This window comes from Salvelinus alpinus, chromosome 3 (assembly GCF_045679555.1).
Source record: "Salvelinus alpinus chromosome 3, SLU_Salpinus.1, whole genome shotgun sequence".
Taxonomy (NCBI): Eukaryota; Metazoa; Chordata; class Actinopteri; order Salmoniformes; family Salmonidae; genus Salvelinus; species Salvelinus alpinus.
The window spans coordinates 84,171,823-84,316,001 of record NC_092088.1 but is presented as its reverse complement, the minus strand read 5'-3'; the positions used below and the strand labels follow the sequence as shown (position 1 = coordinate 84,316,001).

The window sequence follows — 144,179 nt, the reverse complement described above, 5'->3', positions numbered from 1 at the left end:
CCCGCCCCAGCCCAGTACCACCAGTGCCAACACCACGCACCAGGCTTCCAGTGTGTCTCCAGAGCCCTGTTCCTCCTCCACACACTCGCCCTATGGTGCGTGTCTCCAGCCCGGTACCACCAGTTCCGGCACCACGCACCAAGCCTCCTGTGCGTCCTGTTGCTGCTCCCCGCACTAGCCTTGAGGTGCGTGTCCTCAGCCCGGTACCTCCAGTTCCGGTACCACGCACCAGGCCTACTGTGCGCCTCAGCCGGCCAGAGTCTGCCGTCTGCCCAGTGCCGCCTGCACTGTCCGTCTGCCCAGTGCCGCCTGCACTGTCCGTCTGCCCAGAGCCGTCAGAGCTGCTCGTCTGTCCCGAGCCGTCAGAGCTGACCGTCTGTCCCGAGCCGTCAGAGCTGCCCGTCTGTCCCGAGCCGTCAGAGCTGCCCGTCTGTCCCGAGCCGTCAGAGCTGCCCGTCTGTCCCGAGCCGTCAGAGCCGCCCGTCTGTCCCGAGCCGTCAGAGCCGCCCGTCTGTCCCGAGCCGTCAGAGCCGCCCGTCTGTCCCGAGCCGTCAGAGCCGCCCGTCTGTCCCGAGCCGTCAGAGCCGCCCGTCTGTCCCGAGCCGTCAGAGCCGCCCGTCTGTCCCGAGCCGTCAGAGCCGTCCGCCAGACAGGATCAGCCAGAGCCGTCCGCCAGACAGGATCAGCCAGAGCCGTCCGCCAGACAGGATCAGCCAGAGCCGTCCGCCAGACAGGATCAGCCAGAGCCGTCCGCCAGACAGGATCAGCCAGAGCCGTCCGCCAGACAGGATCAGCCAGAGCCGTCCGCCAGACAGGATCAGCCAGAGCCCTCAGCCAGCCATGACCAGCCAGAGCCGTCAGCCAGCCATGATCTGCCCCTCAGTCCGGAGCTGCCCCTCAGTCCGGAGCTGCCCCTCAGTCCGGAGCTGCCCCTCAGTCCGGAGCTGCCCCTCAGTCCGGAGCTCCCCCTCAGTCCGGAGCTCCCCCTCAGTCCGGAGCTCCCCCTCAGTCCGGAGCTGCCCCTCAGTCCGGAGCTGCCCCTCCGTCCAGTGGCGCCCTCTGGGATGGTATTCAGTCCGGGACTCGCCGTTCCAGAGGCGCCACCAAAGCGGGTAGTGACTATGGTGGAGGGAGGTCCACGTCCCGCACCCGAGCCGCCGCCATAGGAAGGCCCACCCGGACCCTCCCCTTCTGTGTCAGGTTTTGCGGCCGGAGTCCGCACCTTTGGGGGGGGGGGGTACTGTCACACCCTGGCCTCTGTTATATTGATTTTCTTTATTAGTTTAGTTAGGTCAGGGTGTGACATGGGATGTTTGTGTGTTTTGTCTAGTTTAGGGTGTGTATTGTTTAGTGGGTTTTGTATAGTGTATGGGGTTGTTCAGTAGAGAGGTTTAGGAAAGTCTATGGTTGCCTGGTTTGGTTCTCAATCAGAGACAGCTGTTTATTGTTGTCTCTGATTGGGAGCCATATTTAAGGCAGCCATAGGCTTTAGGTGATTGTGGGTAATTGTCTATGTTCTATGTTGCATGTGTGCACTTAGTTCGTTTTAGCTTCACGATCGTTTGTTTTTTGTTCGTTTAGGAAGTATTTGTTTTTCTTCATTAAAAGAAGATGGCTTTCTTTCATGCTGCGCCTTGGTCCACTTATTCGTCATATAACGGTCGTGACAGATGCAGTAGTAGCTAAGATGGGAGAAGTCTGTCTATAATAAAGTGATGCTCTGCCTTAACAACACTATCAACAAGGCAGGTCCTACAGGCCCTAATTTTGTCGTGTGGTCAGGTGCCATAAAAAAGGACTTAGGAAAATTGCAATTGGCTCAGAACAGGGCAGTATGGCTGGCACTTGGATGTACACAGAGCTAATATTAATAATATATATGTCAATCTCTCCTGGCTGAAAGTGGAGGAGAGATTGACTTCATCACTACTTTTATTTATGAGAGGTATTGACATGTTGAATGCACCGAGCTGTCTGTCTAAACTACTGGCACACAGCTCGGACACCTATGCATACCCCACAAGAGGTCTCTTCACAGTCCCCAAGTCCAGAACAGACAATGGGAGGCACACATTACTACATAGAGCCATGACTACATGGCACTCTATTCCACATCAATTAACTGATGTAAGCAGTAAAATTAGATTTAAAAAACAGATAAAAACACCTTATGGAAAAGCGGGGACTGTGAAGCAACACAAATATTGGCACAGACACACACACACACAAAATACTATACGCACTATACATACATACAGTGGGGAGAACAAGTATTTGATACACTGCCGATTTTGCAGGTTTTCCTACTTACAAAGCATGTAGAGGTCTGTAATTTCTATCATGGGTACACTTCAACTATGAGAGACGGAATCTAAAACAAAAATCCAGAAAATCACATTGTATGATTTTTAAGTAATTAATTTGCATTTTATTGCATGACATAAGTATTTGATACATCAGAAAAGCAGATCTTAATATTTGGTACAGAAACCTTTGTTTGCAATTACAGAGATCATACGTTTCCTGTAGTTCTTGACCAGGTTTGCACACACTGCAGCAGGGATTTTGGCCCACTCCTCCATACAGATCTTCTCCAGATCCTTCAGGTTTCGGGGCTGTCGCTGGGCAATACGGATTTTCAGCTCCCTCCAAAGATTTTCTATTGGGTTCAGGTCTGGAGACTGGCTAGGCCACTCCAGGACCTTGAGATGCTTCTTACGGCGCCACTCCTTAGTTGGCGCCGTAAGAAGAGTACAACCCCAAGAACTGTGGCGCCACTCCTTAGTTGCCCTGGCTGTGTGTTTCAGGTCGTTGTCATGCTGGAAGACCCAGCCACGACCCATCTTCAATGCTCTTACTGAGGGAAGGAGGTTGTTGGCCAAGATCTCGCGATACATGGCCCCATCCATCCTCCCCTCAATACGGTGCAGTCATCCTGTCCCCTTTGCAGAAAAGCATCCCCAAAGAATGATGTTTCCACCTCCATGCTTCACGGTTGGGATGGTGTTCTTGGGGTTGTACTCATCCTTCTTCTTCCTCCAAACACGGCGAGTGGAGTTTAGACCAAAAAGCTCTATTTTTGTTTCATCAGACCACATGACCTTCTCCCATTCCTCCTCTGGATCATCCAGATGGTCATTGGCAAACTTCAGACGGGCCTGGACATGCGCTGGCTTGAGCAGGGGGACCTTGCGTGCGCTGCAGGATTTTAATCCATGACGGCGTAGTGTGTTACTAATGGTTTTCTTTGAGACTGTGGTCCCAGCTCTCTTCAGGTCATTGACCAGGTCCTGCCGTGTAGTTCTGGGCTGATCCCTCACCTTCCTCATGATCATTGATGCCCCACGAGGTGAGATCTTGCATGGAGCCCCAGACCGAGGGTGATTGACTGTCATCTTGAACTTCTTCCATTTTCTAATAATTGCGCCAACAGTTGTTGCCTTCTCACCAAGCTGCTTGCCTATTGTCCTGTAGCCCATCCCAGCCTTTTGCATGTCTACAATTTTATCCCTGATGTCCTTATACAGCTCTCTGGTCTTGGCCATTGTGGAGAGGTTGGAGTCTGTTTGATTGAGTGTGTGGACAGGTGTCTTTTATACAGGTAACGAGTTCAAACAGGTGCAGTTAATACAGGTAATGAGTGGAGAACAGGAGGGCTTCTTAAAGAAAAACTAACAGGTCTGTGAGAGCCGGAATTCTTACTGGTTGGTAGGTGATCAAATACTTATGTCATGCAATAAAATGCAAATTAATTACTTAAAAATCATACAATGTGATTTTCTGGATTTTTGTTTTAGATTCCGTCTCTCACAGTTGAAGTGTACCTATGATAAAAATTACAGACCTCTACATGCTTTGTAAGTAGGAAAACCTGCAAAATCGGCAGTGTATCAAATACTTGTTCTCCCCACTGTATGTGGTAGTGGTAGAGTAGGGGCCTGAGGGCACACAGTGTGTTGTGAAATCTGTGAATGTATTGTATTGTTTTAAAATTGTAGAAACTGCCTTAATTTGGCTGGACCTCAGGAAGAGTAGCTGCTGCTTTGGCAGATACAAATACAAACTCAGTAAAATCTTTGCAGTTGTTGCATGTTGTGTTTATATTTTGGTTCAGTAAACTTGCTGATTCCAGATAGAAATCCTGTAGCTCCTCTGTCCAGAGTGGAAGAGAGCTGAGAAGTCCTCCTATGCATTCCAAATGGCACGCTATTCCGTATATAGGGCCCTGGTAAACAGTAGTGCACTATTTATAGGGAATAGGGTTGTCATTTGGGATGCAGACCTCTACTTCTTATCACAAAGATTAACCACAAGGACAGTTGTTGTAGAAATTGAAACAAAGTCTCGTACATAAATATGTAATATTTAATTCATCTGAATTTAAGTGCCACATTTTTCTTTCTCGTTCTGTTTTTTCCCATTTTGCAATGCTGACACAATGGCCAGCAGCAGAGTGAGTGACCCCAGTGATGTCCCACTCTTTAAGATGATACCAAGCCCTAGGGCTCTATTTTAACAGACCTAACACAATAGTAAATCTTAGCGCTGGCGGTAGCGCTACAAAACTAGGATCTAAATTTGAGCCAGTTTGCTGCAGCAGGAAAATAATCCTGCAGCAAAAGGAACATTTGAATTATTATGTGTATTATAATTAATGGACATTTTTTGTAGGGGTTGATATGTTTTCCATTAGGGCAAATAAAGGCTGAACTATTAAAGTGGAAATTATAAACTCTAGAAGCCTTTTTAAAACTTAAATAAGCATTAGAAATGTGCATTTCGTGCCATGCAGGAAAATTCTCATCAACAAAACAGTGATCAAATTAAGATCATACATCTGTATTGGTCTCGAGATGTGTCAGAAATATTTTTGTTATTTTCACAGCAGGAATTATTGGCACAAAAGATGCCGGTGGCACGAAAGAGTTTTGATGAATAAATATTTTCACTGGCCAATCATCCCTTTCCATGGCTTAATACTGCATGTGGTTGCCTCAAGTTGTGTATGTTATTGACGGTCTTTTTGTTGTCATCAACTCCAATTTGGCTGGGGGGCACAGAATATTCACATCTTATTCAATTGTTATTAAACAGCAATAGCAACAGTAAAAAACAGTTTTTGCTAAATATGTTTGGAGTGTTGGAAGTCAACATTGACATAAATGCTTTAACGAGTATAGGCCAGGTCTTTACGCATCTCTCTTCTCCTGAAATAAAAAATTCTCCCCTTTAAAATGTATTGTATGTGTGAGGCCCATTCTCAAGATAAGATATAGATATAGGCCTTTCCACCGTTAATATGGCATTATAGGACTGACTCATTTGAATAATGTTTCAAACTTAAATGTTTCTCAATACGAGGCTCAGAGGCATCATCTCATTACTCATTTCATGATGGGCAGATGGACATGTAGTCTACATGGAGGGGTTTATGTTTCATGATGGACATGTAGCCTACATGGATGGACTTTATGCACACCCAAAACAATAACATGAGCTGACTAAAATAATGTTGGCACACAATACAGAGATAAAAAGGAGATGTCCACTCACTGTTTTGCTGCTCCCAAACTCAATCTTTTGATAAAGCTTTGGTGATTCATATTTATTTCAAAGCTGTCTGATGAGCCAATCCCTTTATTGATATTCTTGGCTACTTGGCGAATTAATGCATTGGGCAGGACAAAAACTGCCTTCATTGAGGGGAAGGGAGGCTATGCTTGGATTTTTATCAAATGCAATGAAATGGGAAAAAAAAAAAAGTGGGATGTTTTTAAATATTCTGTTCACATGCACATCTCTCTTGTTCCATGTGCATATGGGCACGGTGAAAATAATGGATTGACAATTACACTGTGGCTGGATAGGCTTCACTTCCGTTGGTTAGGCAAATCCATGCCTAACCAACATGCCATAACCAACCGCGTTATCACTAAGACCTGCTTTTCGTGGGTCTTAATAAATCTCCCTATTAGTGCTGACTGAAATTGTCACTTTTGTGCTAGTTTTTAATAAGAACACACCTCAAACATAGCCACCCTTACCACCTCAGCACAAGCCAGCTGACGTTAGACAGGTACATTGCTGAACCTGATGCAAAAGGGGAAATGCCAGAGCATCAGTTTTTACATACGGACATTTACAACTAACTGGTGTGTTTGGCACTTGTGCCGCCTTATCGCCAGTCGAAAATACAGACCCTTTCTTTCATTTACCCTAACCGCTACTTTGAAAATTGAAAAGCAGTAACCGGTGTGAATAAAGTCTTTAGATTGGACTGTCTGCTGTACACTTCTTTCACACCAGCTACTGCTTCTCAATTTTCAGAAAACCCAGACACATATTGTGGATTTTCTGTCCCCAACTGATGTCCTGAACATTCAATTAGTCTAGTGGCTGACTCTCAAGGTCTGCAGCTGCCACTGTATTAACACTGTTCTCTCTCTTTATCTGTCTCGTCTCCTGTTGGCAGAGTTATGACTCTGAACTGGCTGTTCAGACACACACACACACAAGCGTGCATGCACGCACACATACACGCATATGCACACACGCATGCACACACACACACAAACACACACACACGCACACGCACATGTCCACTCTGCACTGTAAACCACACAGAGCTCCATACTGACCTACCGGTCAAACACCCACACGTCCACTCTGCACTGTAAAACAGAGTGCTCCATACTAACCTGCCGGTCGAACAACACTGAAGTATAATGTCAAACACACTGTCATAAATATATATAAAAAAATAAGTAAAAAATAAAGTCATAAATATATTTAAAAAATAAGTCAAGCAAAAAAATAAAATAAATATATGAAATATTAGAAGGAGATAAATTACAGTCAAAAAAACACAACAAATAATGCAAATAATAATCTGTATGTGTGTGCATGGGAAGAATGTACATACAAATACAGTGCATTCAGAGCCCTTGACTTTCTCCACATTTTGTTACATTACAGCCTTATTCTAAAATTGATAAAATCCCCTATAATGAAAACAATACCCCATAATGAAAACGGAATTATTACATTTACATAAGTATTCAGACCCCTTACTCAGTACTTTACTAACACCTTTGACAGCGATTACAGTCTGAGTCTTGGGTGTGACGCTACAAGCTTGGCACACCTGTATTTGGGGAGTTTCTCCCGTTCTTCCTCTCAAGCTCTGTCAGGTTGCATGGGTTGCTGCAAAAGCTATTTTCAAGTCTCTCCAGAGATGTTCGATCAGGTTCAAGTCTGGGCTCTGGCTGGGCCACTCAACAAGGACATTCAGAGACTTGTCCCGAAGCCACTCCTGCGCTGTCTTGGCTGTGTGCTTAGGGTTGTTGTCCTGTTGGAAGATTATCCTTCACCGCAGTCTCTGGAGCAGGTTTTCATTAAGGATCTCTCTGTACTTTGCTTCATTCATCTTTCCTATGATCCTGACTAGTCTTCCAGTCCTTGCCGCTGAAACTCATGATGCTGCCACCACCATACTTCACCGTAGAGATGGTATTGGACAGGTGATGAGCGGTGCCAGATTTTATGCAGACTTGACGCTTGGCATTCAGGCCAAAGAGTTCAATCTTGGATTCATCAGACCAGATAATCTTGTTTCTCATGGTAAGAGAGTCCTTTAGGTGCATTTTGGCAAACTCCAAGCACGCGGTCATGTGCCTTTTACTGAGAAGTGGCTTCCGTCTAGCCACTCTACTATAACTGCCTAATTGGTGGAGTGCTGCAGAGATGGTTGTCCTTCTGGAAGGTTCCCCCATTGCCACAGAGGAACTCTGGTCACTCTGACAGAGCTCCATCGGGTTCTTGGTCACCTCCCTGACCAAGGCCCTTCTCCCCCGATTGCTCAGTTTTGCCAGGCGGCCAGCTCTAGGAAGATTCTTAGTGGTTCCAAACTTCTTCAATTTAAGAATGACGGAGGACACTGTGTTCTTGGGGACCTTCAATGCTGTAGAAATGTGTTAGTACCTTTCCCCATATCTTTCCCCTCGACACAATCCTGTCTCGGAGCTCGAAGGACAATTCCTTTGACCTCATGGCTTGGGATTTGCTCTGACATGCACTGTCAACTGTGGGATCTTAGATAGAGAGGTGTGTGCCTTTCCAAATCATGTCCAATCAATTGAATTTACTACAGGTGGACTCCAATAAAGTTGTAGAAACATCTCAAGAATGATCAATGGAAACAGGATACACCTGAGCTCAATTTCGAGTTTCATAGCAAAGGGTGTGAATTCTTATGTAGATATGGCTTGTCTCTTTTTAATGTTTTATACATTTCCAAACACCTTTCACTTTGTCATTATGGGGTATTGTGTGTAGATTGATGAGGACATTTTTTACTTAATCCATTTTAGAATAAGGCTGTAACGTAACAAAATGTGGAAAAAGTTAAGGGGTCTGAATACTTTCCGAATGCACTGTATACATGAATGGTATGTACAACACTATATATATATTAGAGTGCCAAGTGTACAGTATGTAATGCACAGTGTGTCTAAGCAGTACATTTAAATGTGAAGTGACCAGTGTTCAATTTCTATATAGAGAGTGGGGTCTGAAATTATTCACACTCTAGCAATGATGATTATATAAAGTAAACGATTCAAATTCTGAGCAATATTGTATGCTAAAAATAATAGGGAAGTTATATTATTTTATACTAATACAATTGCTCAGAGAAAGAGATTTTGTTTAACAAATGATACCTTTGTTCTCAAAAAGGTAGTCGTCAAAATTATTGACACCACTAAAGATTCTTATAACCCTTACAAAAATGTATTTGTTGCATCAAACTTCCCGCAAGTTTGTGGCAAATTCGCTCAAGACTCAAATTTTTGCCAATAGTGGTGAATCTGTGGCAAACCTTTGGCAACAATAACAGTTATTGCCACTAATGGTGAACACATGAGTTCCATTTCTGGTGAACACATGAGTTCCATTTCTGGTGAACACATGAGTTCCATTTCTGGTAAACACATGAGTTCCATTTCTGGTGAACACATGAGTTCCATTTCTGGTAAACACATGAGTTCCAAAACCAGAAAACTGATGATCAATCAGAAGGATTCAAAAAATCTGTTGGAAAATGGAAACTATGCAATCTAGCTACTTACCAAAGGTGTCCGGTGAGTGTCTAACTTATTAAACTTCATAATAAACTTAAACATTTCATAAGCTAAATTATGCCTAGTTAGCAATGTCATTTTTTATGGAATAGAGTGAAACATTTTGTTGATACCAGTTTCAATCTATCAGCGTCACTAACTGGCTAGCACTTAACTAGCTAACATTAGCTATTGATATTGGCACAATTAATGTGATAGGTAGCTAGCTAACTAATGATTTGCCTTAACACATTTTGTTTGTGTCTTTTAATACCAATATGCATGTCAATATTCTAGTGTCAAAGTTCAGTAGCATGTTAGCTAGCACAACAGCTAAGGTAGCAACAATATGAGCTTGTATTTGTATTTATTATGGATCCCCATAAGCTGCAAAATTAAGGCAGTTATACAATTTTAAAAACATTACAATACATTCATTACAGAAATCACAACACTGTGTGCCCTCAGGCCCAAACTCCACTACCACAGATCTACAACGCAAAATCCATGTGTACGTGTGTGTATAGTAAGTATGTTATCATGTGAGTGTATGCATGTGTCTGTGCCTATGTTTGTGTTGCTTCACAGCAAACAGTCCCGCTGTTCCATAAGGTGTATTTTTACCTGCTTTTTAAATCTGATTCTACTGCTTGCGTCAGTTACCTGATGTGGAATAGAGTTCCATGTAGTCATGGCTCTATGTGCGACTCCCATAGTCTGTTCTGGACTTGGGGACTGTGAAGACTCTGGTGGCATGTCTTGTGGGGTATGCATGGGGATCCGAGCTGTGTGCTAGTATTTTAAATAGACAGCTCTGTACATTCAGCTTGTCAATACCTCTTACAAAAACAGGTAATGAGGAAGTCAATCTCTCCTCCACTTTGAGTCATGAGAGATTGACATGCATGTCCTTAATGTTAGTTCTGTGTACTTTCAGGGGCCAGCAGTGCTGCCCTGTTCTGAACCAACTGCAATTTTCCCAAGTCCCTCTTTGTGGCACCTGACCACACTACTGAACAGTAGTCCAGGTGTGACAAAACCAGGGCCTGTAGGACCTGCCTTGTTGATAGTGTTGTTAAGAAAACAGAGCAGCGCTTTATCATGGACAGACTTCTCCGCATCTTAGCTACTGTTGTATCAATATGTTTTGACCATGACAGTTTACAATCCAGGGTTACTCCAAGCAGTTTAGTCACCTCAACTTGCGCAATTTCCACATTATTCATTACGAGATGTAGTTGAATTCATTTGACGTCACTTTTGTAGATGCATACCCTTCCCCTACCCGTAGTGTTGGAAGAGGATGGGAGGAGTATGCATCAACAACCTGGAAATGTGTTTGTGGTAAATTCCCTCATAACACACTCATTTATCACTCAAAAAAGTATTGTCTCCAAAATTGATAAGGTAAGCAAATAGTCATAATACCCATAAAACCTAGCGGTCAAAGGCTTACCCCGGCATGGCGTTTTGATAACTGTGTAAGTCTCTCTAGGACAATTTTACTTTTATTAATATATTCACTCCCAAAATTTCTTTAAATGGACAATTCTGTGAACTGTACTGTGCAAGTTTAAAATATATACTTTTTTAATTGACACAATAACTGTTAGTAAAGGTGTCAAATATAGATGTCATGCAGGAGCTTGCAGGGATATGCAGTTTTGCAAGTCTACTTTGAGTTAGCATTTTCGAATCTGAGAGAAAATTGAGCCAGATACAGTGGCTTGTGAAAGTATTCACCCCCTTGGCATTTTTTCTTACAACCTGGAATTAAATAGATTTTTGGGCAGTTTGTATTATTGGATTTACACAACATGCCTACCATTTTGAAGATGCAAAATATTGTTTTTTGTGAAACAAACAAGAAATAAGACCAAATAAACAGAACTTAAGCATGCATAACTACTGACCCCCCCAAAGGCAATACTTTGTAGAGCCACCTTTTGCAGCAATTACAGCTGCAAGTCTCTTGGGGTATGTCTATAAGCTTGGCACATCTAGCCACTGGGATTTTTGGCCATTTATCAAGGCAAAACTGCTCCAGTTCCTTGAAGTTGGATGGGTTACGCTTGTGTAAAGCAATCTTTAAAGTCATACCACATATTCTCAATTGGATTTAGGTCTGGGCTTTGACTAGGAAATTCCAAGACATTTAAATGCTTCCCCTTAAACCACTCGAGTGTTGCTTTAGCAGTATGCTTAGGTTCATTGTCCTGCTGGAAGGTGAACCTCCGTCCCAGTCTCAAATCTCTGGAAAACTGAAACAGGTTTCCCTCAAGAATTTCCCTGTATTTAGCACCATCCATCATTCCTTCAATTCTGACCAGTTTCCCAATCCCTGCCGATAAAAAACATCCCTACTGCATGATGCTGCCACCACCTTGCATCACTGTGGGGATGGTGTTCTCTGGGTGATGAGAGGTGTTGGGTTTGTGCCAGACATAGCGTTTTCCTTTATGGCTTTCATATGTTTGGGGAGTCTCCCACAGTGGAGTGTATGGCTTAAAGTGGTCCTGTGGATAGATACGGCAATCTCCGCTGTGGAGCCATAGAACAAAAAGCAGCAAAACAAAATTTATAAAAGCAACAAAGTGTTCACACCTCACAAGCTACAGACAACAGACAACATGGAAAGCGGCAATACACAGCTAGGGATTATGTTCACAAATCTGATTGACCTTTAGCCATGTCTTCATGCATTTTGTGAAATTGTGATCCGTGAGTTTTGGTGGGTGGCCCTCTCTTGGCAGGTTTGTTGTGGTGCCATATTCTTTAAATGTTTTATTAATGGATTTAATGGTGCTCTGTGTGATGTTCAAAGTTTCCGATATTTCTTTATAACCCAACCCTAAACTGTACTTCTCCACAACTTTGTCCTTGACCTGTTTGGAGAGCTCCTTGGTCTTCATAATGCCGCTTGCTTGGTGGTGCCCTTTGCTTAGTGGTGTTGCAGACTCTGAGGCCTTTCAGAACAGGTGTATATATATTGAGATCATGTGACAGATCATGTGACACTTAGATTGCAGACAGGTGGACTTTATTTAACTAATTATGTGACTTCTGAAGGTAATTTCTTGCACCAGATCTTATTTAGGGACTTCATAGCAAAGGGGGTGAATACATATGAACGCACCACTTTTCCGTTTAAAAAAATATATATTTTAAACAAGTCAATTTTTTCATTTGACTTCACCAATTTGGACTATTTTGTTTATGTCCATTACATGAAATCCAAATAAATACCTATTTAAATTACAGGTTGTAGTGCAACAAAATAGGAACAATGCCAAGGGGGGTGAATACTTTTGCAAGTCACTGTAAATTCATAGAAGTCACCTTGTCAGAAAGAGATTTAAATGGTTATAAAAATGTTTCTCCAGGGTAAGCCTACACGAATCACAACCCTTATTTTAATTGTTTCTAAAATCCCCATATGGGAAAAATGTCGGAAAAAAGATTGAAACCATTTCCCTGTTTGACCGCTAGATTCTATGGGTATTATGATGCCTCCACTGTGGGGCTCTAGGCATGAATTATTGCAAGAACTTTAGCCCATACATTCAATCTGTAACAATTAGATAGATAGTTCATTGCTTTAAACTAGTAGTAGCTAAACTAGCTCATCTTGATCATGTGTTGTTCCTGCTTTCTTTCTAGATGCAATCAGGTACTGGGTAAAAATACAGACTAAAACCTTCAAATCGAACTGACGACAGAGAAATGTGTGGGCAGTTACACTCAACAAAAATGCTGGGTTGTTTGGATGACCCATTTGCTGGGTTGCAGCCATTTGGTCAATAGTTGGGTTGTTTTCTGTAAAAACAGCAAGGTTGGGTTGTTATAGGTTATAGATATTTGACCCAACCAGTGGAAGTCCACAATAACATGAGCATGTGTCGATAAGTTGAAACTTGCAAGTCTTCTAGTACGACGACTTAGTGACTGACTGAGTGGAAAACGACTAACGTTATTTCAACAAACTAAGGGTGTTTTGGCTGACTGAAGATGTTTAGTAACAAACGTTACAAATTATGAATTTGATGGTTATTCAGGTTAAATAGGTTGTCCTATTGTGATTAGGTAGCTAGCTAATGTTAGCATTAGTGTAAGCTAACAACCGCTAGCTAGCTAACTGTGTCTGTAATGGTAGCTAGCTAAAGTTAGCTAGATAGCTCTACCTTAGCTAGCTAAGTCTGACACTTATTCTGGACTGTGTTGTACATTGTTTCACTCATTAGCTAACGGTAGCTAAGCTAGCTGGCTAGCTAAGTGATCATAGCTAGACTTTACTTATGCTCTGTCTTGGTTAATTTAAACAAGCTATTACGTTGTCATCGATAAGCAATAGTACAACCTTATTGGAAACTTGAAAGACTTAACTTCACCAGAGCCTCTTAGAACCATGCAGCCACTTTGGGAATAGATAGTCTGGCCTTCATTTTACCATACTTTCTTTATTGATCAGTTGCACAGATATTCTGTCACAGTGACCAACCTGACACACAACACACATCACAGGCTGGGAGCGGCTCATAGGCACTTAGGGGTAAAGTGCATTGCTCAAGGGCACAACCGGTAGTATACAGAGATATTATAGCTGGTAACTCTGGCTGCCGAATCATTCAGTGCAGATTTTCTGGCAAGCAGCTAGGGGTTCGTACCGATAATCCGCTGGTAATTGGCCTTCATTTCGAACCTAGAAGCTACTGCCAACCCTATTAATTTTGCTCTTTCCTCACTCCCGTGTCTTTGTTCAACCATTTGACCTGTCTTATCAACTATTCCCTCCTCAAAGTATGTAATTTAGAGATGTGGGTGAAACTATCTTAAAATCTTAAAATCTCCCCCCTAGCGATTAAGCCGAGCGGTTAAGAGAGTTGGGCCATTAACTGAATGTTTGCTGGTTCAAATCTCAGAGCCAGCAAGATGGAAAAATCTGCCGTTCTGTCCTTGAGCAAGGCCGTTAACCCCCAACAACAACTGCTCCCTGGGCCCCAAAGACGTGGATGTCCATTAAGGCAGCCCCCCCACACTTCTATGATTCAGAGGGGTTGGGTTTAATACAGGAGGACACATTTCTGTTGAATGCATTCAGTTGTACAACTGACTGCTGACTACACACACATGATTACATAGGACTGTGGACACACCAAGCGACACTCAAAGCTTGAGCAGTAGCCAGGTCTTGCCGGGTACATGTTGAAAGATTTGTGACTTTTGAAAACTGATTGTTAAAAGGAATTTATAATTAATTGAATACTGTGTGGTTACAACAGAGGCAAATGTGAGAGGGCAGCCCAGATGACCAAGTGGCTGAACAACAACATATGGCTGGCAAACCAAGTTGTGGAGTACATGAAGTAGACCAGACAGAATGGGGCCAAGACAGTAGAGATAGTCCGAGAGTATCTGCATCTGCTGGATACTCCAGGCATGGTAGGTTCAATTGTTTCCAAAAATAGACTTTGAATTTGATTCTGTTTTCTGTGATTAACTAGCCTGGCCGACGTGACCCACGTGACTCTGCGCAGGGAGAGCTGTTACCACACTAGTTTGGAAAGGAGGCTGTTTGTTAATGCAATATTCTCTCATAGATTGTGCAATGGGGTTTGATTGGTTCTCTCAAATGTATTTTCTTCCCTCGGGATTTGAAAATCCAACCATTGTAACATTTACATTTACATTTAAGTCATTTAGCAGACGCTCTTATCCAGAGCGACTTACAGAAGCGGGCGGCGCTCAAGGGCTGTATGTGTTTCATTGAAAGTCACAAAGGAGAGACAACCAGAAAAAGCACAGCTCCCTTCATTATTGACGCATTGTACCGACATCAAAGAGCCATTCCAGACTGAGGTAAGGAGGGCTTTTAGAGTTATGTGTTAGCCAGACTAATGATTAACGGCAATAGAAAAGTAATTGTTTGACTGCTTTACTACAGATTGCTCAGGACTTCTCTATTTTTAAAACTCTGCCTAATCGGGGAAACTCACTGAGAACTGGATTTTGGTCTTCAATGACTAATCGGGGGATTTTAGTGATGTTCTATATATATGCAGGCCTCAACCACTACCCTGAGAGCACTTGATTCAGTGTATCATGCAGCCCTCAGGTTCATTACAAATCAAAAACGTCTAACACATCATTGTGATCTCTACAGCACTGCTGGCTGGTCGTCATTGTCTCTGTTCTTTTTTAGTCAGGTCTGTAAATAAATATCAATTACGGTCCCATTCTCATTTGCTTCGAACAGTACCAAAACTCAGAACAGGTCATGGTAGAAATAGTTTTAGTTACTTAGCTCCGTGCTCCTGGAATTCTCTCCCGAACATTTTAAAATTTGATTATCTAGTTTCGTTGGTGGAGTTTAAACACTTGATTGATGTATATATCATAGAAGAGTGTAATTGTCTTTAGGACAGCTGATTTTAATCAAGACTTTTGTGTTTTTAACGTAATATGTAATTGTTGTACTGTATGTGTGTTTATAGTTTTGTTTAATGTTTGTTAGTGTATGTAAGTTGTTTGTCTGAAATGTTGTTCCCCCTGCTGCTATTGGATCAGGTCTCTCTTGGAAAAGAGATGTTATCGCAATGAGAACAACCTGTATAAATAAAGGTAAAATAAATAAAATTACAAAAAAATGTAGCCTTGCCAGCCGAGAGAAGCAAGTCGAAGATCTTCCTCTTTCGAAGTGCATTTATAGTTTGAAATGACCCTGCAGGTGGTGCCTAAGATGCTCATTTATTTTTAGCCTAAAACATTCAAGTTATTCACTAAACATTCTTCTCTCCAGATTCACAAGTTGACATCGCTTTAAGACTTCTGCCGGCCGTCCTCCCAGCACCAGTCTACAAGATTGTCAGGAAGCCATTCCGACCCACCTTCAAAGAGACCAGAAAGTCCTTCATATACTTGCAGCCTGTACGTTTAAATAGTGGACAGGCATAGGGAGATTGATGGGGAAATTAGACGATAGCATTTGTAAACCTTTAATGAAATGAGCTCCATTCCAAAAGCTAGTATGCATAACTAAACACTCCAAGACATTTTAAATTGATGTTTTTGAAGATGTAGGCATCAAACAGGGATTGGGTGTTGATTGATGTAAATGGCTATATAGTATACAAAATAAATTGTGTGTGATGGCATTGCCATTGTGCCTCCATGCTTTGCACAAGTCCTCATATTAAAAAATCTAATGATTTCTATCTAACAGACCACAGTGTATCAGCTGCCAGGAACAGAATCCCCCGCAGCAAGACTGTTGCAAGCATGTCTTTTTTCCACTGAACAATAGTGGATCAGTATCGGCTCTTGTGTGTAGTGTGAGAAGTGACGGGAGGAAGCCCAGTCCTCCTCCGGCTGATGTGTTTGTACTCCTGTGAATTAATAGATCAATGAGCCATGAGTGTCTCTCTGATTCATAGGGTTTGGGTTAAATGCGTAAGACACATTTTGGTTGAATACATTCAGTTGTGCAACAGACTAGGTATCGACTTTCCCCTTCATATTACAAAGCTAATATGCTCTGAAAGCACAATTTATAGCTCTGTTTTAATGCATTTGTGGCTGCTTTTTGCCTACTGTAAAGTATGTGCTTGTTTCCTTTAAGTTCAAGTATTGTTGCATATCTTAATTTATTATCTAAATATTTCATAGTTTTGATGTCTTCACTATTATTCTACAATGTAGAAAATTGTAAAAATAAAGAAAAACCCTTGAATGAGTAGGTGTGTACAAACATTTTGACTGGTACTGTATACAGTTGAAGTCGGAAGTTTACATACACTTAGGTTGGAGTCATTAAAACTCGTTTTTCAACCACTCCACAAATTTCTTGTTAACAAACTATAGTTTTGGCAAGTCGGTTAGGACATCTACTTTGTGCATGACACAAGTAATTTTTCCAACAATTGTTTACAGACAGATTATTTCACTTATAATTCACTGTATCACAATTCCACTGGGTCAGAAGTTCACATACACTAAGTTGACTGTGCTTTTAAACAGCTGGGAGAATTCAAGAAAATTACGTCATGGCTTTAAAAGCTTCGGATAGGCTAATTGACATAATTTGAGTCAATTGGAGGTGTACCTGTGGATGTATTTCAAAGCCTACCTTCAAACTCAGTGCCTCTTTGCTAGACATCATGGGAAAATCAAGAGAAATCAGCCAAGACCTCAGAAAATAAATTGTAGACCTCCACAAGTCTGGTTCATTCTTGGAAGCAATTTCCAAATGCCTGAAGGTACCACGTTCATCTGTACAAACAATAGTACGCAGGTATAAACACCATGGGACCACGCAGCCGCCATACCGCTCAGGAAGGAGATGCGTTCTGTCTCCTAGAGATGCACATACTTAGGTGCGAAAAGTGCAAATCAATCCCAGAACAACAGCAAAGGACCTTGTGAAGATGCTGGAGGAAACGGGTAAAAAAGTATCTATGTCCACAGTAAAACAAGTCCTATGTCGACATTACCTGATAGGCTGCTCAGCAAGGAAGAAGCCACTGCTCCAAAACCACCATAAAAATGCGACTACGGTTTGCAACTGCACATGGGGACAAAGATTGTACTTTTTGGAGAAATGTCCTCTGGTCTGATGGAACAAAAATAGAACTGTTTGGCCATAATGACCATTGTTATGTTTGGAGGAAAAAGGGGGGAGGCTTGCAAGCCGAAGAATACCATTCCAAATCTGAAGCACGGGGTGGCAGCATCAAGTTGTGGGGGTGCTTTGCTGCAGGAAGGACTGGTGCACTTCACAAAATAGATGGCATCATGAGGCAGGAAAATTATGTGGATACACTGAAGTATATATACAGTTGAAGTTGGAAGTTTACATAAACCTTAGTAAAATACATATAAACTCAGGACAGCAGTCCTAACATTTCTGGACGTCAATGTTAATTTTGTTAGGTTGTACTTGAAATTAGGATTTTTAAACGTACAGATACCAGTCGTCACGTCATTGGGAACTGAGGTTGACTTCCGTCAACTGGCTTTTGTACTGGAGGAGAGAAGGGCATGTTTCATAGTTCTCAAACAATGTCTTTTCACGTTGGTGTGGTTGACTAAGTGAGCATAAGTATACTTATGAAAACAATTCTCTCAGTTTTGAAGCTAAAATCACATTTCATCTTCTCACAAATAGTTTCATATTTAAACAATTAAATTGCACAACAATTCCATGTGAATCGGATAACTAGAACGTGTAGACTTCCTAGATACAGTTTATGTTGTCCTATCATCAGATATAATGTCCCAGACAACAACTGATTTGACATCATATTCTTTAAGTACCAACGGACACTTTCAACTGGTTGAGAAAGGGAATTTATCAGGGATCAAGGTAAGACCCATGTGCAGACTGTGTGAAGTAACAATGTTTATTGTAACAACAGGGGCAGTCAAACGACAGGTCAAGGCAGGCAGGGGTCAATAATCCAGAATATACTTCCCACAGTTATGTGAAGTTGGCTGGATGTCCTTTGGGTGGTGGACCATTCTTGATACACACGGGAAACTGTTGAGCGTAATAAACCCAGCAGCGTTGCAGTTCTTGACACAAACCAGTGCGCCTGGCACCTACTACCATACCCCGTTCAAAGGCACTTGAATCCTTCACCCTCTGAATGGCACACATACACAATACAAGTCTCAATTGTCTCAAGGCTTAAAAATCATTTTTTAACCTGTCTCCTCCCCTTTATCTACACTGATTGAAGTGGATTTAACAAGTGACATCAATAAGAGGTCATAGCTTTCACCTGGATTCACCTGGTCAATCTATGTCATGTAAAGAGCAGGTGTCCTTAATGTTTTGGTCACTCTATGTAATAGCAGGGTCTGATATTCAGTTGTAACATGGACAAAATGAATTGAGACTGTCTTGGCTGCAGATGTGAATGATGTGAAAGTGTTACTGAGCAAATAAAGAAATCTAGGTTATAGTGTGTCAGTGATGGAAAAATCTTCTCAGCTGGCCTAGAGAAATGTTGCTGTGTGTTCTAAATGGCACACTATGGGTCCTGGTCAAAAGTAGTGCACTATATATGGAAAATGGTGCTTTTTGGGATGCGGCCTGTGAGTGCAGGAAGGATGTCTTCCTGGCCACCTGCTGCTTGCACCAGTGTGTGTGTGTCTGTGTCTGTGTGTGTGTGTGTGTGTGTGTGTGTGTGTGTGTGTGTGTGTGTGTGTGTGTGTGTGTGTGTGTGTGTGTGTGTGTGTGTGTGTGTGTGTGTGTGTGTGTGTGTGTGTGTGTGTGTGTGTGTGTGTGTGTGTGTGTGTGTGTGTGTGTGCTCTGCTATGAGGAGTCCAGAGAATAGAACACCTAATGAAATCGGATGAGTGGGAGATGACAGGTGCAATGACAGCTCTGTGACAGGGATCTGAGAGGGGGATTCATAAGTTATCACACCTGTGAACCCCTGCTCTTTTGTTTCAAGGTGAGATGGAGGATAGACTGGGGAGGGAGAGGTAGGGAGATAGAGAGGCAGAAAAAGAGAGAAAACAGGTGTGAGGGGGAGAGAGAAAGAGAGAATCATGAGCTCATGGGCTCCTGAGTTGTTCTGCAAAAAGTAATATTATAGCTGGATAAATGTAGATAAACTTTTTTGCAAGGACAGGATACTACCCTCTACATCAAAAACTTCAAACCAAATCAAAATTCCATAACTAAAACCTTGATTTTGGAGAAAATTACCTGAATGGATTCTTACTACCAAGGACTATCAAGAAAGGAAAAGAAAACCTGCAGAAGAAGCACAGCGGAAACCTGGAAATACCACCCAACACAAAACTGAGTGAGTAATGTTCAGTCTGAACCTACTTCTGAAGCCAAAAAACAAAAGACAATAATCTCTCGGTAATTTTGTGCTATGAAGCTATGAAGCTGCTAGGACAGAACAGACCTGGCTACAACTTCAATTAGCACTGAAGTGAGATGTGAAAGTCTTGAGCCTAACAATGGCAGCAGAGTTTCACATCCTCCCCCACCCAAATGCAGAGACCTTTGAAGCCCCCTGCACCATGGCGTGTCCCCTTGCAGATGTCATCACAGTACAGTACCCCTTGGATATTCTAAATAACACTGCACAGAAAAAGTACAAAAAGAAGCTCCTCAAGGACAACCAGAGAAAATATTAGCTGACTGCTACAAAGAGCGGAACGTAAGCAACAGACCATCCCCTGTCATGGGCACACTAACCCTATATCAAGAGAGAGGGTATTGGCCTAGTGGCAAACTCAGAATACTAGACATTGAGGAAATTGAAACATCATCTGTCACTGCGTACAAGTCTGGTACAGTAATGGTGCAGGGCATCCTCAAGGAGTTCCAGCAGGACTTTAACGGAATCGAGCACAGCAGCAAAAGCGCTCTCTCGGTGACGACACCCCCACCCTGAGTGAGTCTGATCACACCTCTTCAAACTGTCCTGCAGATGAGAATAGCCACTCCCCACCACTGAACACGCCCAGGTACCACTATTGCACTGCTCCTCCATCATTGAGATTGATAAATTCACAGAGCTGGAGAGAGACATGGTGGTGGAGCTCAGAGAGCTAGGCCACATAATTTAGACGAAACCCACAAAACAGACCTGCACAACAATAACCCCAACAAGATCCGGAAGGCATAAGGTGGAGATGGACGGCTGTCTGAGAGAGCTGGCTGCACTTCAGACTAGGGGTAAATTCCCAGAGCTGGAGAGATACATGGGGGTTGAGCTCAGAGAGCTAGTCCACACAATCCAAACAGATCAAATCCACAAAACAGACCTGCACGACAATACCCCCCCAGCAAGATCCGGAGGGCAGGAGGTAGAGATGGACGACTGTCTGAGAGAGCTGGCTGCACTCCGGACTGAGGTGGGAGAACTTGAGGAGAGACGAACACATGGCACAGCTAAATGCAGTGAAGGAGCAGGGAGAGAAACTTAATGCCACAGATAACAGCAGTGAAGGAAGATGGAGAGAAACAAATGGCACATATACTAGCACTGAAGGAGGGGGGAGGGGTTCGATTACAGGCTCAAAATGGCCAGACACAAAGTACTTTCTTCTGAAACTCAAACTGGCTCTAACCAGAATAGAAAGAGGAGTGGGAGGCCCCGGTGCACAACTGAGCAAGAGGACAATTACATTAGAGTGTCTAGTTTGAGAAACAGATGCCTCACAAGTACTCAACTGCAGCTTCATTAAATAGTACCCGCAAAACTCCAGTCTCAACGTCAACAATGAAGAAGAGACTCCGGGATGCTGGCCCCAAACTCTTTTTATTTTATTTCACCTTTATTTAACCAGGTAGGCTAGTTGAGAACAAGTTCTCATTTACAACTGCGACCTAGCCAAAATAAAGCAAAGCAGTTCGACACATACAACAATACAGAGTTACACATGGAATAAACAAACATACAGTCATTAATACAGTAGAAAAAAGTCTATATACAGTGTGTGCAAATGAGGTAGGATAAGGAAGGTAAGGCAATAAATAGGCCATGGTGGCGAAGTAATTACAACAGCAATAACACACTGGAATGTTAGATGTGCAGAAGATGAATGTGCAAGTAGAGATACTGGGGTGCAAAGGAGCAAGATAAATAAATAAATACAGTATGGGGATGAGGTAGTTGGGTGGGCTATTTAACAGATGGGCTATGTACAGGTGCAGTAATCTGTGAGCTGCTCTGACACCTGGTGCTTAAAGCTAGTGAGGGAGATATGAGTCTCCAGCTTCAGTGATTTTTGCAGTTCGTTCCAGTCATTGGCAGTAGAGAACTGGAAGGAGGCCAAAGGAAGAATTGGCTTTGGGGGTGACCATTGAGATATACCTGCTGGAGCGAGTGCAACAGGTGGGTGCTGCTATGGTGACCAGTGAGCTGAGATAAGGCAGGGCTTTACCTAGCAGAGACTTGTAGATGATCTGGAGCCAGTGGGTTTGGCAACGAGTATGAAGCGAGGGCCAGCCAACGAGAGCATACAGGTCGCAGTGGTGGGTAGTATATGGGGCTTTGGTGACAAAACGGATGGCACTGTGATTGACTGCATCCAATTTTTGGAGTATAGTGTTGGAGGCTATTTTGTAAATGACATCGCCGAAGTCGAGGATAAGTAGGATGGTCAGTTTTACGAGGGTATGTTTGGTGAAGGATGCTTTGTTGCGAAATAGGAAGCCGATTCTAGATTTAATTTTGGATTGGAGATGCTTAATGTGAGTCTGGAAGAGGAGTCTGCAGTCTAACCAGACACCTTGTTATTTGTAGTTGTCCACATATTGTAAGTCAGAACCATCCAAAGTAGTGATGCTGGATGAGCAGGCAGGTGCGGGCAGCGATCGTTTGAGGAGCATGCATTTTGTTTTACTTGCATTTATGACCAGTTGGAGGCCACGGTTGGAGAGTTGTATGGCATTGATACTCGTCTGGAGGTTAGTTAACACAGTGTCCAAAGAAGGGCCAGAGGTATACAGAATGGTGTCGTCTGCGTAGAGATGGATCAGAGAATCACCAGCAGCAAGAGCGACATCATTGATGTATACAGAGAAGAGAGCCGGCCTGAGAATTGAAACCTGTGGCACAACCATAGAGACTACCAGAGGTCCGGACAACAGGCCCTCCGATTTGACACACTGAACTCTATCAGAGAAGTATTTGGTGAACCAGGCGAAGCAATCATTTGAGAAACCAAGGCTGTTGAGTCTGCCGATAAGAATGTGGTGATTGACAGAGTCGAAAGATATCGTTTAGGACCTTGAGCGTGGCTGAGGTGCACCCATGACCAGCTCTGAAACCAGATGAAGGTACGGTGAGATTCGAAATGGTCGGTAATCTGTTTGTTATATTGGCTTTTGAAGACCTTAGAAAGGCAAGGTAGGATAGATATAGGTCTGTAGCAGTTTGGGTCTAGAGTGTCTCCCCCTTTGAAGAGGGGGATGACCGTGGCAGCTTTCCAATCATTTTATAATCTCAGACGATATGAAAGAGAGGTTGAACAGGCTAGTTATAGGGGTGCAACAATTTCGGCAGATCATTTTAGAAAGAGAGGGTCTAGATTGTCTAGCCCGGCTGATTTGTAGGAGTCCAGATTTTGCAGGTCTTTCAGAACATGAGCTATCTGGATTTGGGTGAAGAAGAAATGGGGGGGGCTTGGGCGAGTTTCTGTGGGGGGTGTAAGGCTGTTGACCGGGGTAGGAGTAGCCAGGTGGAAAGCATGGCCAGCCGTAGAAAAAGCTAACCTTAGCTTTCCTTACTGCCTGTGTATATTGGTTCCTAACTTCCCTGAAAAGTTGCAAATCACAGGGGCTATTCGATGCTAATGCAGAACGCCACAGGATGTTTTTGTGCTGGGCAAGGGCAGTCAGGTCTGGAGAGAACCAAGGGCTATATCTGTTCCTGGTTCTAAATTTTTTGAATGGGGCATGCTTATTTAAGATGGTGAGGAAGCCACTTTTAAAGAATAACCAGGCATCCTCTACTGATGTAATGAGGTCAATATCCTTCCAGGATACCCGGGCCAGGTCGATTAGAAAGGCTTGCTCGCTGAAGTGTTTTAGGGAGACTTTGACAGTGATGAGGGATGGTCGTTTGACCGCAGACCCATTACGGATGCAGGCAATGAGGCAGTGATCGATGAGATCTTGAAAACTGTTATGCTGATGAATGAGGACCCAAAAGCGACGTAATAGTAACAGAGTCTTTATTCCAGTATTAAACAAATAATGATTCTCCTGGATATAATTAATGGTAATCCAAAACAGGAAACTGAAATCCTCTCGTCAATAGAGAGGAACGCCTGGAGACGCGACCACAGACTGCAGGTCGCTTCGGGAAGGCACTGGCCGTAGCTGACATAGACACCTGCTCACACGCAGCATCTGAAGAAGGCAAAGAACACGACAGGGCGAAACAAGGACACAGGAACAGCAAACATCAAACAAGAATCCGACAAGGACAGGAGCGGAAAACAGAGGAAGAAATAGGGACTCTAATCAGAGGGCAAAACAGGGGACAGGTGTGAAAGAGTAAATGAGGTCGTAGGGAGAATGAGAAACAGCTGGGAGCAGGAACGGAACGATAGAGAGAGAGAAAGAGAAAGAACCTAATAAGACCAGCAGAGGGAAGCACAGGGACAAGACATGATCAAAGACAAAACATGACAGTACCCCCCCACTCACCGAGCGCCTCCTGGCGCACTCGAGGAGGAACCCTGGCGGCAACGAAGGAAATCATCAATCAACGAACGGTCCAGCACGTCCCGAGATGGAACCCAACTCCTCTCCTCAGGACCGTAACCCTCCCAATCCACTAAGTACTGGTGACCACGTCCCCGAGAACGCATGTCCATGATCTTCCGTACCTTGTAAATAGGAGCGCCCTCGACAAGGACGGGGGGGGGGGGAGGGAAGACGAACGGGGGCGCGAAGAAAAGGCTTGACACAGGAGACATGGAAGACAGGGTGGACGCGACGAAGATGTTGCGGAAGAAGCAGTCGCACAGCGACAGGATTGACGACCTGAGAGACACGGAACGGACCAATGAACCGCGGAGTCAACTTGCGAGAAGCTGTCGTAAGGGGAAGGTTACGAGTGGAAAGCCACACTCTCTGACCGCGACAATACCTAGGACTCTTAATCCTACGTTTATTGGCGGCTCTCACAGTCTGCGCCCTGTAACGGCAAAGTGCAGACCTGACCCTCCTCCAGGTGCGCTCACAACGTTGGACAAAAGCCTGAGCGGAGGGAACGCTGGACTCGGCGAGCTGGGACGAAAACAGAGGAGGCTGGTAGCCAAGACTACTCTGAAACGGGGACAGCCCGGTAGCAGACGAAGGAAGCGAGTTGTGAGCGTACTCAGCCCAGGGGAGCTGTTCTGCCCAAGACGCAGGGTTTCGAAACGAAAGGCTGCGTAAAATGCGACCAATCGACTGATTGGCCCTTTCTGCTTGACCGTTAGACTGGGGATGAAACCCGGAAGAGAGACTGACGGAAGCACCAATCAAACGACAGAACTCCCTCCAAAACTGTGACGTGAATTGCGGACCTCTGTCTGAAACGGCGTCTAACGGGAGGCCATGAATTCTGAACACATTCTCAATGATGATTTGTGCCGTCTCCTTAGCGGAAGGAAGCTTAGCGAGGGGAATGAAATGTGCCGCCTTAGAGAACCTATCGATAACCGTAAGAATCACAGTCTTCCCCGCAGACGAAGGCAGACCGGTAATAAAGTCTAAGGCGATGTGAGACCATGGTCGAGAAGGAATGGGAAGCGGTCTGAGACGACCGGCAGGAGGAGAGTTACCTGACTTAGTCTGCGCGCAGTCCGAACAAGCAGCCACGAAACGACGCGTGTCCCGCTCCTGAGTAGGCCACCAAAACCGCTGGCGAATAGAAGCAAGCGTACCCCGAACGCCGGGGTGGCCAGCTAACTTGGCAGAGTGAGCCCACTGAAGAACAGCCAGACGAGTAGAGACAGGAACGAACAGAAGGTTACTAGGACAAGCGCGCGGCGACGCAGTGTGAGTGAGTGCTTGCTTTACCTGTCTCTCAATTCCCCAGACAGTCAACCCGACAACTCGCCCTTCAGGGAGAATCCCCTCGGGGTCGGTAGAAGCCACAGAAGAACTAAAGAGACGGGATAAGGCATCAGGCTTGGTGTTCTTATTTCCCGGACGATAGGAAATCACGAACTCGAAACGAGCGAAAAACAACGCCCAACGAGCTTGACGTGCATTAAGTCGTTTGGCCGAACGGATGTACTCAAGGTTCTTATGGTCAGTCCAAACGACAAAAGGGACGGTCGCCCCCTCCAACCACTGTCGCCATTCGCCTATGGCTAAGCGGATGGCGAGCAGTTCGCGGTTACCCACATCATAGTTGCGTTCCGATGGCGACAGGCGATGAGAAAAGTAAGCGCAAGGATGGACCTTATCGTCAGACTGGAAGCGCTGAGACAGAATGGCTCCCACGCCCACCTCTGAAGCGTCAACCTCGACAATGAATTGTTTAGTGACGTCAGGAGTAACAAGGATAGGGGCGGATGTAAAACGCTTCTTGAGGAGATCAAAAGCTCCCTGGGCGGAACCGGACCACTTAAAGCAAGTCTTGACAGAAGTCAGAGCTGTGAGAGGGGCAGCCACTTGACCGAAATTACGAATGAAACGCCGATAGAAATTAGCGAAACCGAGAAAGCGCTGCAACTCGACACGTGACTTAGGGACGGGCCAATCGCTGACAGCCTGGACCTTAGCGGGATCCATCTGAATGCCTTCAGCGGAAATAACAGAACCGAGAAAAGTGACAGAGGAGACATGAAAGGCGCACTTCTCAGCCTTCACGTAGAGACAATTCTCTAAAAGGCGCTGGAGTACACGTCGAACGTGCTGAACATGAATCTCGAGTGACGGTGAAAAAATCAGGATATCGTCAAGGTAAACGAAAACAAAAATGTTCAGCATGTCTCTCAGTACATCATTAACTAATGCCTGAAAGACAGCTGGAGCATTAGCGAGACCGAACGGCAGAACCCGGTATTCAAAATGCCCTAACGGAGTGTTAAACGCCGTTTTCCACTCGTCCCCCTCTCTGATGCGTACGAGATGGTAAGCGTTACGAAGGTCCAACTTAGTAAAGCACCTGGCTCCCTGCAAAATCTCGAAGGCTGACGACATAAGGGGAAGCGGATAACGATTCTTAACCGTTATGTCATTCAGCCCTCGATAATCCACGCAGGGGCGCAGAGTACCGTCCTTCTTCTTAACAAAGAAAAATCCCGCTCCGGCGGGAGAGGAAGAAGGCACCACGGTACCGGCGTCGAGAGAAACAGACAGATAATCCTCGAGAGCCTTACGTTCGGGAGCCGACAGAGAGTATAGTCTACCCCGAGGGGGAGTGGTCCCCGGAAGGAGATCAATACAACAATCATACGACCGGTGAGGAGGAAGGGAGCTGGCTCTGGACCGACTGAAGACCGTGCGCAGATCATGATATTCCTCCGGCACTCCTGTCAAATCACCAGGTTCCTCCTGAGTAGAGGGGACAGAAGACACAGGAGGGATAGCAGACATTAAACACTTCACATGACAAGAAACGTTCCAAGATAGGATAGAATTACTAGACCAATTAATAGAAGGATTATGACATACTAGCCAGGGATGACCCAAAACAACAGGTGTAAAAGGTGAACGAAAAATCAAAAAGGAAATGGTCTCACTGTGGTTACCAGATACTGTGAGGGTTAAAGGTAGTGTCTCACATCTGATACTGGGGAGAAGACTACCATCTAAGGCGAACATGGGCGTGGGCTTCCCTAACTGTCTGAGAGGAATGTCATGTTTCCGAGCCCATGCTTCGTCCATAAAACAACCCTCAGCCCCTGAGTCTATCAAGGCACTGCAGGAAGCAGCCGAACCGGTCCAGCGTAGATGGACCGACAAGGTAGTACAGGATCTTGATGGAGAGACCTGAGTAGTAGCGCTCACCAGTAGCCCTCCGCTTACTGATGAGCTCTGGCTTTTACTGGACATGACATGACAAAATGTCCAGCAGAACCGCAATAGAGGCAAAGGCGGTTGGTGATTCTCCGTTCCCTCTCCTTAGTCGAGATGCGAATACCTCCCAGCTGCATGGGCTCAGTCTCTGAGCCGGTGGGAGGAGATGGTTGAGATGCGGAGAGGGGAAGCACCGTTAACGCGAGCTCTCTTCCACGAGCTCGATGACGAAGATCTATCCGTCGTTCTATGCGGATGGCGAGTGCAATCAAAGAGTCCACGCTGGAAGGAACCTCCCGGGAGAGAATCTCATCCTTAACCTCAGCGTGAAGTCCCTCCAGAAAACGAGCGAGCAACGCCGGCTCGTTCCAGTCACTGGAGGCAGCAAGAGTGCGAAACTCTATAGAGTAATCCGTTATGGATCGATCACCTTGACATAGGGAAGCCAGGGCCCTGGAAGCCTCCTTCCCAAAAACTGAACGATCAAAAACCCGTATCATCTCCTCTTTAAAGTTCTGATAATCGTTAGAACACTCAGCCCTTGCCTCCCAGATAGCTGTGCCCCACTCCCGAGCCCGACCAGTAAGGAGTGATATGACGTAAGCGATCCGAGCTCTCTCTCTTGAGTACGTGTTGGGCTGGAGAGAGAACACAATATCACACTGGGTGAGAAAGGAGCGACACTCAGTGGGCTGCCCAGAGTAACATGGTGGGTTATTAACCCTAGGTTCCGGAGACTCGGAAGACCAGGAAGTAGCTGGTGGCACGAGACGAAGACTCTGAAACTGTCCAGAGAGATCGGAGACCTGAGCGGCCAGGGTCTCAACGGCATGACGAGCAGCAAACAATTCCTGCTCGTGTCTGCCGAGCATTGTTCCCTGGAACTCGACGGCAGTGTTGAGAGAATCCATAGTCGCTGGGTCCATCTTGGTCGGATTCTTCTGTTATGCTGATGAATGAGGACCCAAAAGCGACGTAATAGTAACAGAGTCTTTATTCCAGTATTAAACAAATAATGATTCTCCTGGATATAATTAATGGTAATCCAAAACAGGAAACTGAAATCCTCTCGTCAATAGAGAGGAACGCCTGGAGACGCGACCACAGACTGCAGGTCGCTTCGGGAAGGCACTGGCCGTAGCTGACATAGACACCTGCTCACACGCAGCATCTGAAGAAGGCAAAGAACACGACAGGGCGAAACAAGGACACAGGAACAGCAAACATCAAACAAGAATCCGACAAGGACAGGAGCGGAAAACAGAGGAAGAAATAGGGACTCTAATCAGAGGGCAAAACAGGGGACAGGTGTGAAAGAGTAAATGAGGTCGTAGGGAGAATGAGAAACAGCTGGGAGCAGGAACGGAACGATAGAGAGAGAGAAAGAGAAAGAACCTAATAAGACCAGCAGAGGGAAGCACAGGGACAAGACATGATCAAAGACAAAACATGACAAAAACAGCAGAGATGTATTTGGAGGGCAAGTTGGTTAGGATGATATCTATGAGGGTGCCCGTTTTTACGGATTTGGTGTTGTACCTGGTGGATTCATTGATCATTTGTGTGAGATTGAGGACATCAAGCTTAGATTGTAGGATGGCCGGGGTGTTAAGCATGTCCCAGTTTAGGTCACCTAGCAGCACGAGCTCTGAATATAGATGGGAGGCAATCAATTCGCATATGGTGTCCGGGCACAGCTGGAGGCAGAGGGTCTATAGCAAGTGGCAATGGTGAGAGACTTGTTTCTGGAAAGGTGGATTTTTAAAAGTAGAAGCTTTAATTGTTTGTGTACAGACCTGGATAGTAAGACAGAACTCTGCAGGCTATCTCTGCACTAGAATGCAACACCGCCCCCTTTGGCAGTTCTATTTTGTCGAACAATTTTATAGTTAGGGATGGAAATTTCAGGGTTTTTGGTGGTCTTCCTAAGCCAGGATTCAGACACGGCTAGGACATCCGGGTTGGCAGAGTGTGCTAAAGCAGTGACTAAAACAAATGTAGGGAGGAGGTTTCTAATGTTAACATGCATGAAACCAAGGCTTTTACGGTTACAGAAGTCAACCCCTAACCCTAACCCTGGAGACACAGCGATTCAGACAGCTAGCAGGCCGGGGCTAGCAAGCTAGCAGATGGACCTTAGAGGGACGTCGCGATGGAAGAAAGTCTGTTTTAGCCTCCGCGTGCGGTGACGTCGATCGACCAGCCATGATGGATTAGTAGGGTTCCGAGTAGCAGAGGGGTCCAAGTCCAATTGGCAAAATAGGTATTGTGGCCCAATAAATTGGCCGATGGATCTATTCAGGTAACAGTCCAATATGCTCTAGACAGCTAGCAGGCCGCTGCAGGCAGGATAGCAGATGGGCATTCAGGGGATGTCGCGACGGAGGGGCCTGTTGGAAAAAAACCCTTGGGCAGATTACGTCGGTAGTCCAGTCTTGATGGATAAGCAGGGCTTCGTTGAGTAAAAGGGGCCCAGGCCAAATGGCAAAATAGGTATAGTGGCCAGAGAAATTGCCCGATTGGCCTATTAGCTAACAGTCCGATATGCTCTAGACAGCTAGCAGGCCGCGGCGATCAGGCTAGCAGATGGGCATTCAGGGGACGCCACGACGTAGGGGCCAGTCGAGCAGATTACGTTGGTAGTGCAGTCGTGAAGGTTTGACGGGGTTCCGTGCCCCGTACCGGCAGTAGAAGGGGTCCGGGTATTGTAGCCCAGGAGTGGCTGATGGGCCTCTTCAGCTAGCCGGGAGATGGGCCTAGCATGGGCTAGCCTCAGGCTAATTGGTGCTTGCCTCGGGACAGACGTTAGCCAGGAGTAGTCACTCGGATTGCAGCTAGCTAGCTGCGAGGATCCAGGTGAAAAGGTTCAGAGCTTGCGGTAGGAATCCGGGGATATGTTGAGAAAATAGGTCTGGTATGCTCTGGTTTGAATCGCGTTGTACAAACTGGTGAGAGCTTCCCGAGCTAAAGGCTAGCTGATGACCACTAGCAGTGGTTAGCTGACTAGTAGCTGTTGGGGGATTCCGGTTCCGAGGTAAATACAAATACTTTAGAAAAAACAGATCCACACCACATTGGGTGAGGCAGGTTGCAGGAGAGTATTTTGAAGTTGAGGTTTAGAAAAAATATAAAAAGATATGCAAAATAAAATATATAAAAGATGTCTACATGGGACACGACAAGACGAAGGACAAAGACGTCTGACTGCTACGCCATCTTGGATACTAAACGTGTGACCCCAAACTTTTGAATGGTAATGTATGCCCAGGCCGTGAGTAGAGCAACAGGTCCAACCCCAACTAATGCACCCCCCCCCACCCAAGTCCCATCCTGACCCTAAAAGGTATGTATCAGAAGCTCAAAATGCTCTGCTCACACTTACTGTGATGGTCCGGGACTAAACAACACAAAAACAACGATAGACACTATGGAACACAAAGCTTTTACTATCTCATCCTGGAATATACAGTGCCTTCGGAAAGTATTCACACACCTTGACTTTTTCCACATTTTGTTATTAAGTTACAGCCAATTATGAAGATTTCTCTAATTAATTTAAAAATCCTCAGCAATCTACACACAATACCCCATAATGACAAAGCGTTAAAAAGGTTTTTCTAGATTTTTGCAAATGTATCAAAAATAAAAAACTGAAATACCTTGTTTACATAAGTATTCAGACCCTTGCTATGAGAGGGGAAGAGACTCAGGGTGTATGCTAATTTGGTATAGAGCAGACCTAACCCACTGTTTTAAATTAGTTAAACAGGAACATTTTACATCTGGCTGGAAATAAATAATGTTATGATCTCATCAGAGAAAAATATCCTCATGTGTGCCACTTATATCCCAGCAATAGAATCCCCATACTTTAATGATGACAGCTTTTCTATCCTAGAGGGGGATATCAACCATTTCCAGGCCCAGGGACATTTACTAGTCTGTGGCAACCTAAATGCCAGAACTGGACAAGAACCTGACACCCTCAGCACACAGGGGACAAACACCTATCTGGAAGTGACAGTATTCCCTCTCAAATATGCCCCCCTGGACACAACTATGACAAAACAAAAATGGGTCACAACTCCTGCAGCTCTGTCGCACGCTGGGTCTGTACATAGTCAATGGAATGCTTCGAGGAGACTCCTATGGTAGGTAAAGATACAGCTCATCCCTTGGCAGTAGTACTGGAGATTACTTTATCACTGACCTAAACCCACTCTCTCAGAGAGATCACAGTCATCCCACTAACACCCCTATCAGATCACAGCAAAGTCACAGTCTAGCTCAACAGAGCAATACTCAATCATGAGGAATCAAAACCAAAGGAACTGCACAATATTAAGAAATGCTATAGATGGAAGGAAAGTAGTGTAGAATCAATCAGGCAACAACAAATTCAATCTGTTTTAGACAACTTCCTGGACAAAACATTTCACTGAAATAGTGAAGGTGTAATATTTGCAGTAGAAAGCCTAAATTGTATATTTGCCCTTTCAGCTTCCCTATCAAATCTAAAACAACAATGACAAATGGTTTGATGAAGAATGCAAAAGAAAGAAATTGAGAAACATATCCAACTAAAAACGTGGAGATTCAGAAAACCTGAGTCTACGCCTTCACTATGGTGAATCACTTAAACAATACAGAAATGCACTACGGACAAAAAAGGAACAGCACATCGGAAATCAGCTCAATGTAATTGAAGAATCCCCAGAATCTAACCACTTCTGGGAAAATTGGAACACACTTAACAAACAACAACAAAAATAGGTATCTATCCAAAACGGAGATGTATGGATAAACCACCTCGCTAATCTTTTTGGCTCTATAACAAAGAACAAACAGCAAAAACATATACAGTGGGGAGAACAAGTATTTGATACACTGCCGATTTTGCAGGTTTTCCTACTTACAAAGCATGTAGAGGTCTGTAATTTTTATCATAGGTACACTTCAACTGTGAGAGACGGAATCTAAAACAAAAATCCTGAAAATCACATTGTATGATTTTTAAGTAATTAATTAGCATTTTATTGCATGACATAAGTATTTGATACATCAGAAAAGCAGAACTTAATATTTAGTACAGAAACTTTTGTTTGCAATTACAGAGATCATACATTTCCTGTAGTTCTTGACCAGGTTTGCACGCACTGCAGCAGGGATTTTGGCCCACTCCTCCATACAGACCTTCTCCAGATCCTTCACGTTTCGGGGCTGTCGCTGGGCAATACGGACTTTCAGCTCCCTTCAAAAATGTTCTATTGGGTTCAGGTCTGGAGACTGGCTAGGCCACTCCAGGACCTTGAGATGCTTCTTACGGAGCCACTCCTTAGTTACCATGGCTGTGTGTTTCAGGTCGTTGTCATGCTGGAAGACCCAGCCACGACCCATCTTCAATGCTCTTACTGAGGGAAGGAGGTTGTTGGCCAAGATCTCACGATACATGGCCCCATCCATCCTCCCCTCAATACGGTGCAGTCGTCCTGTCCCCTTTGCAGAAAAGCATCCCCAAAGAATGATGTTTCCACCTCCGTGCTTCACGGTTGGGATGGTGTTCTTGGGGTTGTACTCATCCTTCTTCTTCCTCCAAACACGGCGAGTGGAGTTTAGACCAAAAAGCTCTATTTTTGTCTCATCAGACCACATGACCTTCTCCCATTCCTCCTCTGGATCATCCAGATGGTCATTGGCAAACTTCAGACGGGCCTGGACATGCGCTGGCTTGAGCAGGGGGACCTTATGTGCGCTGCAGGATTTTAATCCATGACGGCGTAGTGTGTTACTAATGGTTTTCTTTGAGACTGTGGTCCCAGCTCTCTTCAGGTCATTGACCAGGTCCTGCCATGTAGTTCTGGGCTGATCCCTCACCTTCCTCATGATCATTGATGCCCCACGAGGTGAGATCTTGCATGGAGCCCCAGACCGAGGGTGATTGACCGTCATCTTGAACTTCTTCCATTTTCTAATAATTGCGCCAACAGTTGTTGCCTTCTCACCAAGCTGCTTGCCTATTGTCCTGTAGCACATCCCAGCCTTGTGCAGGTCTACAATTTTATCCCTGATGTCCTTACACAGTTCTCTGGTCTTGGCCATTGTGGAGAGGTTGGAGTCTGTTTGATTGAGTGTGTGGACAGGTGTCTTTTATACAGGTAACAAGTTCAAACAGGTGCAGTTAATACAGGTAATGAGTGGAGAACAGGAGGGCGTCTTAAAGAAAAACTAACAGGTCTGTGAGAGCCGGAATTCTTACTGGTTGGTAGGTGATCAAATACTTATGTCATGCAATAAAATGCTAATTAATTACTTAAAAATCATACAATGTGATAATCAGGATTTTTGTTTTAGATTCCGTCTCTCACAGTTTAAGTGTACCTATGATAAAAATTACAGACCTCTACATGCTTTGTAAGTAGGAAAACCTGCAAAATCGGCAGTGTATCAAATACTTGTTCTCCCCACTGTACATGATCAATTACAAATCTTAGAATCCGCTATTGAACCCACCGGATTCTCCAATTACATTGAATGAACTACAGGAAAAAACACAAACCCTCCAACCCAAAAACGCCTGTGGTGCTGATGGTATCCTAAATGAAATTATAAAATATACAGACCACAAATTCTAATTGGCTATACTTAAACTCTTTCACATCATCCTCAACTCTGGCATCTTCCCCAATATTTGGAACCAAGGACTGATAACCCCAATCCCCAAAAGTGGAGACAAATCTGATCCCAATAACTACCGTGGGATATGCGTCAACAGCAACCTTGGGAAAATCCTCTGCATTATCATTATCAGTGAAAACAATGTACTGAGCAAATGTCAAATTGGCTTTTTACCAAATTACCGTACAACACACCACGTATTCACCCTACACACCCTAATTGACAAACAAACTAACCGACACTGACTCAATTTGGCACGAGGGTCTGCTATACAAGTTTACGGTTAAAATGGGCAATAAACACACACATTTCTTTCCACAGGGCTATGGGGTGAGATAGGGATGTAGCTTAAGCCCCACCCTCTTCAACATATTTTATATCAACGAATTGGCAAGAGCACTAGAACAGTCTGCAACACCAGGCCTCACCCTACTAGAGAGAGAGAGAGAGAGAGAGAGAGAGAGAGAGAGAGAGAGAGAGTGAGTGTGTAAAGTGGACAGGTGTACCACCATTTAGCAGTCAGTCTAGTCTGTCCACAGAGGAAGAGTCCTCAGCAAAGATAATGACAGCCTTTGATGACACTCACATGTATAAATACTGTATGCCCCTTGAGCAGATGTAGGCCCTCTAGTATACTGCTGTAGAGATAGGGTAGTCATTCTAAAGGGCTTTGTAGGAGACAGGTCAGTGTTAAACAAGGACAGGTGTCATCAAAGCTATTTAGTTGAACCATTGACATATTTTTAGCGTGGCGATGTGTTAGTATGTTCACTACAGACTGAACCAGAGGATAATTGGTTTGCATAATGTGAGTCTGAATCATGTGTGTGTGCATGCATAGTTGTTTGTTTTTTACACAATATAACTACACTGCTCAAAAAAATAAAGGGAACACTTAAACAACACAATGTAACTCCAAGTCAATCACACTTCTGTGAAATCAAACTGTCCACTTAGGAAGCAACACTGATTGACAATACATTTCACATGCTGTTGTGCAAATGGAATAGACAAAAGGTGGAAATGATAGGCAATTAGCAAGACACCCCCAATAAAGGAGTGGTTCTGCAGGTGGTGACCACAGACCACTTCTCAGTTCCTATGCTTCCTGGCTGATGTTTTGGTCACTTTTGAATGCTGGCGGTGCTTTCACTCTAGTGGTAGCATGAGACGGAGTCTACAACCCACACAAGTGGCTCAGGTAGTGCAGCTCATCCAGGATGGCACATCAATGCGAGCTGTGGCAAGAAGGTTTGCTGTGTCTGTCAGCGTAGTGTCCAGAGCATGGAGGCGCTACCAGGAGACAGGCCAGTACATCAGGAGACGTGGAGGAGGCCGTAGGAGGGCAAAAACCCAGCAGCAGGACCGCTACCTCCGCCTTTGTGCAAGGAGGAGCACTGCCAGAGCCCTGCAAAATGACCTCCAACAATGCCCACATTACCTGGCTAACAATCAATACAGGGAGGAGAGAAAATAATGCCTGGGGCCTTTCAAACTCCCAGTCAAGGCTGATGCGTGTCTCTTGATAATTGAAGTTGTTGTTGGTTTTGTTGTTTTCCTTTCTTTGAAATGTTTATCTTCATAAATATAACCACATAAGCTCTCATTACCAGAGGAGCAAGAAAGTATATATTGAAGCAGATCATTTTCTCTGTGATATAATTTCTTATATACTTTCCTATACAGGTGAATGAACCCATAATTTCCAAACCCTATCAAGCTCAAAGGACCAGGATCAGTGGGGTTGTACACCATCAAGGGCATATGTTTTACAGCTGTCCCGGCAGTCTTCCCTTCCCCAACAGTTAGTGCTGACGAAACTGGCAGGTCCCAGACTGCTATCTGGTAGGAGATCCCTTACTCACATTACTTAGCAACGATTAGGTCAGAGTCTGAGAATGAGCAACATCACTCTCTATTCTTACTGGTGTTTATAAACAACACACTTCACTTCTGTTGGAGAGCTACAGTGCATTCGGAAAGTATTCAAACCCCTTGACTTTTTCCACATTTTGTTGTTTTACAGCCTTATTTTAAAATTGATTAAATATATTTTTATCCTCATCAATCTATGCACAATACCCCATAATGACAAAGTGAAAACAGGTTTTTAGAAATAACTGATTTACATCAATCAATCAATCACATTTATTTAGTTAGCTTTTCCAAGTAACCATGCTTCTACACCTGCATTGCTTGCTGTTTGGGGTTTTAGGCTGGGTTTCTGTACAGCACTTTGAGATATCAGCTGATGTACAAAGGGCTATATAAATAAATTTGATTTGATTTATAAAGCCCTTGCAATTTTGGGTCTTCACCATGTTTCATCAAAATGTACAGCTGTGTATCATCTGCATAGCAGTCAAAATTAACATTATTTTTCCGAATGACATCACCAAGAGGTAAAATATATAGTGAAAACAATAGTGGTCCTAAAACAGAGCCTTGAGGAACACCAAAACTTACAGTTGATTTGTCAGAGGACAAACCATCTACAGAGACAAACTGATATCTTTTTGACAGATAAGATCTAAACCAGGCCAGAACTTGTCCGTGTAGACCAATTTGTGTTTCCAATTTCTCCAAAAGAATGTGGTGATCGTTGGTTTTAAAAGCAGCACTAAGGTCTAGGAGCACGAGGACAGATTCAGAGCCTCGGTCTGATGCTATCAAAAGGTTATTTACCACCTTCACAAGTGCAGTCTCAGTGCTATGATGGGGTCTAAAACCAGGCTGAAGCATTTCATATACATTATTTGTCTTTAGGAAGGCAGTGAGTTGCCGCGCAACAGCTTTTTCAAAAAAAATTGAGAGGAATGGGAGATTCGATATAGGCCAATAATTTTTCATATTTTCTGGGTCAAGGTTTGGCTTTTTCAAGAGAGGCTTTATTACTGCCACTTTAAGTGAGTTTGTTACACATTCGGTGGATAGAGAGCCGTTTATTATGTTCAACATAGGAGGGCCAAGCACAGGAAGCAGCTCTTTCAGTAGTTTAGTTGGAATAGGGTCCAGTATGCAGCTTGAAGGTTAAGAGGCCATGATTATTTTCATCAATGTGTCAAGAGATATAGTATTAAAAAACTTGAGTGTCTCCGTTGATCCTAGGTCCTGTCAGAGTTGTGCAGACTCAGGAGAACTGAGCTTTGGAGGAATACGCAGATACGCAGAGGAGTCTGTAATTTGCTTTCTAATGATCATGATCTTTTCCTCAAAGAAGTTTGAAATTTTAATATTATCTGCCATGACTACAAGGTCCGATAGGAATTCAGGGAACTCAGTGAGGAACGCTGTATATGGCCCAGGAGGCCTGTAAACAGTAGCTATAAAAAGTGATTGGGTAGGCTGCATAGAGTTCATGACTAGAAGCTCAAAAGACGAAAATGTCGGGGGGGGGTGTTTTGTAAATTGAAATTTGCTATCGTAAATGTTAGCAACACCTCCGCCTTTGCGGGATGCACGGGGGATATGGTCACTAGTGTAACCAGGAGGTGAGGCCTCATTTAACACAGTAAATTCATCAGGCTGGGGGGACAAAATAAATGTATGCATGATGGCACAAGCGCGCAGCCGGTTTGGGTTCCGTGTAAGAGTCTAGCGACATTTTTCAGATATTATAGGTTTAGAATTTTGTCAAAGTAATTTTCATTGGAAGTTAAAATGTGCTGTTAGCTAGCTAGCAAACGTTAGCTTGCTGGCTCGCTAGCTAACGTTACATGTAGGATCTGTGTAGTAATATTATTCAAATCAGGAATCTATTTGCATTGCTAGTTATAACATAATGTAAGCTAGCTAGCTAACATTGAACCTAGTTGGTTAGCTTTAGGTACCTGCAGATTCATGCTACAGCTATGACAGTCAGTTTGTGTTTGTAGTAGTATGAGTTGAGATTATGCCGGTTCATTGTTTAGCTAGCTACATGTATAAACAAAAGACCACTTCACCAGATGATTACCATCTGACCTATCAATGACCCATCAAGTCAGCCAGGTGTGTCTGCGGGTGATTCCAGCCATCTATTGTATTTCATGAATGTGTACATGTCTAGACAATAGTGACTCATCCACTTAGCTAGATGTGACTGGGGGTGGTTATGGCATTTATTTCACTTGACCCATCAATTTAGAGAAGTGTGTCTGGGTAAGTTCCATCTAATAATTATTTGGACACTTTCTGTTTTTTGATATTGCTACTATGCAAATATGCAAGTAACCATTCCACTGTACCGTGTATACCTTCTGTATCCTGTGCATGTGACAAATAAACTTAGATTTTATTTGATATGGTGTTTACCAGACACAGTTAAGGCTTAAGAGGGTGTGAACGATGCTGAATGGGTGTAGACAAAGAAGAGCTCTCTAGAAGGTGTACCAAAACATTCAAGGGACATTTTCTCAAAACTGGGGTTGCAGGTTTATCAACTTCCAAAGCAGAAATACTTTCCCATTGTTCCTCAACTGCAGTGTATGATATACCATTTTGTAGCTCTTAGACTCTACTTTTATCCAATGTAAAAAATACCATTTCAATAAATGTGTTACATAGGACCGAATCCAGGAGGTGGGTCACAAATGTGATGTTGACCACCACATGTTAGAAACCTTTTAAGTCAGTAAGTCATGGTATTTTGTTCGTTGGCTAAAGACTGCACATCAAGAAAGTGATTCTCAGCTGCTGGGTGTATGGGAACAATATTAAGAAGGAAAATATGGATTACTGAAGAACACCTATATTATTTATGATGCCAACGGTTCCTTGTCAAAAATGAAAAGCTGAAAGTCCTCAATGTTTCATGAGCTTCCTATGACACTGAAAATAAAAAAATGAAAAATACAAATCCAGAAAATTATGTTTTAAAATAACTTTTAACAAGGCACACCTGTTAATGCATTCCAGGTGACTACCTCATGAAGCTGGTTGAGAGAATGTCAAGTGTGCAACGCTATCATTAAGGCAAAGGGTGGCTACTTTGAAGAATCTGAAATATTACATGTATTTTGATATGTTGCGAAAGTATTCGCACCCTTGGCATTTCTGTTGCCTTACAACTTGTAATTAAAATGCCTTTTTGGTGGGGTTTGTATCATTTGATTTACATGCCTACCACTTTGAAGATGCAAAATATATTTTATTGTGAAACAAACAACAAATAAGACAAAAAAACTGAAAACTTGAGCGTACATAAATATTCACCCCCCCCCCCAAAAGCAATACTATGTAGAGCCCTCCTGGATCCTCATTCTCACCTCCTTTCCATTTCTTCAATAAATATTCTAAACCAATTCGATGTCTGGTCCTTAAACTGAATTATTTAGAGGATCATGAAGCGAAGCACAATTATATCTGACGGAGCGATGACTAAATACGTGCTTGAGGTCGTGCACGGTTAATGCTTTTTATGTTCCGACTTCACAACCTTGTACCATTGGAAGTGAAAGTAAGGAGATGACAATAGACTGTACATTCTGTTGTGATGTCTACGCTACACTGACATTGGACTGCACATTCTGTTGTAACATCTAGACTACACTGACATTAGCGAGAGGATTTATGTAGCAGAAGAACAATTATATAGCCCAGCCCAGGTTGATGTGACATCAATACAACAGGTTTAGCCTACTCTGTAGTTAGTTGAGCTGCTTCATGGTAGGACATGACAAAAATGAAAGCCTTCAGCTACTTTGATTGATACAAAAGCTACATGTAACTTAGAAAGGAAAAAAGGCAGACAAATTCTCAATGTTTGAGGCATTTAGGCCCTCCAACAGGTAAATGCACGCACGTCAAGCGTTAGTGAATTCCTGTTTGTGTCACTGCTACCAAGCACCTTACAGGTACAGTCAAAAGTTTGGACAAACCTACTCATTCAAGTGTTTTTCTTTATTTTTACTATTTTCTACATTGTAGAATAATAGTGAAGACATCAAAACTATGAAATATCACATATGGAATCATGTCGTAACCAAAAAAGTGTTAAACAAATGAAAATATGTTATATTTGAGAGTCTTCAAAGTAGCCACACTTTGCATTGATGACAGCTTTACACAACGTGTGTGTTTGTGTGTGCATGTGTGCACCCCGGTCTGTGTCATTGCCACCAAGCGAGCAGTGATCCGTATATTTCATGGTATGCGATTTATCAAAAGTGCAATCAAGTGTACAGGGGCTGTTAAGTGTGAAATTAAGCATTATTTTTTATTTTAATTTGTTATTAGGGGGTAGATCAGCTTTAATATTGCAGATAGATTGTGGCTTCCATCAATGTAACTGTCTACATTATTTCTAATCACCCACATATATTTTTGTAAATATATACAATACCATTCAAAAGATTGGACACACCTACACATTCAAGGGTTTTTCGTTATTTTCATTATTTTCTACGTTGTTGAATAATAGAGAAGACATCATAACTACGAAATAACACACATGGAATCATGTAGCAACTAAAAAAGTGTTAAACTAATCAAAATATATTTAATATTTGAGATTCTTCAAAGTAGCCACCCTTTGCCTTGATGACAGCTTTACACACTCTTCGCATTCTCTCAACCATCTTCACCTGGAATGCTTTTCCAACAGTCTTGAAGGAGTTCCCCCATGTGCTGAGCACTTGTTGGCTGCTTTGCCTACACTCTGTGGTCCAACTCATCCCAAACCATCTCAATTGGGTTGAGGTCGGGTGATTATGGAGGCCACGTCATCTGATGCAGCACTCCATCACTCGTCATGGTCAAATAACCTGGAATTGTGTTTTGGGTCATTGTCCTGTTGAAAAACAAATGATAGTCCCACCAAGCGCATACCAGATGAGATGGCGTATGCCCTAACCCTATCACCCCTCCCCTAATTGGAGTAAGCTAATGGACATCAGCGCTTCTACTTCCAGCTTGTACACACATTTTTACTATCTATACGGCACAGCTGTCATTTTCTGGGTCCTTAAATGAAACTGGTGTACTTTTATATTTATCACAATTTTCTTTAACCATTTTTGGTCTTTAACGCAGTTAAATAGACAATAGACAAATTTCTCACTTTCTCCCCCTGCTGCTTGCCTCTTTCATTTTTGCAGTAATGCTGAAATGAGTTGTCTGTGTGACATAACTTCACCAGTCCTATTTATGATATAATTTACAAAGATGATACTTTTTTATTTTTTTATTCAAAAACAATATATATATTTGAGTTTAACCATAATATTTGTTGTAATATTTGTTCTGTCTTTTCAGGTGGATTTAACTGAAATTTCAACCAACTTTCTATGGCTTGTTTTATAAATAGCGATGAGAGATGAAACTGAAAGTGAGATGTTGTAATCTGAGTAAAGGGGAAAAGGCCATTCTTGAACATGGGGTGAGACATTCTTACTAGTCTGCTAGAGGACCAGTTCATATTTAATTATAACTTTTATACTATGACTGAAGCCTTTAGTGAGAGGTCCAATTCTTTATTATTTAATCATTTCTGCCCTTACGAATTTAAAGTCATTAAATAAATATGCTCGTTTAATTTTGTCTTGCTTGCTGTTCCAGATAAAATGTGCTCATATAATTTAAAAAATAATTCGCTAGGTGTAGGCAGGGCCGCAAGCAAATAGGTCAACTGGGATATGACTAAAGAGTTAATCAGGATGATTTTTCCACAAATAGACAGATATTTTCCCCTCCATGGTAGCAGATCTTATCTATTTTTACTAACTTTCTATTAAAATGTATTGGAGTGCGATAATTTCTTTCTTTCAGGATATGAATACCGAGTATGTCCACTTCACCGTTAGACCATTTTTTGGTAAACTACATGGTAATGTAAAAGTTGTATTGTTTTGTGATCCAATACGTAATATAGTACACTTATCATCATTTGGTTGTAACCCAGATAAGTTATAACAATTACCTAGATCCTCTATAAGGCTGAAAGAAAACAAGAATCATCAGCCTACCATGGCACCTTTGTTTTTAAGCCCTTGATTTCTAGTCCTTTGATATTATTGTTTAATCTGATTTTAATAGCCAACATTTCGATGGCCATAATAAATAGATATGCCGATAGTGGAAAACCTTGTTTTACACCTCGACAGTTTAATACTTTCTGAGAAGTAGCCATTATTTACTATTTTACACCTACGGTTACTATACATAATGTTACCCATTGTATAAGAGATTCTCCAAAATTGAAATATAAATTCCAGTCGTACTTTATCAAAAGCCTTTTCAAAGTCAGTTATGAATACCAGGCCTAGTTTCCCAGATTTGTCATAGTGTTTGATCATTTCCAGTACTTGTCTTATATTATCTTCAATGTATCGTCCATGTAAAAAAACTGTCTGATTAGATTAATAATATCCAACAAAACCTTTTTCTGTGGGCTATGCATTTTGCTCTTTTTTTTAATCACAACACTGAAGTGTAAGGGGCCTCCAGTTTTATAAATGGACTGGATATTTATATTTACCACTTGGGTCCTGTTTCAGCAATAATTAAATTCTTGTTGAGTATCAGATAATCTGCCATTTTTAAAGGAGTGGTTAAAACATGCGAACAACGATCCTCTGAGTACATCTAAAAATATTTGGTATACCTCAACTGGTATGTTATCCAGCCCTGGAGTTTTCCAGGACTTAAAGGTTTTAATTGCATAAAGAAGTTCCTCCTCTGTAATTTGGCCTTCACATGAGTCTTTATGTACAGCTGTTCATTTTACATTATTCATAGAAAAAAATCCTTACAAATAACTTTGGTTAGTGGAGATGGAGACTGACACAAAAACATATGCTTAAAGTACTTTGCTTCCTCTTTCAAAATATAATTTGGTGAATCATTGGTGACTCCGCCATTTGTAACAAGTTTCAGTCAATTATTTTTGGTAGCATTTCTATGTTAAAGATGAAAAAATAATTTGGTGCATTTTTCCCCATATTCCATCCAGTTCGCTTTATTTTTACAATATAGTACACTTGATCTTTCTTGAATAAGTTCCTCCACGTATTCTGTGCCTCTATGGTACAGTTTTTATTGCTATCTATCTGTACTGTTAGTCCTTCTATTTCCATTGTTAACAAGAATGATTGTGACTTAAATTACTTTTGTTTTAAAGATTAGTATTGAATTGCATGGCCTCTAAAGGCACATGTAAAAGTGTCCCATAGGATATCTGCTGTACCTATATTACATCATAAAAAGTCAGTTAGAAATTCTTCTGTCCTGGTAAAAAAAAAAAAAGAAGATTGTCATCCAATAGGCTTTGATAAAATGTCCTCGTCCACGTGGAAATTCTGTATGAGTATTGTACATGCCAATTATTTGATTGTCCAATTATTCTGTCACCTATCAACACTTTTAACTTTTGGTGCCAGCGAGAATGACCTAAGAAAGTAGTCAAGACGACTAGCTTGATTGAGCCTCCGCCATGTATATCTCACTAGGTCAGGATATTTAACCCTCCACCATGTATATCTCACTAGGTCAGGATATTTACCCTCCACCATGTATATCTCACTAGGTCAGGATATTTACCCTCCACCATGTATATCTCACTAGGTCAGGATATTAACCCTCCACCATGTATATCTCACTAGGTCAGGATATTTGAGCCTCCATATATCCACTAGTTCCACTATCCGTTACATTCGTGATCAGACCCTTTTTTTCATTTCTCGTCTAAAATGACATACCCAAATCTAACTGCCCGTAGCTCAGGACCTGAAGCAAAGATATGCATTTTCTTGATACAATTTGAAAGGAAACACTTTAAAGTTTGTGGAAATGTGAAATTAATGTAGGGGAATATAACACATTAGATCTGTTAAAAGATAATACAAAGAAAAAAAATGTTTTTTGTTTTTTTTGTTCCATCATCTTTAAAATGCAAGAGAAAGGCCACAATGTATTATTTCAGCTAAGACGCAATTTAGATTTTGGCCACTAGATGGCAGCAGTGTATGTGTAAAGTTTTTGACTGATCCAATGAACCATTGTATTTATGTTCAAAATGTTGTATTAGGTATGCACAAATGTGCCAAATTGGTTTATTAATACATGGTATTCTTTCACTGTAATAGCTACTGTAAATTGGACAGTGCAGTTATATTAACAAGAATTTAAGCTTTCTGCCCATATCAGATAAGTCTATGTCCTGGGAAATGTTATTGTTACTTACAACCTCATGCTAATCACATTTGCGCACGTTTGCTCAACCATCCCGCAGGGGGGACACCGATCCTGTAGTTAAGTGCCTAAGGGTGATAGTTTGTAGTGTGATTTACTTTACGGTTCAATGAGGTATTTAAAACCATATTATAATCTCCTACCATAATAATACAGTCTTGTATTGCTTATAGGCGTTATAAATTATAATATATATTTTCAAAGAAGCGTGGATCCCCATTATTTGGATCATATAAATTAAGAGCCAAATCTGTTTATTGTCCAATAACATATTTAAATAACATATTCCCCCCAGTCCTTTTTCCACACAACTTCATCGAAAATTGTTGGAGTTTCCTGTAAACAATAGATATTATATTCCTTCTCTTTTAGCCAGGTAAATTTTCTTATTATCTGCTAAGCCATTACAATTATAACTAGCTATACTTATTTCACCATTTACCATAATGAGATACAAGTTTCAAATTAAGCATTATTAATTAAGCACTATTAATTAAGCATTATTAATTGCCAACAGAAATCAGACAAACAATCTGTAATCTATTGTAACAGAGGTTGGTGGTGGCATCCACAATTGCCTCTGTGAGAGTAACCCATAATCAACGTGTAGAGGGGGGGCAGTAAAATGGTGATTTTGGGATCCCCTACTATGCTGTCTCGCCACAGGTTTTATTCTAATGTCTAACACCTATCATTGATGGACTAATTAGTCCATCCAGGGTCCACATGGATCCACTAGTTAATATGGACCCCTACACAGTAAATCAGTTAGATACATCCCAACTGATTCAATTAACAGGAACTTACTGATTTCAGAAGAGCACTGTAGGCTATCATTGATGTCTGACTGAATCACAATGAACTGTCAACAGTCGGGGGCACTCGTTGTAGAGAGAACCAATGGCACCACACGTTTGTCTCCCAGAAGAAGTTGATTGGTCAGTTAAAGATGACACAAAGTTAGGACGATATAAAGGGGCTCAGGAAAAGTGGGTTGTTATGTATAGACAGGATTGTTACAGCAAGGGTCGAGTAGGTGAATGGACTGACAGGTGGGTTGTTATGTATAGACAGGAAAGTTACAGCAAGGGTCGAGTAAGTGAATGGACTGACAGGTGGGTTGTTATGTACTGTATAGACAGGATTGTTACAGCAAGGTTCGAGTAGGTGAATGGACTGACAGGTGGGTTGTTATGTACAGTATAGACAGGAAAGTTACAGCAAGGTTCGAGTAAGTGAATGGACTGACAGGTGGGTTGTTATGTATAGACAGGAAAGTTACAGCAAGGGTCGAGTAGGTGAATGGACTGACAGGTGGGTTGTTATGTACAGTATAGACAGGAAAGTTACAGCAAGGTTCGAGTAAGTGAATGGACTGACAGGTGGGTTGTTATGTATAGACAGGAAAGTTACAGCAAGGGTCGAGTAGGTGAATGGACTGACAGGTGGGTTGTTATGTACAGTATAGACAGGATTGTTACAGCAAGGTTCGAGTAGGTGAATGGACTGACAGGTGGGTTGTTATGTACAGTATAGACAGGATTGTTACAGCAAGGGTCGAGTAGGTGAATGGACTGACAGGTGGGTTGTTATGTACAGTGGCAAGAGAAAGTATGTGAATCAGGAATTACCTGGACTTCTGCATAAATTGGGCATAAAATTTGATCTGATCTTCATCTAAGTCACAACAATAGACAAACACAGTCTGCTTAAACTAATAAAACACAAACAATTATACGTTCTCATGTCTTAAACTAATAAAACACAAACAATTATACGTTCTCATGTCTTAAACTAATAAAACACAAACAATTATACGTTCTCATGTCTTAAACTAATAAAACACAAACAATTATACGTTCTCATGTCTTAAACGAATAACACAAACAATTATACGTTCTCATGTCTTAAACTAATAAAACACAAACAATTATATGTTGTCGTGTCTTTATTGAACACACCGTGTAAACATTCACAGTACAGGGTGGGAAAAGTATGTGAACTCTTGGTTTTAATAACTGTGTCACGTCTGCTCCTCCTCTTCGGCGTACGAAGTCGCCAGAGTACTTACCACCGGTCCTGGGATTCATCATTACGAACACCTGGAACTCATCATTATGCACACCTGTGAATCATATTGATCATTATGATTCACACCTGGACTCCATTACCTTCATCATTTCCTCCCCTTTATATGTCAGTCTACCAGGTTCACTCACCAGGTGGTATTGTTCTTGTGTCTCGGGAGTACTGCATTATGTTAGTTTCTTGGTTTTGTTATTATATTAAAACGGTTCACCTGCTTCCGACTCACCGCCCCATCATTACAAACTGGTTGACCCTTCTTTGGTAGCAATAACCTCAACCAAACGTTTTCTGTAGTTGCAGATCAGACCTGCACAATTGTCAGGGGGAATTTTGGACCATTCCTCTTTACAACACTGTTTTAGTTCAGCAATATTCTTGGCATGCCTGGTGTGAATTGCTCTCCTGAGGTCATGCCACAGCATCACAATCAGGTTGAGGTCAGGACTCTGACTGGGCCACTCCAGAAGTTGTATTTTCTTCTGTTGAAGCCATTCTGTTGATTTACTTCTGTGTTTTGGGTCGTTGTCCTGTTGCATCACCCAACTTCGGTTGAGCTTCAATTGGTGGACAGATAGCCTTACATTCTCCTGCAAAATGTCTTGATTAACTTGGGAATTCATTTTTCCATCGATGATAGCAAGCTGTCCAGGCCCTGAGGCAGCAAAGCAGCTCCAAACCATGATGCTCCCTTCACCATACTTTACAGTTGGGATGAGGTTTTGATGTTGGTGTGCTGTGCCTTTTTTTCTCCACACATAGTGTTGTGTGTTCTTTCCAAAAAACACAACTTTAGTTTCATCTGTCCACAGAATATTTTATCAGTAGCGCTGTGGGACATCCAGATGCTCTTTTGCGAACTTCAGACGTGCAGCAGTCTTTTTTTGGACAGCAGTGGCTTCTTCCGTGGTGGCCTCCCATGAACACCATTTTTGTTTAGTGTTTTACATATAGTAGACTCGTCAACAGAGATGTTAGCATGTTCCAGAGATTTCTTTAAGTCTTTAGCTGACACTCTAAAATTCTTCTTAACCTCATTGAGCATTCTGTGCTGTGCTCTTGCAGTCATCTTTGCAGGACGGCCACTCCTAGGGAGAGTAGCAACAGTGCTGAACTTATTCCATGTATCGACAATTTGTCTTACCATGGACTGACAATCAAGGCTTTTAAAGATATTTTTGTAAGCCTTTCAGGCTTTATGCAAGTCAACAATTCTTAGTCTTGGGTCTTCTGAGATCTCTTTTGTTAGAGGCATGGATCACATCAGGCAATGCTTATTGTGAATAGCAAACTCAAATTTGGTGAGTGTTTTTTCTTTAGGGCAGGGCAGCTCTAACCAACATATCCAATCTCGTCTCAATGATTGTACTCCAGGTTAGCTGACTCCTGACTCCAATTAGCTTTTGGAGAAGTCATTAGCCTAGGGGTTCACATACTTTTTCCAACTTACACTGTGAATGTTTATGTATTCAATATAGACAAGAAAAATACATTAATTTGTGTTATTTGTTTAAGCAGACTGGGTTTGCCTGTTATTGTGACTTAGATGAAGATCAGATCTAATGTTATGACCAATTTATGCAGAAATCCAGGTAATTCCTGGGTTCACATACTTTTTCATGCCACTGTATAGACATGAGTGTTACAGCAAGGGTTGAGTAGGTGTGTGGACTGACAGAACAGGTGGGTTGTTATTTATTTTTTTATTTTTTTATTTCACCTTTATTTAACCAGGTAGGCTAGTTGAGAACACGTTCTCATTTACAATTGCGACTTGGCCAAGATAAAGCAAAGCAGTTCGACACATACAACAACACAGTTACACATGGAGTAAAACAAACATACATAATACAGTAGAAAAATAAGTCTATATACAATGTGAGCAAGTGAGGTGAGATAAGGGAGGTAAAGGCAAACAAAATATATATAAAAATAAATATATAATAAAAATATAAAAAAGGCCATACAATAACACTGGAATGGTTGGTTTGCAGTGGAAGAATGTGCAAAGTAGAGATAGAAATAATGGGGTGCAAAATAAATAAATAAATACAGTAGGTAAAGAGGTAGTTGTTTGGGCTAAATTATAGATGGGCTATGTACAGGTGCAGTAATCTATGAGCTGCTCTGACAGCTGGTGCTTAAAGCTAGTGAGGGAGATAAGTGTTTCCAGTTTCAGAGATTTTTGTAGTTCGTTCCAGTCATTGGCAGCAGAGAACTGGAAGGAGAGGCGACCAAAGGAAGAATTGGTTTTGGGGGTGACCAGAGAGATATACCTGCTGGAACGCGTGCTACAGGTGGGTGCTGCTATGGTGACCAGCGAGCTGAGATAAGGGGGGACTTTACCTAGCAGGGTCTTGTAGATAACCTGGAGCCAGTGGGTTTGGCGACGAGTATGAAGCGAGGGCCAGCCAACGAGAGTGTACAGGTCGCAGTGGTGAGTAGTATATGGGGCTTTGGTGACAAAACGGATGGCACTGTGATAGACTGCATCCAATTTATTGAGTAGGGTATTGGAGGCTATTTTGTAAATGACATCACCGAAGTCGAGGATAGGTAGGATGGTCAGTTTTACAAGGGTATGTTTGGCAGCATGAGTGAAGGATGCTTTGTTGCGGAATAGGAAGCCAATTCTAGATTTAACTTTGGATTGGAGATGTTTGATGTGAGTCTGGAAGGAGAGTTTACAGTCTAACCAGACACCTAGATATTTGTAGTTGTCCGAGCCGTCCAGAGTAGTGATGTTGGACAGGCGGGCAGGTGCAGGCAGCGATCGGTTGAAGAGCATGCATTTAGTTTTACTTGTATTTAAGAGCAATTGGAGGCCACGGAAGGAGAGTTGTATGGCATTGAAGCTCGCCTGGAGGGTTGTTAACACAGTGTCCAAAGAAGGGCCAGAAGTATACTGAATAGTGTCGTCTGCGTAGAGGTGGATCAGAGACTCACCAGCAGCAAGAGCGACATCATTGATGTATACAGAGAAGAGAGTCGGTCCAAGAATTGAACCCTGTGGCACCCCCATAGAGACTGCCAGAGGCCCGGACAACAGACCCTCCGATTTGACACACTGAACTCTATCAGAGAAGTAGTTGGTGAACCAGGCGAGGCAATCATTAGAGAAACCAAGGCTGTCGAGTCTGCCGATGAGGATGTGGTGATTGACAGAGTCAAAAGCCTTGGCCAGGTCAATGAATACGGCTGCACAGTATTGTTTCTTATCGATGGCGGTTAAGATATCGTTTAGGACCTTGAGCGTGGCTGAGGTGCACCCATGACCAGCTCTGAAACCAGATTGCATAGCGGAGAAGGTATGGTGGGATTCGAAATGGTCGGTAATCTGTTTGTTGACTTGGCTTTCAAAGACCTTAGAAAGGCAGGGTAGGATAGATATAGGTCTGTAGCAGTTTGGGTCAAGAGTGTCTCCCCCTTTGAAGAGGGGGATGACCGCAGCTGCTTTCTGTTATGTATAGACATGATTGTTAAAGCAAGGGTTGAGTAAGTGTATGGACTGACAGAACAGGTGGGTTGTTATGTATAGACATTGTTGTTACAGCAAGGGTTGAGTAGGTGTGTGGACTGACAGAACAGGTGCACACTTTTTTATTTAACTTGGCAAGTCAGTTAAGATCAAATTCTTATTTACAATGACGGCCTATGAACAGTGGGTTAACTGTCTTGTTCAGGGACAGAACGGGGATTCGATCTAGAAGCCTTTCGGTTACTCGCCCAACGCTTTAACCACTAGGCTACCTAGCAACACTTAATCGTGAATGCACATAAACTTTGAGAGTGTGTCAGCCTGACGGAACCGCCCCTTTCGAACAAACTTTTTAAATTATGAGTTAAGAAATTAACATACCAGACCAGAAAATCGTGAAGCTGTAGCTGCACATTTAAAGTGGTTTGAACTTTAAACCTCAACACAAGGGAGAGACGATAAACTCACCTCCCGGACAATCACTGGTAAGGCTGATTAGCTGTCCAAAGTTAAGTATCTTTGAAAGTGAATTTAAGTAGGACCATACTACTACTCTGCTCAAACCATCGTATTACGCTACTCTCATCACCCCACTGGGAACCATCGACACGGCTGGCTAGCCTATCTTCAAAGAAGCATCTTTAAGAGCGAATGGAGGGAAAATCAACTCTGTAGTTCTGTTCAGGACCACACGACAAGTCACCAGATACTGGACAACTACAAAGAAGGACAACCGTATAAGACTTGTTGGAACCATTTTAGACAATCAGAGCCTTACAAGCATGCCACAATAAAGCACATCTCCCTTTCCAAGGCAGCCCTGTCCACCAAGAGAGATCTGGAGAACCCAGGTATTTCACGTAAATACATTCATGATTTCTTCCTCAAAGTAGGCAGCGGTTTGTGTGCAAAATATATGATTACTGTAAGTGAGAGTAGTTTCTGAAAGTTCCAATGTTAAGTGGCTCTGTCCCTCTATCCCTCCCTCTCCATCTCTTTTGTAACAAGCAGCCATGTTGTTGTCATTCCGCTAGGGACCTGTTTTAACGTATTAATTCTCCAGTCAATAACTGGTGCAGTGTGTCTATGTTTATCCTGTGTTTCCATTTAATTAGCTAGTCAATAAATAATTATATAAATAAAACCAATTTGTGTAGTACTGAATCATAAGTAAGGCTTGGGTTTTTGCAGATGCAAGGAGGTTACGACTGTTCAGAATGATGATATGATACGAGGTAATGATTAATAAGTTGACTGTTTATAGATGTGTAGACAGCAAGATGTAGATGGTCAATCTTTAAAGAACCGCCCTCGTGGTCCTAATGAGTTAATTGTTACATGACTCATTTAATCAGGTAACAATTAAACATAGTTAGTAGATAGATAAGCAACAGTCTTCAGATGAATGTTAAAGTCAAGTCACAGTATAAATTGGTTTTAAGGTTCGGGTTAAGGTTAGGTTTAGGAAAAGGTAAAGCTTTAGGTTAGGTATAGTTACAGTGTGGTTAGGGTAAAGGTTAGGTAAAGGCATAAAAGTTAACATTGGGTTAGTGGAGGCTGAACCCATAACCTTGGCACGTCTTGCCCTGCATTCTTACCCTACTGCCATCTGCTAGGGCCTGAACATCTGAACACCTGACTTTAACTGATCGTCAAAATGAGTCCAGTGGTGATCAGAGTCACACACCACAGTGGTGACCAGAGTCACACACCTTAGTGGTGATCAGAGTCACACACACACACACCACAGTGGTGATCAGAGTCACACACACACACAACAGTGGTGACCAGAGTCACACACCACAGTGGTGACCAGAGTCACACACCACAGTGATGATCAGAGTCACACACCACAGTGGTGACCAGAGTCACACACCACAGTGGTGATCAGAGTCACACACCACAGTGGTGATCAGGGTCACACACACACACAACAGTGGCGATCAGGGTCACACACACCACAGTGGTGATCAGGGTCATACACACATCACAGTGGTGATCAGAGTCACACACACACACCTATGATAGATGGACTCTCACATAATGAAACACAATATGACAAATGACAAAATGAGCTGAAGATGACAAGCTGGGAACAGAGGGTTGTGAAGTAATGATGATACGTGGTGACAATGACATAAGTCTGCAATGCAAATGACTGATGGGTTTAAATGGCTTCTAAAAGAGTCAGGGTATGTAGCTCATGGTCAAAGCTTAATGTGAATGTTACCCCAAGGGCCGCCTCCAGCCCTATGAAGGTGAACTCTCTCTCAGTGGCATGGTGAATAATACATACAATATGTTTTTTTAATTTTGTCACTAAAACACTTTAAAAGTATGTTTCGCTCTGAGCTTATGCCACCCACATGAAGGTGACATGTCTCTATTAATTGAAATTGGTAAATAAAATGTGTACTTCCTCTTTTGATCGTCTATTTTGTCGCTTAAACACTTTAACAAGACATTTTACTCAGCACTTTGCATCACCATCAGTTTGAAAGGATATCTGAGGATATCTCAGCAAGCACGCTTGACAGCAGGGATTCAAATATAGCCTGACCTTGTCTGTCATCAACATATTAAATCCCTGTTCTCTCTTTTCTCCTCCCCCTTTCTTTTAATCCCTGTCTTTTTCTTTCACCACCGGCACTTTGCTTGACGCAGAGTCACGGAAGACTCTCGTTCATCATGGATTTCATTCACTAGCCTGCCTGGAGTACCAGGATGCGTCCCAAATGGCACCATATAACCTATATAGTGTACTACTTTTAAGAAGGGCCCATAGGCCCACAGTGAAGCAGCTGAGGGGCTATGTGTGTGTGTGTGTATGGGGAGTGGGGGAAAGAGGCAAGGCGGGGGAGAGTTGGTGAGGGTGGGGTAGTGTGGAGTGCGTGGGAGTGAGGGAGTTAGGGGAGAGTGGGGCGGTGTGGTATGATGACACGTTTGCCTTAGGGATGAAGCCTGTTTTAAGTCTGTCTGACAACTCTAACACCAAATGCTCCCACGGTGGATTACACTTCACAGTCTGTTTACTAATGTACATATCTACTGAAGGTGGCAGACCCGTCACGCAATACTCTTTTTTGTCAGTAACAGAGTATGAACATACACTGAGTGCACAAAACATGAGGAACACCTACTCTTTCTATGACATAGACTGACCAGGTGAATCCAATTGAAAGCTATGATGCCTTATTGATGTCACCTGTTAAATCCACTTCAATCAGTGTAGAAGAAGGTGAGGAGACAGGTTAAAGGAGGATTTTCAAGCCTTGAGACAATTAAGACATGGATTGTGTATGTGCGCTATTCAGAGGGTGAATGGGCAAGGCAAAATATTGAAGTGCATTTGAACAGGGTATGGTAGTATGTGCCACGTGCACCGGTTTGCGTCTAGAACTGCAATGCTGCTGGGTTTTTCACGCTCAACAGTTTCCCGTGTGTATCAAGAATTGTCCACCACCCAAAGGACATCCAGCCAACTTGACACAACTGTGGGAGGCATTGGAGTCATCATGGGCCAGCATCCCTGTGGAACACTTTCGACAACTTGTAGAGTCCATGCCCCGATGAATTGAGGCTGTTCTGAGGGCAAAAGGGGGGAGGGGGGGATTGCAACTCAGTATTACATTTTAGTCATTTATCATAGTGGTTCCCTACTTATGTTACTGTACCACCAACTGAATTTTGCTCTGCCTGGAGTACCCCTGAAGTACCCCCTCCTGTGCATTTTACCAGTAGGCCTATGGTCTCATGAGTCTTCTCAAATGCCCCTGTGGATAGGCCATGTACCCCCAGGCGTCCTAGTACTTGGTTAGTAACCACTGATTTAGCAGATACTCTTATCCATAGAAACTTACAGGAGCAATTTGGGTTAAGTGCCTTGTTCAAGGGCACTGTCATGACTCTCCTGTTCAGACCTGAAGGATCAGGTTACAGTGGGTCTCCCGCAGATGGGAAGAGGGGTGAAGTTGCCCGTTTTATGATGGTCGTAAATACCTGCAGGGAAACTCTCCCTCCCACTCTTCCAAAAATGGAAGATAAATCCCTTTGTTATCACAGAAAGAGACGTTGCAGTACGGTAACTTCAAAAGAATGAATAATGAAACAATATTTATGTATTCCAAACAGTTGGAAGGGTCTGTGAATACTTAAACAACAATCAAGTTGAATTCATTACTAATTTGTTATGTAACTAAGGACAGTAGAACAACATAACTGTATCTCTGAATGTGTATATTTCCAAGTGATCAGATTCACATACAAATGTTGGGGAACTATATGAAACTATTTCTGAGAAGATGTAATGTGATGTTAGCTTTCTAAATGAGATAATTGTTTTTCATATGAATTCTTAACCAAGTCAGTGGCTACGCCCACGTGAGCACAGATATTATGACAAAAGGAGGGAACACCCTTTTTCCCCGAGTGCTTAAATAGGACTCCTGACAAAATGTACATTAAACCAAGCAGGCGGACAGTGTGAACCGGACGTCACGAATGGTTAAGAAATCTACAAAACTAAAGACTAGAGAACATGAGGACGTGCGTCCCCACGCTGAAATGGTTACCACTCTATAGGCCAGCGAGACCGACAGCGTGGGCTGAAAGGTACAGAATGGCTAGACACTCTGAAACTTTCTCGAGAGAAGTTGAAGACTACAGAGGAACATTCAGTCTGCACCTGTTTAAATTCACTAGGGTAGGGGGCACTATTTTCACCTCCGGATGAAAAGCGTGCCCAAAGTAAACTGCCTGCTACTCAGGCCCAGAAGCTAGGATATGCATATAATTGGGTGATTTGGATAGAAAACACTCTAACACTCCAAAACTGTTAACATAATGTCTGTGAGTATAACAGAACTGATTTGGCAGGTGAAAACGAGAAAAATCCATCCAGGAAGTGAGTTTTTTTATGTTTGTAGTTTTCTATTGAATGCCATTACAGTATCCATTGACTTCCTATGGCTTCCACTAGATGTCAACAGTCTTTAGAAATTGTTTCAGGCTTGTATTCTGAAAAATGAGATAGTAAGAGCAGTCTGAATGACTGGACCCTACAGTGTCCCAGAGATTTATCATGCGCTCGACCGAGAGCGCACTTTTCTTGTTTACCTTTTATATTGACGACGTTATTGTCCGGTTGAAATATTATCGACTCTGGTGGACAAACCAGAGACTTTCTGTAGAATTCCTTCTCAGACGGATTGAGTGTTTTCAACGGAGAGACAGCAAGACACACACGTAAATATGTACATTGCAAATCTTTCGAGTGAGCGGCCGTTCACGGGCCAGGTATTCGCATTTCCATGAGCATAGTTCTCAGCTGTATGTATGTCGTGGGTCCATTCTGTCTTTCCTGCTCTTTTTCTGTCCCCACCCCTTTCCATTGTCTACCAAGCCCTCATATCATGTTTAGTCCACCAAGGACTTTTCATTGCATTATGTAGCAATTGTGGTAAACCGTGGGGTGTTGGGTTGAGCGTGCAGAGATTGACACAGAGACAGAGAGGCTTTAATCAACAAAACAACTTTACTAAGATGGAAAATAAATATATCAAAGAAATCACTTCGGTTTTGCTCGGTCTTTCTTCTCTCTCTTAACTGGTGTCCGTCTCTCCCCCTTCTCCCTTGCTGTGTGCCATCGTGCTCCATTTATTTAGCCTCCACGGCTGGTTGGTACTTTCCTCTAATTACCTCCACTGATATCTGTCTGTGTCGGGGTGCCCAGCTCCTGTATCCCCAGCAGAGGGAGCCAACGTCGTCTCCCATACCTCCCCTCTATTACCATCCCCCAGGGTAGACCTCCTGGGATACCACACAATCAATGTGTAAGCTATTCTGTTTGTGTGTTTATGTAATTCTGTGTGATTATTTAGTTAGTTAGTAAATAAATAATTACGTCGATTTGTTTGTCACTGATTCATCATTTATGCTAGGGTTCGTGCAGATATCCAAGGATTTGTTATTGATATTTATATCTTTAAAATTCAGTCGGGAGATAGTAACTCGTTAAATAACTTTTTCCGTGGTGCCCCATAAAACGACTTAATTAATTGTTACATGAGTAATTTAATCGCGTAATAATTTAACGTCGTATGTAATTATTTGATAAAATAACAGTCAATTACATTAATGATAGTCAAAGACACGACAGCACATAGGCAGATTTGTCACCTAGTCGGCTTGGGGATTTAAGCCAGCGAACATTAGTTTACTGACCCAACGCTCTTAACCGCTAGACGGCTCAGTTTAGCTGGTTTTAAAGACGGGTCAGTTTAGTTGGTTTTAAAGACGGCTCAGTTTAGCTGGCTTTAAAAACGGGTCAGTTTAGCTGGCATTAAAGATGGCTCAGTTAATTTGGCTTTACTATCTCCACACTCCTCTCCTCCTGCTTACTATCTCCACACTCCTCTCCTCCTGGTTACTACCTCCACATTCCTGTCCTCCTGGTTACTATCTCCACACGTCTCTCCTCCTGGTTACTATCTCCACACTCCTCTTCTCCTGGTTACTATCTCCACATGCCACTCCTCCTGGTTACTATCTCTACACTCCTCTCCTCCTGGTTACTACCTCCACATGCCACTCCTCCTGGTTACTATCTCTACACTCCTCTTCTCCTGGTTACTATCTCCACATGCCACTCCTCCTGGTTACTATCTCCACATGCCACTCCTCCTGGTTACTATCTCCACATGCCACTCCTCCTGGTTACTATTTCATTTTTTATTTTTTTATTTCACCTTTATTTTATTTAACCAGGTAGGCTACTTGAGAACAAGTTTTCATTTACAACTGCGACCTGGCCAAGATAAAGCAAAGCAGTGCGACACAAACAACAACACAGAGTTACACATGGAATAAACAAACATACAGTCAATAATGCAATAGAAAAAGTCTATATACAGTGTGTGCAAATGAGGCAGGGTGAGGGAGGTAAGGCAATAAATAGGCCATAGTGGCAAAATAATTACAATATAGCAAATAAACACTGGAGTGATAGATGTGCAGAAGATGAGTGTGCAAGTAGAGATACTGGGGTGCAAAGGAGCAAAATAAATAACAGTATGGGGATTAGGTAGTTGGATGGGCTATTTACAGATGGGCTATGTACAGGTGCAGTGATCTGTGAGCTGCTCTGACAGCTGGTGCTTAAAGTTAGTGAGGGAGATAGGAGTCTCCAGCTTCAGTGATTTTTGCAGTTCGTTCCAATCATTGGCAGCAGAGAACTGGAAGGAAAGGCAGCCAAATGAGGAATTGGCTTTGGGGGTGACCAGTGAAATATACCTGCTGGAGCGCGTGCTACGGGTGGGTGCTGCTATGGTGACCAGTGAGCTGAGATAAGGCGGGGCTTTACCTAGCAAAGACGTATAGATGACCTGGAGCCAGTGGGTTTGGCGACGAATATGAAGCGAGGGCCAGCCAACGAGAGCATACAGGTCGCAGTGGTGGGTAGTATATGGGGCTTGGTGACAAAACGGATGGCACTGTGATAGACTGCATCCAGCTTGCTGAGTAGAGAGTTGGAGGCTATTTTGTAAATGACATCGCCAAAGTCAAGAATCGGCAGGATGGTCAGTTTTACGAGGGTCTTTTTGGCAGCATGAGTGAAGGATGCTTTGTTGCGAAACAGGAAGCCGAATCTCCATTTAATTTTGGATTGGAGATGCTTAATGTGAGTCTGGAAGGAGAGTTTACAGTCTAACCAGACACCTAGGTATTTGTTGTTGTCCACATATTCTAAGTCAGAACCGTCCAGAGTAGTGATGCTGGAAAAGAGTCGGCCTTATCTCCACACTCTTCTCCTCCTGGTTACCATCTCCACACCGCTCTCCTCCTGGTTACTATCTCCACATTCCTCTCCTCCTGGTTACTATCTCTACACTCCTCTCCTCCTGGTTACCATCTCCACACCGCTCTCCTCCTGGTTACCATCTCCACATTCCTCTCCTCCTGGTTACTATCTCCACATTCCTCTCCTCCTGGTTACTATCTCTACACTCCTCTCCTCCTGGTTACTATTTCCACAAGCAGAGATCAAAGGTGTGTGTTGATGGGATGGACAATTTATTTCCCCCTGACAGGTAGAATACAGTCCAGGATGACTATCCATCATGAACCCATCACACACACACACACACACACACACACACACACACACACACACACACACACACACACACACACACACACACACACACACACACACACACACACACACACACACACACACACACACACACACACACACACACACACACACACACACATTCATTACGTTCCCATCAAACTGTCAGAGACACTCCTTGATCAATCGTTGAAAGGAAAGTGGCCCCTTGACGATCCATACGGTAAACACTAATGCTACTCTGTGTACCAAATGGCACCCTATTCCCTATCTAGCATACTATGTTTGACCAGGCCCTATAGGGGTCTGTAGTACAATAAAAAGGGAAATAGGGTGCCATTTGGGATGCACACTACAAAAAGTACTCCCACTTCAAAACTCCAATTTCAGTTTCTTTCTTTCTTCTCCCTCAGGGTGTTTCCTGTGAAATGATGTATTCTCAGACATAACTGAATAGAGTTATGAGAGATAACTATGCCTCAGGTAACAACACAGAAAATAGACCTTCTCGTTTGCTTGTTGGCGTTTTTATTTGTCCCTTGCCCACCGACACAGTTTCCGTAAAACTGGTAATGAGGTTGTTGCTTCGTCATCACCTAAAACGATACTGCAATAACATCTACAAAGGTTACACGAGTCATCCACCTACTGTAGCAGGCTATGGGTTGGAGAACACTCACTCAACTTATAAATACAGACATTCAAACTACAGTCTGGTATTCATTTTAAAGCAATACAGTATCCCCACCACATGCTTTGCTGTAAAGCGGAGGGGTAGGGCTGGAGAAATGGAAGCAGATTCATAGATGGAGCTATGGAAGCAAGGAGTGACAGTCCATGAGGCCTACATGATCGTGTTAATTATATATTGAGGCTCTGTTTGGTTTCATTGTTAGCTGTAGAAATCACAGAGTGGGGCTTTAAATATGAAAGCAGCTCTTCAAAGGCTCATAATCCCCAATGCTTTTCCTCTGCTTCATTACATTTCTCTTCCCTCTTCTCCTCTCTTCCCTCTCTTCCTCTCTCTGCTCTTTTCCTCCCATTACAACAGAGAGCTTAATTCAAATGCCACCAAACAAACTGAATAAGGATGGCTACAAATGCGACCCAATTTGTAAGCAGATCCTTATTCATTATAAAATGATAGTAAGCGCAACACTAATGCAAGGTATATCCATGCTTAAGGGCTGTTAGCCTTATAAATATTTAAAGGGTAGGTAGCATAAGCGTAACCACATGTAACATATGGATTTGCCAAAAGCAAACAAGAAAATGCTCACCCAGGGGCCGTGCTCCTAGTGGCCAGTGACTTTAGTACAGGAAAACGGAATTCCATTTCAACTCATTTCTACCAGCATGTCACCTGTGCAACGGCGGAACAATCTCTAGATCACCTTTACTGCAGACCCAGAGACACATTCAAAGCTCAATTTGGCAAGTCTGACCATAACTCTATCCACCTTATTCCTGCTTTCAAGCAATATATCAAACAGGAAGTACGAGTGACGCAATCAATACGGAAGTGGTCTGATTAAGCAGGAAACTACAGGACTGTTTCGCTAGCATAGACTGGAATATGTTCCGGGATTCATCCGATGGCATTGATGAGTTTACCACATCAGTCATTGGCTTCATTAATAAGTGCATCGACAAAGTCATCCCCACGGTGGCCGTACGTACTGTACCAGTATCATTTGATTTACACAACATGCATACCACTTTGAAGATGCAAAATATTTTTCCTTGTGAAACAAACAAGAAATAACACAAAAAAACGGAAAACTTGAGCGTGCATAACTATTCACCCCCCCAAAGTCAATACTTTGTAGAGCCACCTTTTGCAGCAATTACAACTTCAAGTCTCTTGGGGTATGTCTCGATAAGCTTGGCACATCTAACCAATGGGATTTTTGCCCATTCTTCAAGGAAAAATTGTTCCAGCTCCTTTAAGTTGGATGGGTTCTGCTGGTGTACAGCAATCTTTAAGTCATACCACAGATTCTCAATTGAATTGAGGTCTGGGCTTTGACTAGGCCATTCCAAGACCGTTAAATGTTTCCCCTTAACCTCTTTGGGCTGCAGGGGCAGTATTGAGTAGCCTGGATAAAAGGTGCCCATTTCAAACGGCCTCGTACTCAATTCTTGCTCGTACAATATGCATATTATTATTACTATTGGATAGAAAACACTCTCTAGTTTCTAAAACCGTTTGAATTATATCTGTGAGTAAAACAGAACTCATTTTGCAGCAAACTTCCTGACAGGAAGTTCTAGGGCCTGCCTATAAATGTGCTTGATATTTATTAGTATACATGCACTTCATACGCCTTCCACTAGATGTCAACAGGCAGTGAGAGAAGAAATGGAGTGTATAACATGATCTGAGGTCGAATAAAAGCTCTTGGCATGACGTGACCCCAATTTCCTGTTTTCTGGAACGCGCGAGAAGTGACCTGGTATTGCCTTCTGTAAAGCTGTCGTTATAGACGACTAATATCTCCGGCTTTGATTTTATTTGATACATGTGACAATATCATCGTAAAGTATGTTTTTTCAATATAGTTTTATTAGATTATTGACATTTTTTCGGGACGTTAGGCGTGTTGCTTTGTCTGCGTTTGTTCAGGAAGGAGAGCTTCGCGCCACTTTGCTAGCTTTCCGTGCTAATTGACTGGAGAAGAGGACATTCTAAATCCAAACAACGATTGTTCTGGACAAAGGACCCCTTGTACAACATTCTGATGGAAGATCATCAAAAGTAGGACCCATTTTATGATGCTATTTCATATATCTGTCAAACATGTGAACTAGTAGTTTGCGCCCAGATTTTGGGCACGCTCTCGCCATAACGTAAACTGCATGTTGTAATGAAGTTATTTTTAGAATTCTAACACGGCGATTGCATTAAGAACTAGTGTATCTATCATTTCCTATACAACATGTATTTTTTAGTAATGTTTATGAATAGTTATTTGGTCAGAATATGTGAGTGTCAGAAAAATATCCGGACGTTGTGGGAAAAAGATGCTACGTTAGCACAATGTATAACCACTGATTTCAGCTCTAAATATGCACATTTTCGAACAAAACATAAGTGTATGTATAACCTGATGTTATAGGACTGTCATCTGATGAAGCTTATCAAGGTTAGTCAAAAATTATATATCTTTTGCTGGTTTGTTACGATCGCTAACTTTTGCTGCTGGTAAATGGCTTGTGTTTCTGGCTATTGTGGTAAGCTAATATAATGCTATATTGTGTTTTCGCTGTAAACCACTTAAGCAATCAGAAATATTTGCTGGAATCACAAAATGCCTGTCTTTCATTTGCTGTACACCATGTATTTTTCAGAAATGTTTTATGATGAGTATTTAGGTATTTCACGTTGGTGTCTGTAATTACTCTGGCTGCTTCGGTGCTATTTCTGACGGTAGCTGTGATGGTAGCTGCAATGTAAAACTGATTTATACCTCAAATATGCAAATTTTTCGAACAAAACATAGATTTATTGTATAACATGTTATAAGACTGTCATCTGATGAAGTTGTTTCTTGGTTAGTTTGGTTGGTTCTTGGTTAGTTAGGTTGGCTTTGTGCATGCTACCTGTGCTGTGAAAAATGTCTGTCCTTTTTTGTATTTGGTGGTGAGCTAACGTAAATATACGTGGTGTTTTCGCTGTAAAACATTTTAAAAATCGGACATGTTGGCTGGATTCACAAGATGTTTATCTTTCATTTGCTGTATTGGACTTGTTAATGTGTGAAAGTTAAATATTTCTAAAAAATATCTTTTGAATTTCGCGCCCTGCACTTGAAGTGGCTGTTGTCATATTGTGCCTGGCTTCGGGCTTGCAGCCCAAAGAAGTTAAACAACTAAAGTGTTGCTTTAGCAGTATAATTAGGGCCACTGTCCTGCTGGAAGGTGAATCTCCGTCCCTGTCTCAAATCTCTGAAAGACTGAAACAGGTTTCTCTCAAGAATTTCCCTGTATTTAGCATCATCCATCGTTCCTTCAATTCTGACCAGTTTCCCAGTCCCTGCTGATGAAAAACATCCCCACAGCATGATGCTGCCACCACCATGCTTCACTGTGGGGATGGTGTTTTCAGGATGATGAGAGGTGTTGGGTTTGCACAAGACATAGCGTTTTCCTTGATGGCCAAAAAGCAACATTTTAGTCAATCTGACCAGAGTACCTTCTTCCATATGTTTGGGGAGTCTCCCACATGCCTTTTGGCGAACACCAAACATGTTTGCTTATTTTTTTCTTCAAGCAATGGCTTTTTTCTGGACACTCTTCCATAAAGCCCAGCTCTGTGGAGTGTATGGCTTAAAGTGGTCCTATGGACAAATACTCCAATCTCCGCTGTGGAGCTTTGTAGCTTATTCAGGGTTATCTTTGGTGTCTTTGTTGCCTATCTGATTAACTTCTTGACGCTAGGGGTCAGATTATTATATATTTTTTTAAATAACGTTCCCAAGGTAAACAGACTATTTCTCAGGTCCAGATCGTAGAATATGCATATAATTTACAGATTAGGATAGACAACACTCCAAAGTTTCCAAAACTGTCAAAATATTGTCTGTGAGTATAACAAAACTGATTTGCCAGGTGAAAACCTGAGGAAATCTAACCCGGAAGTGATTTATTTTTTATTTTTATTTGTGTTTCATTGCCCGTCTTTCTTCCATTTAAAGGGGTATCAACCAGATTCCTTTTCCAATGGCTTCCTCAGGCTGTGACCAGGCTTTAGACATAGTTTCAGGCTTTTATTTTGAAAAATTAGCGAGATTCTTCAAAACTAGTCAGGTGTCCTTTGATTAGTTCCTGCGCGCGAGAGGGGTAGCTCTCCATTTTCTTTCTCTCTTTTATTGAATAGGTTACGGTCCGGTTGAAATATTATCGATTATGTATGTTAAAAACAACATGAGGATTGATTATAAAAAACATTTGACATGTTTCTACGAACATTATGGCTACTTTTTGGAATTTTTGTCGAACGGAACGAGGCTTTGGTTTTCTGAACATAACGCGCAACCCAAATGTCGTTTTTTTGTTATAAAAGTAATATTTATCGAACAAAAAGAACATTTGTTGTGTAACTGGGAGTCTCGTGAGTGCAAACATCCGAAGATTATCAAAGGTAAGCGATTAATGTTATTGATTTTCTGACTTTCGTGACCAAGCTAACCAAGCTAATATAAGGCTAACTGTTCTAGCATTGATTGATACACTCACAAAAGCTTAGATTGCTTTCGTTGCAAAGCATATTTTCAAAATCGGACACGATAGGTGGATTAACAACAAGCTAAGCTGTGTTTTGGTATATTTCACTTGTGATTGCATGATTATAAATATTTTTAGTAATATTTTTGAATCTGATACATTTGGGAATTTTCTTCTGCCTTTCAGCACCGGAACGAGGCTGTATTTTTCTGAACATAACGCGTAACCCAAATGGCGTTTTTTTGTTATAAAAGTAATATTTATCGAACAAAAAGAACATTTCTTGTGTAACTGGGAGTCTCGTGAGTGCAAACATCCGAAGATTATCAAAGGTAAGCAATTAATTTTATTGCTTTTCTGACGTTCGTGACCATGCTAATTTGTGGCTAGCTGTTCTAGCATTGATTGATACACTCACAAAAGCTTGGATTTCTTTCTCTGTAAAACATATTTTCACAATCTAACAACAAGCTAAGCTGTGTTTTGGTATATTTCACTTGTGATTGCATGATCATAAATATTTTTAGTAATATTTTGCGCCCTGCAATTCAGCGGTTGTTTAGGAAAATGATCCCGTAAAAGGGATCCGTAGCGCAGAGAAGTTAAAGAGGTTAACATTCACTAGGCCGCAGCGCCAGATGGATTACCAGGATGCGTACTCAGAGCATGTGCTGACCAGCTAGCAAGTGTCTTCACTGATATTTTCAACCTCTCCCTGACCCAGTCTGTAATACCTACATGTTTCAAGCAGACCACCATAGTCCCTGTGTCCAAGAACGCCATTGTAAACTGTTTACATGACTATCACCCCGTAGCACTCACATCTGTAGCCATTAAATGTTTTGAAAGGCTAGTCATGGTTCAAATCAACAACATAATCCCAGACAACCTGGACCCTTTCTAATTTGCATTCCGCCCCAACAGATCCACAGATGACACAATCTCTATTGTATTCCACACTGCCCTTTCACACCTGGACAAAAGGAAAACCTATGTGAGAATGCTGTTCATTGACTACAGCTCAGCGTCGTGATGGTAGGCATCAACACATCTGCCACGTTGACCCTCAACACGTGGTCCCCTCAGGGGTGTGTGCTTAGTCCCCTCCTGTACTCCCTGTTCACCCACGACTGTGTGCACACAACTCCAACACCATCCTTAAGTTTGTCCACAACACAAAGGTGATAGGCCAGCCTACAGGGGGAAAGTCAGTGTGGTGCCAGGATAACAACCTCTCCCTCAACGTCAGCAAGACAATGCGCTGTCGTTACTCATTGTGTTTTTATTCCTTTTGTTATTATTTTTCTATTATTTAACTTTTGTTTCTCTGCGTTGTTAGGAAGGGCCCTTAAGTAAGCATTTCACTGTTAGTCTACAGCTGTTGTGACAAATAACATTTGATTTGATATTAGAGTGTTATTAACAAATTGTGGATTACTGAGTTATCGTGTGTATATTTGACATGACATAACACACACACACACAAACACACACACAAAGAAACACATCACAAATGCTTGAATGGTTTGTCATTCATATTGTATTTGCTGAAAGACATCTATACTTGATGTGATGTTGGTGGTGGTAGCGAGGATTTCCCTGCTTCACTTGGCTCCACTGAGGACTTACGAGGAGTGCGTCCCAAATGGCACACAATTCCCTATAAAGTGCACTTCTTTTGACCAGGGCCCATTGGGCTCACATCAAAAGTAGTGGACTATGTAGGGAATAGGGTACCATTTGCGATGCACCCAACTATCCCCAGTCAGGACCACTGACCTGCAAAATCTAAAATAGAATAATAGCCACTTGAAGCCCCTGTTCCACAAATGCATCCACTCCAATTGCTACATTCTGCTGCTAAATGTATTGGAATATGAGGGAAACATTTTACTTCCAAGAGCAGAGCAGACAAAAACTGAAAATCTTGGAAAAGAAAGCATTTCTGTTTGAGGCTTTTTCACTCACCAGTCCTAACACTGTGGTTTGAGTTTACCATGAAGCGGTGTGTCAAATATTGCATCTAATAAATACATGTTATGTTTCATCCCAGATCCCTTGTTTAGGTATTTATCAATTTCTCATCACTTGTCTCTTCCTGAATATAATCTGGAAAACGAAAGATATCCTGACAGTAGTGTCATAATCATGTCAGCCTCATCCCCCCCACCCTACTTCTCTACCCTCTCTCACTATCTCTCTTTTCACTATCCTCCATGGATAGGTGAGCTTGTTGCTGTGGTCCGCAACCATGGGCCCAACACTAAGCCCCTAGCTGCTGATGAGCTCATAGCCTATTACCATTTTACCACTGCCTCCTCCCTGCCTCCTCTGTGCCTCCTCTCCGCCTCCCCCTGCCTCCTCTCTAACGCCTCTCTTCCTCCTCTCTAACCCCTCTCTGCCTTCCTTTGCCTCCTTTCTGCCTCCTCACTGCCTTCCTCTGCCTTCTTCTACCTCCTCTCTGCCTTCCCCTGCCTCCTCTCTGCCTCTTCTCTGCCTCATCCCTGCCTCCCCTGTCTCCTCTCTGCCTCCTCTCTGCCTTTCCCTGCCTTTCCCTGCCTCCCCTGTATCCTCTCTGCCTTCCCTCCACTCTGCCCCTGTCTCCTCTCTGCCTCCTCTCTGCCTCCTCTCTGCCTTCCCCTGCCTCCTCTCTGCCTCCTCTCTGCCTCCTCTTTGCCTTCCCCTGCCTCCCCTGTCTCCTCTCTTTGCCTACCCCTAGTTGCCACTGGGCTCATACCCCTGTTAACGTCCCACAGGACTGTCAACAGAAGAGAGTCTGTAGTGACAAGAAGACATGGGGAGACATGGGACTATAGTTAACCATGGGGAGGCCTTATCCGTGTGGCTATGACCTTTTCCCTGATATTATTAACATAGATTATTATACAACCTCATAGGACATAACTAGAAAAGGTAAAGGTAATTTTCCTGAAGAAAAATGTTATGCCTCACTTTTAGCTGTCTTAAAATATTTTTATGGTAGTGGGAGAAGTTTAAGAAGTTTGAAGTGTTAGATAGCGGTGAGAGTATTCTATAGAATCCATGTTCGGCAGTTGCTTAATTTACCAACAGGAACAGTATGGTGTAACGTATGGGCAGATGTGTACACCTATTGACCAGGGACTAAATCATGTATATTCAATGCATCTAGATGCATTTGTTCATGCATCTAAGCATATCTCCCAGAGTCTGTGTTATCTCCCAAACAAGTATATTCCTGAGTATCTTCCTCACAATTTAAATGAGGCCAGCTCTACATAAACTGTCAACACAATACCTTAGCGTTCCCTAAACAAATGCAGTATAGGACAAAGAACAAATACAGTGGACTAGAATGCAAAGTTTCCCCGTTCTCATTCATTAAATCTCATATTATTTAACTTAAAGATTGTTGTCCATAACAATAGTTTTCTAAGTCCAAGCTCGCAGAGCCCTTTAGATAATCATAATTGTCTGCACTGTAGCTGCAAGAAATGTCCACAATAACAGCTTGCTATTGTGAAGAGCAGAATTAGAAAACTGTCAAAAAATAACATTTACACCGTCAGCCTATTCAGTCATTCAGAAGGGGGTTAAATGAAATTGTAAAGCCTTGACGTCTGTTTAAAATGCTTCCCAAATAGCACCCTATTCCCTACATAGTGTCTACTGTTGACCAGAGCCCAATGGGCCCTGTTTCAAAGTAGTGCACTATATAGGGAATAGAGAGCCAGATGGGATGCGAACTTGATGTCTGTTTTCATGAGTTTCCAGCTGAATAAAATAAAATGGACAGACTTAATTTGAGTTTGCATTCAGTTGTTATGTACGGCACGACAACCAGTCTCTATTACAATCTGTATACATAGTTATTCAGTCTGTTTCACTACATACACTAAAGAGTTTACCGTTAACTGGGTCTGTGTCCCAAAGGGCACCCTAGTCCCTATATAGTAGACTAATTTCGACCAGGGCACATACAGAGATTGGAGCAGAGTGGGTCAATTGTTTTGAGTTTAATGTGTTGGAGTTCATTTGTTATATTAAACGTGATTGAAACATTTCAAATTACATTTCTCTATACTGTCATGAAATGGGTATTGTACCATGTGGTGGAGGGATGCTAATGGCATAAGGCAAAATGTAATATTATTCAAGACAATGATAAAAAAAAGGTTTATAAAGAAACAGGAAACCGAGATATTGCTATATTCAGCAGAAAGAACGGAACTTGATCTCTCAAGTGATCCAGATAAACCGCGAGTTCGCTGGCAAGAGAGAGGAGAGAGGGAGAAAAGGATGAACGAGAAAGCGAGGGAGTCAGCAATAGAGCAATAGAGATACAGAAAGAGACCGAAAACAAGAAATGCATAAAAAGTAATTGTGTATAGATGACAGCAGTTGTAATAAATAAATAAGTGGAAATAAATGCATTATTTATTCAGAGGGTGATTGCTGCAGTGGGAGTGAAAATAGGTTTAGAATGGATGGAAAAGCATCCTGGCTGTGTTTGGGTTAGTTTCCTGCAGTTTATATTGCTCCTTTACTATCCTACACTGGAGGGGACGCAGAGAGGAGAGGACACAGAGAGGAATGGACAAGGAGAGGAGACGGAGAGGAGACAGAGAGGAGAAGGGTCCGAGAGGAGAAGAGACAGAGGAGAGGAGAGTAGAGTACACAGAGAGGAGAGGACACAGAGAAGAGAGGACACAGAGGAGAGGAGACAGAGAGGAGAAGACACAGAGAGGAGAGGACACCGAGAGGAGAGGACACCGAGAGGAGAGGACACAGAGAGGAGAAGACACAGAGAGGAGAGGACACCGAGAGGAGAGGACATCGAGAGGAGAGGAGATCTTAGAGGACACAGAGAAGAAAGGAGACAGAGAGGAGAGGATAGAGAGGACACAGGGAGGAGAGGACACAGGGAGGAGAGGACACAGAGAGGAGGACACAGAGAGGAGAGGCTACAGAGAGGAGAGGACACAGAGAGGAGAGGAGACAGAGAGGAATGGACAAGGAGAAGAGACGGAGAGGAGACAGAGAGGAGAAGGGTCCGAGAGGAGAAGAGACAGAGGAGAGGAGAGGACACAGAGAGGAGAGGACACAGAGAAGAGAGGACACAGAGGAGAGGAGACAGAGATGAAAGACTGGAGAGGACATAGACGAGAGGAGACAGAGAGGAGAGGACACAGAGTGGACAGGACACAGAGAGGAGAGGACACAGAGAGGAGAAGACACAGAGAGGAGAGGAGAGGACACCGAGAGGAGAGGAGATCTTAGAGGACACAGAGAAGAGAGGAGACAGAGAGAAGAGGATAGAGAGGACACAGGGAGGAGAGGACACAGAGAGGAGAGGTTACAGAGAGGAGAGGACAGAGAGGACACAGGGAGGAGAGGACATTGAGAGGCTACAGAGAGGAGAGGACACAGAGAGGAGAGGCAAGATACCCCCCATAAGCTATCCGACTCGATGGATTCTCCATTCACCGAGCGGACAGGACAGTAGAGACAGGGAAATCGAGAAGTGGAGGGGTTTTCCTCTTCATCAGCAACAAATGGTGCGCTGACTCGAGCGCAGTGGAAGTCTCGACCCATTGTTCACCTGTCTTGGAATACCTGATGGTCAAATGCTGACCCTTCTACCTCCCAAAGGAGAATTATGCTGTTATTGTGAGTGTTGTATACACCTCAGGATAAGAAATATAACAAGCTGGCACTTAAAGTGTACGAGGCTAGAAACAAGCACTTTTAATTATGTGTCATCAATTAAACTTTTACTCATTGGGCTAAATCGGGGTCACACAGGGTGTTTCTCGGTAGTCTTAAACAAATCTACTTTGAAACAAAAGTATACACCTCACACACATGGTTATGATCTTAAAAAAAAGAAGACACCTGTACCATGTCAGATATAGAGTTGATATGTCTTAAAGTTTGAGTTTGCATCACAATAATACATCATCCCCCTTTCGGCAAATCAAATCATAACTCTGTATTCCTGCTCACAAGCTCAAATAGGAAGAACCCATGACTAACTCCATTGAGAAATGGACATCAGAATCAGAGTATTTGCTACAGGGCTGCTTCGCTAGCGATGATTGGAATATGTTCCGAGCTAACCACCTCCGTCACCGGCTTCACTAGGAAATGCATTGACGACATTGTACCCAATCAAAAACCCTGGATTAAAACAGATTGGTTCTAAACTGAAGGACATGGCTACCACACACAGGGCTATCACAGACTATTCAGAACCACCTCCGTCACTGCTGAGGACAGAAACAAATACAAGAAGTCCCACTACGACCTCCGCACAGTCATCAAACGAGCAAAAGGTATCAGGAATCAAGGTAAGACCCAAGTGCAGACTGTGTGAAGTAACAATGTTTATTGTAACCACAGGGGCAGACAAACGACAGGTCAAGGCAGGCAGGGGTCGATAATCCAGAGCAGAGGCAGAGGTACAGGACGGCAGGCAGACTCAGGGTCAGGTCAGGCAGAGGTCGGTAATCCAGAGGTGGAGCAAAGGCACAGGACGGCAGGCAGGGTCAGGGTCAGAGACAGGCAGTGGTCAGGCGGGCGGGTACAGGGTTAGGACAGGACAAGGTCAAAAACCAAGAGGACTAGAAAAAGTGAGACTAGGGAAAAACAGGAGCTGAGACAAAACGCTGGTTGACTTGAAAAACAAGACGAACTGGGAAACAGAAATACAGAAAACAGAGGTATAAATAAGGGAGGAAGATGGGCGACACCTGGAGGGGGGTGGAGACAAGCACAAGGACAGGTGAAACAGATCATGGAGTGACAGTACCCCCACCTCACATTGGCCCACAAGTCGATGAGTACGTGGAGAGACTTGGACTGGTCGCCCCACAGCAGGGTGGCATGGAGAGGGGGGCGAGTAGGGGGAGAAGAACAATTGTCTTTAAGACCCACCAGAGTACTCACTCCAATGAATGAGCTAGGTCTCTTGAAGGGACAGGTAGACACATAATGACCGACAGTTTCGCAATATAGACACCTCTGGGAGTTCAGTCTGCTTATGCGTTCTGCTGAAAGCAGCCTAGCCCTGCCGAGCTGCATCGACTTGGGAAGAGGCAACTAGGCAGTCTTCGGAGGCTCTTAGAGGAATTTGGGTAAGCTCATATCCTCTTGGGGACTTCCGGAGTTCATCAGATGCAAGGTGGGATCCTTGAGTGAGCGATTGAGACCGCAATCAGACCTCTTCTCCCTCCTACCGTACGTTCCCCTAACTGTCCATCGATCCGGATGGTTAGCGCAATGAGTCGAGCTCCTTCGGTAGTTCCCTTGCAGCAAGCTCATCCTTTTCCCCCGCCGATAATCCGTGCAGGAACGTGTCAAACAGTGCCTCTGGGTTCCACGTACCCTCCGCTGCCAGCGTGCGGAACTGCACTGCATAGTCTCCCACTGAGGGAGCCTTGCCAAAGCTGGAGTAACTTCCGGGCAGCCTCTCTCCCAGACTCCGGAGCCTCAAAATCCTTTCTCACCTCCTCCATGAATATCTCCAGACTGAGGCAGACGGCGGATTGTTGTTCACACACCGTAGTGGCCCAGGCGAGTGCCCTCCCAGACATCAGCGTAATAATGTACGCTATCTTCGATCGGTCTAAGGGGAACGAAGAAGGATGCAGCTCTAAAACGAGGGAGCACTGGGAGAGAAAGGCCCGGCAGGTTCTGGAAACTCCATCGTAGCGGCGGGAGATAAGTGGGGTTCCCGGGAAATCGGGGTGACGGTGCTGCTACCAGCCGGGTTACTGGGGGACTGGGAGGTTACTGTCGTGGTAGGCTGCCTAGTAGGCAACCCATGGAATTGCTCCCGCAAAGCGTCCAATGCTAGGTCGTGACGTTCGGCCACGTCCTGGAACCCTTCCATCAGACCACGAAGCATCTCCTCATGTCTACCAATGAGGGCTCCTTGGGAGGAGTTGACGTTACAGAGCTGGTTCAAGTCTGCTGGGTCAGTCAGTGCCAGTTCGTACTATCAGGAATAAGGGTAAGACCCAAGTGCAGACTGTGTGAAGTAACACTGTTTATTGTAACAACAGGGGCAGGCAAACACTCCTTCCATGGCCTCCAACTGCTCTTAGATGCAAGTAAACCTAAATGCATGCTCTTCAACCGATTGCTGCCCACACCTGCCCGCCCGTCCACCATCACTACTCTGGACAGTTCTGACTTAGAATATGTGGACAACTACAAATACCTAGGTGTCTGGCTAGACTGGAAACTCTCCTTCCAGACTCACATTAAGCATCTCCAATCCAAAATGAAATCTAGAATTGGCTTCCTATTTCGAAACAAAGCATCCTTCACTCATGATGCCAAAAAGACCCTCGTAAAACTGACTATCCTACCGATCCTCAACTTCGGCGATGTCATTTACAAAATAGCCTCCAACACTCTACTCAGCAAACTGGATGCAGTCTATCACAGTGCCATCCGTTTTGTCACCAAAGCCCCATATACTACCCACCACTGCGACCTGTATGCCCTCGTTGGCTGGCCCTCGCTTCCTATTCGTCAACAAAACCACTGGCTCCAGGTCATCTATAAGTCTTTGCTAGGTAAAGCCCCGCCTTATCTCAGCTCGCTGGTCACCATAGCAGCACCTACCTGTAGCACGCGCTCCAGCAGGTATATCTCTCTGGTCACCCCCAAAACAAATTCTTCCTTTGGCCGGCTTTCCTTCCAGTTCTCTGCTGCCAATGACTGGAACGAACTGCAAAAATCACTGAAGCTGGAGACTCATATCTCCCTCACTACCTTTAAGCACCAGCTGTCAGAGCAGCTCACAGATTACTGCACCTGTACATAGCCCATCTATAATTTAGCCCAAACAACTACCTCTACCCCTACTGTATTTATTTATTTGTTTTGCTCTTTTGCACCCCATTATTTCTATCTCTACTTTGCACATTCTTCCACTGCAAATCTACCATTCCAGTCTTTTACTTGCTATATTGTATTTACTTCGCCACCATGGCCTTTTTTTGCCTTTACCTCCCTTATATCACCTAATTTGCTCACATTGTATATAGACTTATTTTTCTACTGTATTATTGACTGTATGTTTGTTTTACTCCATGTGTAACGCTGTGTTGTTGTATGTGTCGAACTGCTTTGCTTTATCTTGGCCAGGTCGCAATTTTAAATGAGAACTTGTTCTCAACTTGCCTACCTGGTTAAATAAAGCTGAAATAAAAAAAATAAAAAATTAAAATTAAAAAAATAATCCCTACTCTTGACCAATCACCAACGAAGGGGTTTCAGCTTGCCTCAAGAAAAAAAGTTGTGTGCCCGAACAACAGAAAAAACCCTTACTGAAGACCAAAACGAACAAAAACCTCACAAAACTCTTCCCAACTGTTTTGGCTGGAAAGCATGCGGACTCCTTGAACAGACCATTTCAGCTTTCACATAGAAATAAGTTATATTTGCAAAGTATTTCAAGAAACTGGAAAACATATTTCAAGCAAGTATTTTTATATTCCACAAGTATTATCAAATTAACTGTTTTGTACAGATAATTATTACTCGTAAGTTATGAATTCAGGTTAAACGCTCAAATACATTTAGTTTTTAAAAAATCACAAAAGTAGTTTAGTAGCCTTTACTAGTCCTGTATTAGCAGACCGATATAGACCTCTTCAGCACAGGCATTTCATTTATTTATTTTTAAGCACCCTCAACCCCAAACTACTTCCCTTTGCTGTGTGTGTGTATTTGTGTCTGTGTGTGTGTCAGTGGGATGGCTCTGACATCTCCGTCTGCGTTACTATGGTTACCTAATCCAATGGCCTCCTCCGTGGCAGCATCCTCACACCTCCCTATCCTACAAAGAAGTGATAGGAGGAGAGGAGGGTGGGAGCTGTGTGTCAGAGTGAGAGCTAATTTGAACCTGGAGAGGAGCGGAGACAACGGAGGGAGCAGCAATCTTTCAGACAGTCCCTCGGTCCCTCAATCCCTCAGTCCCCCAGAGAGCTCTTGCTCTCTCTCTCTCTCTCTCTCGGTATTGCACATGTTTAAATCTGTCTTCTATTGGATTAGAAATGTCACTGTGGTCATTTAGGTTGTAAGTCTATTGGACTTGATCAGGCAATGAAACCCTTGATGGAATCCACTAGGTTTGAATGTACATAATTTAGCAGTGGTTATGAATATGATTACACAGTACTACAAGACATTTGTCCAAAGCACGTGTGTGTATGTGCGAGTGTGCTTGTGTTACAACTAAATTGCATCATCAAGGAACCATGACAGCTATGATGACTATGGTAGCTTCAGCAATCACCAGTATAGCTAGAATCAGCACCATGGACAGTGCTTTTCATACAAAATGCAATTTACCAGTAGGAAAGTGACCTGTATCTGAAGATAGCAGTGCATTATACAATTGTCATTGTAGTGGAACACATGAAATGACAGAAATAGGAAACGTTCCTCCTGAAACTGAAATACATACTCTAACCCCAACACCAACCCAAACCATCACCAACCTTGCCAACACCAACCCAAACAACCACCAACCTTGCTAACACCAACCCTAATAACCACCAACCTTGCTACTCTAACCTCAACACCAACCCTAACAACCACCAACCTTGCTACTCTAACCTCAACACCAACCCTAAAAACCACCAACCTTGCTACTCTAACCTCAACACCAACCCTAACAAACACCAACCTTGCTACTCTAACACCAACCCTAACAACCACCAACCTTGCCAACACCAACCCAAACAACTACTAACCTTGCTACTCTAACACCAACCCAAACAACCACCAACCTTGCTAACACCAACCCAAACAACCACCAACCTTGCTACTCTAACACCAACCCTAACAACCACCAACCTTGCCAACACCAACCCAAACAACTACTAACCTTGCTACTCTAACACCAACCCTAACAACCACCAACCTTGCTAATACCAACCCAAACAACTACTAACCTTGCTACTCTAACACCAACCCTAACAACCACCAACCTTGCCAACACCAACCCAAACAACTACTAACCTTGCTACTCTAACACCAACCCAAACAACCACCAACCTTGCTAACACCAACCCAAACAACCACCAACCTTGCTACTCTAACACCAACCCTAACAACCACCAACCTTGCCAACACCAACCCAAACAACTACTAACCTTGCTACTCTAACACCAACCCAAACAACCACCAACCTTGCTAATACCAACCCAAACAACTACTAACCTTGCTACTCTAACACCAACCCAAACAACCACCAACCTTGCTAACACCAACCCAAACAACTACTAACCTTGCTACTCTAACACCAACCCAAACAACCACCAACCTTGCTAATACCAACCCAAACAACCACCAACCTTGCTAATACCAACCCAAACAACTACTAACCTTGCTACTCTAACACCAACCCTAACAACCACCAACCTTGCTACTCTAACACCAACCCTAACAACCACCAACCTTGCCAACACCAACCCAAACAACTACTAACCTTGCTACTCTAACACCAACCCTAACAACCACCAACCTTGCCAACACCAACCCAAACAACTACTAACCTTGCTACTCTAACACCAACCCAAACAACTACTAACCTTGCTACTCTAACACCAACCCTAACAACCACCAACCTTGCTACTCTAACACCAACCCAAACAACCACCAACCTTGCTAATACCAACCCAAACAACCACCAACCTTGCCAACACCAACCCAAACAACTACTAACCTTGCTACTCTAACACCAACCCTAACAACCACCAACCTTGCCAACACCAACCCAAACAACCACCAACCTTGCTTCTCTAACACCAACCCTAACAACCACCAACCTTGCCAACACCAACCCAAACAACCACCAACCTTGCTACTCTAACACCAACCCTAACAACCACCAACCTTGCTTCTCTAACACCAACCCTAACAACCACCAACCTTGCCAACACCAACCCAAACAACCACCAACCTTGCTAACACCAACCCAAACAACCACCAACCTTGCTACTCTAACACCAACCCAAACAACCACCAACCTTGCTACTCTAACACCAACCCTAACAACCACCAACCTTGCTAACACCAACCCAAACAACTACTAACCTTGCTACTCTAACACCAACCCTAACAACCACCAACCTTGCTAACACCAACCCAAACAACTACTAACCTTGCTACTCTAACACCAACCCTAACAAACACCAACCTTGTTATTCTAACCCCAACCCTAACAACCACCAACCTTGCTACTCTAACCTCAACACCAACCCTAACAACCACCAACCTTGCTACTCTAACCTCAACACCAACCCTAACAACCACCAACCTTGCTACTCTAACCTCAACATCAACCCTAAAAACAACCAACCTTGCTACTCTAACCTCAACACCAACCCTAACAAACACCAACCTTGCTACTCTAACACCAACCCTAACAACCACCAACCTTGCTACTCTAACCTCAACACCAACCCTAACAACCACGAACCTTGTTATTCTAACCTCAACACCAACCCTAACAAACACCAACCTTGTTATTCTAACCTCAACACCAACCCTAACAACCACCAACCTTGCTACTCTAACCTCAACACCAACCCTAACAACCACCAACCTTGTTATTCTAACCTCAACACCAACCCTAACAACCACCAGCCTTGTTATTCTAACCTCAACACCAACCCTAACAAACACCAACCTTGCTACTCTAACCTCAACACCAACCCTAACAAACACCAACCTTGTTATTCTAACCTCAACACCAACCCTAACAACCACCAACCTTGTTATTCTAACCTCAACACCAACCCTAACAACCACCAACCTTGCTACTCTAACCTCAACACCAACCCTAACAACCACCAACCTTGTTATTCTAACCTCAACACCAACCCTAACAAACACCAACCTTGCTACTCTAACCTCAACACCAACCCTAACAAACACCAACCTTGTTATTCTAACCTCAACACCAACCCTAACAAACACCAACCTTGCTACTCTAACCTCAACACCAACCCTAACAAACACCAACCTTGCTACTCTAACCTCAACACCAACCCTAACAAACACCAACCTTGTTATTCTAACCTCAACACCAACCCTAACAAACACCAACCTTGTTATTCTAACCTCAACACCAACCCTAACAAACACCAACTTGTTATTCTAACCTCAACACCAACCCTAACAACCACCAACCTTGTTATTCTAACACCAACCCTAACAACCACCAACCTTTTTACTCTAACCTCAACACCAACCCTAACAACCACCAACCTTGCTACTCTAACACCAACCCTAACAACCACCAACCTTGCTACTCTAACCTCAACACCAACCCTAACAACCACCAACCTTGCTACTCTAACCTCAACACCAACCCTAACAACCACCAACCTTGCTACTCTAACCTCAACACCAACCCTAACAACCACCAACCTTGCTACTCTTACCCCAACCCTAACCACCAACCTTGCTATTTGTCTGCTAGTGTAACATACCTTGGCCCTCCTTCACTACTCTGAGTGGCTAATAACTCTGACTGCACACCTGACTGGCTGACGTACTGCAAATTGAGAAATGATGAGACTAAACTCAACAAAATGGAGAAGAAACTGTATTATGAAGCCAAGATCAATGATTTAAAGAATGATGGAAAAAATCTTTGGACTACTTTAAATGAAATGATGGGCAGAAAGACAAATTCAACCTCATCTTTCATCAAATCAGATGGCTTATTAATTATTTTCATGATTACTTCCTTGGAAAGTGTGAAAAATTAGGCAGGAAATGCCAACAACGAACAGTGAGCCATCGTATTCATACATAAAAAAAACAAATAACGAAAGAAAAGCAATGTAGGTTTGAATTTTGTAAAGTTAGGGAGAGATGGAAAATTGTTGTTATCGATCAATAATGACATCCCTTGACAACTTAGATGGAAAGCTACTGATAGTAGTTTACTATAGCCACTCCTATCTGTCATTTCTTTAATCTGAGCCTAGAGGAAAGTCTTTGTCCTCAGCCTGGATGGAAGCCAAAGTAATTCCGCTACCCAAGAGTGGTAAAGAGACCTTTACTGGTTTTAACAGCAGACCTATAAGCTTGCTGCCAGCTCCTAGCAAACTGTTTGAAAAAATAGTGTTTGACCAAATAGAATGCTATTTCTTTCTAAACAAATTAACAACAGATTTTCAGCATGGTTATAGAGAAGGCCACTCAACATGTACTGCACTGACACAAATTACTAATGATTGGTTGAAAGATATTGATAATAAGAATATTGTGGGAGCAGTACTGTTAGATTTCAGTGTAGCCTTTAATATTATTGACCATAAACGTATGTGTTATGGCTTTTCAAACTCTGTCATATTGTGGATTTAGAGCTATCTATCTAATAGAACTCAAAAGGTTTTCTGTAATGGAAGCTTCTCTAATGTCATACATGTAGTGTGGTGTACCACAGGGCATCTCTCTAGGCCCTCTACTATTTTCTATTTTTACCACTGCCCTGCCACTGGCATTAAACAAAGCATGTGTGTCCATGTATGCTGATGATTCAACCATATGCGCATCAACAACCACAGCTAATGAAGTCACTGAAACCCTTAACAAAGAATTGCAGTCTGTTTTGGAATGGTTGGCCAGTAATTAACTGGAAAGAACATCTATAAAACTAGGAGAATTGTATTTGGTACAAATAATTACCTAAGTTCTAGACCTCAGCTGAATCTAGTAATGAATGTGTGGCTGTTGAAAAGTTGAGGAGACTAAATTAATTTACGTTACAGATTGTGAACTGTCATGGTCAAAATATAGATTCAGTGGTTGTAAAGATGGGGAGAGGTCTGTCCGTAATAAAGATAGGCTCTGCTTTTTTGACGCCACACTACAAAAAGCAAGTTCTGCAGGCTCTAGTTTTGTCTAATCTTGTTTATTGTCCAGTTGTGTGGTCCAGTGCTGCAAGGAAATACCTAATTAAGCTGCAGCAGGCCCAGAACAGAGAGGCACGTCTTGCCGCACTTCTTGCTCTTCATTGTAATCAGAGGGCATATATAAATACTATGCATGCCAGTCTCTCTTGGCTAAGAGTTGAGGAGAGACTGACTGCATTGCTTCTTCTTTTTATGAGAAACATTAATGTGTTGAAAATCCCAAATTCTTTGCGTAGTCAACTTACACACAGCTTTGACAGAACAAATTCAAGAAAGTGTACAGTATTATATAGAGCCGTTATTGCATTATTCCATTCCATCTCAAATGAACAGCAAACCTGGTTTCAAAAAAGTTTGTGTATGTATTGATGTGTAGGCTACGTGTGCCTTTAAAACAAATCTATGTAGTTATGTTCTTGAGTTGTTCTTGTCTATTAATGTTCTGTATTATGTCATGTTTCATGTTTTGTGTGTACCCCCAGGAAGAGTAGCTTCTGCTTTTGCAACAGCTAATGTGGATCCTAATAAAATACCAAATACCTAACCACCAAGCTATTTGTCTCCTAGTGTAACATGACCCTCCCTCGCGCCTGTTAATGTGCTGTTGGTATTTTTCTATTTTGTTTTACCTTTCAGTCCCTCCCCCTCTCCCACCTTTCTCACTCTCTCTCTTTCCTTCCCTCCTTGTCTATCTTTTGTCTCTCTCTGTGTCTCTGTCTCAGTCTCTCTCTGTTTCTCTCTCTATTGTTGTATTCCTAATCTCTCTGTCTCTGGTCAAAAGTAGTGCACTGTGTGGAATAAGGTCTGTCTGGTCAAAAGTAGAGCACTATATAGGGAATAAGGTGCCATTTGGGGCTCTCAGGTAAAGAAGCCTGTTGTGTTTTACTTCCTTTCCTAGATCATCTCTGTCTTCTTCTCTGAGCATCTTTGTTGCCCCCCCACACACACGTTCACCACACACACACACACACAAACTCACACATATACTGTACACACACACATACTGTACACACACACATACTGTACACACACATACTGTACACACACATACTGTACACACACACACACCTCTTCAACCGAGAGCAGGGGTATTATTAAATAAAGACTCAGCTGTCTCTCCATTCCTGTTCCTAATCAGCGCAGAGTGAATGCATGGGTGCCTCTTGTCACAAATAGCAATGAGACCTTGGGATCCATTACCGATGAACAGGGCTTGTTAATTTATGAAGTGGTTTAATTCTTTCCTCTCCTTTGAGGTTTGAGTCTTCAAGTCTTTTTTCACTTCCTCCATTTCAATAAATCAAATGTATTTATAAACCCCTTTTTACATCAGCAAAGTGCTTATACAGAAACCCAGCCTAAAACCCCAAACAGCAAGCAATGCAGATGTAGAAGCAAGGCAGCTAGGGCAGCAGGTAGCCTAGTGGTTAAGAATGTTGGGACAATAACCGAAAGGTCACTGGTTTGAATCCCTGAGCCGTCTAGGTGAAAAATCTGTCGCTGTGCCCTTGAGAAACGCACTTAACCATAATTACTCCTGTAAATCGCTCTGGATAAGAGAGTCTTCTAAATGACTAAAATGTTTTTAAAAAATATGTAGGAAAAACTCCCTAGAAAGGCAGGTACCCAAGTAGAAACCTAGAGAGGAACCAGGCTCTGAGGGGTGGTCAGCCCACTTCTGGCTGTTCCAGGTGGAGATGAAAAGATGACAGAATTTGGCAGATCGGCTGACTTTCGACCAGGCCCAAGACGCTTGTGGCGGTCAAACACCATAGAGGGTAATAATATTTTTTAGGCCAAACCGTTCAGACACTACAGACAATTTTGAGAGAAGACCAATTTTCGGGTCTGACAAACGCTCTATCTCTGTCACCTTTCACCACAGATGTGGAAGTGCGACATCGGCAGATGCGGTATATTGAGAGGCATCCAATGCAATATCTCTTGCTTAAAATAACAGATTTTTATGGGGATTTTGTTTTTCTTTTCGCGGGTGCGTGGGCATCGACTCGGTTTTAAGGCAATATCTTTCTTCAAGATGCTCAAACGTTCAAATAATAATCACAGTGGTTAAATGTTGTTTAGGAGTGGAATAAATGTTGTGGATCTTAATGTTTCTCCTCATAATCCTGGACTATCGGACCACCATTTTATTACGTTTATAATCACAAACCAAGGATCATCAAAAGCCGTGCTATAAATTCTCGGACAATGCAAAGATTCCTAGATGCCCTTCCAGACTCCTTCCACCTACCCAAGGACGTCAGAGTACAAAAATCAGTTAACCACCTAACTGAGGAACTCAATTTAACCTTGCGTAATACCCTCGATGCAGTCGCACACCTAAAAACAAAAAACATTCGTCATAAGAAACTAGCTCCCTGCTATACAGAAAATACCCGAGCTCTGAAGCAAGCTTCCAGAAAAATGGAACTGAAATGGTGCTACAGCAAACTGGAAGTCTTCTGACTAGCTTGGAAAGACAGTATCGAAGAGCCCTCACTGCTGCTCGATCATCCTATTTTTCCAACTTAATTGAGGAAAATAAGAACAATCCAAAATGTATTTTTGATACTGTCGCAAAGCTGACGAAAAGATCATGATCATTAGAAAGCAAATTACGGACTCCTCTTTAAATCAGCATATTCCTCCAAAGCTCAGTTGTCAGTTGTCAGTCTCAGTTGTCAGTCTCAGTTGTCTCCACAACACTGCCAGGACCTAGGATCAAGGGAGACACTCAAGTTTCTTAATACTATATCTCTTGACACATTGATGAAAATAATCATGGCCTCTAAATCTTCAAGCTGCATACTGGACCCTATTCCAACTAAACTACTGAAAGAGCTGCTTCCTGTTCTTGGCCCTCCTATGTTGAGCATAATAAACGGCTCCTTATCCACCGGATGTGTACCAAACTCACTAAAAGTGGCAGTAATAAAGCCTCTCTTGAAAAAGCCAAACGTTGACCCAGAAAATATGAAAAACTATCAGCCTATATCGAATCTCCCATTCCTCTGTTGCGCAGCAACTCACTGCCTTCCTGAAGACAAACAATGTATACGAAATGCTTCAGTCTGGTTTTAGACCCAATCATACCACTGAGAATGCACTTGTGAAGGTGGTAAATGACCTTTTAATGGCATTAAAAGGCTCTGTATCTGTCCTTGTGTTCCTAGACCTTAGAGCTGCTGTTGATACCATCGATCACCACATTCTTTTGGAGAGATTGGAAACCCAAATTGGTTTACACGGACAAGTTCTAGCCTGGTTTAGATCTTATCTGTCGTAAAGATATCAGATTGTCTCTGTAGATGGTTTGTCCTCTGACAAATCAAATGTTTTTTTGTTTTTTTACCTTTATTTAACTAGGCAAGTCAGTTAAGAAAAAAAGTCTTATTTTCAATGACGGCCTAGGAACAGTGGGTTAACTGCCTTGTTCATGTGCAGAACTACAAATGTTTTACCTTTTCAGCTCAGCAAATCAATCGTGCGACCATTCAGTTACAAGTCCAATGCTCTAACCACTAGGCTACCTGCTGCCCCAACTGTAAATGTCAGTGTTCCTCAAGTCTACATTTTAGGACCACTATTGTTTTCATTATATATTTTACCTCTTGGTGATGTCATTCGGAAACATAATGTTAACTTTCACTGCTATGCTGACGACACACAGCTGTACATTTCGAAGAAACATGGTGAAGCTCCAAAATTGATCTCCCTGGCAGTCTGTGTTTCAGACATGAGGAAATGTAAGGAAGTGACATGAGGAAGTGCACAGCAAATGTCCTACTTTTAAACTCGGACAAAACAGAGATGCTAGTTCTAGGTCTCAAGAAACAAAGAGCAAATTAAGTCTGACATTTTAAAGTGGAAATTACAAACTTTAGAAGCCTTTTTAGCCTTGAATAGAAAGTTTGCATTTCCTGCAAGAAAAGAGCGATCAAATTCATATCCTACATCTGTAGCATAATAAAATGCTTTAGGCTGTGTTATTCACAAATTGCACCCTATTCCCTATGTAGTGCACTACGTTTGATAGGGCTCTGGTAAAAAGTATTGCTCTATAGGGAATAGGGTGCCATTGGGGATGCAGACTCTGTCTCACAAGGAGGCTGAGTAGTACTCATTCTCCCACTCAGTGTGTGTGGTTGATTCTGAGGGTTTACCATTTCATGCATGGCTGTTTACATGAGGCAGGTCCAGATGAAGGAAGGCATGCTTAAAACAATATGAAAAGCACGACAACCCTGCGTTAAGATGAAAGGTTGGCTCTCGAGAACACACATATACATGGACACACACGTACACACACACGTACACACACACACACACACACAGACAAAATAGGCCATATAAAATGTTGGATCTGGATTACACCTCTCATTCCATAGCTAACCTGGAAGAGGAGAGCTGGAAGAGGAGAGCTTGAAAACGAGAGCTGCAAGAAGAGAGCTGGAAGAAGAGAGCTGGAAAACGAGAGCTGGAAGAAGAGAGCTGGAAAACGAGAGCTGGAAGAAGAGAGCTGGGAAACGAGAGCTGGAAGAAGAGAGCTGGAAAACGAGAGCTGGAAGAAGAGAGCTGGAAGAAGAGAGCTGGAAGAAGAGAGCTGGAAGAAGAGAGCTGGAAAATGAGAGCTGGAAAACGAGAGCTGGTAGAAGAGAGCTGGAAGATGAGAGCTGGAAAATGAGAGCTGGAAGAAGAGAGCTGGCAGAAGAGAGCTGGAAGAGGATAGCTGGAAGAGGATAGCTGGAAGAAGAGAGCTGGAAGAAGAGAGCTGGAAGAAGAGAGCTGGAAGAAGAGAGCTGGAAAACGAGAGCTGGAAGAAGAGAGCTGGAAGAGGAGAGCTGGAAGAAGAGAGCTGGAAGAGGAGAGCTGGAAGAAGAGAGCTGGAAGAAGAGAGCTGGAAGAAGAGAGCTGGAAAACGAGAGCTGGAAGAAGAGAGCTGGTAGAAGAGAGCTGGAAAATGAGAGCTGGAAGAAGAGAGCTGGCAGAAGAGAGCTGGCAGAAGAGAGCTGGCAGAAGAGAGCTGGAAGAGGAGAGCTGGAAGAAGAGAGCTGGAAAACGAGAGCTTGAAGAGGAGAGCTGGAAAACGAGAGCTGAAAGAACAATGCTTGTAAATTATTGGTTTGTTTTTCATGCTGCCTCCCTATAGCTTGTTATTTGTTTTCATGCTGCCTCCCTTTTGGTTGTTGTTTGTTTTCATGCTGCCTCCCTATAAAGTGCTGTTTGTTTTTAAAGCTGACTCCCTATAGCGTGTGTTGTTTGTTTTCATGCTGCCTCCCTTTTGGTTGTTGTTTGCTTTCACGCTGCCTCCCTATAGCGTGTTGTTTTTCACGCTGATTCCCTATAGCGTGTTGTTTTTCACGCTGACTCCCTATAGCGTGTTTGTTTTTCACGCTGACTCCCTATAGTGTGTTGTTTGTTTTTCATGCTGACTCCCTATAGTGTGTTGTTTGTTTTTCACGCTGACTCCCTATAGTGTGTTGTTTGTTTTTCACGCTGACTCCCTATAGTGTGTTGTTTGTTTTTCACGCTGACTCCCTGTAGCGTGTTGTTTTTCACGCTGACTCCCTATAGCGTGTGTTGTTTGTTTTCATGCTGCCTCCCTTTTGGTTGTTGTTTGTTTTTCACGCTGACTCCCTATAGTGTGTTGTTTGTTTTTCACGCTGACTCCCTAAAGAGTGTGTTGTTTGTTTTTCACTCTGACTCCCTGTAGCGTGTTGTTTTTCACGCTGACTCCCTATAGTGTGTTGTTTGTTTTTCACGCTGACTCCCTAAAGAGTGTGTTGTTTGTTTTTCACTCTGACTCCCTGTAGCGTGTTGTTTTTCATGCTGACTCCCTATAGCAGGTTTGTTTTTCACGCTGACTCCCTATAGCGTTTTTCAGGCTGACGATATAGCTCTCGGCTATATTAGACACAACTTAACGTTCTTTGTGCAGCTTCTAATGTCGAACAAAGTTTAAAATTGTTGAGCCTCCGTCTGTAATTTTCTTCCCGCATGTTTGGTAAGTTGCAATCTGTTTTTTGTTGATACAGCGTCGTCTTTATATCCGAAAATAATACTTTTGGGCATCATATTTTTCAAAGGCACCATCTGAATTCCCCCGTCGACGTTCCTCTGCACTGCCACGCACAACTTTTTCTCAGCTGGCAAAATTTGATTGGCTGCTGTCCGATTCAAACTGTAATCCGTTAAATAAAGAGTTGACGTGCTGCACACTTTTTTTAATAGCATCATTTTTAATATTTGGGCTTGGGGAGGGTATCAAGTCAGGTCGAGTCAAAAGGCTCAAGTCCAAGTTAAGTCACAAGTCATTGGTGTTAAAGTCAAAGTCGAGTTGCAAGTCATCATATTTGTGACTCGAGTCTGACTCAAGTCCAAGTCATGTCAAATCAAATCATCAAATCAAATGTATTTATAAAGCCCTTCTTACATCAGCTGATATATCAAAGTGCTGTACAGAAACCCAGCCTAAAACCCCAAACAGCAAGCAATGCAAGTGTAGAAGCACAGTGGCTAGGAAAAACTCCCTAGAAAGGCCAGAACCTAGGAATAAACCTTGAGAGGACGCAGGATATGAGGGGTGGCCGAGTGTGACTCGAGTCCACACCTCTGGCAAACACTGTCTGGTTTTGACACTTTGATCTCGTGTGACAGTGGAATTCAGAGAAGTTACTGTACTAGGTTACCTTATAAGGTAACCTCAGTTTATTGCTGCACTTATACATTGACGTAGATGATCACACCATGAGGGAGTGATCATAGGTATATAAATCAGCTGCGCCCTTTGCTTGTTTGTAGAACTTACTCTGAGACATGCATGCTGTGTTTCCATTGTTCATTTCTGCCTGCGATTGCATTAATAAAGGTTTGATTGATTTACTTTAAGAAGATATTGTCTGACTGCTGATTTCACCACTAAGCCAGTGATTGACAAGGAACAAGGAACCTACCCCGACAGAATGACGTAGGCCACTGTGTTCTTAGGGACCTTCAATGCTGCAGACATTTTTTGGTAGCCTTCCCCAGACCTGTGTCTCAACACAAACCTGTTTCAGAGCGCTATGGACAATTCCTTCGACCTCATGGCTTGGTTTTTGCTCTCACATGCACTGTCAACAGTGGGACCTTATATGGACAGATGTGTGCCTTTACAAATCATGTCCAGTCAGTTAAATTTACCACAGTTGGACCAATAATGTTGTAGAAACATCTCAAGGATGATCAAGGAAACAGGATGCACCTGAGCTCAATTTTGAGTCGAATAGCAAAGGGTCTGAATACTTATATAAATATGGTATTTCTGTTTTTTATTCTTAATATATTTACAAAAAAATCTAAAAATATGATTTCGGTTTGTCATTATGGGGTATTGTGTGAGGATTTGTATTTATTTAATCCATTTTAGAATGAGGCTGTATGTTGAAAAAGGGAATGGGTCTGAATACTTTGTTACATCGTGCCTTAGCCTCAGTCACCCACTTCAATTGGGGTTCCTTACAATTGGATGAGCATGAGCATTTGCACTTTGCACTTTGTGTGACACAAAGATTGTGTCTCAAATGGCACCCTATTCCCTATATAGTGGACTACTTTTGACCAGGGCCCATGGGGCCCAGGGTGGCATTTAGGACTGCAATATTGCACAGCTGTCTCGGTGGCCTGCCTCCATTGCACTTAACTTATATGTTTTACTCTGTACATGGGAATATAACCACACAAGTAATTTTTATCAGCAATAAGTCAACTTGATGGAAACACATTTCTGGTGGGAAAATGCATGTATTGCTTTTATGCAGCTTTTTGAATATTCACATTAAAGTCTATGCCAAGGCACAATGAAGCTGTTCTGGCAGCTCGTGGTGGCCCAATGCCCTATTAAGACATGATTATGGTGTTTCCTTTATTTTGACAGTTAAGTATATTTTAAATGTTTTGTTCTTCTACAATCTAACGACAAAACTGACCATATTTCCCCCTCTCGTTCTGACTGCCCTCCCCTTTCCCTTCTAACTTCAAGTTGGTTTAGTGAATAAAAAGCGAATAAAAATAGTAATACAAATAAAAGCTGAATGAAATAATTTAGCAGATTTAATAATGGATAGATTTTTTCATTTTTTACAAAGTTACATAGTCTATATGTAAATAACAGTCATGATCCAAGCATTTTTACCTGTCGAAAGCTAGCTTATTAGCATTAGCCATCTCTTATGCTGAGGGAGAGTAGCTAGCTAGCTACCACCAACCCTGATCATACCTGTGGCTAACTCTGCTGCTGCACTTTGCCTTTCTCACAGTTCTGCCCTCTCCTCCTAATTTATTGCTGCCTCAACCTGCTCCCTTTTTATTGCCTCTCTTTCAGAAGAAGTTCCAAATACCCATACTTCCTCTGTGCTATGCTGCAGACTCTGACTAAGGGACAGGCGTTAGGCTGAGTGATGACATTGACATCTAACCGGTGCTGTAGGAGTGGGGGAAGGGTCAAGAGAATCTGGACCAATCACAGCAGGCACAGCATCACTCCAGGGGCTTCTTGCAGTGCCTGCTACTGCCTAGCGCAGTATATAACATTGTTTATTTTAGTCATAAAAATGTGTCAGTAAATCATTTTCACCATCAGAAGGTTCAGGGCTGGACCAAAAACATCTGGGGCTGAAGCCCGGAAGTCCAGGCCATACAACGCCACTGAGTAGAACCATGTCTAAATCCCAAATGGCATCCTGAGTAGAACCATGTCTACATCCCAAATGGCATCCTGAGTAGAACCATATCTACATCCCAAATGGCATCCTGAGTAGAACCATGTCTACATCCCAAATGGCATCCTGAGTAGAACCATGTCTACATCCCAAATGGCATCCTGAGTAGAACCATGTCTACATCCCAAATGGCATCCTGAGTAGAACCATGTCTAAATCCCAAATGGCATCCTGAGTAGAACCATGTCTACATCCCAAATGGCATCCTGAGTAGAACCATGTCTACATCAAATCAAATCAAATCAAATTTTATTAGTCACATACACATGGTTAGCAGATGTTAATGCGAGTGTAGCGAAATGCTTGTGCTTCTAGTTCCGACAATGCAGTAATAACCAACAAGTAATCTAACCTAACAATTCCACAACTACTACCTTACACACACACACAAGTGTAAAGGGATAAAGAATATGTACATAAAGATATATGAATGAGTGGTGGTACAGAACGGCATGGCAGATGCAGTAGATGGTATAGAGTACGGTATATACATATGAGATGAGTACTGTAGGGTATGTAAACATAAAGTGGCATAGTTTAAAGTGGCTAGTGGTACATGTATTACATAAAGATGGCAAGATGCAGTAGATGATATAGAGTACAGTATATACATATGAGATGGGTAAGGTAGGGTATGTAAACATTATATTAAGTGGCATTGTTTAAAGTGGCTAGTGGTACATTTTTACATAATTTCCATCAATTCCCATTTTTAAAGTGGCTGGAGTTGAGTCAGTATGTTGGCAGCGGCCGCTAAATGTTAGTGGTGGCTGTTTAACAGTCTGATGGCCTTGAGATAGAAGCTGTTTTTCAGTCTCTCGGTCCCTGCTTTGATGCACCTGTACTGACCTCGCCTTCTGGATGATAGCGGGGTGAACAGGCAGTGGCTTGGGTGGTTGTTGTCCTTGATGATCTTTATGGCCTTCCTGTGACATCGGGTGGTGTAGGTGTCCTGGAGGGCAGGTAGTTTGCCCCTGGTGATGCGTTCTGCAGACCTCACTACCCTCTGGAGAGCCTTACGGTTGTGGGCGGAGCAGTTGCCGTACCAGGCGGTGATACAGCCCGACAGGATGCTCTCGATTGTGCATCTGTAGAAGTTTGTGAGTGCTTTTGGTGACAAGCCGAATTTCTTCAGCCTCCTGAGGTTGAAGAGGCGCTGCTGCGCCTTCTTCACAACGCTGTCTGTGTGGGTGGACCAATTCAGTTTGTCCGTGATGTGTACACCGAGGAACTTAAAACTTTCCACCTTCTCCACTACTGACCCGTCGATGTGGATAGGGGGGTGCTCCCTCTGCTGTTTCCTGAAGTCCACAATCATCTCCTTTGTTTTGTTGACGTTGAGTGTGAGGTTATTTTCCTGACACCACACTCCGAGGGCCCTCACCTCCTCCCTGTAGGCCGTCTCGTCGTTGTTGGTAATCAAGCCTACCACTGTAGTGTCATCCGCAAACTTGATGATTGAGTTGGAGGCGTGCATGGCCACGCAGTCGTGGGTGAACAGGGAGTACAGGAGAGGGCTCAGAACGCACCCTTGTGGGGCCCCAGTGTTGAGGATCAGCGGGGTGGAGATGTTGTTACCTACCCTCACCACCTGGGGGCGGCCCGTCAGGAAGTCCAGGACCCAGTTGCACAGGGCGGGGTCGAGACCCAGGGTCTCGAGCTTGATGACGAGTTTGGAGGGTACTATGGTGTTAAATGCTGAGCTGTAATCGATGAACAGCATTCTCACATGGGTATTCCTCTTGTCCAGATGGGTTAGGGCAGTGTGCAGTGTGGTTGCGATTGCGTCGTCTGTGGACCTATTGGGTCGGTAAGCAAATTGGAGTGGGTCTAGGGTGTCCGGTAGGGTGGAGGTGATATGGTCCTTGACTAGTCTCTCAAAGCACTTCATGATGACGGAAGTGAGTGCTACGGGGCGGTAGTCGTTTAGCTCAGTTACCTTAGCTTTCTTGGGAACAGGAACAATGGTGGCCCTCTTGAAGCATGTGGGAACAGCAGACTGGGATAAGGATTGATTGAATATGTCCGTAAACACACCAGCCAGCTGGTCTGCGCATGCTCTGAGGACGCGGCTGGGAATGCCGTCTGGGCCTGCAGCCTTGCGAGGGTTAACACGTTTAAATGTTTTACTCACCTCGGCTGCAGTGAAGGAGAGCCCGCAGGTTTTGGTAGGGGGCCGTGTCAGTGGCACTGTATTGTCCTCAAAGCGGGCAAAAAAGTTGTTTAGCCTGTCTGGGAGCAAGACATCCTGGTCCGCGACGGGGCTGGTTTTCTTTTTGTAATCCGTGATTGACTGTAGACCCTGCCACATACCTCTTGTGTCTGAGCTGTTGAATTGCGACTCAATTTTGTCTCTGTACTGGGACTTAGCCTGTTTGATTGCCTTGCGGAGAGAATAGCTACACTGTTTGTATTCGGTCATGCTTCCGGTCACCTTGCCCTGGTTAAAAGCAGTGGTTCGCGCTTTCAGTTTCACGCGAATGCTGCCGTCAATCCACGGTTTCTGGTTTGGGAATGTTTTTATCGTTGCTGTGGGTACGACATCGTCAATGCACTTCCTAATGAACTCGCTCACCGAATCAGCATATTCGTCAATATTGTTGTTGGACGCGATGCGGAACATATTCCAATCCGCGTGATCGAAGCAGTCTTGAAGCGTGGATTCAGATTGGTCGGACCAGCGTTGAACAGACCTGAGCGCGGGAGCTTGTTGTTTGAGTTTCTGTTTGTAGGCTGGAATCAACAAAATGGAGTCGTGGTCAGCTTTTCCGAAAGGGGGGCGGGGGAGGGCCTTATATGCGTCGCGGAAATTAGTATAACAATGATCTAGGGTTTTTCCAGCCCTGGTAGCACAATCGATATGCTGATAGAATTTAGGGAGTTTTGTTTTTAGATTAGCCTTGTTAAAATCCCCAGCTACGATGAATGCAGCCTCAGGGTGTGTGGTTTCCAGTTTACAAAGAGTCAGATAAAGTTCGTTCAGGGCCATCGATGTGTCTGCTTGGGGGGGAATATATACGGCTGTGATTATGATTGAAGAGAATTCCCTTGGTAGATAATGCGGTCGACATTTGATTGTGAGGAGTTCTAGATCAGGTGAACAGAATGACTTGAGTTCCTGTGTGTTGTTATGATGATCACACCACTTCTCGTTAATCATAAGGCATACCCCCCCGCCCCTCTTCTTACCGGAAAGATGTTTGTTTCTGTCGGCGCGATGCATGAAGAAACCAGCTGGCTGCACCGACTCCGTTAGCGTCCCTTGAGTTAGCCATGTTTCCGTGAAGCAGAGCACGTTGCAATCCCTGATGTCTCTCTGGAATGCTACCCGTGCTCGGATTTCATCAACCTTATTGTCAAGAGACTGGACATTGGCGAGTAGTATGCTAGGGAGTGGACAGCGTCGCCGGCTGGGATCAGATCCATTGTATTGGGTGGAAGGCAAAACGCTGGATCCGTTTCGGGAAAGTCATATTCCTGGTAGGAACGATGATGAGTTGACGTTAATCGTATATTCAGTAGTTCCTCCCGACTGTATGTAATGAAACCTAAGATTACCTGGGGTACCGATGTAAGAAATAACACATAAAAAAACAAAAAACTGCATATTTTCCAAGGAACGCGAAGCGAGGCGGCCATCTCTTTTCGGCGCCGGAAGTAGCAAATGGCAAATGGCATCCTGAGTAGAACCATGTCTACATCCCAAATGGCATCCTGAGTAGAACCATGTCTACATCCCAAATGGCATCCTGAGTAGAACCATGTCTACATCCCAAATGGCATCCTGAGTAGAACCATGTCTACATCCCAAATGGCATCCTGAGTTGAACTATGTCTACATCCCAAATTGCATCCTGAGTAGAACCATGTCTACATCCCAAATTGCATCCTGAGTAGAACCATGTCTACATCCCAAATGGCATCCTGAGTAGAACCATGTCTACATCCCAAATGGCATCCTGAGTAGAACCATGTCTACATCCCAAATGGCATCCTGAGTAGAACCATGTCTACATCCCAAATGGCATCCTGAGTAGAACCATGTCTACATCCCAAATGGCATCCTGAGTAGAACCATGTCTACATCCCAAATGGCATCCTGAGTAGAACCATGTCTACATCCCAAATGGCATTCTGAGTAGAACCATGTCTACATCCCAAATGGCATCCTGAGTAGAACCATGTCTACATCCCAAATGGCATCCTGAGTAGAACCATGTCTACATCCCAAATGGCATCCTGAGTAGAACCATGTCTACATCCCAAATGGCATCCTGAGTAGAACCATAAATCCCCCACACACACAAACATAATCCAGGTGTTGGCATGCAATCAAGAGAATGAAATGTAGATGGGGGAAAATCCTTGGCACTGATTACAGCTTCTCTTATTAGTTTAATGATACACTGAGCTCTGAAACACGGGTTGTGTTCCAAATGGCACCCTCCTCCCTATATAGGGCACAAATTTTGATCAGGGACCATAAGACTCTGGTCAAAAGTAGTGCACTATATAGGGAATATGGTGCCATTTGGGACGCATTCACATATTGATGAGTCAGACTGAGAAAAAATCTGAATCTGATAGTTGGAGATCTATTATGTCAATTAAATATCTCATCTATTTGCCAAAAAAGACTACTGACTATTAACTGGTGACTACTGAATAGTGACTAGTGACTACTGAATACTAACTAGTGACTACTAAAAACTGACTAGTGCTAGTGACTAGTGACAACTGACGAGAGATAACTGACTACTGAATACTGACTATTGCTAGTGACTAGTGAATACTGACTAGTGACTATTGACTAGTGAATACTGACTCGTGACTAGTGACTACTGAATACTGACTAGTGCTAGTGAATACTGAATAGTGACTAGTGAATAATGACTAGTGACTAGTTACTGCTGAATACTGACTATTAACTACTGACTAGTGAATGTTGACTAGTGAATAATACTGAATGCTGACTAGTGCTAGATTACTAATGACTAATGACAACTGACTAGTGAAAACTGACTACTGAATACAGACTAGTGACTAGTGACTACTGAATACTGACTACTGATTACTGACTAGTGACCACTGACTAGTGACTAGTGACTAGTGACTAGTGACTAGTGGCTACTGACTAATGACTAGTTACTACTAACTGGTGACTACTGAATACTGACTAGTGACAACTGACTACTTTTGGTGTTTTTAGTATTTTTATTAGGATTACCATTAGCTGTTGCCAAACTCTTCCCGGTGTCCATGCAAAACATGAAACATGACATAACCTGTCATAATACAGAACATTAACAGACAAGAACAGCTCAAGGACAGAACTACATGAAAACATTACTTATTTATTTTTTAAAGGCAAACGTAGCCTACATACCAATTCATACACGCAAACTATCCAGGTCAAATAGGGGAGAGGCGCTGTGCCGTGAGGTGTTGCTTTATCTGTTTTTTGAAACCATGTTTGCTGTTCATTTGAACAATATGAGATGGAACGGAGTTCCATGCAATAATGGCTCTATATAATACTGTACACTTTCTTGAATTTGTCCTGGATTTGGGGACTGTGGAAAGACCCCTAGTGGCATTTCTGGTGGGGTAAGTGTATGTTTCAGAGCTGTGTGTAAGTTGACTATGCAAATAATTGGTATTTCCAACACATTGTTTCTTTTTTTTTTTTAAGTGATGCAGTCAGTCTCTCCTCAACTCTTTTTTTAAATATATTTAATTTGTTATTTTTACCCCAATTTCGTGGTATCCAATTGTTAGTAGTTACTATCTTGTCTCATCGCTACAACTCCCGTACGGGCTCGGGAGAGACGAAGGTCGAAAGCCATGCGTCCTCCAAAACACAACCCAACCAAGCTTCTTAACACAGCGCGCATCCAACCCGGAAGCCAGCCGCACCAACGTGTCGGAGGAAACACCGTGCACCTGGCGACCTGGTTAGCGCGCACTGCGCCCGGCCCACCACATGAGTCGCTAGTGCGCGATGAGACAAGGATATCCCTACCGGCCAAACCCTCCCTAACCCGGACAACGCTAGGCCAATTGTGCGTCGCCCCACGGACCTCCCGGTCGCGGCCGGCTGCGACAGAGCCTGGGCGCGAACCCAGAGTCTCTGGTGGCACCGCTAGCACTGCGTTGCAGTCCCCTAGACCACTACGCCACCCGGGAGGCCTTCTCCTCAACTCTTAACCAAGAGATACTGGCATGGATAGTATTTATATCAGCGCTCTGATTACAATGAAGAGCAAGACGTGCCGCTCTGTTCTGGGCCAGCTGCAGCTTAACTAGGTCTTTCCTTGCAGCACTGGACCGCACGACTAGACAATAAATAAGATTAGACAAAAGTAGATTATGCAGAACTTGCTTTGTGGAGTGTGGTGTCAAAAAAGCCGAGCGTCTCTTTATTATGGATAGATCTCTCCCTCTCTTTACAAACATTGAATCTATAGGTTTTGACCAGGACAGTTTACAATCTAAGGCAACGCCAAGTAGTTTAGTGTCCTCAACTTGTTCAACAGGCACACCATTCACTACAAGATTCACTACTAACTACTGACTACTAACGAATGACTACTAACTAATGACTACTAAATTCTGACTAGTTACTAGTGACTACTGAATACTGACTAGTGACTGCTGAATACTGACTAGTGACTGCTGAATACTGACTAGTGACCAGTGACTAGTGAAAGTTGAAGGTCGTTTCTGGAGCCATTGCTAACTAGTGTTAGTGCAATGACTTATTTTCCTAATCTCGCACTAACCCTTTAATACTCCCCTGCTACTGTAAATCGCAGAATCCTCATACTGAGACATCTTCTGAAACTGAAAACTTTATTTTTGTTTGTAAAAGAAGTGGATGCCTAATGGTATCTGTGCTAAATCTTTCCTCTTTATATCCTCACTGCACCTACTGTTTACTGTCCTCACTGAATCCTCCTCTGAAACAGGATGTCTACTGTTTACTGTCCTCACTGAATCCTCTTCCAAAACAGCATGTCTACGGTTTACTCTCCTCACTGAATCACTGAATCCTCCTCTGAAACAGGATGTTGACTGTATACTGTCCTAACTGAATCCTCTTCTAAAACAGGATGCACGCTGTTTAATGTACTCACTGAATCCTCTTCTGAAACAGGATGCTTACAGTTGACTGTCCTAACTGAATCCTCTTCTAAAACAGGATGCACGCTGTTTACTGTCCTCACTGAATCCTCCTCTGAAACAGGATGGCTACTGTTCACTGTCCTCACTTAATCCTCCTCTGAAACATGATGCCTACTGTTTACTGTCGTCACTTAATCCTCCTCTGAAACATGATGCCTACTGTTCGCTGTCCTCACGGAATTCTCCTCTGAAACAGGATGTCGACTGTTTACTGTCCTCACTGAATCCTACTCTGAAACAGGATGTCTACTGTTTACTGTCCTCACTTAATCCTCCTCTGAAACATGATGCCTACTGTTCGCTGTCCTCACGGAATTCTCCTCTGAAACAGGATGTCGACTGTTTACTGTCCTCACTGAATTCTCCTCTGAAACAGGATGTCTACTGTTTACTGTCCTCACTTAATCCTCCTCTGAAACAGGATGTCTACTGTTTACTGTCCTCACTGAATCACTGAATCCTCTTCTGAAACAGGATGCTTACAGTTGACTGTCCTTACTGAATCCTCCTCTGAAACATGATGCCTACTGTTTACTGTCATCACTGAATCCTCTTCCGAAACAGGATGTCTATTGTTTACTGTCCTCACTGAATCACTGAATCCTCTTCTGAAACAGGATGCTTACAGTTGACTGTCCTTACTGAATCCTCCTCTGAAACATGATACCTACTGTTTACTGTCGTCACTGAATCCTCTTCCGAAACAGGATGTCTACTGTTTACTGTCCTCACTGAATCCTCCTCTGAAACAAGGTGTCTACTGTACACTCTCCTCACTGAATCCTCCTCTGAAACAAGATGTCTACTGTACACTCTCCTCACTGAATCCTCCTCTGAAACAAGGTGTCTACTGTACACTCTCCTCACTGAATCCTCCTCTGAAACAGGGTGCCTGTACAGTATCTTTCTTTCCTCTTTCCACCTACTGTTCACTACAGCGTCTTGCATCCTCCTCACGGAGTCCTCCTCTGAAACAAGGTGTCTACTGTACACTCTCCTCACTGAATCCTCCTCTGAAACAAGGTGTCTACTGTACACTCTCCTCACGGAGTCCTCCTCTGAAACAAGGTGTCTACTGTACACTCTCCTCACGGAATCCTCCTCTGAAACAGGGTGTCTACTGTACACTCTCCTCACTGAATCCTCCTCTGAAACAGGGTGTCTACTGTACATCCTCCTCACTGAATCCTCCTCTGAAACAGGGTGTCTACTGTACATCCTCCTCACTGAGTCCTCCTCTGAAACAGGGTGTCTACTGTACATCCTCCTCACTGAGTCCTCCTCTGAAACAGGGTGTCTACTGTACATCCTCCTCACTGAGTCCTCCTCTGAAACAGGGTGTCTACTGTACATCCTCCTCACTGAGTCCTCCTCTGAAACAGGGTGTCTACTGTACATCCTCCTCACTGAATCCTCCTCTGAAACAGGGTGTCTACTGTACATCCTCCTCACTGAGTCCTCCTCTGAAACAGGGTGTCTACTGTACATCCTCCTCACTGAGTCCTCCTCTGAAACAGGGTGTCTACTGTACATCCTCCTCACTGAGTCCTCCTCTGAAACAGGGTGTCTACTGTACATCCTCCTCACGGAGTCCTCCTCTGCACCCTGGTCCAGAGACAGAATCTGAGATTTCTCACATGGCGGCTTCTCTCTACTCTTTCCCACTTTAGATGAAAGTAAATAAATAAACAGTCTTCCCCCGCCAAGCATAAACGGGCCAAATGAGGCAGATCAACTTAAAATAAAAATGGATAATGCACATTAATGCACATTGGCAATTTTATAGCCACAGTATCTTAAATATTAAAAGTAAAGGGAAAACCTTACAATTATACATTGCTATTAAACCAAAGAGAAAAGGTTGATGTATGGTATACAGTATGGTTCACATTAGGCATCTGCCCTCTGGTATATTATGCTCCCAAAGTGTAGTTTAATCAGACACGTGGGTCTTGGTCAGGAGATTATGGTGGTGTACATTGCCGTCAATTTGAAATGTAGGAATTAGGATGGGAGATTATTTAGTTGGCATAGTCATTACTCATCTAGATCGGATGAACAAGAGAGCCCAGCCTGAAGAAGTGAATTAATGTGTGTGTGTGTTCTGTTCACTGATTTTGTAAAAAAAAATAGTCTTGAAGCGTCTCTCTCTATATATATAAATTCATGCTTATTCGAGCAGTGAAGACAAATAAAAGCAAATAAAAGGAGCATGGAATGTTTCCATATAAATAAATTCTGTTTAAAACTGGAGACATACTGTATGTCCCATAAAACAAAAGTGGGTAGCACTTCATATTACACTGAATTAATTAATTAATTAAAATATGATGTAGGAAGATTCACACCAACACAACAGATATACAGTCTAACACCACATTCACACCAACACAACAGATATACAGTCTAACACCACATTCACACCAACACAACAGATATACAGTCTAACATCACATTCACACCAACACAACAGATATACAGTCTAACACCACATTCACACCAACACAACAGATATACAGTCTAACACCACATTCACACCAACACAACAGATATACAGTCTAACACCACATTCACACCAACACAACAGATATACAGTCTAACACCACATTCACACCAACACAACAGATATACAGTCTAACATCACCTTCACACCAACACAGATATACAGTCTAACACCACATTCACACCAACACAACAGATATACAGCCTAACATCACATTCACACCAACACAACAGATATACAGTCTAACATCACATTCACACCAACACAACAGATATACAGTCTAACATCACCTTCACACCAACACAGATATACAGCACCCCTCCCCCCCGTAACAGCCACATCCTCACACCAACACAACAGATATACAGCCTAACATCACATTCACACCAACACAACAGATATACAGCCTAACATCACATTCACACCAACACAACAGATATACAGTCTAACATCACATTCACACCAACACAACAGATATACAGTCTAACATCACATTCACACCAACACAACAGATATACAGTCTAACATCACATTCACACCAACACAACAGATATACAGTCTAACATCACCTTCACACCAACACAACAGATAAAGTCTAACATCACATTCACATACAAACCAACACAACAGATATACAGTCTAACTTCACATTCACACCAACACAACAGGAAACATCAAGGCATGAGAGATGCGACAAGAAGGATTACGAGTTATTATTATTTTTCCTTTTTAGATTCATATGAACCTCAACGTTAAAGAACCACAACTTTAAAGAAACCACAACGTTAAGAAACCACAACGTTAAGAAACCACAACGTTAAGAAACCACAATGTTAAGAAACCACAACGTTAAGAAACCACAACGTTAAGAAACCACAATGTTAAGAAACCACAACGTTAAGAAACCACAACGTTAAGAAACCACAACTTTAAAGAAACAACAATGTTAAGAAATCACAACTTTAAAGAAACAACAACGTTAAGAAACCACAACGTTAAGAAACCACAACTTTAAAGAAACCACAACTTTAAAGAAACAACAACGTTAAGAAACCACAACGTTAAGAAACCACAACGTTAAGAAACCACAACGTTAAGAAACCACAACTTTAAAGAAACAACAACGTTAAGAAACAACAACGTTAAGAAACCACAACATTAAGAAACCACAATGTTAAGAAACCACAATGTTAAGAAACCACAATGTTAAGAAACCACAACGTTAAGAAACCACAACGTTAAGAAACCACAACGTTAAGAAACCACAACGTTAAGAAACAACAATGTTAAGAAACCACAACTAGTGGCCAAAATCTAAATTGCACCTAAACTGCAATATTATATGATGGCCTTTCTCTTGCATTTCAAAGATGATGGAACACAAAAAAATAGAAAATGCATGTTTGTTTGTTTGTATTATCTTTTACCAGATCTAATGTGTTATATTCTCCTACATTAATTTCACATTTCCACAAACTTCAAAGTGTTTCCTTTCAAATGGTATCAAGAATATGCATATCCTTGCTTCAGGTCCTGGGCTACGGGAAGTTAGATTTGGGTATGTCATTTTAGGTGAAAATGGAAAAAAGAGGGTCCGATCCTTACTATCAAGCCTCTACGTGGTTCCTTAGTAAAAGGGAGTTATTTGTATGTGTATTTATTAAGTATCCCCATTAGTTCCTGCCAAGGCAGCAGCTACTCTTCCTGGGGTTTATTATGAATCCCCATTAGTTCCTGCCAAGGCAGCAGCTACTCTTAATGGGGTCTAGCACCATTAAGGCAGTGAATATATACAATTTAAAATAGTATATGACATTACATTTCATAACACTTTTCACAACGCATTTAGTGTGTTCACTCAGGCTGCTACTCCGCTACCACATATCTACAATACAACATGTATAATACCACCATACAACAATATTACATTGTGCGTGTGTGCTAGCATTTGTGTGCGTATGCATGTGTTTGTGCCTGTGTGTGTCTCTTCACAGTCCCCGCTGTTCCATAAGGTGTTTTTTGTCTGTTTTTTAAATCTGACTCTACTGCTTACATCAGTTACCTGATGTGGAATATAGTTCCATGGCTCTATGTAGTACTGTGTGCCTCCCATAGTCTGTTCTGGACTTGGATTGTGAAGAGACCTCTGGTGGCATGTCTTATGAGCTATGTATGGGTGTCTGAGCTGTGTGCTAGTAGTTAAAACAGACAGCTCAGTACATTCAGCATGTCAACACTTCTTACAAAAACAAGTAGTGATGAAGTCAATTTCTCCTCCACTTTCAGCCAGGAGAGATTGACATGCATATTATTAATATTAGCTCTCTGTGTACATTTAACGGCCAGCCGTGCTGACCTGTTCTGAACCAATTACAAGTTTCCCCCTTTGTGGCACCTGACCACACGACTGAACAGTAGTCCAGGTGAGACAAAACTAGGACCTGTAGGACCTGCCTTGTTGACAGTGTTGTTAAGAAGGCAGACCAGCACTTTATTATGGACAGACTTCTCCCCATCTTAGCTACTGTTGTATCAACATGTTTTACCATGGCAGTTACAATCCAGTGTTATTCCAAGCAGTTTAGTAACCTGAACTTGCTTAATTTCCACATTATTTATTACAAGATTTAGTTGAGGTTTAAGGTTTATTGAATGATTTGGCCCAAATACAATGCTTTATTTATGAAATCTTAAGACACGTTACGTTAACCGAGACACATTAAAACAATCCTATTCGGCTTTTCTGAAATATCTGAAATGATTGGATAGCCTATGCTGTGATGAATACTGTGTAGCCATATTGGGAACTGTGTTTCAGATATCTCCATAAAGTATTGAAGCTGCTCCCCTCCTGACAGAAGTACTCCACCTGTGAATCCGAGGACATGATTGTGCTTCTGTTGTGGGTGTGCTAGTGAAGCAACCTTTATTTACATGCAATTAACATATATGAACATGCACTACCATTTCTCCCAACAGTGGAGTACTGTTCTGGTGCGCTGCATGAAACAGAGGTGTGCTTCACCCACACCACACTGAAATAACGGCAGAGGCTGCTAAACTACCTTCAAGTCGTCCAACAAGACGCACTCTATGGTTTAGACGGCACTCTTTCCCCACTATTCCAAAGAGAAAGTGACGTATTTCTGGTTCTGTGTAGCAACAAAGGAGTGTTTGAACTAGGGCGATCTCTCTCTCTCTCTCGCTCTCTCTCTCTCTATCCAGTTAATGAGTGTTAATGAGTCTCTTCTCCTATTGGGTTTCTCTAATGGATCACACAGGGCCAGAGGATGCAGCTGCTAACACCGACAGTCTCTCTCTCTCACTCACACACACACACACACACACACACACACACACACACACACACACACACACACACACACACACACACACACACACACACACACACACACACACACACACACACACACACACACACACACACACACACACAGACACAGAGACAGACAGGCACACAGGCACACACACACACTGACAGACACAATCTTCTCTCTGGTGGCTAAATGGTTCCTTGAACCAGTACATGGGTCATACAGGAAGCGTGTGTCCCAAATGGCACCATATCCCCTGCATAGTCATTTGACTAGAGTTGTGTGAAAAGTAGTGCACTATATAAGGAATAGGGTACCATTTGGGACATACCCTGAGTCATACTAACACTACATTCAAGAGAAAGGAGAGGAAAAAGTTATACTTTCTACATTCTGCTCAGACACATCATGTCAGAGTGAAAGTCTGAAATGAATGCCTGAAAGTGACCTCCAACCACGAAAGCTCTTAACACTAAAATGACCTCAACTAATGCAAATAGCAGCCAAGACCCTTGGGGCATCTACACTTTACATGGAACTTTTCATGATGATGTTTAAAGTCACTTTCTCCCACTACAGCTCTTAATAAATGGCAATAGATGTTGACTCAGTCTTGGGGTGAGCCTGAAATGTCACTGCTTTAGACCAAAGACTGGTTCCAAGGGTCTGGCCAAAAGGAGTGCAGTATTAAGGAAATAGAGTGCCATTTAAGAAGCACCCCAAGACTGAGTCAACATCTTGTGCCATTTAAGAAGCACGCCAAGACCGAGTCAACATCTTGTGCCATTTAAGAAGCACGCCAAGACTGAGTCAACATCTAGTGCCATTTAAGAAGCACCCCAAGACTGAGTCAACATCTAGTGCCATTTAAGAAGCACGCCAAGACTGAGTCAACATCTAGTGCCATTTAAGAAGCACGCCAAGACTGAGTCAACATCTAGTGCCATTTAAGAAGCACGCCAAGACTGAGTCAACATCTAGTGCCATTTAAGAAGCACGCCAAGACTGAGTCAGCATCTAGTGCCATTTAAGAAGCACGCCAAGACTGAGTCAACATCTAGTGCCATTTAAGAAGCACGCCAAGACTTGAGTCAGCATCTAGTGCCATTTAAGAAGCACGCCAAGACTGAGTCAACATCTAGTGCCATTTAAGAAGCACGCCAAGACTGAGTCAACATCTAGTGCCATTTAAGAAGCACGCCAAGACTGAGTCAACATCTAGTGCCATTTAAGAAGCACGCCAAGACTGAGTCAGCATCTAGTGCCATTTAAGAAGCACGCCAAGACTGAGTCAACATCTAGTGCCATTTAAGAAGCACGCCAAGACTGAGTCAACATCTAGTGCCATTTAAGAAGCACGCCAAGACTGAGTCAACATCTAGTGCCATTTAAGAAGCACGCCAAGACTGAGTCAACATCTAGTGCCATTTAAGAAGCACGCCAAGACTGAGTCAACATCTAGTGCCATTTAAGAAGCACGCCAAGACTGAGTCAACATCTAGTGCCATTTAAGAAGCACGCCAAGACTGAGTCAACATCTAGTGCCATTTAAGAAGCACGCCAAGACTGAGTCAACATCTAGTGCCATTTAAGAAGCACGCCAAGACTGAGTCAACATCTAGTGCCATTTAAGAAGCACGCCAAGACTGAGTCAACATCTAGTGCCATTTAAGAAGCACGCCAAGACTGAGTCAACATCTAGTGCCATTTAAGAAGCACGCCAAGACTGAGTCAGCATCTAGTGCCATTTAAGAAGCACCCCAAGACTGAGTCAGCATCTAGTGCCATTTAAGAGCTGTAGTGGGAGAAAGTGACTTTTAACATCATCATGAAAAGTTTGGAGGTGTTATTAAAAAAGTATAATCTAGAAACCCAGAACTAAAATCTAGTTGGGTCAGAAGCTCGAGTTCTGGGGGGAGACGTGTTAGAAAATATACTACAACGACTGATGAAGGAGGGCGGTAGCTCCACCCCCCTTTTGTGGCAAGTCTATGGGCCAAATGTCCTCTCCCCTTCCGAATGAGAAAGATGCAAACACCAGTGAAATAGTGATGTCCAAATGATCAGTGATGGAAAAATCCACCCACCAGAACAAAGTTCCCCGTTGGTTGTGGCATCCCACAGTCTGTTGACGTGCTACGATACCAGTTATGTTACATGTGTCTGTTTACAAGAGATTTAAAAATGTCTGACATTCTTGCTCAGACGACAAACAGAGATTACAGAATATGTCACAGCTCTACAAAAATCATCACCTACCTACATTCCACACACGAACGTACACACACACGCACATACATACACACACACACACACACACACACACACACACACACACAGAAACCCCACACACACTGGCAGAGGTCGCTTCTCTCTTTCTTCTCCCTCTGTATGTGTGCGTGTGCGTGTGCGTGTGCATGTGTGTGTATAGATGAAGAACCTTAATTTGTGTCGGGTTTGCTAAAACAGGAAAATAATCATCCAACAACAAGAAATGTGAATTATCATGTAGGTTATAATTAATGGACATGGTTGTAGGGATTGATAGATTTTTCGCAAGGGAAAATCAAGTGTGTCTTTTTAAAGTGAAAATTACAAACTTCAGAAAACGTTTTAAACCTGAAATACACTACAAGTTTTACATTCCCTGCATTGCAGGAAAATTATCGTGCAACAGGGTGATCAAATTATGATCCTACATCTGTATGTGTGCCTGTGTGTATGTGTGTGTCTCCCTCTGTGTTCTCAGTTGTCACATATGTCTCATATTCGTAAACAACAATTTAGGCCCAAAGAGACTCATCATCCATTATTTATAGGATTTGAATTAATAATTCCAGTTGAGACCAGTGATGTGTATAAACATGTGGTGATGTACGTAAATAATTATGTAAATGTAGACTTTTGAATTTGCATGTCTATGGTTGACATACAGGAGAACACATACAGTGAGGGAAAAAAGTATTTGATCCCCTGCTGATTTTGTACGTTTGCCCACTGACAAAGAAATTATCAGTCTATAATTTTAATTGTAGGTTTATTTGAACAGTGAGAGACAGAATAACAACAAAAATATCCAGAAAAATGCATGTCAAAAATGTTATAAATTGATTTGCATTTTAATGAGGGAAATAAGTATTTGACCCCTTCTCAATCAAAAAAGATTTCTGGCTCCCAGGTGTCTTTCATACAGGTAACGAACGGAGATTAGGAGCACACTCTTAAAGGGAGTGCTCCTAATCTCAGTTTCTTACCTGTATAAAAGATACCTGTCCACAGAAGCAATCAATCAATCAGATTCCAAACTCTCCACCATGGCCAAGACCAAAGAGCTCTCCAAGGATGTCAGGGACAAGATTGTAGACCTACACAAGGCTGGAATGGGCTACAAGACCATCGCCAAGCAGCTTGGTGAGAAGGTGACAACAGTTTCTGTGATTATTCGCAAATGGAAGAAACACAAAAGAACTGTCAATCTCCCTCAGCCTGGGGCTCCATGCAAGATCTCACCTCGTGGAGTTGCAATTATCATGAGAACGGTGAGGAATCAGCCCAGAACTACACAGGAGGATCTTGTCAATGATCTCAAGGCAGCTGGGACCATAGTCATCAAGAAAACAATTGGTAACACACTATGCCGTGAAGGACTGAAATCCTGCAGCGCCCGCAAGGTCCCCCTGCTCAAGAAAGCACATATACATGCCCGTCTGAAGTTTGCCAATGAACATCTGAATGATTCAGAGGACAACTGGGTGAACGTGTTGTGGTCAGATGAGACCAAAATGGAGTTCTTTGGCATCAACCCAACTTGCCGTGTTTGGAGGAGGAGGAATGCTGCCTATGACCCCAAGAAACCATCCCCACCGTCAAACATGGAGGTGGAAACATTATGCTTTGGGGGTGTTTTTCTGCTAAAGGGACAGGCCATGTACCGTCAAATCTTGGGTGAAAACCTCCTTCCCTCAGCCAGGGTATTGAAAATGGGTCGTGGATGGGTATTCCAGCATGACAATGACCCAAAACACACGGCCAAGGCAACAAAGGAGTGGCTCAAGAAGAAGCACATTAAGGTCCTGGAGTGGCCTAGCCAGTCTCCAGACCTTTATCCCATAGAAAATCTGTGGAGGGAGCTGAAGGTTCGAGTTGCCAAACGTCAGCCTCGAAACCTTAATGACTTGAAGAAGATCTGCAAAGAGGAGTGGGACAAAATCCCTCCTGAGATGTGTGCAAACCTGGTGGCCAACTACAAGAAACGTCTGACCTCTGTGATTGCCAACAAGGGTTTTGCCACCAAGTACTAAGTCATGTTTTGCAGAGGGGTCAAATACTTATTTCCCTCATTAAAATGCAAATCAATTCATAACATTTTTGACATGCGTTTTTCTGGATTTTTTTGTTGATATTCTGTCTCTCACTGTTCAAATAAACCTACCATTAAAATTATAGACTGATCATTTCTTTGTCAGTGGGCAAACGTACAAAATCAGCAGGGGATCAAATACTTTTTTTCCTCACTGTACCATCAGCATGTATGTATGCTGATAATCAGTGATTGACGGGTTACTCACTATTTACATTGAGGTAGCTTAAGCTGATCCTGTGAACTGTGTAATGATTAGTGAGAGTAGCCTAAAGGAGAACACACACACTCCACAACTGTCATTTGTCCATTGTTATTTCAATTGCCGGTTTGATGTTTTCAGAGAGTGTGTTTCAGTTTGGCAGGGATGATTTATTTTTCTTCCTATACATTTTTTTCTAAATCCAGACTTTGCGGCCAGACCCCCCCCCCAAAAAAACCCACCAGCAACCAATCAGTGATTCCTGCAACTCATCTCTGAGTTGCCATGGAAACGCCCTGACTTTAAAAATAGAGGTGGAAGAGTATTGAAGGCTATGGGAGGGTAGGATGTTGCTTAATAGACATGGCTGGCTGAGGGGTGTCTGGTGGTGGTCTGGGGATGTCTGAGGGGTGTCTGGTGGTGGTCTGGGGGTGTCTGGGGGTGTCTGAGGGGTGTCTGGGGGTGTCTGGGAGTGTCTGAAGGTGTCTGAGGGGTGTCTGGGTGTGTCTGAGGGGGGTCTGGGGGGTATGATGGGTGTCTGATGGGTGGTCTGGAGGTGTCTTAGGGGTGTCTGGGTGTGTCTGAGAGGGGTCTGGGGGGTATGATGGGTGTCTGATGGGTGGTCTGGGGGTGTCTGGGGATGTCTGAGGGGTGTCTGGGGGTGTCTGGGAGTGTCTGAAGGTGTCTGAAGGTGTCTGAGGGGTGTCTGGGGGTGTCTGGGAGTGTCTGAAGGTGTCTGAGGGGTGTCTGGGTGTGTCTGAGAGGGGTCTGGGGGGTATGATGGGTGTCTGATGGGTGGTCTGGGGGTGTCTGGGGATGTCTGAGGGGTGTCTGGGGGTGTCTGGGAGTGTCTGAAGGTGTCTGAAGGTGTCTGAGGGGGGTCTGGGGGGTATGATGGATGCCTGATGGGTGGTCTGGAGGTGTCTTAGGGGTGTCTGGGTGTGTCTGAGGGGGGTCTGGGGGGTATGATGGGTGTCTGATGGGTGGTCTGGAGGTGTTTTAGGGGTGTCTGGGTGTGTCTGTGGGGTGTCTAAGTGGTGGTCTGGGTGTGTCTGGGGGGTGTCTAAGTGGTGGTCTGGGGTGTTTTAGGGGTGTCTGGGTGTGTCTGGGGGGTGTCTAAGTGGTGGTCTGGGGTGTTTTAGGGGTGTCTGGGTGTGTCTGGGGGGTGTCTAAGTGGTGGTCTGGGGTGACTGAGTGTGTCTGAGAGTTGTCTGGGGTGTTTTCGAGGAGTGTCTGAGGGGTGTCTGGGGGGTGTCTGGGGGGGTCTGAGGGGTGTCTGGGGAGTGTCTGGTGGTTTCTGAGGAGTGTCTGGGGGGGTCTGAGGGGTGTCTGGAGGGGTCTGATGGGTGTCTGGAGGGGTCTGAGGGGTGTCTGGGGGTGTCTGAAGGGTTTCTGAGGGGTGTCTGGGGTTGTCTGGGGGGTGTTTGAAGGGTGTATGGCGGTGTCTGTGGGTGTCTGAGGAGAGGTCTGGAGGTGTTTGAGGAGTGTCTGATCCGGTCTAGTCTGTTTTTGAGTTTGAAGAACCACTCTGATGGCCGCTGTGTTCATTTTTCTGGCATTAGAGTGGTAGAGAGCCCTTTATGGTGATGCTTTAGACCAGTGGTCTCCAAGGCATTCCGAGTCAATCACCAAACATTTCTGTAAAAAAAAACTACGATGAAGCCTTGCATTCCTATTTATTTTTATTTGTTTCGTGATGTTGGCAGTATATGATCAGCAATCCTACTCTGAGATGCTTTATACATATGTCCCCTGAAGAGGGGAAATGAGAAGCTTTATACACACGGCCCCTGAAGAGGGACCATGAGAGGCTTTATACATATGTCCCCTGAAGAGGGGAAATGAGAGGCTTTATACATATGTCCCCTGAAGAGGGGAAATGAGAGGCTTTATACATATGTCCCCTGAAGAGGGGAAATGAGAGGCTTTATACATACGGCCCCTGAAGAGGGGAAATGAGAGGCTTTATACATATGTCCCCTGAAGAGGGGAAATGAGAGGCTTTATACATATGTCCCCTGAAGAGGGGAAATGAGAGGCTTTACACATACGGCCCCTGAAGAGGGGAAATGAGAGGCTTTATACATACGTCCCCTGAAGAGGGGAAATGAGAGGCTTTATACATACGGCCCCTGAAGAAGGGAAATTAGATGCTTTATACATATGTCCCCTGAAGAGGGGAAATGAGAGGCTTTACACATACGGCCCCTGAAGAGGGGAAATGAGAGGGTTTACACATACGGCCCCTGAAGAGGGGAAATGAGAGGCTTTATACATACGTCCCCTGAAGAGGGGAAATGAGAGGCTTTATACATACGGCCCCTGAAGAGGGACCATGTAAGAGTAGGAGAGTTAGCTTGGACACCAAGTGGGCATAAAATACTGAGCCTGGATTCCAGGATCTCTCTGTGGTGTTACTGCCCCAGAGACAGGCTGCTGCTCCCAAGGGGAGCTAAGAGGGGAAGTTGTGTCTTGCTAGGTAAACACATTAGCAGACTGTGACAAATGGCTTCGTCTGGTCTGAGCTGCACTGGCTACAGTACCTGGCCTATGAACAGTATGATGCATCTCTTCTCTTGAATCTCGCAACCACTGCCTTACAATAAGATAAACAAAGTATTATGTGATCAATATTGCTTAAAGGGGCCATCTGGGTCAATCTGTTGACATAGCCATTGATTCACTTCGTTGATGTTTGAATTCTAGATTCTCGTCTCAGGTAGCCATAGGGTGCTGTTGTACACTGGCTGACAAGATTACAATATCACAGCATCACAGCCAAAGCAGAGGCCCTCTTTATAGCATTGTTGTGGAAGTAAAAACCCCAAATGACATAGCTGCCGCTCTAAACCAGTGCATAGGGTTGCAGAAATGTGACGAGCTCTGAGAAGATTTATGTCAAGCTAGAACACAGTGAGAACTGGTCTGTTTAACAAAAAAGTACCTTTTTATTCATATCTTGGCCCCTTAAATAGAAAGTGTTATGTCTCACTAGGGAGCGAGATAAGATGTATTGTCTGATCCAGATACATAATAGCTTATTTGTGATGTTACGATGCCATATGTCTTGACTACTGAAGCACTGCTTGGATGTAACTGTAGCCTCCGGCTGGAAATTGAACATTATTATGGCTAATATTATTATACACTGAACAAAAATATAAATGCAACAGGTAAAGTGTTGGTTGCGTGTTTCATGAGCTAAAATAAAAGATCCCGTAAAAGTTCCATACTCACAAAAAGCTATTTCTCTCAAATGCTGTGCACACATTTGTTTACGTCCCTGTTAATGAGAATTTGTCCATTGTCAAGATAATCCATCCACCTGACAGGTGTGGCATATCAAGAAGCTGATCATTACAAAGGTGCACCTTGTGCTGGGGACAATAAAAGGCCAATAAAATGTGTTTTGTCACACAACACAATGCCACATATGTCTCAAGTTGAGGGAGCGTCCAATTGGCATGCTGGCTGCAGAAAAGTCCACCAGAGCTGTTGCCAGACAATTGAATGTTAATTTCTCTACTATAAGCCTCCTCCAACGTTGTTTTATAGAATTTAGCCGTACATCCAACCGGCCTCACAACCGCAGACCACATGTATGGCATCGTGTTGGCGAGCTATTTTCTGATGTCAATGTTGTGAAACGAGTACCCCATGGTGGCGGTGGGGTTATGGTATGGGCAGGCAGAAGCTATGGACAACAAACACAATTGCATTTTATTGATGGCAATTTGAATGCACAGAGATACCATGACCAGATCCTGAGGCCCATTGTCGTGCCATCCATCCGCCGCCATCACCTCATGTTTCAGCATGATAATGCAAAGCCCCATTTCGCAAGGATCTGTACACAATTCCTTCAAGCTGAAAATGTCCCAGTTCTTCCCAAGCCTGCACTCTCATCAGACATGTCATCAATTGAGCATGTTTTGGATGCTCGTGATCGAGTTCCCGCCAATATCCAGCAACTTCACACAGTTTTTTATTTATTTCCCCTTTATTTAACCAGGTAGGCTAGTTGAGAACAAGTTCTCATTTACAACTGCGACCTGGCCAAGATAAAGCATAGCAATTCGACACATACAACACAGAGTTACACATGGAATAAACAAAAGATACAGTCAATAATACAGTAGAAAAATAAGTCTATATACAATGTGAGCAAATGAGGTGAGATAAGGGATGTAAAGGCAAAAAAAGGCCATGGTGGCAAGGTAAATACAATATAGCGAGTAAAACACTGGAATGGTAGATTTGCAGTGAAAGAATGTGCAAAGTAGAAATATAAATAATGGGGTGCAAAGGAGCAAAATAAATAAATAAATAAATACAGTAGGGGAAGAGGTAGTTGTTTGGGCTAAATTATAGATGGGCTATGTACAGGTGCAGTAATCTGTGAGCTGCTCTGACAGCTGGTGCTTAAAGCTAGTGAGGGAGATAAGTGTTTCCAGTGTCAGAGATTTTTGCAGATCGTTCCAGTCATTGGCAGCAGAGAACTGGAAGGAACGGCGGCCAAAGCAGGAATTGGCTTTGGGGGTGACCAGTGAAATATACCTGCTGGAGCGCGTGCTACAGGTGGGTGCTGCTATAGTGACAAGTGAGCTGAGATAAGGCGGGGCTTTACCTAGCAAAGACTTATAGATGACCTGGAGCCAGTGGGTTTGTTGACGAATGTGAAGTGAGGGCCAGCCAACGAGAGCATACAGGTCGCAGTGGTGGGTAGTATATGGGGCTTTGGTGACAAAACACTGTGATAGACTGCATCCAATTTGCTGAGTAGAGTGTTAGAGGCTATTTTGTAAATGACATCGCCGAAGTCAAGAATCGGTAGGATAATCAGTTTTACGAGGGTATGTTGGGAAGGATGCTTTGTTGGAAAATAGGAAGCCGATTCTAGATTTAATTTTGGATTGGAGATGCTTAATGTGAGTCTGGAAGGAGAGTTTACAGTCTAACCAGACACCTAGGTATTTGTAGTTGTCCACGTATTCTAAGTCAGAGCCGTCCAGAGTAGTGATGCTGGACGGGCGAGCAGGAGCGGGCAGTGATCGGTTGAATAGCATGCATTTAGTTTTACTTGCGTTTAAGAGCAGTTGGAGGCCATGGAAGGAGAGTTGTATGGCATTGAAGCTCGTCTGGAGGTTAGTTAACACAGTGTCCAAAGAGGGGCCAGAAGTATACAGAATGGTGTCGTCTGCGTAGAGGTGTATCAGAGAATCACCAGCAGCAAGAGCAACATCATTGATGTATACAGAGAAGAGAGTTGGTCAGAGGAATTGAACCCTGTGGCACCCCCATAGAGACTGCCAGAGGTCCGGACAACAGGGCCTCCGATTTGACACAATGAACTCTATCAGAGAAGTAGTTGGTAAACCAGTCGAGGCAATCATTTGAGAAACCAAGGCTGTCGAGTCTGCCAATAAGAATGTGGTGATTGACAGAGTCGAAAGCCTTGGCCAGGTCGATGAATACGGCTGCGCAGTAATGTCTCTTATCGATGGCGGTTATGATGTCGTTTAGGACCTTGAGCGTGGCTGAGGTGCACCCATGACCAGCTCTGAAACCAGATTGCATAGCGGAAAAGGTACGGTGGGATTCGAAATGGTCGGTAATCTGTTTGTTAATTCTAGCCCCGGCGTTCCGCTAGCGGAACTCCTCCCACATTCCACTGAAAAGGCAGAGCGCGAAATTCAATATTTCTAAAAAATATTTTTTAACTTTCACACATTAACAAGTCCAATACACCAAATGAAAGATACAGATCTTGTGAATCCAGCCATCATTTCCGATTTTTTAAATGTTTTACAGGGAAGACAAAATATGTATTTCTATTAGCTAACCACCATAGCAAAAGACACAACTTTTTTTTCCCACCATTCTGCATAGGTAACCATCACTAATTCGACCAAATAAAGATATAAATAGCCACTAACCAAGAAAAAACTTCATCAGATGACAGTCTGATAACATATTTATTGTATAGCATATGTTTTTTTAGAAAAATGTGCATATTTCAGGTATGAATCACAGTTCTACATTGCAGCTGCAATCTGAAATAGTGCCGAAGCTGCCAGAATAATTACAGAGACCAACGTCAAATACCTAATTACTCATCTTAAAACATTTCTGAAAAATACACAGCGTACAGCAAATGAAAGCCCAACATCTTGTGAATCCAGCCAATATGTCAGATTTTTTAAGTGTTTTACAGCGAAAACACAATATAGCATTATATTAGCTTAGCACAATAGCCAGAAACACAAGCAATTTACCAGCAGCACAGGTTAGCGATCGTAACAATACAGCAAAAGATATATAATTTTTGACTAACCTTGATATACTTCATCAGATGACAGTCCTGTAACATCATATTACACAATGTATATAGGTTTTGTTCGAAAATGTGCATATTTAGCAGCACAAATCGTGGTTATACAATGTCAACAGTAGCAACAGGTCATGCATTCTGGACGGCGCCATCTTGGAAAGGCACCTAATCTAATCAATAAATAATCGTAAACTTGACTAAAAAATACAGGTTGGACAGCAAATGAAAGATGCATTAGTTATTAATGCAACCGCTGAGTTAGATTTTTAAAATGAACGTTACTAGACATACAGTGTGCGTTACAGCCAGACTAGTGCCGCAATAATGGCGGACAAATCCATTTACATTTTTCCACATAAATACGGAATAACATCATAAATAGCTCTTACTTTTGGACGAGCTTCCATCAGAATCTTGGGCAAGTTGTCCTTTGTCCAAAAGAATCGTTGCTCGGTTGTAAAACGTCGTCTTCAACTTTGGAATTAGCAGCTAACAATAGCTATGTGGCCACAACATGCCCAAATCCTCAAAACGCAATACTAAGGAAATTCCGAAAATAGCAATATACTCGCATAAACTGATATAACTCGGTTTAAAATAACTTCGTTATGATGTTTCTAACACCTATATCGAATTAAATTACAGACGGATATATCTAAGGCCGATAACTGAGCGTTTCAAAATGCCATCCTGAGGTCTTGCTTTGCGCAATGACGAACGTCGAAAAGAGAGCTCTCTTCGTTCCTTGGCCTTTTATAAAGTCTGAGATCTACGTAGAAACTCCATTCCAATTCTCATTGGTTACTGACATCCAGGGGAAGGCGGGTGCAGTTCATGTCGACCCATAGGATACATACAGAGCTTTAAACTGATCTGAGAACAGAGCCTCGTTTTCAGACCTTCGCAGTTCCTGTCATGAATTTCGCTCCAGAATGAGTTTTGTTTCACCCACAGACATAATTCAAACGGTTTTAGAAACTAGAGATTGTTTTCTATCCAATAGTAATAATAATATGCATATTGTACGAGCAAGAATAGAGTACGAGGCCGTTTAAATTGGGTACGATTTTCCCCCAAAGTGAAAACAGCACCCCCTGTCCTCATCAGGTTAACGTGTCTTTCGAAGACCTTAGAAAGACAGGGTAGGATAGATATTGGTCTGTAGCAGTTTGGGTCTAGAGTGTCACCCCCTTTGAAGAGGGGGATGATCGCTGCAGCTTTCCAATCTTTGGGAATCTCAGACGATACGAAAGAGAGGTTGAACAGGCTAGTAATAGGGGTTGCAACAATTTCGGCAGATAATTTTAGAAAGAGAGGGTCCAGATTGTCTAGCCCGGCTGATTTGTAGGGGTCCAGATTTTGCAGCTCTTTCAGAACATCAGCTATCTGGATTTGGGTGAAGGAGAAATGGTGGGGGCTTTGGCGGGTTGCTGTGGAGGGTGCTGGACAGTTGACCGGGGTAGGGGTAGCCAGGTGGAAAGCATGGCCAGCCGTAGAGAAATGCTTATTGAAATTCTCAATTATAGAGGATTTATCAGTGGTGACAGTGTTTCCTAGCCTCAGAGCACTGCGCAGCTGGGAGGAGGTGCTCTTATTCTCCATGGACTTTACAGTGTACCAGAACATGTTTGAGTTTCTACTACAGGATGCACATTTCTGTTTGAAAAAGCTATCCTTAGCTTTCCTAACTGCCTGTGTATAAGACACACATGCCTGTAGTTTGTGGTTATGTATAAAACAGTCATTGAAGACGAGTGGGAAAACATTCCACAGGCCACAATCAACAGCCTGATCAACTCTATGCGAAGGAGATGTGCCGCGCTGCATGAGGCAAATGGTGATCACAGCAGATACTGACTGGTTTTCGGATCCACGCCTCTACATTTAACGTATCTATCTGTGACCCACAGATGCATATCTGTATTCCCAGTCATGTGAAATCTATAGATTAGTGCCTAATTCATTCATTTCAATTGACTGATTTCCTTATATGAACTGTTGCTTTTATATTTTTGTTCAGAACTCATTACTACACACTACAGACGTGTTGTCTTATACATTACTACATACTACAGGCATGTTGTCTTATACATTACTACACACTACAGACATGTTGTCTTATACATTACTACATACTACAGACATGGTGTCTTATACATTACTACACACTACAGACATGTTGTCTTATACATTACTACACACTACAGGCACGGTATCTTATACATTACTACATACTACAGACATGTTGTCTTATACATTACTACACACTACAGACATGTTGTCTTATACATTACTACATACTACAGACATGGTGTCTTATACATTACTACACACTACAGACATGTTGTCTTATACATTACTACACACTACAGGCACGGTATCTTATACATTACTACATACTACAGACATGTTGTCTTATACATTACTACACACTCCATACATGTGTTGTCTTATACATTACTACATACTACAGACATGTTGTCTTATACATTACTACACACTACATACATGTGTGTCTTATACATTACTACACACTACAGACATGTTGTCTTATACATTACTACACACTACAGACATGGTGTCTTATACATTACTACACACTACAGCCATGTTGTCTTATACATTACTACACACTACAGACATGTGTGTCTTATACATTACTACACACTACAGACATGGTGTCTTATACATTACTACACACTACAGACATGTGTGTCTTATACATTACTACACACTACAGGCATGGTATCTTATACATTACTACATACATGTGTTGTCTTATACATTAGTACATACTACAGACATGGTGTCTTATACATTACTACACACTACAGACATGGTGTCTTATACATTACTACACACTACAGACATGTTGTCTTATACATTACTACACACTACAGACATGGTGTCTTATACATTACTACACACTACAGGCATGGTATCTTATACATTACTACATACATGTGTTGTCTTATACATTAGTACATACTACAGACATGTTGTCTTATACATTACTACACACTACAGACATGGTGTCTTATACATTACTACACACTACAGACATGTTGTCTTATACATTACTACACACTACATACATGGTGTCTTATACATTACTACACACTACAGACATGTGTGTCTTATACATTACTACACACTACAGACATGTGTTGTCTTATACATTACTACACACTACAGACATGTGTGTCTTATACATTACTACATACTACAGACATGTTGTCTTATACATTACTACACACTACATACATGTGTTGTCTTATACATTACTACACACTACAGACATGGTGTCTTATACATTACTACACACTACATACATGTGTTGTCTTATACATTACTACACACTACAGACATGGTGTCTTATACATTACTACACACTACAGACATGGTGTCTTATACATTACTACACACTACAGACATGTGTGTCTTATAAATTACTACATACATCTGTTGTCTTATACATTACTACACACTACAGACATGGTGTCTTATACATTACTACACACTACAGGCATGTGTTGTCTTATACATTACTACACACTACAGACATGTTGTCTTATACATTACTACACACTACAGACATGTTGTCTTATACATTACTACACACTACAGACATGTTGTCTTATACATTACTACACACTACAGACGTGTTGTCTTATACATTACTACACACTACAGACATGTGTGTCTTATACATTACTACACACTACAGACATGTTGTCTTATACATTACTACACACTACAGACATGTGTGTCTTATACATTACTACACACTACAGACATGTGTGTCTTATACATTACTACACACTACAGACATGTTGTCTTATACATTACTACACACTACAGACATGTTGGCTTATACATTACTACATACTACAGACATGTTGTCCTATACATTACTACACACTACAGGCATGTTGTCTTATACATTACTACATACTACAGACATGTGTTGTCTTATACATTACGACACACTACAGACGTGTTGTCTTATACATTACTACACACTACAGACATGTGTGTCTTATACAGTACTACATACTACAGACATGTGTTGTCTTATACATTACGACACACTACAGACGTGTTGTCTTATACATTACTACACACTACAGACATGTGTGTCTTATACATTACTACACACTACAGACATGTGTTGTCTTATACATTACGACACACTACAGACATGTTGTCTTATACATTACTACATACTACATACATGTGTTGTCTTATACATTACTACATACTACATACATGTTGTCTTATACATTACTACATACTACATACATGTGTTGTCTTATACATTACTACATACTACATATATGTTGTCTTATACATTACTACATACTACATACATGTGTGTCTTATACATTACTACATACTACAGACATGTTGTCTTATACATTACTACATACTACATACATGTGTTGTCTTATACATTACTACACAATACCGACATGTGTTGTCTTATACATTACGACACACTACAGACATGTTGTCTTATACATTACTACACACTACAGACATGTTGTCTTATACATTACTACACACTACAGACATGTTGTCTTATACATTACTACATACTACAGACATGTTGTCTTATACATTACTACATACTACAGACATGTTGTCTTATACATTACTACACACTACAGACATGTTGTCTTATACATTACTACACACTACAGACTTGTTGTCTTATACATTACTACACACTACAGACATGTCTGTCTTATACATTACTACAAATGTGTTGTCTTATACATTACTACACACTACAGACATGTGTGTCTTATACATTACTACATACATGTGTTGTCTTATACATTACTACACACTACAGACATGTTGTCTTATACATTACTACATACTACAGACATGTTGTCTCATACATTACTACACACTACAGACATGTTGTCTTATACATTACTACACACTACAGACATGTTGTCTTATACATTACTACACACTACAGACATGTGTGTCTTATACATTACTACACACTACAGACATGTGTGTCTTATACATTACTACATACTACAGACTTGTTGTCTTATACATTACTACATACTACAGACATGTTGTCTTATGCATTACTACACACTACAGACTTGTTGTCTTATACATTACTACACAATACAGACATGTGTGTCTTATACATTACTACATACATGTGTTGTCTTATACATTACTACACACTACAGACATGTTGTCTTATACATTACTACATACTACAGACATGTGTGTCTTATACATTACTACACACTACAGACATGTTGTCCTATACATTACTACACACTACAGACATGTTGTCTTATACATTACTACACACTACAGACATGTTTTCTTATACATTACTACATACATGTGTTGTCTTATACATTACAACACACTACAAACATGTGTGTCTTATACATTACTACATACATGTGTTGTCTTATACATTACTACACACTACAGACATGTTGTCTTATACATTACTACATACTACAGACATGTGTTGTCTTATACATTACTACACACTACAGACATGTTGTCTTATACATTACTACATACTACAGACATGTTGTCTTATACATTACTACACACTACAGACATGTTGTCTTATACATTACTACATACTACAGACATGTTGTCTTATACATTACTACACACTACAGACATGGTGTCTTATACATTACTACACACTACAGACATGTGTGTCTTATACATTACTACACACTACAGACATGGTGTCTTATACATTACTACACACTACAGACATGTTGTCTTATACATTACTACACACTACATACATGTGTTGTCTTATACATTACTACACACTACAGACATGTTGTCTTATACATTACTACATACTACAGACATGTTGTCTCATACATTACTACACACTACAGACATGTTGTCTTATACATTACTACACACTACAGACATGTTGTCTTATACATTACTACACACTACAGACATGTGTGTCTTATACATTACTACATACATCTGTTGTCTTATACATTACTACACACTACAGACATGGTGTCTTATACATTACTACACACTACAGGCATGTGTTGTCTTATACATTACTACACACTACAGACATGTTGTCTTATACATTACTACACACTACAGACATGTTGTCTTATACATTACTACACACTACAGACATGTTGTCTTATACATTACTACACACTACAGGCATGTTGTCTTATACATTACTACACACTACAGACATGTGTGTCTTATACATTACTACACACTACAGACATGGTGTCTTATACATTACTACATACTACAGACATGGTGTCTTATACATTACTACACACTACAGACATGTGTGTCTTATACATTACTACACACTACAGACATGTGTGTCTTATACATTACTACACACTACAGACATGTTGTCTTATACATTACTACATACTACAGACATGTTGTCTTATACATTACTACATACTACAGACATGTTGTCTTATACATTACTACATACTACAGACATGTTGTCTTATACATTACTACACACTACAGACGTGTTGTCTTATACATTACTACACACTACAGACATGTGTGTCTTATACATTACTACACACTACAGACATGTTGTCTTATACATTACTACACACTACAGACATGTGTGTCTTATACATTACTATACACTACAGACATGTGTGTCTTATACATTACTGCACACTACAGACATGTTGTCTTATACATTACTACACACTACAGACATGTTGGCTTATACATTACTACATACTACAGACATGTTGTCCTATACATTACTACACACTACAGGCATGTTGTCTTATACATTACTACATACTACAGACATGTGTTGTCTTATACATTACGACACACTACAGACGTGTTGTCTTATACATTACTACACACTACAGACATGTGTGTCTTATACATTACTACATACTACAGATATGTGTTGTCTTATACATTACTACACACTACAGGCATGTTGTCTTATACAGTACTACATACTACAGACATGTGTTGTCTTATACATTACGACACACTACAGACGTGTTGTCTTATACATTACTACACACTACAGACATGTGTGTCTTATACATTACTACACACTACAGACATGTGTTGTCTTATACATTACGACACACTACAGACATGTTGTCTTATACATTACTACATACTACATACATGTTGTTTTATACATTACTACATACTACATACATGTGTTGTCTTATACATTACTACATACTACATATATGTTGTCTTATACATTACTACATACTACATACATGTGTGTCTTATACATTACTACATACTACAGACATGTTGTCTTATACATTACTACATACTACATACATGTGTTGTCTTATACATTACTACACAATACCGACATGTGTTGTCTTATACATTACGACACACTACAGACATGTTGTCTTATACATTACTACACACTACAGACATGTTGTCTTATACATTACTACACACTACAGACATGTTGTCTTATACATTACTACATACTACAGACATGTTGTCTTATACATTACTACATACTACAGACATGTTGTCTTATACATTACTACACACTACAGACATGTTGTCTTATACATTACTACACACTACAGACTTGTTGTCTTATACATTACTACACACTACAGACATGTCTGTCTTATACATTACTACAAATGTGTTGTCTTATACATTACTACACACTACAGACATGTGTGTCTTATACATTACTACATACATGTGTTGTCTTATACATTACTACACACTACAGACATGTTGTCTTATACATTACTACATACTACAGACATGTTGTCTCATACATTACTACACACTACAGACATGTTGTCTTATACATTACTACACACTACAGACATGTTGTCTTATACATTACTACACACCACAGACATGTTGTCTTATACATTACTACATACTACAGACATGTGTGTTATACATTACTACATACTACAGACTTGTTGTCTTATACATTACTACATACTACAGACATGTTGTCTTATGCATTACTACACACTACAGACTTGTTGTCTTATACATTACTACACAATACAGACATGTGTGTCTTATACATTACTACATACATGTGTTGTCTTATACATTACTACACACTACAGACATGTGTGTCTTATACATTACTATACACTACAGACATGTGTGTCTTATACATTACTGCACACTACAGACATGTTGTCTTATACATTACTACACACTACAGACATGTTGGCTTATACATTACTACATACTACAGACATGTTGTCCTATACATTACTACACACTACAGGCATGTTGTCTTATACATTACTACATACTACAGACATGTGTTGTCTTATACATTACGACACACTACAGACGTGTTGTCTTATACATTACTACACACTACAGACATGTGTGTCTTATACATTACTACATACTACAGATATGTGTTGTCTTATACATTACTACACACTACAGGCATGTTGTCTTATACAGTACTACATACTACAGACATGTGTTGTCTTATACATTACGACACACTACAGACGTGTTGTCTTATACATTACTACACACTACAGACATGTGTGTCTTATACATTACTACACACTACAGACATGTGTTGTCTTATACATTACGACACACTACAGACATGTTGTCTTATACATTACTACATACTACATACATGTTGTTTTATACATTACTACATACTACATACATGTGTTGTCTTATACATTACTACATACTACATATATGTTGTCTTATACATTACTACATACTACATACATGTGTGTCTTATACATTACTACATACTACAGACATGTTGTCTTATACATTACTACATACTACATACATGTGTTGTCTTATACATTACTACACAATACCGACATGTGTTGTCTTATACATTACGACACACTACAGACATGTTGTCTTATACATTACTACACACTACAGACATGTTGTCTTATACATTACTACACACTACAGACATGTTGTCTTATACATTACTACATACTACAGACATGTTGTCTTATACATTACTACATACTACAGACATGTTGTCTTATACATTACTACACACTACAGACATGTTGTCTTATACATTACTACACACTACAGACTTGTTGTCTTATACATTACTACACACTACAGACATGTCTGTCTTATACATTACTACAAATGTGTTGTCTTATACATTACTACACACTACAGACATGTGTGTCTTATACATTACTACATACATGTGTTGTCTTATACATTACTACACACTACAGACATGTTGTCTTATACATTACTACATACTACAGACATGTTGTCTCATACATTACTACACACTACAGACATGTTGTCTTATACATTACTACACACTACAGACATGTTGTCTTATACATTACTACACACCACAGACATGTTGTCTTATACATTACTACATACTACAGACATGTGTGTTATACATTACTACATACTACAGACTTGTTGTCTTATACATTACTACATACTACAGACATGTTGTCTTATGCATTACTACACACTACAGACTTGTTGTCTTATACATTACTACACAATACAGACATGTGTGTCTTATACATTACTACATACATGTGTTGTCTTATACATTACTACACACTACAGACATGTTGTCTTATACATTACTACATACTACAGACATGTGTGTCTTATACATTACTACACACTACAGACATGTTGTCTTATACATTACTACATACTACAGACATGTTGTCCTATACATTACTACACACTACAGACATGTTGTCTTATACATTACTACACACTACAGACATGTTTTCTTATACATTACTACATACATGTGTTGTCTTATACATTACTACACACTACAGACATGTGTGTCTTATACATTACTACATACATGTGTTGTCTTATACATTACTACACACTACAGACATGTTGTCTTATACATTACTACACACTACAGACATGTTGTCTTATACATTACTACACACTACAGACATGTTTTCTTATACATTACTACACACTACAGACATGTTTTCTTATACATTACTACATACATGTGTTGTCTTATACATTACAACACACTACAGACATGTGTGTCTTATACATTACTACATACATGTGTTGTCTTATACATTACTACACACTACAGACATGTTGTCTTATACATTACTACATACTACAGACATGTGTTGTCTTATACATTACTACACACTACAGACATGTTGTCTTATACATTACTACATACTACAGACATGTTGTCTTATACATTACTACATACTACAGACATGTTGTCTTATACATTACTACACACTACAGACATGGTGTCTTATACATTACTACACACTACAGACATGTGTGTCTTATACATTACTACACACTACAGACATGGTGTCTTATACATTACTACACACTACAGACATGTTGTCTTATACATTACTACACACTACAGACATGTTGTCTTATACATTACTACACACTACATACATGTGTTGTCTTATACATTACTACACACTACAGACATGTTGTCTTATACATTACTACGTACTACAGACATCTGTTGTCTTATACATTACTACACACTACAGGCATGTTGTCTTATACATTACTACATACTACAGACATGTTGTCTTATACATTACTACATACATGTGTTGTCTTATACATTACTACACACTACAGACATGTTGTCTTATACATTACTACATACTACAGACATTTGTTGTCTTAAACATTACTACACACTACAGACATGTTGTCTTATACATTACTACATACTACATACATGTGTTGTCTTATACATTACTACATACTACAGACATGTGTTGTCTTAAACATTACTACACACTACAGACATGTTGTCTTATACATTACTACATACTACAGACATGTTGTCTTATACATTACTACATACTACATACATGTGTTGTCTTATTCATTACTACACACTACAGACATGTTGTCTTATACATTACTACATACTACAGACATGTGTTGTCTTAAACATTACTACACACTACAGACATGTTGTCTTATACATTACTACATACTACAGACATGTGTTGTCTTAAACATTACTATACACGACATAATGTATATACTAGGCGGTGTCAGAGGAAGGCCCAAGAAATTGTCAAAGACTCCAGTCACCGAAGTCATAGACTGTTTTCTCTGCTACCGCATGGCTAGCAGTGCTGGATCGCCAAGTCTAGGTCCAAAACGCTCCTTAACAGCTTCTACCCCCAAGCGATAAGACTGCTGATCAATTAATCAAATGGCCACCCGGACTATTTGCATTGAATCCCCCCCGCCCCTCTTTGTTTTTACACTGCTATTACTCACTGTTTATTACCTATGCAGTCACTTTACAAATGTCCTTGACTAACCTGTACCCACGCACATTGACTCGGTACCGGTACTCCCTGTATATAGCCTCGTTTTTGTTATTGTTAGATTTTCTTATGTAACTTTATAATTTGATCACATTTTTTTAACTTTAGTTTATTTAGTAAATATTTTCTTAACTCTATTTCTTGAACTGCATTGTTGGTTAAGGGCTTGTAAGTAAGCATTTCACAGTAAGGTTGTACCTGTTGTATTCCGCACGTGACAAATAAAATTTGATTTGATATGCTATAAAGGAGAGCAATGTAGTGGTTGCTCAGGTAAATGATGTGGTCTCCCTGGCTCTGCTCTATATCCCATACTGTCATGATGAAGCTGTCATGAACGCACCACACGTGGTGGTTACTAATGACCTGTCAATGGCTCTGAGTAAAGCCTTTGAGTGTATGTATGCTGATGACTCAACACTATACACTTCTGCTACTGAAATCAAATCAAATTTATTTATATAGCCCTTCATACATCAGCTGATATCTCAAAGTGCTGTACAGAAACCCAGCCTAAAACCCCAAACAGCAAGCAATGCAGGTGTAGAAGCACGGTGGCTAGGAAAAACTCCCTACAAAGGCCAAAACCTAGGAAGAAACCTAGAGAGGAACCAGGCTATGAGGGGTGGCCAGTCCTCTTCTGGCTGTGCCGGGTGGAGATTATAACAGAACATGGCCAAGATGTTCAATTGTTCATAAATGACCAGCATGGTCAAATAATAATAATCACAGTAGTTATCGCTGCAACACTTATAGATCTGGAGTCAGTTTTATAATAGGTGACAAAATATAAGCTCGTCCTAAGTATATATAAAAAACTAAAGGCATTGTGTTTGGGACAAATACTTGACTAAACCCTAAACCTCAACTAAATAGTGTAATGAATAATGTGGAAATTGAGAAAGTTGAAGAGACTAAACTGCTTGGAGTAACCCTGGATTGTAAACTGTCATGGTCAAAACATATTGATACAACAGTAGCTAAGACGGGGAGAGGTCTGTCCATAATAATGTGCTGCTCTATTTTCTTAACAACACTATCAACAAAACAAGTCTTGCAGGCCCTAGTGTTGTCGCACCTGGACTACTGCCCAGTCATATGATCAAGTGCCACAGAGAAGGACATAGGCAAATTACAGCTGGTACAGAACAGGGCAGCATGGCTGGCTCTTAAATTTACACGAAGAGCTAAAATCAATAGAATGCATGTCAATCTCTCCTGGCTCAAAGTAGAGGAGAGATTGACTGCATAACTACTTGTATTTATGAGAGGTATTGACATGTTGCATGCACCTAGCTGTCTGTTTAAACGACTGGCACACAGATCAGACACCAATGCATACCCCACAAGACATGCCATCAGAGGTCGCTTCACTGTCCCCAAGACTCTAGGAAATGCACAGTACTACATTGAACTCTATTCCACATCAAGTAACTCATGTAAGCAGGAAAATCAGATTTAAAAACAGATACCTTATGGAACAACTTGGACTGTGAAGAGACAAACAGGCACGCACACACATACGCACACAGATGCTAACGCACGGACTCTACACACATGTATATTGTAATATTGTTATATTACTGTATTATGGATTTTGTATTGTAGATATGCTTTGTTAGATTAGTGGTGTAATAATGTGTTATATTGTAGATATGTTGTGGTACGGTAGTGTTGTAATAATGTGTTGTATTGTAGATATGATGTGGTAGAGTAGTGGCGTAATAATGTGTTGTATTGTAGATATGTAGTAGTAGAGTAGTGGCGTAATAATGTGTTGTATTGTAGATATGTAGTAGTAGAGTAGAGGCGTAATAATGTGTTGTATTGTAGATATGTAGTAGTAGAGTAGTGGCGTAATAATGTGTTGTATTGTAAATATGTAGTAGTAGAGTAGTGGCGTAATAATGTGTTGTATTGTAGATATGTAGTAATAGAGTAGTGGCGTAATAATGTGTTGTATTGTAGATATGTAGTAGTAGAGTAGTGGCGTAATAATGTGTTGTATTGTAGATATGTAGTAGTAGAGTAGTGGCGTAATAATGTGTTGTATTGTAGATATGTAGTAGTAGAATAGTGGTGTAATAATGTGTTGTATTGTAGATATGTTGTAGTAGAGAAGTGTTGTAATAATGTGTTTTTTGTAGATATGTTATGGTAGAGAAATGGTGTAATAATCAAATCAAATTTCATTAGTCACTTGCGCCGAATACAACAGGTTTAGACCTTACAGTGAAATGTTTACTTATGAGCCCCCAACCAACAATGCAATTTAAAAAAAATATGGATAATAATAAGAGATAAATGTAACAAGTAATTAAAGAGCAGCAGTAAAATAACAACAGCGAAACTATATACAGGGGAAACCGATACAGAGTCAATGTGCGGGGGCACCAGTTAGTTGAGGTAGTTTGTACATTTAGGTAGAGCTATTAAAGTGATGACAACAGAGAGTAGCAGTGGTGTAAAGAGGGGGTGAGGGTGGAAACTGCAAATTGTCTGGGTAGCCATTTGACTAGATGTTCAGGAGCCTTATGGCTTGGGGGTAGAAGCTGTTTAGAAGCCTCTTGGACCTAGACTTGGCGCTCCGGTACCGCTTGCCGTACGGTAGCATAGAGAACAGTCTATGACTAGGGTGGCTGGAGTCTTTGACAATTTTTGGGGCCTTCCTCTGACACCTCCTGGTATAGAGGTCCTGGATGGCAGGAAGCTTGGCCCCAAGCACTGGGCCGTTCGCACTACCCTCTGTAGTGCCTTGCGGTCGGAGGCCGAGCAGTTGCCATACCAGGCAGTGATGCAACCAGTCAGGATGCTCCCGATGGTGCAGCTGTAGAACCTTTTGAGGATCTGAGGACCCATGCCAAATCTTTTCAGTCTCCTGAGGGGGAATAGGTTTTGTCATGCCCTCTTCCCAACTGTCTTGGTGTGCTTGCAACATGTTAGTTTGTTGGTGATGTGGACACCAAGGAACTTGAAGCTCTCAACCTGCTCCACTGCAGCCCTGTCGATGAGAATGGGGGCGTGCTCGGTCCTCTTTTTCCTGTAGTCCACAATCATCTTCTTTGTCTTGATCACGATGAAAGAGAGGTTGTTGTCCTGGCACCACACGGCCAGGTCTCTGACCTCCTCCCTATAGGCTGTCTCGTCGTTGTCGGTGATCAGGCCTACCACTGTTGTGTCATCGGCAAATGTAATGATGGTGTTGGAGTCGTGCCTGGCCTTGCAGTCATGAGTGAACAGGGACTATAGGAGGGGACTGAGCATGCAACCCTGAGGGGCCCCTGTGTTGAGGATCAGCGTGGTGGATGTTTTGTTACCTGACCTTACCACCTTGGGGGCGGCCCGTCAGGAAGTCCAGGATCCAGTTGCAGAGGGAGGTGTTTAGTCCCAGGGTCCATAGCTTATTGATGAGCTTTTGAGGGCACTATGGTGTTGAATACTGAGCTGTTGTCAATGATAAGCATTCTCATCATAGGTGTTCCTTTTTTCCAGGTGGGAAGGGGCAGTGTGGAGTGCAATAGAGATTGCATCATCTGTGGATCTGTTGGGGCTGTATGCAAATTGAAGTGGGTCTAGGGTTTCTGGGATAATGGTGTTGATGTGAGCCATGACCAGCCTTTCAAAGCACTTCATGGCTTCAGACGTGACTGCTACGCGTTGGTAGTCATTTAGGCAGGTTACATTAGTGTTCTCTGGCACATGGACTATGGTGGTCTGCTTAAAACATGTTGGCATTACAGACTCGAACAGGGAGACATTGGAAATGTCAGTACTCGTCCTGGTAATCCGTCTGGCCCAGCGGCCTTGTGAATGTTGACCTGTTTATAGGTCTTACTCACATCACATAGTCTTCCGGAACAGCTGATGCTCTCATGCATGTTTCAGTGTTATTTGCCTCGAAGCAAGCATATAAGTAGTTTAGCTTGTCTGGTAGGCTCGTGTCACTGGGCAGCTCTTGGCTGTGCTTCCCTTTGTAGTCTGTAATGGTTTGTGCTTCCCTTTGTAGTCTGTGATGTGTTTTATTGTAGATATGTTGTGGTAGAGTAGTGCTGTAATAATGTGTTGTATTGTAGATATGATGTGGTAGAATAGTGGTGTTAATGTGTTGTATTATAGATATGTTGTGGTGGAGTAGTGGTGTGTGTTCTGTGATGTACTGTGTTATATTGTATGCATTTGCCTTAATCTTGTTTGGACCCCAGGAAGAGTAGCTGCTGCCTAGGCAAGGTTAATGGGGATCCTTAATAAACCCCAAGAAGAGTAGCTGCTGCCTTGGCAAGGTCATTGGGGATCCTTAATAAACCCCCGGAAGAGTAGCTGCAGCCTAGGCAAGGTCATTGGGGATCCTTAATAAACCCCAGGAAGAGTAGCTGCTGCCTTGGCAAGGTCATTGGGGATCCTTAATAAACCCCAGGAAGAGTAGCTGCTGCCTTGGTAAGGCTAATGGGGATCCATAATAAACACCAGGAAGAGTAGCTGTTGCCTTGGTAAGGCTAACGAGGATCCTTAATAAAGTGAAACAAAACATTATAATACCATAGAACAATCCTATGGGGAGGCACTTAAATTCAGTTGTAAAATAAATATGATGGACTTGTATGGTGAGGATTGATTCATTTGGTTTAGAATTAGCATAAAGGTTTACGATTAGCATGTAACCACAGAGAGTGACTGTACCATGCTGGCTAAAGTGAGCCGTCAACAAATAAGAAGTCTGTTTGTTAGTACAAAAACTTGCAAAAGTGAGTCGTCAATTACATTACAACACAATCAGCTAGCTGTAGGTATGGTTTTTCTGGAAAACATGAATATGTATGAAAATACGAATTCAGTCTTTCTGAAATTTGTTGAGACGGGATTCAATCCAAAGGCAACTTGTGAAGAATATGGCTCTTAAGGGCAATGTTCCTGCATTTGCAGAGATTGCATTCACAGTTAACAGGGTTGGGGAGTAACTGATCAATCAGTAACATGTAATATGAATACAAAAAATGAACTGTAATCAGTTAATTTTGTCCATTAAAATAACATCAAATTGATCAGAAATACAGTGTAGACATTGTTAATGTTGTAAATGACTATTGTAGCTGGAAACGGCTGAATATTTTATGGAGTATCTACATAGGCGTACAGAGGCCCATTATCAGCAACCATCACTCCTGTGTTCCAATGGCACGTTGTGTTAGCTAATCCAAGTTGATCATTTTAAAAGGCTAATTGATCATTAGAAAACCCTTTTGCAATTATGTTAGCACAGCTGAAAACTGTTGTCCTGATTAAAGAAGCAATAAAACTAGCCTTCTTTAGTCTAGTTGAGTATCTGGAGCATCAGCATTTGTGGGTTCGTTTACAGGCTCAAAATGGCCAGAAACAAAGACCTTTCTTCTGAAACTCGTCAGTCTATTCTTGTTCTGAGAAATGAAGGCTATTCCATGCGAGAAATTGCCAAGAAACTGAATATCTCGTACAACGCTGTGTATTACTCCCTTCACAGAACAGCGCAAACTGGCTCTAAATGGAATAGAAAGTGGAGTGGGGGTCCCCGGTAAACAACTGAGCAAAAGGACAAGCACATTAGATTGTCTAGTTTGAGAAACAGACACCTCACAAGTCCTCAACTGGCAGTTTCAGTAAATAGTATCCGCAAAACACCAGTCTCAACGTCAACAGTGAAGAGGCGACTCCGGGATGCTGGCCTTCTAGGCAGAGTTCCTCTGTCCAGTGTCTGTGTCCTTTTGCCCATCTTAACCTTTTCTTTTTATTCGCCAGTCTGAGATATGGCTTCTTCTTTGCAACTCTGCCTAGAAGGCCAGCATCCAGGAGTTGCCTCTTCACTGTTTACGTTGAGACCGATGTTTTGCGGGTACTATTTATTGAAGCTGCCAGTTGAAATTACTGCCCTCCTAGAGCTGCCCTCCTAGAGCTGCCCATCAACTGTAAGTGCTGTTATTGTGTAGTGGAAACACCTCGGAGCAACACCGGCTTAGCCGTTAAGTGGTAGGCCACACAAGCTCACAAAATGGGACTGCCGGGTGCTGAAGTGCGTAAAAATGTCTGTCTTTGGTTGCAAGACTCACTAACAAGTTCCAAACTGCTTCGGGAAGCAACACCAGCACAATAACTGTTCGTCGGGAGCTTCATGGAATGGGTTTCCATGGCCGAGCAGCCGCACACATCCTAAGATTAGCATGAGCAAAGGCAAGCGTCGGCTGAAGTGGTGTAAAGCTTGCCGCCATTGGACTCTGGAGCAGTGGAAACGCGTTCTCTTGTGCACGGATACCCGTGCACAAAGCGAGGTTCAAGATTGGTGTGGAAGAACTTGATTGGCTTGCACAGAGCCCTGACCTCAACCCCATCAAACACCTTTGGGATGAATTGGAACGCAGACTGTGAACCAGGCCTAGTCGCCCAACATCAATGCCTGACCTCACTAATGTTCTTGTGGTTGAATGGAAGTAAGTCCCCGCAGCAATTGTCCAACATCTAGTGGAAAGCATTCCCAGAAGGCTGGAGGCTGTTATAGCAGCCAAGGGGGGACCAACTCCATATTAATGCCCATAATTTTGGAATGAGATGTTCGATGAGCAGGTGTCCGCATACTTTTGGTCATGTAATGTATTACAGATACTTTTGGAAATTTAGAAGATTACTTCTTGGATAACTTGTAAATTCAGACAGGATGTTTGCCAAAAAAAAACGTTTTACATTTTTCTGTTTTCTCAGTGACATTCAATTCAGCATTCAAAAAAGGCGCAAGTTTGCTCCACCTGAGGGAATCTGACCACAATTCATAGACCACTATGATCCTTTTTGTCTTCTTTTAATGCCTCTGAAGGGGAAAGTAATCCAAAAGTAACGAAAGTAATCAGATTACGTTACTGAGTTTGGGTTATCTAATAGTTTAGTTACTGATTACAATTTTTGACAGGTAACTAGCAACGGATTAAATTTATAAAGTTATCTTCCCAACCCTGACAGTACATGTTGTATATGTCGGCTCCATTGCCTTTATGAACTGCATTGTCGGTTGTCTAGTGCGCTGTGCTATGGATGTAATCTTAATTTTGGTTACAAAAGTAGACTCAATAAACAAAAGTCCAGTCAAGTGCAGCACAATTATATTTTTAAGATACTGGACAGACTCCAACGGAACAACAGTTGACATGTGGTGTCCAATCTGACCTGGAAAGACGAAACAAAAGAATGGAAGAGAGAGAGAGAGCGAGAGAGAGGTAGAGCGAGAAAGAGAGAGAGAGAGATACACAAAGAGAAAGACAGAGAGAGAGCGAGAGAGAGATTAAGATAGGGAGATACACAGAGAAAAAGACAGAGAGAATGGGAGAAAGAGAGAGAGAATGGGAGAAAGAGAGAGAGAATGGGAAAGAGAGAGAATGGGAGAAAGAGAGAGAGAGAAAGAGAATGGCGGAGAGAGAGAGAGAATGAGAGAGAGTGAGAGAGAGATCAAGATTGAGAGAATGATAAACAGAGAACGATAGACAGACAGAACGATTGAAAGACAGAACGCTAGACAGAGCACGATTGAAAGACAGAACGATTGAAAGACAGAACAAGAGACAGACAGAAAGAGAACGATAGACAGACAGAACAAGAGACAGACGGAACGAAAGACAGACAGAAAGAGAGTCTTCCTTTAATGTTGATAAAGCTGTAAATATCGACCAGAACGTTAGCCTCCTTCACAGTCTAGGGATTTTGGCCCTGCCACTCCCCTCCGCTCTGTCCCAGGCTCCCAGCCCACCCTGCCACCGCCATCAAATCAATCATCCTAACTAATTAAGTGCATCCAAATGAGACGTCCTCTCCCCTCCCTCCCTCCCTCCCTCCCTCCCTCCCTCCCTCCCTCCCTCCCTACCCCTCCTCTTCTCTCCTCTCCTCTCCCCTCTCCTCCCTCCCCTCCTCTCCTATCCTCTGCCTCCCAAAAGGTCCAATGTTGTCTTTCCTACATCACGTCTTGCACATACAAGGTGTGTTGTGCTCCATAAGCTCTGTACTGTATGCTCCATATGATCTGTATGCTCCATATGATCTGTATGCTCCATATGCTCTGTACGCTCCATATGCTCCATATGCTGTGTGCTCCATATTATTTGTATGCTCCATATGATCTGTAAGCTCCATATGATCTGTATGCTCCATATGCTCTGTACGCTCCATATGCTCCATATGCTGTGTGCTCCATATTCTCTGTAAGCTCCATATTATTTGTATGCTCCATATGCTGTGTGCTCCATATTCTCTGTAAGCTCCATATTATTTGTATGCTCCATATGCTGTGTGCTCCATATTCTCTGTAAGCTCCATATTATTTGTATGCTCCATATGCTGTGTGCTCCATATTCTCTGTAAGCTCCATATTATTTGTATGCTCCATATGCTGTGTGCTCCATATTCTCTGTAAGCTCCATATTATTTGTATGCTCCATATGCTGTGTGCTCCATATTCTCTGTAAGCTCCATATTATTTGTATGCTCCATATGCTGTGTGCTCCATATTCTCTGTAAGCTCCATATTATTTGTATGCTCCATATGCTGTGTGCTCCATATTCTCTGTAAGCTCCATATTATTTGTATGCTCCATATGCTCCGTGTGCTCCATGCTCTATATGCTCTGTGTGCTCCATATGCTCTAAGCTCCAAAATCTCTGTCTGCTCCATATGCTCTGTGTAGTCCACAGACGTCAATTCAATGTCTATTCCACGTTGGTTCAACGTCATTTAATTGAAATGATGTGGAAACAGCGTTGATTCAACCAGTGTGTGCCCAGTTGGCACTTAGCTAATACACAGGCTAAATACCCAAAGGCAAGTACATACACTTAGCTAATACACAGGCTAAATACCCAAAGTACATACAAATCAAATCAAATTGTATTTGTCACATGCGCCGAATACAACGGTGTAGACATTACATTGAAATGCTTACTTGAAAGCCCTTAACCAGCAATGCAGTTCTAAGAAAAATAAGTGTTAAGTAAAACATTGAAAATATAGTAACAAATAATTAAACAGCAGCAGTAAAATAACAATAGTGAGGCTATATACAGGGAGTACCGGTACAGAGCCAATGTGTGGGGGCACCGGTTAGTCGAGGCAAATGAGGTGATATGTACATGTAGGTAGAGTTAAAGTGACTATGCATAGATAATAAACAGAGTGTAGCAGCAGCGTAAAAGAGGGGTCTGGGTAGCCATTTGATTAGCTGTTCAGGAGTCTTATGGCTTTGGGGTAGAAGCTGTTAAAAAGCCTTTTGGACCTAGACTTGGCACGCCGGTACTGCTTGCCGTGCGGTAGCAGAGAGAACAGTCTATGATTAACTTGGCTGGAGTCTTTGACAATTTTTAGGGCCTTCCTCTGACACCGCCTGGTATAGAGGTCCTGGATGGCAAGAAGCTTGGCCCCAGTAATCAAATCAAATCGTTATTGGTCACATACACATGGTTAGCACATGTTAATGCGAGTGTAGCGAAATGTTTGTGCTTCTAGTTCCAACAGTTCAGTAATATCTAGCAAGTAATCTAACAAATTCACAACGACTACCTAGTACACACAAATGTAAAAGGGATGAATAATAATATGTACATATAAATATATGGATGAGTGATGGCCGTGCGGCATAGGCAAGATGCAGTAGATGGTATAGAATATACGACATTATTAAAGTGGCGTTATTTAAAGTGACTAGTACCTTTATTAAATCCATTTATTCAATATATTAAAGCAGTCAGAGATGTGAGTCTGTATGTTGGCAGAAGCCGCTCTATGTTAGTGATGGCTGTTTAACAGTCTGATGGCCTTGAAGATAGAAGCTGTTTTTCAGTCTCTCGGTCCCAGCTTTGATGCACCTGTACTGACCTCGCCTTTTGGATGATAGTGGGGTGAACGGGCAGTGGCTCGGGTGGTTGTTGTCCTTGATCTTTTTGGCCTTCCTGTGACATCGGGTGCTGTAGGTGTCCTGGAGGGCAGGTAGTTTGCCCCCGGTGATGCGTTGTGCAGAGCCTTGTGGTTGTGGGTGGAGCAGTTGCCATACCAGGCGTTTATACAGCACGACAGGATGCTCTTGATTGTGCATCTGTAAAAGTTTGTGAGCGTTTTAGGTGACAAGACAAATTTCTTCAACCTCCTGAGTTTCTTCAACCACCTTTTTGAATGAGGAAAACCTTACATAGGTATTCCTCTTGTCCAGATGGGATATGGCTATCAAGCCACAAGGCGAGACCCAAATGCAGACACAGGAGGCAGATGGTTGGAGTCTTACAATGTTTATTAATCCAAAGGGGTAGGCAAGAGAATGGTCGTGGACAGGCAAAAAGGTCAAAACTAGATCAGAGTCCAGGAAGTACAGTGGCAGACAGGCTCGTGGTCAAGGCAGGCAGAATGGTCAGGCAGGCAGGGACAAAGTCCAGAAACAGGCGAGGGTCAAAACTGGGAGGACTAGAAAAAGGAGAATGAAAAAAGCAGGAGAATGAGAAAACCGCTGGTTGACTTGGAAACATACAAGACGAACTGGCACAGGAGAGACAGGAAACACAGGGATAAATACACTGGGGAAAACAAGCGACACCTGGAGGGGGTGGAGACAATAACGAGGACAGGTGAAACTGATCAGGGTGTGACAAGGGCAGCATGCAGTGTGATGGCGATTGTGTCATCTGTGGACCTATTGGGGCAGTAAGCAAATTGGAGAGGGTCTAGGGTATATCAGGCAGGGTGGAGGTGATATGATCCTTGACTAGTCTCTCAAAGCATGATGACAGAAGTGAGTGCTACGGGGCGATAGTCATTTAGTTCAGTTACCTTAGCTTTCTTGGGAACAGGAACAATGGTGGCCATCTTGAAGAATGTGGGTACAGCAGACTGGGATAGGGATTGATTGAATATGTCAGTAAACACACGAGCCAGCTGGTCTGTGCATGCGCTGAGGACGTGGCTAGGGATGCCATCTGGGCCGGCAGCCTTGCGAGGGTTAACACGTTTAAATGTTTTACTCACATTGGCCACGGTGAAGGATAGCCCATAGTCTTTGGTAGCGGGCCATGTCAGTGGCACTGTATTGTCCTCAAAGCAAGCAAGGAAGTTGTTTAATTTGTCTGGGAGCAAGATGTTGATGTCGGAGCTGGTTTTATTTTTGTAATCCGTGATTAACTGTAGACTTTGTCTCTATACTGATGCTTTGCTTGTTTGATTGTCTTGCGGAGGAAATAGCTACACTGTTTGAAATTGGTCATGTTTCCCATTGCCTTGCCATGATTAAAAGCGGTGGTTCGTGCTTTCAGTTCTGCGCGAATGCTTCACTGACCACCTTTTTATTGACCGAGTCACTGATGCTTCCTGATTTAGTTTTTGCTTGTAAGCAGGAATCAGGAGGTTAAAATTATGGTCAGATTTGTCAAATGGAGGGCGAGGGAGAGCTTTGTATGCGTCTCTGTGTGTGGAGTAAAGGTGGTCTAGAGTTTTTTCCCTCTGGTTGCACATTTAACATGCTGGTAGAAATGAGGTAAACGGATTTAAGTTTCCCTGCATTAAAGTCCCCAGCCACTAGGAGCTCCACCTCTGGATGAGCGTTTTCCTGTTTGCTTATGGCCGTTACAGCTCATTGAGTGCGGTCTTAGTGCCAGCATCGGTTTCTGGTGGTAAACAGACAGCTATGAAGAATATAGATGAAAACAATTTTGGTAAATAGTGTGGTCTACAGCTTATCATGAGATACTCTACCTCAGGCAAGCAAAACCTCGAGACTTCCTTAGATTTCGTGCACCAGCTGGTTACAAATATACATGGACCGCAACTCGTCTTACCAGAGGCCGCTTTTCTATCCTGCCGAAAAAGCGTTAAACCCACCAGCTGTATGTTATTCATGTTGTCGTTCAGCCACAACTTGGTGAAACATAAGATATTACAGTTTTCAATGTCCCGTTGGTAGGATATACGTGATCATAGTTTGTCTATTTTATTATCCATTGATTGCACGTTGGCTAATAGGACAGATGGTAAAGGGAGAATACCTACTCACCGTTAGATCTTTACAAGGCACCCAGACCTTCGTCCCCGATATCTCCGTCTCTTTCTCCTGTGAATGACGGGGATGAGGGCCTTGTCGGACATCTGAAGTAAATCCTTCCCGTCCGACTCGTTAAAGAAAAAGTATTCCTCCAGTATGGGGTGAGTAATTGTTGTCCTGATATCTAGAATCTCTTTTGATCATAAGAAATGGTGGCAGAAACATTATGTACAAAATAAGTTTTTACCCATTTTCTTACCCATCTACAAACAATACCCGATAATGACAAAGTGAAAATATGTTTTCAGATGTTTTTGCACATTTATTTATCATTAAATACATTAATATCTATTTTACCTAAGTATTCACACCCCTGAGTCAATTCTTTGTAGAAGCATCTTTGGCAGTGATTACAGCTGTGAGATTTCTGTCTCTTTTTCAAGTAGATTTAAGTCAAAACTGTAACTCGGCCACTGTCTTCATTCACTATCTTCTTGGCAAGCAACTCCAGTGTAGATTAGGCCTTGTGTTTTAGGTTACTGCCCTGCTGAAAGGTGAATTCATCTCTCAGTGTCTGGTGGAAAGCATACTGAACCAGGTTTTCCTCTAGGATTTTGCCTGTGCTTAGCTCCATTGTTTTTGTCCTGAAAAACTCCCCAGTCCTTAACGATTACAAGCATAACCATAACATGATGCAGCCACAACTATGCTTGAAAATATGGAGAGTGGTACTCAGTAATGTGTTGCATTGGATTTGCCTCAAACACAACACTTTGTATTCAGGAAAACAAGTTCATTGCTTTGAAACATTGTTTGCAGTATTACTTTAGTGCCTTGTTGCAAACAGGATGCATGTTTTGGAATATTTTTATTGTGTACAGGTTTCCTTCTTTTCACTCTGTGAATTAGATTAGTATTGTCAACTAACTACAATGTTGTTGATCCATCCTCAGTTTTCTCCTATCACAGCCATAACTGTTTTAAAGTCACCATTGGCCTCATGGTGAAATCCCTGAGTGGTTTCCTTCCTCTCCGGCAACTGAGTTAGGAAGGATGTGTAAAAATTCTAAGTGTAAAAATATATGGCAAATAGAAATCCAAAATGGATGATGTTGAGAGATAGATGGGAGGGGTTGAATGGAGCTGAAGGGTGGGACTAATAACAAGATAACCAATGTAAAATGTATATAGGTTCAGAACTTTTGTGAAATAGCACAGTTACAAATAGAAATCAAACTGGACGGACATCAGAAATAGACGAAGGAGTAAAAACAAACAATCTATAACTATTGTAAAATAGATTGTCTGTAAAATGTGTATAAGATATATAAACTGAAGGTAGAAGCCTAAGTGTTTATTGGTTTACTCCAATTGGGGGAAGGGTGGTAGGGTTTTCAGGGAATAATAAGGTATATTCTAAAAAAAAGCATGTATGTCTATAGAGGTATGTGTATGTACTGTATGTGCATATGTATGCATGCATGTATGTATATGAATATATATGTTTACCAAAAAATATATGGGGGATTGGAAATGATGCAGACAATTACATTGATGGAAGCAACATTCTTTCCGCAATATTAAGCTGATCCACCTCTTTAAATAAAAATGTTTTTTTTTAAATAATAAAAAAATAAAAAACATTTTTTAAATTACTTCACCATGCTCAAAGGGATATTCAATGTCTGCTTGTTTTACCCATCTACCAGTAGGTGTCCTTCTTTGCGAGGCATTGGAAAATCCTCCAACAAGCTTAGCTAACATGCAGACTACAGTACATACAGATAGACAGATACAGGTAGTAGATATAGGAATGTATTGTTTCTAGAGATACTGTAGCAAGTGAGAACCAACATGCTTAGCTAATATGCAAGCTACGTACAGTAGAGAAGACACACACAGTGGACAGAAACAAAGTACTCAAACACACACATTTAAAGTAGTAGGTGTGAAAATTACAGAATTATAAACACATTGTCACTTGAATAATGGAACACTGGTCACTTGAATAATGTTTACATACTGTTTTAATCACTTCATATGTATATAATGTATTCTAGACAATGCCATCCTATTCAACTTTTGCTGTATACAGTGGCTTGCAAAAGTATTCACCCCCTTGGCATTTTTCCTATTTTGTTGCCTTACAACCTGGAATTAAAATGGATTTGGGGGGGGTATCATTTGATTTACACAACATGCCTACCGCTTTGAAGATGCAATTCTTTTTTTATTGTGAAACAAACAAGAAATAAGACAAAAAACAGAATTTGAGCGTGCATGATTATTCACGCCCCCAAAGTCAATACTTTGTAGAGCCACCTTTTTTTGCAGCAATTACAGCTGCAAGTCTCTTGGGGTATGTCTCTATAAGCTTGGCACGTCCAATCACTGTTATTTTTGCCCATTCTTCAAGGCAAAACTGCTCCAGCTCCATCAAGCTGGATGGGTTCCGCTGGTGTACAACAATCTTTAAGTCATACCACAGATTCTCAATTGGATTGAGGTCTGGGCTTTGACTAGGCCATTCCAAGACATTTTATAATATTTCCCCTTAAACCACTCAAGTGTTGCTTTAGCAGTATGCTTAGGATCATCGTCTTGCTAGAAGGTGAACTTCTGTCCCAACCTCAAATCTCTGGTTTCCCTCAAGAATTTCCCTGTATTTAGCTCCATCCATCGTTCCTTCAATTCTGATCAGTTTCCCAGTACCTGCCGATGGAAAAACTTCCCCACAGCAAGATGCTTGATCCGGTACAGCCTCAGAGGAAGGGCAACTCCGAGGAGACTGGTCCTCCCAGGGTTTCTCCATTGGGCCCGACTAATAGGGAGTTTTTGCTCCTGGCCACCGTAACGCCGTCGCGAACGCGGCAGCTCCGAGGAGTACAGGCCGGATCAAGGGAACCATCGATGGTGGTGGCAGCATCTTGCTGTGGGGAAGTTTTTCCACAGCAAAACTGTCGGGATGATTTCACTGTCGGGATGATGTTCTCAGGGTGATGAGAGATGTTGGGTTTGCGCCAGACATAGCATTTTGCTTGATGGCCAAAAGCTCAATTTTAGTATCATCTGATCCGAGTACCTTCTTCCATATGTTTGGGGAGTCTCCCACATGCCTTGTGGCGAACACCAAATGTGTTTGGCAATTTTTTTCTTTAAAACTTCTCTAGGGTAGGGGGCAGCATTCGGAGTTTTGGATGAAATGCATGCCCAAATTAAACTGCCTGCTTCTCGGGCCCAGAAGATATGATATGCATATAACTGGTAGATTTGGATAGAAAACACTAAAGTTTCCAAAACTGTTAAAATAGTGTCTGTGAGTATAACAGAACTGATTTGGCAGGCAAAAACGTGAGAAAAATCCATTCAGGAAGTAGTTTTTTTGTTAGTTTTGTAGTTTTCTATTCAATGCCATTACAGGATCCATTGTATGCCTTCCACTAGATGTCAACAGTCTTTAGAAATTGTTTCAGGCTTGTATCCTGAAAAATGAGGAAGTAAGAGCAGTCTGAATGAGTGGACCCTAAAGTGTCACAGAGCTTTTTCATGCTCGAGACCGAGAGAGTGCCTTTCTTGTTTACCTTTTAAATTGACGACGTTATTGTCCGGTTGAAATATTATCGATTATTTAGGCTAAAAACAACCTGAGGATTGAATATAAACATCGTTTGACATGTTTCTATGAACTTTACGGATACAATTTGGATTTTTTTGTCTTCCTGTTTTGACTGCGTTTGAGCCTGTGGATTACTGAAGAAAACGCGTGAACAAAACAGAGGTTTTTGGATATAAAGAGACTTTATCGAACAAAAGGAACATTTATTGAGTAAATGAATGTCTGCTGAGTGCAACCATATGAAGATCAACGGTAAGGGATTAATTTTCTCTATTTCTGACTTCTGTAACTGTTCTACTTGGCTGGTTACTGTTTGTAATGATTTGTCTAGTGGTCTATGTTCTCAAATAATCGTAAGGTATGCTTTCGCCGTAAAGCATTTTTTAAATCTGACACCGTGGTTGGATTCACAAGAAGTTAATCTTTAAACCCATGTAAAATATGTTTTGTTTTCTGAATTTTTATGAGTATTTCTGTATTTGAATTTGGCGCCCAGCAGTTTCACTGGCTGTTGAAGAGGTGGGTTGCTAACGTCTCACGTACCCAAGAGAGGTTAAGCAATGGCTTTTTTCTGTCCGCTCTTCCGTAAAGCAAAGCTCTGTGGAATGTCCAGCATAAAGTGGTCCTATGGACAGATACTCCAATCTCCGCTGTGGAGTTTTGCAGCACCTTCAGGGTCATCTTTTGTCTCTTTGTTGTCTCTCTGATTAATGCCCTCCTTGCATGGTCCGTGAGTTTTGGTGGGCGGCCCTCCCTTGACAGGTTTGTTGTGGTACCATACTCTTTCCATTTTTTAATAATGGATTATATGGTGCTCTGTGGGATGTTCAAAGTTTCAGATTTTTTTATAACCCAACCCTGATCTGTACTTCTCCACAACTTTTTCCCAGAAATGTTTGGAGAGCTCCTTGGTTTTCAAAGTTACGCTTGCTTGGTGGTGTCCCTTGCTTAGTTGTGTTGCAGACTCTGGGGCCTTTCAGAACAGGTGTATATATACTGAGATCATGTAACAGATCATGTGACACTTAGATTGCACACAGGTGGACTTTATTTTACTAATTATGTGACTTCTGAAGGTAATTGGTTATGCCAGATCTTATTTAGGTGCTTCATAGCAAAGGAGGTGAATACATGCACTCACCCCTTTTTTTTCACTTCACTAATTTGGACTATTTCTGTATGTCCATTACATGAAATCCAAATAAAAATCTATTTAAATTACAGGTTGTAATGAAACAAAATAGGAAAAATACCAAGTGGGTGAAACACTTTTGCAAGGCACTGTATATACAGTTGAAGTCGGAAGTTTACATACACCTTAGCCAAATACGTTTAAACTCAGTTTCACAATTCCTGACATTTAATCCTAGTAAAAATGTCCTGTCTTAGGTCAGTTAGGATCACCACTTTATTTTAAGAATGTGAAATGTCAGAATAATAGTAGAGAGAATGATTTATTTCAGCTTTTATTTATTTCATTACATTCCCAGTAGGTCAGAAGTTAACATACACTCAATTAGTATTTGGTAGCATTGCCTTTAAATTCTTTAACTTGGGTCAATCGTTTTGGGAAGCCTTCCACAAGCTTCCAACAATAAGTTTGGTGAATTTTGGCCCATTCCTCCTGACAGAGCTGGTGGAACTGAGTCAGGTTCATAGGCCTCCTTGCTCGCACACGCTTTTTCAGTTCTGCACACACATTTTCTATAGGATTGAGGTCAGGGCTTTGTGATGGCCACTCCAATACCTTGACTTTGTTGTCCTTAAGCCATTTTGCCACAACTTTGGAAGTATGCTTGGGGTCATTGTCCATTTGGAAGACCCATTTGCGACCAAGCTTTAACCTCTTTTGGCACATGAGCCGCTAGCGGGACACCTACAACAAGATACGGTGAAATTGCAGTGCGCGAAATTCAAAATTTAAACATCGTAATATTAAACATTAATGAAAATACAAGTGTCATACATCATTTAAAAGCTTAACTTCTTGTTAACTTCTTGCAACTATAGGGGGTGCTGTTCCGCATTAGCATTTTTTGGTCTCCAAATTAAACTGCCTCGTGCTCAATTCTTGATCGTACAATATGCATATTATTGTTATTATTGGATAGAAAACACTTTCTAGTTTCTATAGCCGTTGGAATTTTGTCTCTGAGTGGTACAGAACTACTTCTACAGCACTTTTCCTGACAGGGAGTCAGATTTCAGAAATTTTGACCCCTGATCTGGGGTCGGTTTTAAGGTGCCTGTAGATGCTATGGAGAAACCGACACTGCCTACGTCTTCCTCTGGGTGTCAGTACGTCATCACGCTTTGAATGGATTCGATTGCGCAATCAGAGCCACTATAAAACACGAAAACGTGGAAGTACCGTTCTCTTCCTGCATGCGTCTTGCGCAAGATGGACATCAGACCTGCCTCCTTCCAAATGGTTGTTTAGCCAGTGATATTTCTCCGGTCATGTTTTTAGTCGTTATAGTTGTTAAAAACATCATAATGTAGTTAATTTGAACCGTTTTATAGCAATTTATATCCGTTTAGTGCGATTTTGAGGAATTTCTTTGTCGTGCACTCTGAAACTTTGGGCACGTTTCGGGGTCCCGTTCGATCGTTAGTGGACATTTCGAAGGACAGAGGACATCTATCGACCAAAAGAAGATTAGACCCAAGAAAGGATACATTGCCCAAGAATCTGATGGAAAATCACCTCATAGTAAGAAATATTTAATATGATAAATCGTTGTTCTGTCGAAATATTTTAAACGCATATTACGCCATTTTGTTTGTTATAGCTTCTCTTGGCGAACGCTGTATAAGAAAGTAAGGATAATTTTAGAAATGTAAATCAGCGATTGCATTAAGAACTAATTTGTCTTTCGATTCCTGTCAACCCTGTATTTTTTAGTCAAGTATATGATTAGCTTTCGATTAAACTAGATCACTCTGAAAGATGACGTCCGACATTTTGAGGCTTGATTTCCTACTATTTTCATTGTGTAACCACGGTTTTGTATGGCTAAATATGCACATTTTCGAACAAACTGTATATGTATGTTGTAAAATGATGTTACAGGAGTGTCATCGGAAGAATTCTGAGAAGGTTAGTGAAAAAATTAATATATTTTGGCGATGATTACGTTATAGCTCTCTTTGGCTTGAATCGATGCTCTGGTAACGTTTGCACATGTGGTATGCTAACTTATCGATTTATTGTGTTTTCGCTGTAAAACGCTTAGAAAATCTGAAATATTGTCTGGAATCACAAGATCTGGGTCTTTCCATTGCTATGCTTTGTCTATTCTTATGAAATGTTTTATGATGAGTAAATTGGTCATACACGTTGCTCTCTATAGTAATTCTAGTCGAGTTGTGATGGTCGGTGCAATTGTAAACTGTGATTTCTACCTGAAATATGCACTTTTTTCTAACAAAACCTATCCTATACCATAAATATGTTATCAGACTGTCATCTGATGAGGTTTTTTATTGGTTATTGGCTATCAATATCTTAGTTTAGCCGAATTGGTGATAGCTACTGGTGGAGAGAAAAAATGGTGGACAAAGAAATTGTGTATTTTGCTAACGTGTTTAGCTAATAGATTTACATATTGTGTCTTCCCTGTAAAACATTTTAAAAATCTGAAATGGTGGCTTTATTCACAAGATCTGTATCTTTCATCTGGTGTCTTGGACTTGTGATTTAATGATATTTAGATGCTACAATCTACGTGTGAAGCTATGCTAGCTATGCTAATCAGTGTGTGGGGGGGGTGGGGGGTGATCCCGGACCCGGGGTAGAGGCTCGTGAAAGGTTAACAGAACTGATATGGCAGGCGAAACCCCGAGGAAAATCCATAATATGTAAATCTATTAGCTAAACACGTTAGCAAAATACACAATTTCTTTGTCCACCATTTTTTCTCTCCACCAGTAGCTATCACCAATTCGGCTAAACTAAGATATTGATAGCCAATAACCAATAAAAAACCTCATCAGATGACAGTCTGATAACATATTTATGGTATAGGATAGGTTTTGTTAGAAAAAAGTGCATATTTCAGGTAGAAATCACAGTTTACAATTGCACCGACCATCACAACTCGACTAGAATTACTATAGAGAGCAACGTGTATGACCAATTTACTCATCATAAAACATTTCATAAGAATAGACAAAGCATAGCAATGGAAAGACCCAGATCTTGTGATTCCAGACAATATTTCAGATTTTCTAAGCGTTTTACAGCGAAAACACAATAAATCGATAAGTTAGCATACCACATGTGCAAACGTTACCAGAGCATCGATTCAAGCCAAAGAGAGCTATAACGTAATCATCGCCAAAATATATTAATTTTTTCACTAACCTTCTCAGAATTCTTCCGATGACACTCCTGTAACATCATTTTACAACATACATATAGAGTTTGTTCGAAAATGTGCATATTTAGCCATACAAAACCGTGGTTATACAATGAAAATAGTAGCAAATCAAGCCTCAAAATGTCGGACGTCATCTTTCAGAGTGATCTAGTTTAATCGAAAGCTAATCATATACTTGACTAAAAAATACAGGGTTGACAGGAATCGAAAGACAAATTAGTTCTTAATGCAACCGCTGATTTACATTTCTAAAATTATCCTTACTGTGCAATACAGGGTTCGCCAAGTGAAGCGATAACAAACAAAATGGCGGATTATGCGTTTAAAATATTTCGACAGAACAACGATTTATCATATTAAATATTTCTTACTATGAGGTGATTTTCCATCAGATTCTTGGGCAATGTATCCTTTCTTGGGTCTAATCTTCTTTTGGTCGATAGATGTCCTCTGTCCTTCGAAATGTCCACTAACATCGACCGAGACCCCGAAACGTGCCCAAAGCTTCAAAGTGCACGACAAAGAAATTCCTCAAAATCGCACTAAACGGATATAAATTGCTATAAAACGGTTCAAATTAACTACATTATGATGTTTTTAACAACTATAACGAGTAAAAACATGACCGGAGAAATTTTACTGGCTAAACAACCATTTGGAAGGAGGCAAGTCCGATGTCCATCTTGCGTAAGACGCGAGAAGGGAAAGGATGGTACTTCCACGTTTTGTTGTTTTATAGTGGCTCTGATTGTGCAATCGACTCCATTCAAAGCGTGATGACGTACTGACACCCAGAGGAAGACGTAGGCAGTGTCGGTTTCTCCATAGCATTTACAGGCACCTTAAAACCGACCCCAGATCAGGGGTCAAAATTTCTGAAATCTGACTCCCTGTCAGGAAAAGTGCTGTAGAAGTAGTTCTGTACCACTCAGAGACAAAATTCCAACGGCTATAGAAACTAGAAAGTGTTTTCTATCCAATAATAACAATAATATGCATATTGTACGATCAAGAATTGAGCACGAGGCAGTTTAATTTGGAGACCAAAAAATGCTAATGCGGAACAGCACCCCCTATAGTTGCAAGAAGTTAAATTTACAGACATTATTTTAACAGTTTTAGAAACGTCAGGGTGTTTCCTAGCCAATGCTACCAAGTATATGGATATCCTAGCCTCTGGGCCTGAGTAACAGGCAGTTTACCTTGGGAATGTCAGTCATCCAAAATTCTGAACAAAAACCAGTCTCCAAAACAGGTTTTAACTTCCTGACTGATGTCTTGAGATGTTGCTTCAATATATCCACATAAGTTCCTTGCCTCATGATGCCATCTGTTGTGTGAAGTGCACCAGTCTCTCCTGCAGCAAAGCACTCCCACAACATGATGCTGCCACCCCTGTGCTTTATGGTTGGGATGGTGTTCTTTGGTTTGCAAGCCTCCCCCTTTTTCTTCCAAACATAACGATGGTCATTATGGCCAAACAGTTCTATTTTTGTTTCATCAGACCAGAGAACATTTCTCCAAAAAGTACGACCTTTGTCCCCATGTGCAGTTGCAAACCGTAGTCTGGCTTTTTTATGGCGGTTTTGGAGCAGTGGCTTCTTCCTTGCTGAGCGGCCTTTCAGGTTATGTTGATATAGGACTTGTTTTACTGTGGATATAGATACTTTTGTACCTGTTTCCTCCAGCATCTTCACAAGATACTTTGCTGTTGTTCTGGAATTGATTTGCACTTTTCGCACCGAAGTACGTTCATCTCTAGGAGACAGAACGCGTCTCCTTCCTGAGCGGTATGACGGCTGCGTGGTCCCAC

At 42.2% G+C, this 144,179-nt stretch overlaps 1 protein-coding gene across 1 annotated transcript; it reads right to left on the bottom strand.

The window, feature by feature from the left end:
• Positions 1-104,983: 104,983 nt before the first annotated feature.
• LOC139569867 (uncharacterized) lies at positions 104,984-106,199 on the bottom strand. Its single transcript, XM_071391190.1, has 2 exons — positions 105,843-106,199; positions 104,984-105,607 (listed from the first exon to the last, which is right to left on the bottom strand). The coding sequence occupies exons 1-2, from the start codon at positions 106,197-106,199 to the stop codon at positions 104,984-104,986; spliced, it is 981 nt and encodes a 326-aa protein (XP_071247291.1).
• Between the last annotated feature and the right edge of the window lie 37,980 nt (positions 106,200-144,179).

Bases quoted from the DNA above. Each gene is read 5' to 3' on its own strand.
- LOC139569867 (XM_071391190.1), bottom strand. From the start codon at position 106,199: ATGAACACAGCGGCCATCAGAGTGGTTCTTCAAACTCAAAAACAGACT. The intron at 105,608-105,842 runs GTCACCCCAGAC...CATACCCCCCAG, and splicing joins ACAACTCTCAGACACACTCA to ACCCCCCTCAGACACACCCA.